The sequence below is a fragment of the Megascapheus bottae genome, chromosome 2 (assembly GCF_031878675.1).
Source record: "Megascapheus bottae isolate mThoBot1 chromosome 2, mThoBot2.hap1, whole genome shotgun sequence".
Classification (NCBI taxonomy): domain Eukaryota; kingdom Metazoa; phylum Chordata; class Mammalia; order Rodentia; family Geomyidae; genus Megascapheus; species Megascapheus bottae.
Genome location: NC_143510.1, coordinates 27408818 through 27546982, shown reverse-complemented (window position 1 = coordinate 27546982; position 138165 = coordinate 27408818). Strand labels below are relative to the sequence as shown.

The 138165-nt window shown below is 42.1% G+C and overlaps 5 protein-coding genes across 20 annotated transcripts in view; 1 reads left to right on the top strand and 4 right to left on the bottom strand.

Moving 5' to 3' along the window:
• Positions 1-19870: 19870 nt before the first annotated feature.
• Pdhb (pyruvate dehydrogenase E1 subunit beta) lies at positions 19871-25145 on the top strand. 2 transcript variants are annotated; one of them, XM_090323086.1, is made up of 12 exons: positions 19871-19961; positions 20038-20134; positions 20312-20378; positions 20459-20512; positions 21790-21897; positions 21989-22051; positions 22146-22181; positions 22281-22566; positions 23100-23210; positions 23527-23618; positions 24460-24601; positions 24882-25145. In XM_090323086.1, exons 3-12 carry the CDS (start codon positions 20337-20339, stop codon positions 25025-25027), a joined length of 1080 nt encoding a protein of 359 aa, XP_090179212.1. In that variant the 5' UTR covers positions 19871-19961; positions 20038-20134; positions 20312-20336; the 3' UTR covers positions 25028-25145. The 2 variants fall into 2 exon arrangements, with proteins under 2 accessions (XP_090179212.1, XP_090179213.1); XM_090323087.1 differs by lacking the exon at positions 19871-19961 and having other exon boundaries at positions 20022-20134.
• A 564-nt stretch (positions 25146-25709) lies between these two features.
• On the bottom strand, positions 25710-99243 carry Pxk (PX domain containing serine/threonine kinase like). 13 transcript variants are annotated; one of them, XM_090323017.1, is made up of 20 exons: positions 99029-99242; positions 74269-74319; positions 72013-72060; positions 63952-64138; positions 56456-56533; positions 55940-56013; positions 55342-55416; positions 53488-53592; positions 52862-52963; positions 50411-50572; positions 49908-50025; positions 48716-48794; positions 46058-46106; positions 41974-42051; positions 41632-41718; positions 41087-41156; positions 36786-36848; positions 31065-31097; positions 28677-28710; positions 27581-27615 (listed from the first exon to the last, which is right to left on the bottom strand). In XM_090323017.1, exons 1-18 carry the CDS (start codon positions 99128-99130, stop codon positions 31078-31080), a joined length of 1548 nt encoding a protein of 515 aa, XP_090179143.1. In that variant the 5' UTR covers positions 99131-99242; the 3' UTR covers positions 27581-27615; positions 28677-28710; positions 31065-31077. The 13 variants fall into 13 exon arrangements, with proteins under 13 accessions (XP_090179198.1, XP_090179206.1, XP_090179104.1 ...); XM_090323036.1 differs by having other exon boundaries at positions 31065-31094; XM_090323072.1 differs by lacking the exon at positions 31065-31097 and having other exon boundaries at positions 25710-27615; positions 99029-99243.
• Positions 99244-106025: 6782 nt separating this feature from the next.
• Positions 106026-107779, bottom strand: Htd2 (hydroxyacyl-thioester dehydratase type 2). Its single transcript, XM_090322954.1, has one exon. The coding sequence runs from the start codon at positions 107774-107776 to the stop codon at positions 107261-107263; it is 516 nt and encodes a 171-aa protein (XP_090179080.1). The 5' UTR covers positions 107777-107779; the 3' UTR covers positions 106026-107260.
• Positions 107780-107852: 73 nt separating this feature from the next.
• On the bottom strand, positions 107853-116489 carry Rpp14 (ribonuclease P/MRP subunit p14). Its single transcript, XM_090322966.1, has 6 exons — positions 116364-116489; positions 112509-112606; positions 112324-112411; positions 109959-110035; positions 108616-108694; positions 107853-107940 (listed from the first exon to the last, which is right to left on the bottom strand). Exons 2-6 carry the CDS (start codon positions 112583-112585, stop codon positions 107884-107886), a joined length of 378 nt encoding a protein of 125 aa, XP_090179092.1. The 5' UTR covers positions 112586-112606; positions 116364-116489; the 3' UTR covers positions 107853-107883.
• A 9863-nt stretch (positions 116490-126352) lies between these two features.
• Positions 126353-138165, bottom strand: part of Abhd6 (abhydrolase domain containing 6, acylglycerol lipase) — a 43464-nt gene continuing 31651 nt past the window's right edge. For all 3 annotated transcript variants that reach the window (XM_090322932.1, XM_090322922.1, XM_090322941.1), the window contains 7 exons: positions 137028-137184; positions 133907-134020; positions 132699-132831; positions 131035-131192; positions 130341-130395; positions 130044-130144; positions 126353-127174 (listed from right to left, as the gene is read on the bottom strand). In XM_090322932.1, coding sequence (XP_090179058.1) covers positions 126998-127174; positions 130044-130144; positions 130341-130395; positions 131035-131192; positions 132699-132831; positions 133907-134020; positions 137028-137184 — 895 coding nt within the window. In that variant the 3' untranslated portion in view covers positions 126353-126997. The remainder of the gene's footprint in view (positions 127175-130043; positions 130145-130340; positions 130396-131034; positions 131193-132698; positions 132832-133906; positions 134021-137027; positions 137185-138165) is intronic.

The window sequence follows — 138165 nt, the reverse complement described above, 5'->3', positions numbered from 1 at the left end:
AACAACCCTTTTCTCTCTAAATTGACTATCTCAGGTATGTATTATAGGGAGGTAAAGCTGACTGGCATAATACAGCTTGATTTTTCTTCTTCCTAAGTACACACCAGTGTTTACCATCCAGATTTAGAATTTTCCATCTTTCCACAAAGTTCCCTTGTTTAAAGTCATGCCTGATGAAGGTCAATCCTATTCCTAACTTCAGTCCTAAGCAACCACTGATTTTCTTTCTGTCTCTAGAGTTTTGCCTTTACTAATATTTTTATATCAGTGGAAGCATACAGTAGTAGGCACACGATAATTGTCTTTCATGTTATCACTGGCTTTTTTAATCACAAATATAGAGATATGAATATTAACAGATAAGAGTTTCCTAAGCCTAGAATATGAAATTACTTTCGAAGGTGTATCATCAGCTATGTGTTATCTTTGTTGTGTATTTTTAGTAAAGATAACAACTTACATGATATGAAATGAAACCAAAGGATATTGGCTTGGATTTTTAATAAGACACATGAAAATAACTAGAAAGATCAAGCCCATGATGTCCCAGACACATTGTTTAGATCTAGAATAGGCTTAGAAAATCAATGTAAAAAATATTAATAAATAACACAGACACTGCACAGACAACAAAAAGCTAAAGTTGTATGAAAATGATTAAAGCCTGTAAAATAGTAAGCTTAGATTTAAAAGAAAAGTTTCTGTGAGCTCTCAAATTCTCTATACATCAATACACAGCCTTAAAAATAATCAAAATTTTATGCCCATTGAGGTATTTCATTGACTATTTCAATACTTTTATTTACTGAATACTTTCTAGGTGCTGGAGGCTAGGTATTTACATTATAAATATTTTCCCCTTCTTAAAATTCTATATATGTATATATTTATGTCCACTTGACAAACAGAACCATAATTGCTACTGTATAAAAAAAAAAACAGGCCAAGTGAAGTGGCTCACGCCTATAATCCTAGCTACTCAGGAGGCTAAGATCTGAGGATCGAGGTTCAAAGCCAGCCCGGGCACTAATGTTTGTGAGACTCTTATCTCCAGCTAACCACTAGAAAACCGGAAGTGGTGCTGTGGCTCAAAGGGTAGGGTGATAGCCTTGAGCTGAAAAGTTCAGGCCCAGAATTCAAGCCACACAACTGACCCCCCCAAAAAAAAGTAAAAATCAGGGCTGGGAATGTGGCTTAGTGATAAAGTTCTTGCCTAGCATGCATGAAGCCCTGGGTTCATTTCCTCAATAACACATAAACAGAAAAAGCCAGATGTGTCACTGTGGCTTAAGTGGTAGAATGCTAGCCTTGAGCAAAAGAAGCTCAGGAACAGTGCCTGGGCCCTGAGCTCAAGTCCCAGGACTGGCAAAAAAAAAAAAAAGTAAAAATCATCATGAAAGTTAGTTTGTGTGTGTGTGTGTGTGTGTGTGTGTGTGTGCGCGCGCGCGCGTGCGCGTGCGTGCATGCACATGTCAATCTTGGCGCTCAAACAGAGGGCCTGGACATTTTCTCTAAGCTTTTCTGTTTATTACTAGCTCTCTGCCGCTTGAGTTACAGCTTCACTTCTAGCTTTTTTGATGCCTGATTGGAGATGAGAGTCACCTGGACTTCCCTGCCCAGGCTGGCTTCAAACTGTGATTATCAGAATTTAGCTTCCTGAATAGTTAGGAATAGGCATGAGCCACCAGAGCCCAGCTAATTGTACTTTTACATTAATATCTAACATACTAGAAATTAGATTCCAGTAACTTGGTTTAAAATGATCTACATAGCATCAATAATTCTCAAGGGACTCTGATATTAAAAATAAATGGGAAAGTATCAGCAGAACCTTAAAAGCGTCCATATAGTACTAAGCTGTCTTCCCCAATCCAGTTAAGGAAAGAAGTACAGGAGTATGCAGAACAGAACCCTGGCGCTCAGAGAGTTAATGATGAGCTTGGTGAAACAAAGACACAAACAGGAAGATCAGTAACAGTAAAGTTGGACTAACAGTCCCCAGAGGATGAGGTGACACCCTGTAAAGCAAGATTACACAACTGCAAAAAGCAGCTGCTACCAAGACTTTGAACTAACAAGAGTTCAGGAAGGTGAGAGAAAGTATGCTTGCATGATGTGGGATTTGACTCAAGGGAGGATAGACTTTAGACAGGGAGAGAAGAGAACGGTTCTAGCAAATCAAAAGCATAATTAGAAGAAGGCATATTCCAGGAGCAATGAATTGACCTCCTAACTAGTTGAAAGGGGTGAAGAATTGCAAACAGACACATAAGAATTGATTCCAGTGTTGAGCATCCACCAACAACTATGAACTGGATAGCATAAACATAAAGAGATATAATCAGAATATTAAGGTTGGCCCCAACCATTGTGAAAGATATAGAATATAGAGGTGTGGATGGAGAGATGATGGAAGGCAGGAAAAGAGGTTTTGTGCTATGTCCAACATCTGTCCCTAAAGTTCAATACTATGGCTGGTCAAATTGGAAAGTACTCGAATGCCTTCATCATTAGGACCTCTCTCCACTCTGATCACTTGGATAAAGTCCCTTGTCAGTCAACCCTCACTACCGGGAACAGGTAATCATTCCTTGCTCTGCTCCCTTTGGGACATGAAACCCACAGAGTCATTGCAAGAAGTCAATTACTTCCTTCTGCAGGAACTAATAATCACCTCACCCTCTTGTTACTGCTTGTTACTTCCACACATCCTAGTTGTTCACTCCAGTTTTTCATTACAACCATGTATCATGTGGTCCTTCTTTCAGTATATGTGGTTAATAAATACCTGTCAGTCCACCTGTCCAGTGTCAGGTGTTGTGTGCTTGGTCATTCCATAGCTTTAATAACAATCCTTCCCACACTAACAAGTGAAGTAATCAAATTTTCCTTTGCTAATGGAACCTGGATTTTATTCAACCATCCCATTGCAGGAATGGTCATCTCATCTTGGCTCAGAGATAAATCCTAATTGGCTTAATTCTATGTTATTGATTCCTTTAGACTCTAGTACATAACCTAGTCCTGCTCATTAACAAGTAAGGACAGGTCTGATGGAAGGTTTCTAGGGAAGATTTCATGGCTCTGAAAAAAAGAACACTGAAATTTAAAAAAATAAAACAAAAACCTTACTTTTCTATCTCTGTACAGTGCCTCCTTATGTGGTTTCACTTCCCACAGTTGTAATTTCCTATAGTCAACCCTGGATCAAAAATATTAAATTGAAAAATACCAGAAGTAAGCAATCCGTAAGTTTTAAGTTGTTGTCTTTCTGAAAGTCTGCTGTCATCCTACTCTAACTTTCCTGGGTCATGAATCATCCTGTTACCTAGTGTATATTTTACCCATTAGTCACTTAGTAGCTGTCTTGGTTATCAGATTGACTGCTGCTGTTTTTGCAGTGCTTGTGTTCAAGTAACCTTTATTTTACTTAACAAGGGCATGAAAGCACCCAGTGATGTTGGGATTGAGTTATGCCAAAGAGAATCTGTAAAGATCTTCCTTTAAACAAGATGAAAGTACTCAATTTAAGAAAAGAAAATCATGCTGTGGTTGCTTAGATCTACAGTTTAGTAAGACATTTTGGAAGTGAGAGCATATTCACATAATCTTCATGTTATAATTGTCCTATTTTGTTGTTGCTATTTTAATCTCTTTACCTAAAATACTTTTCCCAGATATGTATGTATTCTAAGGTTTCAGGCATCCACTGGGGATCATAAAATATATTCCCCACAAATAAGGGAGACAACAGTATATAGCTGTGTCTACTCATGATGCTTGTATTTAGTTCTTGGGATAACAGGAACCATGAGCAGATAGGAACTACTCTGGAGGAAGCTGAAAGAAAGATGGAAAAATCTGGATCTTTACTGGCCTCTAATGAATCAGAGATTCATAAATCACATCATAGGATAAGATGCTTTCTTACTGTTATGCCATTTGGGCTCACCATTCTCCCTTTCTTGAAACTAGACTTAAAAGTTTAAAATCCAGCTTAAAAGCTGGATCGGGGGCCAGGAGTTTGGCCTAGTGGTAGATTGCTTGCCTAGCATGCACAAAGACTGGTATTCGATTCCTCAGACCCACATATATAGAAAAGCCAGAACTGGTGCTGTGGCTCAAGTGGTAGAGTGTTAGCCTTGACGAAAGCTCAGGCCCTGAGTTCAAGCCCCAGGACTGGTTAAAAAAAAAAGCTTGATTGGTAAACTTGAGTCTTACTTCCATCCAAAGGAATGGCATCCTCTACTCAAAGAGTTTACATAAGGACTTTGAAGTTTAACTTATAGACACACTCTTTGATAAAATGAAATGTTTCCAGATTTGGAATAGGACATATAGTCAATTAAGTTTTTTTTTTTAAATCAGTTGTGTGACTTGAACTAGGGGCCTGGTTACTATCCCTGAGCCTTTTTGTGCTCAAGACTAATGCTCTACCACTTGAGCCACAGCACCAAGCCAAAACAGTTTTTGAATGGTTAGTTGGAGGTAAGAGTTTCATGGGAACTTTTCTGCTAGGGCTTGCTTTTAACCACAATTCTCAGATCTTAGCCTCCTGAGTAACTAGGATTACAGGCATGATCCACCTTTACCCTGCCAACTAAGACAGTGGTGTGATCACACATGGGGCAAGTATCAGAGCGAGCATTTAAAACCCAGATCTAAACTAGCCATTATGATTTATGCCTGTAATCCCAGTCATCATGAGGCTGAGTTATATAAGCAAGATCCTGTCTCAAGAACATACATACATACATACATACATACATACATACATACATATTCTTAACTGACTAACACAAAACCCTTGCCAAAGCCTCGCAGGACATTCACCTGAATGAATTAGCCTGGGAACTGTCTGGGAACTCAAAGGAAGAATTAAGGAGTTGGGCCTGGAGTTTGGCTTAGTGGTTAAAGTGCTTGCCTAGCATGCACAAAGACCCGGGTTCGATTCCATGGTACCACATACATAGAGTTCTAGCCTTGAGAGAGTCCAAGGACAGAGCTCAGGCCCTGAGCTCAAGCCCAGGACTGGCAAAAAAAAAAAAAAAAAGAATTAAGGAGTCCCAGAAACACCTAGAAGAATTTCCCTATGTTTTAGAGAAGATTATCAGCAATCTCTTACTTTTTCTGCCACCTTTGATGCACACACTCAAGTATTGAAAAATGTAAAAAATCACTTGAGATATGTCATCAATCAGCCCACAAGTATTTATTGAGCTTGTCCCACAGGCCTAGCAGCTGGGTAACTGTGGAGTAAATTTTATAGCATCAGTGGGAAAAGGACAGGACTATAGTACAGGACAGGATAGGTAAGACTATTAAAAACTATTTTTAAAATACTCTAATGACATTGGGGTGCCAGTGATTCATGCCTATGATTCTAGCTATTCAGAAGGCTGATATCTGAGGATTGCAATTTGAAGCCAGTCTAAGCAGAAAAGTCCCCATAAATGGAAATAGAGCTGAGACTCACAGTGGTAGAGCACTAGCCTTGAACTGACAGTGCCTAGGCCCTGAGTTCAAGCCTCAGAAAAACATAGAACAATAGAAAAAACAACCAACAGAAAAAGAAAGGAAAACCCTAGTAAGCTTACAGCTCTGGCACTTTTTAAATATCTAACATACTGAGCATTGCGTATAACTAAGGACTTGGAGTCTAGAGTAAGAAAGACTACAGTTCAAATCCATGATCTTTTTTTTTTCTGCCAGTCCTGGGCCTTGAACTCAGGACCTGAGCACTGTCCTTGGGCTTTCTCAAGGCTAGAGGTCTACCACTTGAGCCACAGCAACATTTCTGGCTTTTTCTATGTATATGTGGTACCGAGGAATCGAACACAGGTCTTCGTGCATGCTAGGCAAGCACTCTACCACTAGGCCAAACTCCGGGCTCCCAAATCCATGTTCTTGAATGAGTTTCTTATCTCACCAAGTTCCATTTTTCTGATCTATGGATTAGAACTAACACTTTATTTGAAAGGTGACTGTACCAGGTCCAGTTTATGACTAATGGACAATACGGAATGGTAGTTATTATCATTTGTTTTTAGCTAGGTATCAATAGCTCATGCTTATTTGTAATATTAGCTACTCAGAAGTCTAAGAGCTGGAGGAATATGGTTCAAAGCCAGCCTGGGCAGAATAGTCTTTGAGACTCTATCTCCAATGAACCAGTAAAATACTGTACTAGAGATGCAGCTCAAGTGGTAGAATGATGACTATAAGCAAGAAAGCTAGTTGATAGTGTGAGGCCCTGAGTTCAAACCCCAAGAAAGATACAAAAATAAATCCTTTTGAAAAAAAGGAACTGTTTGAAAAGAAATGTGTTTATTACCCAACCCATGTAACTGTAACCCCTCTACACATCACCTTTATACTAACAACATAGTAAATTAATTATTTTTTAAAAATGCTGCCAGAGGTCAGTGACTCATGCCTGTAATCCTAACTACCCAGGAGGCTGAGATCTGAGCTAGGCAGGAAGCACATGAGACTTTTATCTCCAATTAACCATCCGAAAACAGAAAGAGGCACTGTGGCCCAAATGGTAAAGCACAAAAGATCAGGGACTTGCATTTATGGCCTAACTTCAAGCCTCAGGACCAGTGTGTCCAGACACATACACACACACACACACACACACACACACACACACACACACTCACTCAAAGAGAGTAAAATGTCTACAATTCTCATCTAGAAAATGCTGGTATAAAAGCAAGAGCTGGCGTCTGGCCTGGATCTGATGGAAAGTGTTAATCCACACAGCTGGTTCTTCCTGTTTTCCTTTCTCCTTTCCTCCCAATCAAGAAAGGAGCCAACTCTAAGAATATTGTCCAAAATCTAGAAGCACGTGGAAGGTGGTGCAACCAGCCACCAAGACTACTTCATAAAAGAGCCCATGAGAGGGGGAGGGAAATGGGGACAAAAACATGAGAAGGGGTATCAATGTGTGAGGAGTAATGTACCCACTACCTGATGAATGTAACTGTAACCCCTTTATACATTACCCTGCCATTAAAAATAAGAGCCCAGGAGAACAAGAAAGTAGCTGTGAACCCTGGAGCTGGGGAGATCATGTGGGCCGAACCAACCTCGTAGGCCCCTACTTGGACTGAAGACTCAGGGGACTGCTTCTCGTCCCTTTACGTTGGCCTCTCCTCAGCTTCAGGATTGTGGGCAACTTGTTTTGTAGGTGTGTGTTGCTGGGAAGGAAAGCCTAGCACAGCAGAAGCCTGGGTTCAGAATTTAGTTCTAGAAACAAAAGTTTCATTTCTTGTCCACCTGAGTTGTGCTGAGTTTCAGACCAGTTCCAGCTGGTTACTTTACAAAGGCTCACACATCCAGCAAGGAGCAGCAAAGAAGATAAACACCAGTCCCAAGCCCAGAAGGCTTCCTGGGCAGCCTGGCCCAAGGAACTTCTGGTGTGGGCTTGGGCACAAGCAAGGAAGCAGGTAAAGAAGGAGCAAAAGAACAAATAAGCCCACCTGGCAGTCCATTCACCCACCAGCCATTCACACCCAGCTCTTATTAAATCCAGGGATTTGAATTTGGTTTACAGCTAGGTTTAGCAATTAAAACTGTTTAGCTGTGACACCTCTCCAGTTTAAAGCGAAGAAGACCTAAGGCCTGTGAAGTGGTGGCTTTGACACCACAGCCTTGGGAGTTGGCATCTGACTCAGTGTGCCCCTTGGGGTGGGGAAGATGCCAGCTCAAGTTTCACCATTAAGCTACAAACCCTCCTGTGATTGTGGGTTCTTTCCCAGAAACAAATGGAACAAAGCAAATTGCTGTGCTGACAGCTCAAACCCAGGGTTATGAGGGTTCAGGCCACAGAGGCTGCTCTGGTCTCCCAGGGTTCCCGAAGAAAGGTGAGCTGCTTCTCAAATGAACCAGAACCTAGATGTTCATGTTTTCAGCACCTTAACATTTACATTCTAAAAGCCTGGGGAAATGGATTTTTGCCAGGAGAGAACATTAACCTTTGGTAAGCAAAGTCTGTGATGTCTTCAAATGTCTAGCCAAAAAAGAAAAAAAAAAAACTCCGATTTTCAGTCTAGCCTTAAGTCTGTGGGAAAGCTCAAAAGAGACTGGGAGTGGGGCAATCTCAGTAGCTGCCATCTAAGTCATTATGATGGGAAGGTGATTATGTGCAGAGCAGGGCCACAACCTACACTATGCACATCAAAGAGACCCCAAATTCCCTCACACCTTCCAACTTCCTCTATGTACATAAAAGAGGTCCAGAATGCCTCTCTCTACACCTCCTGGAAACAGAGGTGTGAGCTACACTTAGCCAACAAGACACTTCCAACCAAGCTCTATATTCACAGAAACTAGTTTTCTGCCCACTTACTCCAGGAGTTTCACATGTCAGGTTTGCCCACTCAATCCTATATGCCAAATGCAGAGAGAATAATGGTAAAAGGGGAAAAATGGTGTGGGAAGTGGGGCAGGAAAAGGAGGTTTATTCCATGGCATATGCAAACCATAATACACATTTCAGCCCATCTTCAACCATTTTCTGGACACAAACGTGAGTTACAGGTTTGAATAGACAAAGAATTAAAAGTGGAGTGGGGAGGGTAAGCCATTAACGCCTGGCAGGTGGTCCACTTCTTCTGTGTTCCAGGATGGCTATAAAGTGACTACAGGCAAGAATGGATTGGGAGCCTGTCCATGTTAATACACTTATGTTTTTCCACTTTTAAGCAGCCTTTTGTTACAAAGAACTACTCCAACCAAGAATTTAGGAAGGCAAAAGAAAAATTATTTGGGGACCAGGAATGTTGCCTAGTGGTAGAGTGCTTGTCTAGCATGCACAAAGCCCTAGGTTTGATTCCTTGGTACCACATACCTAGAAAAAGCTGGAAGTGGTGCTGTGATTCAAGTGGTAGACTCAAGCGCTAGCCTTGAGCAAAATGAAGATCAAGGACAGTGCCCAGGCCCTGAGTTCAAGCCCCAGGACTGTAAAAAAAAAAAAAGTTATTTTACATCTCTTCTTGCCCAAGTATGTCCACGACCACTACACTGGTTATGCTCTAAGGACAGCTGATTCTGAACAGAACCATCTTCCTAAATGATTAGCTTGCATGATGACTCATTCCTAATGAACCAATTTACATCATAAACAGATTACTCCAAATTCAGACATTTGGTTTCAAACTCAAGTACAAAACCAAAAAATTTCAGGCTTTTCAGTGTTTTTACTTTCATTTTGGTTTTGTTATTGTTTGGCCACCTTTTTGGCACTTTTAAGGACTGAAAAGTTAATTTTCGCTGGGTGTGGTAGCTCATGCCTGTAATCCTAGTACTCAGGAGGCTGAGATCTGAGGATGGCAGTTCAAAGCCAGCCGGGGCACTAAAGGCCACGAGACTCAAATCTCCAATTAAACACCAGAAAACCAGAAGAGGTGCTGTGGCTCACGGGGTAGGGTGGTAGCCTTGAGCTGAAGAGCTCAGGGACAATGCCCAGGCCCCGGGGTAGGGCAGTAGCCTTGAACTGAAGAGTTCAGGGACAGTGCCCAGGCCTAGAGTCCAAACCCCACAAACAACAACAACAACAACTAATAATGATAAGCTAATTTTCTATAGAAGTTGTTTTCTTTGTTAAATTTTGTATTTCTGAGTAAGGGTTTTTTTATTAAGGTTTTATGAATTGTGTTGCGCTTTACAACGAACTAGATTGTTATTTATTTATTTATTTATTTTGCCAGTCCTGGGGCTTCAACTCAGGGCCTGGGCACTTTCCTTGGGTTTTCTCAAAGCTAGCGCTCTACCACTTGAGCCACAGCACCATTTCTGGCTTTTTCTGTATATGTGGTACCAAGGAATCAAACCCAGGTCTTTGTGCATACTAGGCAATCACTCTACCACTAGGCCAAACTCCTGGCCCCTGTTCTTTATTATTAGGGGAGTCTTATGATAATATATCAACCTTCAAACATTGTGAAGAATCTTTTAGTAAGTATATAAAATGACTCTTTCTTCAAAGCCTTATTTTTTTCTTACTCTATGCACTTTAAAAAAAAAGAATTTATTAACGTTGATTTTTACATCATATTTTAAATGACAAGTTTAACATACAAGTGTTCAAGGAGGGAATCTCTATTTACAATCACTGGGACTTAGTATTTCGAACTTAATCACAATTAGGCTAAGCGTTTGTATGTCATAGAAACATATTAATTTATGAAATAAAACATTATGTCTATAGAATCATAGGCTTTTATGTCTATATAGTTATGTTTATATTTCCATTACCATGTCCATAGCTTTGGGTATGCAGTTATTGAGTCCTCGCTCTTGTACTCTTTGGATTTAATAGCCACATACTAAGGATACCATGCGCCTTTTGATCCTTAGGTTTTGACTTGTCTCACTCAACATGATTCGCTCTAGATTCATCCACTTCCTTGCGAATGCCATTATTTTATCTTGTCTGTTGGCTATGTAGAATTCCATTGTGTATATATACCACATTTTCTGTATCCATTCATCTGCAGTAGGGCATCTGGATTGTTTCCATCGCCTGGCTATTGTGAATAGTGCAGAGATGAACATAGCTGAGCAGGTGTCCTTATCATACCTTGGGTTATGATGTTCAGGGTAGATGCCCAGAAGTGGTATGGCAGAATCGTAGGGAAGGTCTATTTTCAGTTCTTTAAGAAACCTCCACACTGCTTTCCAGAGTGGCTGAACTAGGTTTACATTCCCACCAGCAGTGTAGTAGGGTTCCTTTTTCTCCACAACCCCACCAGCAATTGTCATTGTCTGAGTTCAAAATCTTGGCCATTCTTGTTGGGGTAAGGTGGTATCTTAGAGTTGTTTTTATTTGCATTTCCTTTATGACCATAGATGATGAACATTTCCTCATATGCTTTTCTGCCATTTTACTCTCTTCTTCTGATAAGTCTCTCTTTAGTTCCCTTGCCCATTTAGTGAATGGTTTATATTGGGTTTTGGGGGGATTAGTTTCTTGAGTTCCCTGTAGATACTAGATAATAAGCATTTGTCAGATGTATTGTGGGTGAATATCTTTTCCCAGTTGGTTGGCTGTCTCTCTACTTTTGTGACTATGTTTTTATCTGTACAGAAACTTTTTATTTTTAGGTAGTCCCATTTATCGAGTCTCTCTCCAATCTGTTGTGACCCTGGTATTCTGTTCAGGAATCTTTTGCCTGTGCCTGTAAGTTCTAGTGTCTCTCCTACTTTATCATGCAGCAGTTTCACGGTTTCCGGTCTGACATTGAGGTCTTTGATCCACTTTGAGTTAATGCTTGTGCATGGCGAAAGGCTAGGGTCAATTTTTAGTTTTCTGCATGTGGCTGCCCAGTTTTGCCAGCACCAATAATTGAATAGACTGTGTTTGTTCCACTGTATATCTTTGGCTCCCTTGTCAAATACAAGTTGCCGATAGGTATGTGGTTCTATTTCTGGGTCTTCTATTCTGTTCCACTGATCTTCTGGTCTGTTTTTGTGCCAATACCAAGCAGGTTTTGTTATTATGCAAAGACTTATTTTTATAATAAGAGACCCTTCCAGAGTATGAGGCTTAAGATACAAAATTTAGGAATAAATCCTTCTGTTTTAAGAACAAAATGAGTACCCTTGGCAGGCAATTGATCTGACTTTAGTAATGAAATGAGACTAGGACATCTCTTAGCAATTGTTATTAGTATATCACTACTATGGATAAAAAATAATCTATACCAGCTAAGAGTCTATCAAACCAAAACAAACAGCAAAGGGACTGAGGGTATGGCTCCAATGGCAGAGTGAATGAAGTCCAGAACTCTGGAACTCAGGAGTTCCAAAACCATAGTACACCAAGGTTATGGTTGTAGCTCAGTAACTCAGTGCCTGCCTAGAGTACAAAAAGCCCTAGGTTCAGTTCCAAGAAGATGTGTATGTGTGTATATGTGTATGTAATTGAGATGTTTCTAAATGAGTAAGGTTCCTACATGACTTTAATATCAGGAATGTAAGGGCAAATCATTCCAGAATAAGCCAAAGCTTCACAGGGAATCTTAGGAAGGAGTTCAAGCCTGGGCCACAAGTCAGCGGTGCAATGTGTTGGTCATCCCAATTTCCCAACAACAAGTTAGCTTGATGAGAAGGGAAGAATGATTCCCATAAACCAAAATGCTAAACACAACAAGCTACACCTTGAAGGCCAACAGAGATTCAGCTTGACCTTTCTACTTTCTACCACATAATGTATATAAAATTTATTTTTCTCTAGAAAACATGTCTCAGATTTTCATGTTTCTTTGGCCTAGTGCCTCTACTAACAGTAGTCAATAACATTCTGTATAAAAAGAAAACTGTGGTTGGGAATGTAAAATGGCTGGAAAATAATCTGGCAGTTTCTCAAAAAGCTAAACATACACTTATCCTCCAACCTAGCCTAGCAAGTATACTCTTGGGCGTTTATCCCAGAGAAATGGAAACTTATGTTCACACAGAAACCTGTCCATGATTGTTCACAGCAGCTCTGTGTGTAATAACTCCAAACTGGAAACAACCCAAACCTTCTGCAACAGGTGGGCCCTTGAACACACTGTGGGATATTCATACCACAGAAACTGTACTATTCAACATGGAAAGGAACAAAATACCGGTATAAGTAAGAACTTACAGGGATTATCCAGGTCATTATGCTAAGTGAAGAAGCTAATCTCATTTTACATAATATTCGCAAAATGACAACATCAGAGCTGAGAACTAGTTAATGTTTGGCAGGCGAGAAAGAGCTGGTGCAACTATGCTTGGGCAGCACAAGTGTCAGTGCTGAAGGAATAGTTCTGCATCTCCACTGTGGGGGTGTTTAGCCAACTCTAGTTCTTCAGTATGTGATAAAATAGTAAAGAACCACATGCACACACACACACATTGTACCCATGTCAATTTCCTGGTTTTGTAGCTAGATGAGCTAGGGGAAACCAGGTCAAGGGTACTATTTCTGCTCTCTCCTGGGAGAATTATTTCAAAATGCAAAGATTTTCTTTAAAAACTAAAATTGTGATTGGAACTATTACTTGTTTTCTTTTATAACGATTCTGTAGATAACTTATGGAAAGACAGACACTGGGGCCAGGAGCATGGCCTAGTGGTAGAGTGCTTGTCTAGCATGCATGAAAACCTTGGTTTGATTCCTTGGTACCACATACATAGAAAAACTAGAAGTGGTGCTGTGGCTGAAGTGGTAAAGTGCTAGCCTTGAGAAAGCCCAAAGACAGTGCTCAGGCCCTGAGTTCAAGCCCCAGGACTGGCAAAAAACAAATAAATAAATATAAAAAGGACAGACATATCTCTCATGTCTGTCTTCTTTACATTTTTCTGATCCTCCATTTTGTTTTTTATATTTATCCTCTAGTTTATATTTTTATTCCAGATTATAGCCATGAATATTTAGGTTATGCTTTTGTGATATGTTATTAGAAATAGCCACCATGCCTGGGTGCCTGTGGCTCACACCTCTAATCCTACCTACTCAGGAGGCTAAGGTCTGAGGATCGCTGTTCAAAGCCAGCACAAGTAGGGAAGTCCAGGAGATTCTTTATCTTCAATTAGTCAGCAAAAAGCAGATGGAGAGCTGTGGATCAAGCAGTAGATAGAGTTCAGGTCAAGTCCCAGGACTGGAGTGAGAGTGCGTGCACACACATGCACACACACACACACACACACACACACACACACACACACACTAATACACACAGAGTCACCATGAATTAGCTTGCTCGTGCATAGATAATTTTGTTCTTTATTTTGGTGATTGTTTGCTATGCAAATTCCTGGAAGTGGCAAAACTGATGTGCATCCTCACCATCCGTACTATACTACAGATTGACTCTAGGGTGCTCTGCCTGCAAGGCAGGTTTGCCATCACACAAGCCACGCCTACAGCCCTTTTTGCTCTAGTTATTTTTTTATGTAGGGTTTCATGTTTTTGCCCAGAACTAGCGTTTAATCATGTGTCACTACACTCTATCTGTTGAGATGGGGTCTTACAAACTTGTTGCCTCTGCTGGCTCCAACTCTCTAGCCTCCTGATCTCTACCTCCCAAGTAGTTGGAATTACAACACTGAAAAGCCAATATGGAAAAACTTAAGTACGTCAACATTCTGAGAGGAGATATTTATATACATATTAAAAATGGCAAAACAGTTTTAGTCTACTTCAAGTTACTATCCATATTCAACATCGATTAAAAAAAGTCATTTCTATGATTAAACCAGTCATTTGTTAGTGATGATATAAATATGTTTAAAACAAATGTGGACATTTTAATATAGTTTATTTTTACACAAACTCAAAAATTATATGAAATCTTAGCTCCCTAAATATAACCACTACACAGAAGAAAGACTGTTGTTATTGTGAAATCAGAGGGAGATCTTCCAACCTCAGCAACATAAAGTCAATGATAATACAAATGGTTTTGCTTTAGTACATTAAAAAAAATCTAGATAACCAGCACCAAACTATCTGAGATACTAAATGTCTCCTTTGTGCCTCAATATGGGACATTTTCTCTGTCCTCTAAAGATTAGGGAGCCATGTGTGGGCTAAGCCTCCTGGACAACCTTTCCCTCCTTCAGCCTTTATTGCTGCAAAAAACAAAATGTGGGCTCTATGTTTGAGTTTTGCAGCCCACAAAAAATGTGGCTAAGGCCATAGAACAGAAGTGTTAATACTTTTAGAAGGCCACACATTTCACAAGTCACAAGGCATCAGTCCTAGCAGAGGTTTCTTCTGCTGCTGGGGCTGCAATCAAGCTAGGAGGGCACCCTCTATGGGTCAGTGTGGGCAATAAAAAAGAAGTTTAGCCTCTAATCTGAAAATCCCACATTTAAAATACTTCAAAATCCAAAACTTTTTGAGTGTTAACGTAAGGGCACAAGTGGAGACTTCTACACCTAACCTCATGTGACAAGATTCAGACAAAACAAAACAAACAAACAAAAAAACCCAATAAAATTACGTTTAGGCCAGGTGCCTGTGGCTCGTGTCTATAACCCTAGCTACTCAGAAGCCTGAAATCTGAGGATTGTCAATCAAAGCCAGCTTGGGCAGGAAATTCCATAAAACTATAATCTCCACTAAACTACAAAAAAAAAAAGCTGGAAGTGGAGCTCAAGTGGCTCAAGTGGTAGAGTGCCAGCCTTAAGCAAAAAAGCTCAGGGACACCAGCAGACCCTGAGTTCAAGGCCCAGGACTGGCACATGCACGGGGACACACACACACACACACACACACACACACACACACACACACACACAAATTATCTTCAGGCTTTGAATATAAGGTACATAGAAAAATAAGTGAATTCCAGGTTTAGATGTAGGTTCATCCTCAAAACATCTCATTATATGTATATAAACTGCCACAACTGGGGGCAGGGGGGAAATATCTAAAAATCTGAAAACTTCAGTCCCAAACTTTTCAGATAATGGATTCTAAACCTGTAGTCATCTTCATCTGAGAAAAACTATATGGGAATTTAATAGCTTGCCCTAAAAAGTTATGCTACTATAAGTTTTCCAAGAACAAATTTCTGTATTGAGCTATGTGCTATTTCAGGGACATCTTTAGGAGCCAACTCCATGACAGAAGACCTTATGCCAAAATCAAGAACTGCAACATTCAAGAATTAAACTAGTGTTGGAATCTGGGTTCCTCAGTGCAACAGAGTGGGGTAAGGCAGCCAGTACCACTAGAAGAATGCTCTGCAGAGCTTCTAGAGGGCAAAGGCACAGGGAAATGTACTGACACTGATACGCCAAGTACTCCAAGGCAGGTTTCTAATGAGAAACGAAGCACAGGGCAATATGTGCTCAGAAGCTAATATCCGAGCCACAGTCCAGGGTTCCGATTCCTGACAAGATAACCATGTTCCCCCTATCATCATATGAATGTGGTGATATGAATCACACTGCATTTGTTGCCAACTCAATATATGAAATGGAGAGGAGGCAAACCTGGCCCACATAGGCACTTTAGTTTCCCTGCCCTGGTGTGTGCACTTCCTACCACTGTGTCTGCATCTGAGACCAAAAGAGAGCAAAAGCAATGGGGTCTGGCAAAATAGGGCAGGCCTCCCATCTCAGCACTTGGAAGGCTGTGGTGGGAGGCTCCTGAGTTTGAAGATATCCTGGATTGTGAAACACTACCTCTTCACACCAGAATCGGAGCTAGAGGTGTGTGTGGGGCTCAGTGATAGGGTGCCTGCCTAGGTAAGCAGAAACTGAGTCCAAACTCCAGTACCACCCTCCCAAGATAGGTAGGTGGATAGACATCAGACAGAAAACCTTTTACAACCTTGGAATCATAGCTCCTGTACCCTTCCACAGTTTAATGTGAACTTATTTGCTGTTGCCACCTTTCCAGGGATGGCCTATGGCCAGGTCAGGAGAGAACAGGAAAAAGCAAATAGGATGCCCTTCTCTTATCACACCAACTCGTATAGATATTGCTCCTTCAGAAATGAGGGCTCTACTGACGCTCTGTCTGCACCTCATGGAAGCTTCTAATTGCCTTTGGCAATTAGGTGAAATAAATCAATTCCTTTAAAAAATACAAATGAAGTTGGGTGCTAGTGGCTCACATCCATAATTCTAGCTAGTAAGGAGACTGAAATCTGAGGATCATAGTTCAAAGCCAGCCCAAGCAGGAAAGTTCCTGAAACTTTTATCTCCAACTAATCACTAAAATCGCTGATAGTGGAGCCATGGCTCAAGTAGTATCACACTAGCCAGCTTTGAGCAAAGAAGCTTAACAACAACGTCCAGGCCCTGAGTTCAGGACCCAGGACTGGCTAAATAAATAAATACAAATGATACAATTTCCCTAAGAGCAAATAAATAAACCAAATACTCTTAGTTCAATACCTTGTTCAATACTGTAGTTAAAAGTCCCTCCAAAAGAAAGCCCTTTATAGCATAGGCTACACAATAAGCTGTGTAGCCTGATATAGAACAAGCCTTTGTGTCAAAATTAAACCAACAGTCAGACACCAGTGACTTACATCTATAATTCTAGCTACTTAGGAGTCTTATATCTGAGAATTACAGTTCAAAGCCAGACCAGGCAGGAAAGTCCCTGAGAATCTCCAACTAACTAACAGAAAGCTGCAAGTAGAGATTCAGTTCAAGTGGAAGAGTGCTAGCCTTGATCATAAAGAGTTCAGGAACAGTGCCTAGGCCCTACAAGCCCTCCCCCCCCAAAAAAAATAGGATTAATGAGGTGTGGTGGTGCAATCTATCACTCAAGAGCTAAGGCAGGAAGACCTTGAGTTTGAGGTCAGCCAAGGTTATGAAAGCCCAGTCTCAAAAAGGCCTGGCATAGATAGTTGGAAGAAAAGTAAAATGACATAGTCATTCTGGAAAGTTTGGCAGTTTCTGAAAGTTATGCACTTATTATACAATCATATTCCTGAGTATTTCCCAGGAGAATGAATAGCTACATTCACACAAAAACCTGTAAGCCGGTATTCTTAACAGCTTTATTGATAACAAAAAAAGTTAAATGCCACCCTAATATCCTTCCTTGAATGGATACACTGATTTGTTCATAAAACTACTCTGCAATAAAAGGGAAGGAAATGTGATACACAAATGATTTGAATGTTGACTGGATCTCAAGAGCCATCTTGAAGTTAGATACTGTATTGGTTCCCTTTCTATAACATGTGTGTGTGTGGTGCTATGGATCTATCAAAGCCAGAGCTTCCCATATGCTGAGAACATACTCTACCACTGAGTGCTCAGCCTATATAGCATTCTTGAAATAAAAAGCACAGTGGTTGAAAACCAATTAGTGGTTGCCAGGACTTGGGGAAGATGTGACTGTGTTGTAGCATAAGGAAGGTTCTTTATGGTGATGGAACAATTCTGTATTCCTCTTCTCTTTCCCACTCTTTGTGACTTGAACTCAGAGCCTCAGAATCTCTCTCAACTAGTGCCCTGGCACTGAGCCATACCTCCAGTTTGAACTTTTTTGCTCATTAACTGGAGACATTTGTCTGCCCAAGCTCATTGATTTCCAATCTCTATCTTCAGATCTCAGCTGCCGGATTAGCAGCTGATAGGTGTGAGCCAACAGCACTGGCCAATTCTATACTGTTTTGGAGGCTACATGAATCTATGAAATAAAACTGGTATTAGAATTTACACATACACACAGAGACTTAAAAATGCATACAAAAGCTGGTGATATCTGAATAATCTTTACCGTGGTATAGTTACCTAATGTCAGCTTCTAGATTTTGACAATATGTTATGGCTACAGAGAAGGATATTATCTTTAGGGTAAAAAACACACAGAAACTCTGTGATTCTGTGATATTTTTTGCAAGACTTTATAAGCTTTTACACATTTCAAACTTGTAAGAAGAGTGTATCTTACAACGTAGATTAATTTGGAAAACATTCTGCAAAGTTAAAGGAGCCAGACACAAAAGATCACTGTGTATTTTATTTCACGTTTGGCAACTAAACATGATGAAGATGAGGCCTGTAGTCACCCAGGGGATATTGTATAAGGAAGGACCAAGAGGAAGTGAGAAAGGAACTGTAAAGATTGGTGGAAATGTGCATTTCACCAGTTAAAAAAGGAGAGGGGAGAGAAATGAAAGGCTAATGTTTGCAATGCTAAAATCAAAACAACACAAAAACCCAAATTGGTAGGACAAGGGTGTGGTAGAATTGCAGGTCCTATGTTTGAGCCCCAACACCGGAAAAAAAATTGGTCCACATAGGACTTTCAGAAAAGGACAATAAAATCCACAGTAACATACAAACAAATATTCCCTGTAACTCTGCAAAGGTTCAATTCTGAGAAGTCTATTTGGCCAACTTACACTTCCCAACCCCTTCTGGGAAAATCTAAGGAGCCTATGTATAGAGACTCCTTTTTAAAAAATTATGGATCTAAAATTCAGTATTTCATCTTTTGTATCTTTTAAATAGAAAACTGTGATCAGCCTCCAAACTGGCCAGTCTAAAGGAAGTGAATGTACTGATTATTATATTTAATATTTCTGCAATGTTTATTGTAGAAGAAAATTCTGAGGCTGTGTGTCACATTATCTTCCTGATTGAACTGGTTGGACTAGCTGCACAGACTCTTGTTTCTGGCTTCTTTAGTTTTCAGGTGCATATTCCATACATTGTATTCCATATACTGTCTTTTATGCGAATTCCCCAACATCCTGACTCTGACTTCTCTTTGGTTCACTGCTCCTTCACCAGGAAAAGTCTCCTTTAAGGCTCTTTGGTTCCTGAAATCTTTCAGTGCTAAGTGATGAGGGAGAGAAAAACTGACTCACAGTATTATTCTAAGCAGGACCCAAGAGTCCGTTTTAGAGTGACATCTAAATAAAACTCAGGGGTTTCTCTGTTAAAAAGTGTTTGGCTTCCTCGAGCTTTCCTGGTTGGACCAAAGGGACGAGATCTAACTGGGATTTCGAGCAACTGAATGTCTCAAGTATCACTGGCGGTAGCTGAGGGGGTTTGGAAGACAGAAATGGGGAGTATAAAATGACCTCTAGGCCAGCCCCCCTCCACCCCCTTCCTGTGCCAGGCTTGGGGCTTGAACTCAGGGCCTGACCTCTGCCCCTCAGCTTATTTATTTTGCTCCACGCTCAGTGCTCCACTTGGGCTCCACTTGAGCTACAGTTCTACCCCTGGCTTTTGGGTGTGGAACTGCCCGGGCTGGATTCAAACCACCACGATGCCCAGGTGTCAGCTCCCAAAGCAGCTAGGATTCCAGGCGTGAGCCACCAAGCGGCCGGCTTCACAGTCGGTCCACGCATCCGCCCCTGGGGTCCTCAGAACCCGTCGCGTCACAGAGCAGCGTGACACACAATAGGCGCCTAGGGCGTCGGCTAACGTAGCGCACGCCCGGACCCAACCGACGGCGCGGTCGGGCGGCGGACACTCACTCCGGTCACCGCGCGGTGAGTCCCCGGCGCGGGGCGCTCGGAGGGTTCCAGTACCCGCAGCGGCGGCCTAACTCTCAAAAGTTCCTTCCAGCCTCGCGGCGCGATCATGCTCCACGCGTTCCCGATACCCGCAGTCGGAGGCGTGTGACCCGCGTGCGTCCCGCGTGCAAGCCCCTGCCCCGCAGGAGGTAAGTTGACTCGTGAGCGCCCCGGGCCCAGGCTCAAGGGCCGCCCTTCCCGCTTCCTCACAGCCGCGACCAGCCTTCGGCAGGTGGGCGGGGCACGCAGGCTTCGCGCCCTGCCATTGGCCGCGCCGGGGAGGAGGCGGAGCCTGATCTCCGGCGGCGCCGTTGTGTTGTCATTAGGAGGCGGCTAGAGGACACGGTCAAGATGGCGGCGGTATCTGGGCTGATGCGGAGACCCCTTCAGCAGGTAGACGAAGGCCCTCGCCATCCTGCACGACCCCTGCCCCGTTTGCATCCCCCCTGAGCGTCTTTCTCTCTGCTCGCTAGGTTTCGGGGCTGCTGAAGAGGCGCTTTCATAGAACCGCACCGGCGGCGCTGCAGGTAACCGGGGCGGCTGCTACCCGGGGCGGGGAGGGTCCGGGTCCCGGGCCGGAGTCGCTCCGGCCGGGGTGGCGCCTGCGCCGTGGCTGCCGGGCTCCGCGGGGAGAGGCGGCGGCTGCCGGGCTCGGGGTTCTGCAGACGCCTGCAGACTGCGTGGGTCTCTCCCCGCCCCTGCCGCCGCCTGGCGTCGACGGAGCCGGCCTGTCACCTCGGGAGGCGTATTGGAATCACAGGAGCACTGGGAGAAGATCCGGCCTTCTTCCCCTATCTCTTTCCCCTTTGAAGCGTGTAATTCGGTGACCTCAGGTGTAGCCAACTTATGCACTGTCATCACTAACCATTGCCAGAAGTTTTTTCATCATCCCAAACGGAATCTCTTATCCAATATTAATACTACATCCCTTGCCCCCCCCCCCCGCCTCCCCTCCCCCATAGTACTTTTCTGTCTCCTTGGCCTATTCTAGAACCTCACTAAGTTGAACCTTTGGCCCCGTTGTGTTTGGCTTAATTCATTTACCATAATGTCTTAAAGGCTTGTTTCCTTTGTAAGACTGAATAGTATATGTACATACTCATATGTGTACACACAACATACACACATATATGTGATTAATAGATATGTCTCTATTATGTATATCACTTATGTAAATATGAATGGCACTATTCAGCCTTACAAACACACACTTCTGTTCATCCAAGAATGGACATTTGGCTTGTTTCTACCCTTTGGGTTTGTAGATAATGCTGTGAACACTGGGGTGCGGATGTAAGGTTTGTGTTATCACTTCTAACTCTTTGGGCTATATTCCTAGAATTGGGGTCATAGGGTAACCTGCTTCCTTTCATTTCTTACTAGAGAAATCTACAATTTTATGTATTAAAATGAGTCCTCCAGTGTGGATATGAAGTGTTTGGCAGTGCTTGACACCTAGAGTGCACAGTTCTTAGCCTTACTCAGGCATCCTAAGTATAGTTCTGTGCCCGTTAGGTCTCTATGGTACTAAAATGTTTTCTACTTAGGAAATTCTGTGAACTAGTTCATCTAGCAAGCAGTTTTCTTGGGTGTCCTTCAAGGAAAATGCTGAGTAAGCCCATCAACATTCAAAGACTGTGACAAGAATGTTGGTTTTAGGATTCTTAGAACTTTAAAATTGAGATGTGTTTGTTTTAGTGTTAATGCTTTATTGTGTGGGCAGACTAGGTAAGTGTAAAAGAAGACAATCTCAATAGTGTCCTAAGTAACACTATAGCTTACTGTTTTCCCATACCTATGACAGCTGACAGTCCGTGAAGCTATTAATCAAGGTATGGATGAGGAGCTGGAAAGAGACGAGAAGGTATTTCTGCTTGGAGAAGAAGTTGCCCAGTATGATGGGGCCTACAAGGTAACCAAAATAGTAGAAAGGTACACAAAACCAAGATAACCGTTTTCCCTGACATACTCTTTAAAGTAATGGAGTCAATTCTTAATTGTAGGTTAGCCGAGGCCTGTGGAAAAAATATGGAGATAAAAGGATCATAGACACTCCCATATCTGAGGTGAGCCTTCCAGCAGGAAGGGCTTTGAGGGGCATGTATGTTGTATATATCTCCCTAATTCGTTTTGATTTTTCATTCACCTTTCACTTTATAGATGGGTTTTGCTGGAATTGCAGTTGGTGCAGCTATGGTATGTAATGAAATTTCTTTTCATGTGATCTTTTAAAAACCTTTGAATATCATAGAAATGTTTTTATGCTACTCTTTGTTGCTGTTTTTGATTTCACAGGCTGGATTGCGGCCCATTTGTGAATTTATGACCTTCAATTTCTCTATGCAAGCCATTGACCAGGTTATAAACTCAGCTGCCAAGACCTACTACATGTCTGCAGGCCTCCAGCCTGTGCCCATAGTATTCAGGGGGCCTAATGGGGCCTCAGCAGGCGTAGCTGCCCAACACTCACAGTGCTTTGCTGCGTGGTATGGACACTGCCCAGGCTTAAAGGTGGTCAGCCCCTGGAATTCAGAGGATGCAAAAGGACTTATTAAATCAGCCATTCGGGATAACAATCCAGGTCAGCAGTGTGAATCCTGGATCACTTGAGATGGGGGCTGGGAGTTTGGCCTAGTGGTAGAGTGCTTACCTAGCATGCACAAAGACCTGGGTTTGATTCCCCGGTACCACATACATAGAAAAAAAAAAGGCCAGAAGTGGTGCTGAGGCTCAAGGACAATGCTCAGCCTCTGAGCCCAAGCCCAGGACTGGCCAAAAAAACAAAACAAAACCAAAACTTGAGAATGGTATCTTTGCACAGAAGGAACTATTAAAGGTTTCTAAACCTATTTAGACATAGCTAAAATGCTGCTAATTTATAGGCATAGTAAAGAATGTAGACGTTCTTATTTCTGATGGTAAAGGGATGGAAGTAGGGTAAAGGAAACAGTGTTGACTTAACCTCAATAGTTCTATTGCCCCAATTGTAAGTACCTGAACCATCCGTAAGCTGTTGGACATGAAAGAAACAAGGCTTCCCAGGAGAATGATATTGTATGGTCCATTTCAGTCTTCCTGTATGTAGCTAATTAAATCTTTTATGGTGCTCTGTAGTGGTGATGCTAGAGAACGAATTAATGTATGGAGTTCCCTTTGAACTACCTGCAGAAGCTCAATCAAAAGATTTCCTGATTCCCATTGGAAAAGCCAAAATAGAAAGGCAAGGTAAGAGAACTTTCATATACATCTTATTATGCTTACTCTATTTCCTGTGTTATGTAGGTCAGTTTTAATCTAAAAGTTATTGCCACTTAAGACTAGAAAAGAATGAGGTTAAATTAGGAATGGGATGTCTGGATTTTTCAACTCAGACCAACAGATTGGTATTTTGTTTCTAAGAAGCCTGCCACATCTGTCAGCTTCCTAGAGTGTGTCTGAGTTGAAGATTTACCAATGATGCACCATGCTGACTGCAGAGTATGACTGACTGCCACTTTTAGTTTCAACCTGACCTTTCATCCTGTGATTATTCCTTTTTCAGGCACACATATAACTGTAGTTGCCCATTCAAGACCTGTGGGCCACTGCTTAGAAGCTGCAACTGTACTATCTAAAGAGGGAATTGAATGTGAGGTGAGTGGATGTTCCTTTAAAAATTAGAAAAGCCTCGGTAAATGGGGCTTGGCTCAAGGTGGTAGCCTTGAGCTGAAATGCTCAGGAACATTGCTCAGGCTGAGTTCAAGCCCCATGACCCATTAAAAAAAAAAATCAGAAAAGCCTCTTTTTCACTTTTGAAACCTGGACACTGGCAAAAGCCTATAATCCCAGCACTTGGAAAGCAAGGAGGATCATGAGTTTCAGGAATTCTATTACAGATTAACAATTAACATTCTGCTTTGTTACTCAGTTCTTTGTTACTCAGTTCTTTGTTACTTTGTTCTTTGCTTCCTGGGCCTTGAACTCAAGGCCTGGGCACTGTCCTAGGGCTTTCTCAAGGCTAGGGCTCTACCACTTGAGCCATAGCACCATTTCTGGCTTTTTTCTATTTGTGGTACCGAGGAATTGAACCCATGTCTTCATGGATGCTAGGCAAGCACTCTACTGCTAGGCTAAACTCCTACTTAAATGGAGAACTATCTTGCTTTCCCAACTGGTTTTAACCTTAACCACTTAGGATTCTGAATCCCCCCCCCCCCCCCCCAATTTTAGGTGATGGTACTGGAATATAAACTCAAGGCTTTACATCTTGCTATGCAGGTGTTCTACCACTTGGAACAATGCCTACAGCCCTCTTGAGTCAGGCTCCTACGTGTTAGGATTGCAAGCATGTACACCATACTTGGCTTTTCTTTTATATCTATAAATTCAAGTACATGTTGATAGACAGATTTAGGCTTCCTAGAAACAAAAGTATATTTGAGGATTAGCCATATTTGCAATGTAGTGGTTCTAAAAAGCTTCTTTATCTGCTTAGGTGATTAATATGCGTACCATCAGACCAATGGATATTGATGCCATAGAAGCCAGTGTCATGAAGACAAACCATCTCGTAACTGTGGAAGGAGGCTGGCCGCAGTTTGGAGTAGGAGCTGAAATTTGTGCCAGGATCATGGAAGGTATTTCAAAGAAACTGGTTCTAGAAAATATAACGAAGCTTTAAAAAACATCTTTTTCCTGAATATATACTAAACCAATCAAAAGCCTAAAGATGGCCAAATAACATGTTTTTTCACCTTGTCTATTTGGCACTTTGTCCTTTAGCTAAATATTTTAAGAAGCAAGTAGAAACCATTTCCTATAACCATGATTTCCTTACGCTTTTTCTTTCTGGCCAGGAGGAGATGTAGTGATCACCTAGCTTTTCTCGTCTCTCATATGAGCTTCTTTTTCTCGTAGGACCTGCGTTCAATTTCCTGGATGCTCCTGCTGTCCGCGTCACTGGTGCTGATGTCCCAATGCCTTATGCAAAGATTCTAGAAGACCACTCTGTACCTCAAGTCAAAGACATCATATTTGCTATAAAGAAAACACTGAATATCTAGCCTGGACTTGAATGATCAAGTCATTGGAATTTATTTAAAACACTTGGCTGGAACTTTATCTGGATTGTACTGTAAGACCTTACTATTCAGAAAGTAAAGTTATCATTAAAGCAAGAAACAGGTGTTTTTGTACTTGTAAATTTAAATGTCTCCCATCAAAGACTTCGTGTTTTCTGTTACAATTGTCCTGTCCTTTGAGTAAGATTAGTGTAAAATTTTACCCTTTCACTAGAAGGACAAGATAAGAATGCAGGGTACTGATGAAAGGTATATCCAAAAAACAGTAACTTATATGTATTAAAAAGAAAAGTGTATAATCTACATTGACCACAATTGTTTTGATAATAAAGGAATGTGTAAGTATGAGTAATTGTATTTTTTTATTCATAAAACAATGAGAGTAGAAATTAAATATTCTAAAATTAATACCAAATGGAAAATAAGCTGGTATGGTAATAAAACTATTGTCATATTTTGTTATTGTGGTGCTAGAGATCAAATATATGCTGAACTCTAGTGTTCTACCCACTGAGCTACCTACTAAGCCCTCCCCCCCACACACACTTTTTTTTTTTGCCAGACCTGGGCTTGAGCTCAGGGCCTGAGCACTATCCTTGGACTTTCTCAAGGCTAGAGCTCTACCACTTGAGCCTCAGCACCACTTCCAGCTTTTTTCTATGGTACCGAGGAATCGAACCTGGGTCTTAGTGCATGCTAGGCAAGCGTACTACCACTAGGCCAACTCCCGGCCCCCCACACACTTATTTTTATTCATTTTTCTGAGACTTTCCAAAATAGGTATTGGCACACCACAGCTTTCATCAGGAACTGATCACCTAGACCACATCACACGTGGAATGGGAGTTTGTTCACAGACTTTTATTTTGAAAGTAAAATTGGTAATGGGTGTTTTCCCATTGTCAAGAAACAGTCATTGTTGTGTACTGTACCTTTCAGATACTGAAATGCAAGATTTTAATAAATTCTAGAAGCACAGGTGGTATCTAGTAGACATCACCTTTTACTAAGGAAAATAGGACATTAAAAGAATGATGCAGATAGGGAGGAAAGCAAAAACACAATTAAAAAGTTGTCATCTGAGCTGAGAGCATGGCTTAGTGGTAGAGTGCTTGTCTAACATGCATGAAGCCATGGGTTCCATTCCTTGGTACCACATATACAGAAAAAGGTGGAAGTGGTGCTGTGTGGCTCAAGTGGTAGAGCGCTAGCCTTGAGAAAGCTCAAGGATAGTGCCCAGGCCCTGAGTTCAAGCCCAGGCCTGGGGGGGCGGGGGGAGGAGAGTTGTCATTGAACTATCTAGCCAAGCCCCAAACAACACATTTTCTTGACATGGTTTATTTTAATAAAAAATACAGCTGGACATTTATCACAGATTACATGAAACTATACACAATGACATTCTCTGCATAGTAACCAACACTGATGTGTGTACTTGAAGTTTAAAATGGATTATTTATAATCCTTTAAAGTGCAATTTAAAGATTTAAGTAAATCAGAATCAAAGATTTCTAATAAATGAGTATCATTAAAAGATATATCTGGATAAATTGAAAATCAGAATGATTATGAGTGCCAGAATTACTCATGTTGTAATGATTCCTGTCCTAGCCCCAAACTAGATTTAATTGATGAGGAAAAGATTAACTGGCAGAAGCTATTTCTGCAATTAACATCTTGTCTGTTTCAGTACATTCTAACTAAAAAGAAGTATGGGTCCCTAGTTGCTCTTATACCCCAAAGTTCTATAGGCACAGTGGGACTTTTCTTGAAACTACTGACCAAGGAAATTTCCTCCATGATATGTGAGGGAAAAATGAATTCAGTTGCTTCTCCAACTCAGCAACATGACTGCTTTGGACTATAGTATTAATTGCTGAAAGGAAATAATGGGAGCAGAAATGGGAATTACCTAAGAAGTAACCAGAAATGCTTCAGAGAAAATGAGCTATGAGACAAATATTTCTAATGGGGTAGAAAGGATTGCAACACAAAGGCCCTTCATTGCTGTGACAATATTCTCATTGCTGTGATTTTTCTGTCCATTTCCTCAGTTGGTGAAAATGCTTGTTCCAATATGCTGCCGCCCTAAAAAGATGTCCATTAGAGGATGACACAGCCTCCTTCATGGTGGTCATAAAGGAGCAAGTAATTTAAGGCAGCAATGTCAGCCAACTTGATTCTATTTGGAGGCTATTTTCCTGTTGAAAGCTTCTTAACCAAGTGCCTCTGCAGAATTTTATGGCTGTAGTGGCCCTGGAGGACTCATCCAGAAAGAGAGTACTTTAGCGTTAAAGGAGTAGGATGGATAAAGAACCTGTCTCTCCGGTGTAAACAGAAAGCCAGGAAGTGTCAGCCAATCTTAGGAGCGCTGTGATCACAGGTTTCGGCTTTTCTCAAAGTTCCCTTTTGGAAATTCTGTATGGAGCTGAGCAAGGCCCCTCTGCTCACACCATTCACAGCCTGGGGCAAGAGCTGGGCAGGTGCCTCTGTGCCCATAGGAGGCAAGGGAACTGCTGGTGGTGGAGGCGGAGGTGGAGGTGGAGGAGGTGGAGGTAATGCAGACAGCCCTGTGGAGGAAGGGATGAGAGACAATTAGTATCCACTTTAACACCCACCCTGTATACTGCAGCTACTCAGACCAGGGGGGAATGGACTTTGTGAAGACATCATAAATGCCCAGGAACTGTGATTTAGAAAACAAAAACAAGCTTAAAAAAAAAATCAAAGGTAGTCGGTTCCTTCAAGTAACAGTGAGGAGAGATGTGAAACAAGTGTCACAGATGAATGCAACCATACACAGTGGCATTCTCTGCTATAGGCCTTTCTGATCCCATTTCCTTGCCAGGTCCCACATATCTCTAGTGAGTGAGCAATTCCAGACAGACATCTATATGCACAGAAAGGATGAAGAGTCCTTTAGATGCTTTAACACACTATTTGAAGGATGTGATTTACTATAAAATGCCAAGCCACTAGAGCAAGGAATCAGTGGTGGATGAGTTATGCATTCCTCAGAATGCCTTGAATAAGCTTTTCCTAGTAGGTTGCACTGAACAATATAGAATGCCAGTGATTGGGAGCAGGGACTTGAGAGTGAGAGCTCTTCTCCTGGCAAGGGCATCTTCAGGGAGAATTGCAATACATAGGCATCTTTGTTGAAGCAACAGAAAGCCTGGAATGTTGAATTCTACCCTAACGAGCAAAGAGTGGGAAATGGGATAAGTATCCATAGTAATTCCCCTCAGATTTCAGGGATACCTGTAACTTCACTTTCACATTTTTGAGTCAATGGGTGAATTATTCTCCCCGAATAAAAGACTATGTACAGAAATATCCTTGCCTCACAGAACCTTGCCACACTGCAGTTACTATCCCATCTCCTGTGAACCTTATGGCTTTCTGAAACCCCACCTGTCTATTGCTGTTATTACTGTCCTCTCCTCCTCAGGCTATACCAGATGTTCCGCTGGGAGGCTCTCTTACTGCTGTAGGCTACAGTAATAACAGGTAAAAGACCTAACATCACAGCATATGGATAAATGGCACAGGTTCATCAATATAATAGTATGTTCTTTCCACCAAGAACGGAAACAGAGGCAAGTCTTACAATTTATAGAAAATCACTTACCTTCCTTTATAGCTTTTACCCCAACCTAAGGCAGCTGAAATTAAAGAATCACACAAATGCACACACTCATGGTAGGTAATCGTGTTAACCAATAACAATAATATAGCAATATAAATAGAGACTACATACAGACAAATGAACAAAATGTATGTTGCACCGGATCTACTCAGTAACTAAGTTTAATTGTGTTCTATGCTGGGATGAAATGTGGAAAGCTGTTTTGGCTTTATGTCACAAGGTTATACGGATTAAAAAGGCCTTTTAACCTGAAGTGACTTAAGGTGAGAAGGAAGATGTAATGGAAACAGTCCTAAGGGGTCTTTTGAAGTGACGACCTGTGAAATGCCAGGAGGAGGGAGCCCTCTGTTGGAGCTTTTGGAACTCAGACTCTTGATAACCACACTGGGTGGCTGACAGGAGGGACCTCTGCTCCCCTCCCCCAGGGAACAACCAATGTCCACTGGCCATGCACTCTCATCAGCATATGGATGCTGAGGACTGTATGGAAGGAGAGCTTCTTGTTCAAGAAGGGACCTGATAGGCCATTTGGCCTACTTTTTCTCGTTAGGTCTGAGAAAACTATGGTGGGTGTTGAAATGTACAATAGGGCTAGGGAGGCCTAGGAACCAGAAGGCCAAAACGGGATGAGATAGGAATACATGCTAAGGACTCAGTCCCTAAGTACAACCCTATCCCTTGTTTTCAGCCTTTGGGATTTTTTTTTTTTTTGCCAGTCCTGGGCTTGAGCTCAGGGCCTGAGCACTGCCCTTGGACTTTCTCAAGGCTAGAGCTCTACCACTTGAGCCTCAGCACCATTTCTGGCTTTTTTCTATATATGTGGTACCAAGGAATCAAACCTGGGTCTTCGTGCATGGTAGGCAAGCAAGCACTCTACCACTAGGCCAAACTCCCAGCCCAGGATTTTTTTTTTTAATATGGTCCAGAGTTTCCTTTAAAAATCCATTAGGGCTTAATAAGATAAGACATAATAAAAACAATGGCAAGGAGTAGGAGGAAGAGACTAGTTCTTTGGCCTGTGACAAACCTTGCAGTTATGTAGGACAAGCCCACATAACTAGATCCATAGGCATATGACATCACATACAGCCTGACATAAGATGTGAAAGCTCCTCCCACCAAAAGGTCTACCAAAACAGGTAAAAATGGACAGATTTATGTTAGTGATAGGATATGGGATATTCTAAAACAACTTAACTGCAATTATAACCAGGCCAGAGCTTATTAATCCTATCTCATGTTCTCCTGGACAAAAATACTAAAATCAACTAATCTACCCTCCCCAGAATCTCCTTCACAAAACCTAATGGAAACCTGACAATCAAGTAAAAGCCTTGAGAGAGAGCACAGATTGGGGCAGCAAAAAGGGAAGCTAGGTCGAGAGCGGCATGCCAGGCAGAATACATTCTCCTCTATGAGTTACCAGTTCTATTAAATATTTATCTATAGTACTGGGGTTTGAACTTGGGGCCTTGTAAATGTTAAAGAGGAGCCATATTCCTGATTTTTTTTTTTTTTTTGGCCTGGAGTTGGCTTCAGACCAAGATCCTCATACCTTTGGCCTGCCACATAACTAGGACTATAGGCACATAACACCATATCTGGCTAGTTGGTTGAGATGGGATCTTTGCTACCTACCCACCCTCATCTGACCTCCTATCCTACCCCTATTAACCTCAAATCTCCGTTCTTCTAATCTCTGCCTTCCAGGTGGCTGAGAATACAGGCATGAACCACCACACCTAGCTCTCAGGCCAATTTTAGCAGTGAGGAATCTACGAGTCTCTGGGTCAGGGTAGGAAGCCACTGATCAGAGCACACCTACCCATTCCTTGTAGGAGAATGAAGAGCAGTGATCCCCAAATATGGTATCCCTCAGCTCTTGGGAACCACCTTTTCTTTGGCTTGAGGCTATACTTATCAACTCCAGAATTATTAATGATGCCTTAAAAAAGAACTTTCTCTGTGTAATCAGTTATAAAAGCCAGTGGTGCAGCTCTTCTTGTAGTCAAGAACTCAACTACCTACATACCTTTGTCTCTTCATTAGGTTAACTATGAACAAACATTTTTGTAGCAACAGAACTTTGAGAGTCATGGTGTACAAAATCAAAATACACCAAAATACCATGCTCAAAACTAAAAACAATGAAAAATGAAAGTATTTGAAGGTCATGATAGAAATGAAATGAATGCAGATGAAGTCACTTGCTCTTTAAAGATGCTGTATTTCAGTTTAATGTTCCAATAAGAAAATAGTGTCAAATCTGCTTTCCCAAGCACATCACCTCTGACAGGTGCTTCAGGTCCTGTTTCACACAGAGAAACAGAGCATCTTTAAACCCAGAGAAATTAGCAAAGCTTACTTTACCGAAAATTCACGTTCAAAATGGCGCATGCTCTACTGAAAACAGCAAAGAGAAAAAGAGAAAGGGGACACAGTTGTTATTCAGATTCAAGTGGTATTTAATCACATAATAACACAGTAAAACATTAGTCTGAAGCACATGCTCATTATTCACACTACAAAACTAAAATATGCTTAACCATTAAATGGCCTGGTTTTTAAACACCTGTTTTTTAGGACATCACAAATGTACTAGTCACTTTCCTTCTTCATACTATTTCTTCGGGCAAGGAAGTGATATTTTTATTTATTATCACAACAGCGACTTCAAAAGAACCATGGAGGTGTTTTTTCCCTTGAAGAGCAGAACAGTACCAGGAGCATATTTCCTTCTATTGCAATCCCTTTCTCCCCCCGCACACAGCATCTTCTACTGCCCAAAACAGAAACTTATCTATTCAAACTTAGAAGAAGCAAAAGCATAAAAGGGTCTACTGAGGAGCTCCTCCAGGGCACGTAGCTACCAAGCAGGCCACCCTCCCCCAGGGCACAATGAAGTAAGACAGAATTTAAGGTCATTTACAAAGAAAAAAAGTAAGGAAAATTTTAAGTCTTCTTTCAAACGGAGAAGATTCCAAGTTGAAAGTGAAGGGTTTAGTAAGGACAGATAGCTGTGGTTTTTTGTTGGTTTGCTTGTTTTCAGATAGTTCTTAAGGAAAAACTGCCCCAAGGCCAAGAAGAAAGTTCCTTCCCCTGGGAAGGGGCCTGGAATTGAGGTAGGGCAGTTGGCTGGGCAGGCAGGCCACCAACAGGAAGCTCTAGAAGAGACAAAGGACTCTGGGACAGCCTTTCTCGCCTCTTGTGGCACCTTGTGTGTGGAGGTAGGGGATGCAGGAGGATCACATCACAGTGGGAGTGGTGGAGGACTTCCTGTCAGGCTCAGGAATGGAGGAGGAAGGTTAAGAGTAAGTGGGCTCAAGAGGTGGCTACTTCAGGCAAGCAGAGAGCAGAGCCAAAGCACTCCAATCAGCACATGGGATAGATGTAGCTTTTGAGAAAAACGACAAGCTTTAAGGGCTTTAGACATAACCACATACTAACAGAATCAATTTTGAGCCTGCAATGGGTTTCAGACTTTGGCCAGGCAAATTCTGCAAACTCCAACATTCCAAAGAAACATATCTGTTTTGATGCCTTCAGTATCATATGCCCCCCCCCGACCCCCAGTATTGACTTTTAACTTCGTAGTCTTAACCTCAATCAATCTCTCTGTCCTTGAGGTAGTGTTGTCTCTTCCAGCTATCCAGACTGAAAACTTCCCTTTCTCTCCACTCACTCTTACACAAGTGTTTTCTAGAACTGATCTCTCTCCTCAAATGACTGCTTAAAAAACTGTAAGTAGGAGCCATGCACGGGTGGCTCATGCCTGTAATCCTAGCTACTCAGGAGGCTGAAATCTGAGCATCGTGGTTCAAAGCCAGACCAGGCACAAAAGTCTGTGAGACTCTTATCTCCAATTAACCACCAGAAAACCAGAAGTGGCTTTTGTGGCTCAAGTGGTTGAGCGCTAGCGTTGAGCTGAAGAGTTCAAGGACAATGTCCAGGCCGAGTTCAAGCCCCACAACAGAAAAAAAAAAAAAAGAAAAGAAAAAAAAGCTACAATCACAATCAGGGCTACAATCCACTGGTGACTGGGTCTTCATAGCTTATACACAAATAGTATTCCACTGCTTGTGAAGCCCTACCATCAACACTATCCATCTAACAAAGAGCAAGGGCCTTTTCAAAGAACTCTTAAAGGATAACAATTGCTTGTCTAAGGTGACAGTGAGTATGTACTGCTAGGACACAGAGTAGGATTTCTAATTCTGTATTCAGGGTTCTTTTCACATGGACAGAGCTGGGTTTTACTGCTCAGGCCTTCAAGCCCAGCCTGATAAAAGCAGGCATTTCATGATGACTAAATGGACAATGACAGCACCAAGTTCATATCCAGGCTGTAGAAACTCCTCCTATTTGTGTGACCATGGTCAAATTCTCTTACACCTAAGAGGTCAACCTCTCTGAAGTTGTTTCTGCCTATGTAAAAGAAAGCTAAACTGGAATCTACTCTCAGTGGATAGGAAGGTACTCATGAGGATGAAATGAAATACTTACAACAGTACCTGGTATAAAAGGTGTTGGATGTAAATCATCTAGACAACAACAGTTTAGGGCCTCCTGCTTATTTACCTTCCAAAAAGCAATTCCTCTGAAAATCTGTTTTTAAAATCAAACTAGCAAGCAACAGGACTATATGCACTCAAAGTTGGGTAGGAGTGAATATTTGTATGTATACAAACTGGGACCTTTTAAACCACTCAGCTCTATGAAGGAGGAGTATAATAAACATTGCTTGGTGACATTTACTGGAAATAAGCCTGGATAAAGAACTTTAAAGTTCTTGAAAGAATGACCTTCCTGAGGCAGGAAATAACCTTTCATAGAAAAGAGTTAAGAATGTTCTCATTACAAATATACATACACATACACACACACACACACAAACCCACTAGGTTCTTAGAGCATTGAAGAATGTCAACCCTGACTTGGGGAAATCAAATTTGCAGCACCCTTGAATAAATGACATTACTCCCTCATTTGGTGAGAATCCCCAAAAGGCCCTAAGAGAGCTGTTGCAGAGAGACAAGACAAGATCCCTATTGCTGGAAAGGGCTCATAAAGATAAGCCCCTTCACTTAGGAACATCTACCACTTCTGCCTTATCCTAGAAGCAACAGTAAGACCACCATTACCCACCCCAAATTACTTCACACTGAAAGTACCGGGACATGGTTCTCACTATATGCTGCTCTTTTCCCTTTACAGAGGAGGTAACCCCATTCATTCTTCTGTGGGACCTGGCTTGTTCAAGGTCTGGAGAACTAATTGTGAACTATGGGGCTCACTGAGAAGACAAGCACTGTGATTATCCTCATTTACAAATGGCAAAGATGAAGCACAGAGAGCTTAGGTGCCCTGTCCAAGATCCCTAAACAGTGAGCAGTAATCCAAAACTTGGGTTTCCACATCCCTGGTGTACTTCTCCTGAGTTCCAAGTTGAATTGTGATTATGACATTTACGTCCCATGGGAATTCTTCTAATTTAATACATGAAAATATGAGCTTCATTTCTGCAAACTACTTTTTATCATACAACTGGAAGGCACCATACTTTATGCAAAACCATAAAGTGGGTCTACAAGTACATACATTTGAATAAATATGATTCTAGCCACAGGATGAATGGCATGCAGAAATGTAGGAAGAAAGACCTTCTGCCACAAGTAGGAGCCAGTCTAAACAGGGCTGACCAGCCAAAAGCTGCCACCACAGGCCTGTGTTTACTCAGAAGAGGCCTTGAAGGCAAAGCAAGCCTATGCAAATGCTCCAGTGAGGGTCTGTGGAGCATCTCCCATTGGTATAGTTACCCCATGACATTCCTACATTCATTCCGTTATCTCTGATGCTTCGCATAGAACAAAGCTCAAAATGTTGCTGATCAGATGGACTAGTTTTTCAAGTGCAGATCCTTTAACTCCACTGTAGAGAAAAAATGTTACTAGCATTTTTTCTACGAAGATAATATTTGCCTGAACTATGTCATTTTGGTGCTCTTTAGGTGCTGAAAAGGTAGGGCTCTGTCAGTCATCTCTGTAATCCCTGGCAAGCCACAGACTTCTAGTTAGTGTACCCTGAGAACATCATGTGTAAATAAACTCACTGCTTGCTTAGGGTGCTACATTAAAAAATGAGATAGATGTCTTATAAGAAATGGCCAGCAGAGGTCAGAACACAGTCTTTGGGAATGATTTTGTCAACATTAAAGAAAAGAAAGAACTATCTGCTAGGAATTTCTTATAAAACTGACAAAACTGTCCCCATGAATCAGGTAATACGCTGTGCAAAACCAGCCCTGACCCCAGAACATTCTGCAGTAAGCCACAAGTAACCACTCTTAGCCAGCTAGAAAGCCCCACTAGAAGAAGTGAGAAATTCACAGTAGTCCTCCTGTATTCATTTCTTGTTTTCTCAGGAGGGTCAACTAGAAGATTTGGAGAGTTAATAATCTTGGTGGAAGCCAGGCATCAGTGGCTCATACCTGTAAGGAACTCAGGAGACTGAGATCCAAGGATCACAGTTCAAAGCCAGACTGTCAGGAAAGTCTGTGAGACTCTTTATCTCCAATTAACCATCTAAAAACCAGAAGTGGATATTTGACTCCAAGTGAAAGAGCGCTAGCCTTGAGCAAAAAAGCTCAGGGACAGTGCCCAGGCCCCAAGTTCAAACCACATGACCAACAACAACAACAAAAAAAAAAAAAAAAAAAAAAAAAAAAAAGAAGAGGAGAGGGAGGGAGGGAGGGAGAGAGGAGGGAAGGAGGGAGAAAGAGAGAGAAGAAAGGAGAGAGGGAAGGAAGGGACGCAGGGAAGGAGAGAGGGGGGGGAGAGAGAGAGAGAGAGAGAGAGAGAGAGAGAGAGAGAGAGAGAGAGAATATTTTGGTGACTCCCAGACAACACCACAAACTTTAAAGATAAGGTATTGTCAATTCACATACTAATCTATCTAATTACTCTCCTTTCAAATTGTGGCAAGAACTCTTCCAAGAACAGCTGATAAATTATAAATTCTGAGTGGCAGGACTAGTTCTTCAGATAACTAGAACATGTGGTTCACAGAAGTAGTAAAGGGAGACATACTGCCCTGGAGTTTTTAAGAAATTTGCAAAATAAGCCAAGCATTGGTGGTTCACTTATAATCCTAGCTATTTAGGAGGCTAAGATCTGGGGATTAAAGGTTGAAGCCAGCTGGGGTAGGAAAGTCCATGAGACTTGTATCTCCAATTGACCACCAGAATACTGGAAGTAGAGCTATGGCTCAAAATGGTAGAGCACTAGCCTTGAATAAAAAAGCTCAGAGACAGTGTCTAGGCTCTGAGTTCAAGCCCAGTGGTAAATAGAAAAGAAAGAAAGGAAGAGAAAGAGTGGGGGGGAGGAAGGAAAGAAAGAAGCGAGAAAGAGGGGAGGCAGAAAGATGTAATGAAAAACACAAAGAATGGAAGAAAGAAATTCACAAAATGGGTAGGAGAGATATTAGTTCAAATAGAAAATAAGGAAGTAAAGACAGCATTATAAAAGTACAGTATTCTATAGAACTTGGAGATTATTTGTAAGCTCTCCCCATGACAATCCTTAAAAAATATTTGAAACAATACTCACAGTATTTCACTGATTCACAAAGGTGAAACAAAAGCTAATAGTAGAATATATTCCTATAATTAAATACATCCAGAGCAGAATAGAGAAGCTATTATAATGTAGCAGTGTTACACTCTGCTCTTAGGCATCTTGCAAGTTCTGCTCTTAGACAAAACCCACATTATGGGTGGAATCTCTAAGGAGAAAGTTCCCTGGTCCTGACCTAAGGAGTTCCTACATGAATGAAGTTTTTCAGCAAAAAGAGCAAGCTTGAGTCAGAGGATGGCTAAAGGCCCTGAAACGAGTCCATCCTCATGAACCCCAAGCCTGGAAATGCAGTCCCTCAACTCTCCTACATTACAGGTAAGGCGCACTTCTCATCGTCTACCAGAGTAGGCTGGTACTATCCAACCCTAGCAATGCTTGGACTAAAGCAGAAGAGGAAGAGCCGAGTTCTTTCTGTTGGTAGAGAGAGGAGGGTACAGTGACACCTTATCCCATTACTAACCTGCTGTAGAGGGTGGAGTCGGAGATGATGGGGATGTGAGAGGTGAACTGGCCCCAGATCCTGCTAAGATAAAACACACAGAAACACTCATGGAAATCAAAGACATGCATTTGAAAATTGGCATGAGCACACATCCAATTTTCCATTGGTCTAGAACGTGGGCCTATGTGGGACAACGTGACAAAGGATAGAAAATTCAGAGACTGTACTTGAGTCCTCAGACTTCTACAGGCTGACTGACCAATTTGTATAACTAGTGACTTAAGCAGGGGCTAAGGTAGCATCCCTTCCTAACTCAACCCCGTCCCTTCCAGGATAATGACAGATGTTAATGGTCATAGCAGTATAGGGGACAGCAAAATGCACAACATACTGTTGGGAAAGTAAGAGCTCTTGGCAGCATCCATCCATTCAAAATGCATGCATGCATGGTGTATGTTTATTTACTTATTTATTTAATGACTGACCTTGAACTCATGATCCTTCTGCTACAGCATCTCAAGTGAGGGGATTATCAGAAGGAATCATCACATTTGGCTTGTTAGGTATGTACTTATGGGCATATTGTATGTATGTTTGGAGACAAGGTCTCATTAAATAAATAATCCAAGATAACCTTAAACTCACTATGTAGACTCAAACTCTTGCTCTTCCTGCTTCAGCCTCCAGGTGCTGCATTGTACGTGTGCACCATGACACATGGCTTCACTTCCTATACAAGTTCCATCCCATCAGCAAGGCCCGGGTTTCCCGGGCCTTTTCTTACATCATATACACTTACTTAAAACAATGTAAAAATCCCATACAGTTTCTGCTGCTTACTGATCCTGGTAACCTCGTTATCTTTTAAATATTCCTCTAAGTTCTTAGCATCTCTCGATAGCTCAAAAATCACTAGAAAATATCCTCTAGCCTCACAAGCCAGTAGCCCAGACAAAGGATCCTACATAAACTTCTTCTATGGAGACAGAAGGCCCTTTGCATGTGTGGAGGTCCTTAGCCAGAGCTTTCTCATGCAGTGCTGCCTAGGCTGACAGGCATTCCTCTTCCCCACAAAGGGAAGACTGCTGTCGCCCACCACTGAGAAGCTACCAATAGCTATTCCAGTTAGGCCTAAAGCTATCACTCTACTCACAACCCAGAGGACATCCAGTGCCTTATGGACACCAGGCACATTGGAAAATGTCCTAATTAAACTACACCACCAACAATCACCACCACCACTACCCCCAACTTACTACCTTTTTGTTGTTATTGTTGTTGGTTGTGGGGCTTGAACCCTGGATTGGCTTTGAACCACAATCCTCAGTTCTCAGTCTCCTGAGTAGCTATGATTACATGCACAAGACACCAGCACCTGGCTCTTGCTATCTTTACGTGTGTGTACACTGGCCCTAGGGCTTATGGGGCCTAAGCACTACCCCTGAGCTTTTCTGTCCAAGGCTAGTGTTCTATCATTTGGGCTACAGTTCCCTCTGAATTACCAGAATTTTTGTAATTAATTGGAAATAATCTCACCGACTTTCTTGCTCAGGCTGGCTTTGAACCAAGATAATCAGATCTGAACCTCCTGAGTATCTAGGATTATAGGTGTGAGATAACCAGTGCCTGGCTTTGAGTTACTACCTTCCTATTCTAGTAATATTCCCTAATATCCCTCTAAAATATGTTTTACTGAAAAAATGAGGTAAAACTCAATGCTATCTTTATGCTTTGTACTACTAATAGATTTTAATGAGAAGACTGAGTGTGTGACTCCAGTAGGATTTTGTAAACAATCTGTACATCCCAACCACCACAACTAACACTATAAGTAGCTTTTCTAAACTAATCTAGGGCATGACGGTATTTGAATTTTCGGTGTCCCTTAGGGCTGCATGTGGCACAGAGCTCTATAGGATGGCAGGGCCTCTGGAAGGTGGAGAGCATAGGCCTAGGCCTTTTCTGCTTTATCAAGAACTGGACAGAATGACTGCCAGAGAGACATGACATGAATCTCAGCCTCCTGATGACAATGACTACACAATGACTAGATCACATCCATTCCATAAGCATGAATAAAATAGACTTCTAACTGATATTACCCGCCAGCCACAACAGCTTCCATCCCAGGGCCTGCCTTGGTCCCCATGGGACCGTCCTCCTTTCTTCACTCCATAGCTCTACCGCAGCCCATCTCCAGCCTGGACTCTGCAGTGGTACCAACATGAACCTTACCCTCTTCTGGAGTCTATAGGGGGTTTTTTGTTTTTTCCCCATTTCCAGCTCTACCCTACTACTTGCATTCTCTAGCTAGGGCTAATCCAGCCTGCAGGAATTTCTGAAGTGTTTCCTGCCACAAGCTAACTTTACTCAAGACAATGAGGCATGACCTGTCAACACTCGTAATTTTTTGCTACCACTATTTCATATCACTGTGCAGACTTTATTTATTATTTATTATTATTATTTTTTTTTTGCCAGTCCTGGGCTTGTGCTCAGGGTCTGAGCACTGTCCTTGGACTTTCTCAAGGCTAGCACTCTACCACTTGAGCCTCAGCACCACTTCCGGCTTTTTTCTATGTATGTGGTACCGAGGAATCGAACCCGGGTCTTTGTGCATACCAGGCAAGCACTCTACCACTAGGCCAAACTTCCAGCCCTGCGCAGACTTTTTATTTGCTCAGACCGTTCTCAAGTTCTGGGGGCCCAAGACATCTCATCTCAGTCCTGTAGAGTAGCTGAAACTACAGATCCATTACACTTGATCCTTCTACTTTTAACCCCCTCTGCCTTTTCACCTGCCCTTCCCAACTTCTTTCTCCAGAAAGCTTCCTCTACACTTGGCACTTTCAGTGGGGCTTTGCATGTAATATGTGTTTAAGTTGGTACTAAAGCTTGAAGTCAGAACCTTGTATTCTCCCTTGGGTTTTAAGCTCAAGATTGATGCTCTACCTCTTGAATCACACCTCTACTTCCAGCTTTTTGCTGGTTAATTGGACAAAAGACTCTGTTGGATTTGTCAAGCTAAGCTGGCTTTAAACTGCCATCCTCAGATCTCAGCCTCCTGAGTAGCTAGGATTACAGTTGTGAGCCACTGGCACTTGACAACAGTGGGGCTCTTAATGTTAATCCTTTGTATTTATCAATTTCTTCCTCTCTACAAGGTCCTCTCTCCTCAAAGTATAGTCAGCTAGCCCTCAGCACTCCTATTCTTCTGTTCCCATGGCCTCATGGCTTATTCTCCTGCCTGGATTAATTAAACCTTCCATTCTCTGTGTCTAATTTTACTTCATAGATTCATAAACTAAAAGAAAGAGAAGGTCCTCAGGGTCATCCAGTGTGGCCCAGATGTCAAAAGACGGATACATTTAAGACCCAACGCTGGCAGGGCCAAGGAAAGAGTCAGCTAGAAGTGGCAGTGAAGACTGACAACTCAGGAGAGGATTTTTTTTTTTGTCAGTCGTGAGACTTGAGCTCAGGGACAGTGCCCAAGGCCCAGAGCTCAAGTCTCAGCCTGGGTGCTGTCCCTGAGCATTTCAGCTCAAGGTTACCAACTTACCCCTTGAGCCACAGCACCACTTCCAGTTTTTTGGTAGTTAAATGGAGATGAGTCTCATGGACCTTAGTGCCCAGGCTGGCTTTGAACCGAGATCCTCAGATCTCAGCCTCCTGAGTAGCTAGGATTGCAGGCATAGGCTGTCACACTTGGCTAAAGCATTTTGTACTTAAAAAAAAATTAATAATTGTTTCAATTATTAGCTCTATAAAAAGGTTACAATTCCTTAAGTGAGGTTATGGGTATAATATATTTGATCAATGGCACCCCCTCTGTACCACTGTGACCTTTTGGAGTGCTGCTTTCTGCCATCTCCACACACCACTGAGCCCTTCATCCTCCCCCACCGTGTGAGTTCTATAACAGAAGGCAAGACTGGGAATCATTTCAATTTATCATACTCTCCTGGGGGGGGGGGGGAAGAAACCAAGAGGCCTTGTATTTTTCAATCAGGTGGCTTTTCTCCTGTGGTGGATGTCCCTGTGTCTTTGGTTGATTGACTCTACTCATCAGTGAGAAGGCAAAACTACCTAACAATCTCAAAAGTCAATCATGGGGGCTGAAAGAGTGGCTTCAACATTTGCATCCTGAACCTTTCACTGCTGTCATAATCCCTCACTAGGAACAGAGTTCTTTTGGTCTCTGCATTCATCATTACCCTGCCAAATCTCTTCCCACCAGAACCCAAAACCTGCAGACCAAGTACCAACTATTAACCCCAACCTCTGGATCTCGGGCCCCACTACCACATATAACTGGTTACCTGAATTATTGGAGTTGTTATACTTTGCTGAATGTTCTTCACTATTTTCAATAGCAGATCGTTTAGACTTCTTTAAAATTAAAGGGGGAGGGGAGAAGAAAAGAATAAGCACTCTGAAGCTGAGAATTAGAACAATTTTCCCCCCAGTTAAACTAGCTACAGACAACATCATATTTGGACCCTTAACATAATACAGTGAAGAAGCCACAAACCAAAACTAAAAAGGGAAATAAAACCAGGAATGCTGACTCGATATTCTCAGGCCAATCATTTTTTCCAATTATATTATACCATAATGATCCCAGAAAGCCAGAAAACTATATGGTCCATTGCTCTGCTGATACTGTGTGGCTTTTTAAAAAGTCACACTCCAGAAAAAAACACACTCCAAGCATCTGGAAATACTTTTAGCTTTCAAGAAGATATAGCACCAAATCTATAATTAAATGTGGAGCATTAGCTTATAACTGTTTCCACAGACAGTAAAGAAATTCATGGAGAGTTCATAAGAACCATCAGAGAGAAGTTAGGGACACTTGGCTTACCTTTCGAGCTAAAATCTTTCTCTTTTTTCTTTCTTCCTCAGACCCATGGTGTGATTGTGCTCTTGTCAGTCTTCGATGCTGATGAATCTTTAAGAGACCATAATTTCCCATAAATATAAGCAAATCTAACATAAAGTAACTTCCTAATGAAAATCTTCTCCAGTATTCAGCTCTACGTCATAGCATATAACCTAGAACCAAGTTGAGAGCATTTACTAAAAATGTATGGGGTGGGAAAAGTCAATCACAGGGGCTAGAGGTGTAGCCCAAATGATAAAGCATCTGCCTACCAAGCATCAGGCCCTGCGTTCAAAACTGAATACTGAACTATTATTGATTTACCTGTTTCTGTTCTTCAATTAGTCTCTTTTCTATACATTCTTTGGCAGTTCTCAATGCTTCTTTTAACTTTGTGGGAATCTGAAAGTAGAAAAGAATTTGGTCTACTCCAGGAAATAAATGGAAATTCTAAGTCCCGAAAACGTGGATGAGCAGCCAGATACAGGGGCAGATGTCCTCTGAAATCAAACCACTTAAATGTTCACTATGATCCTAACCCAGCTACACTTACTGTTCTAGCATTCTGAATAATGAACACAAAGGAAAACAGTGTTGCAGATCTTACATGTCTTGATTTCCTAATTTATTACACAGCTACGGTAGTTAAAACATGTGTTAGGGGCTGTGAGTGTGGCCTAGTGGTAAAGTGCTTGCCTAGTATTGCACAAAGCCCTGGGTTTCATTCCTTGGTATCACATATACAGAAAAAGCTGGAAGTGATACTATAGCTTGAGTGGTAGGGGCGCTAGCCTGGAGCAAAAGGACAGTACCCAGCTTGAGTTCAAGTGGCTGGATCAATAAAACAAACAAAAATTACAGTGTTATTGATACAATGAGAGATACCCAGACTAATGAAACAGAACACAGAGCCAAAAAATATATGGTCAAAAGATCTTTGACACAGGTGTAAAGAATCCACAATGCAAAAAAGCATAGTCTCTTCAATAAGTAATATTGGTAACATTGGATATTCACTTGCAAAGGAATATAAAATATGAATGAGAAATATGAATATAGTAACAAAATTGAATCCAAGCTTGGATACAGTTCAAGTGACAAGGTACTTGCGTAACAAGACAAACAAAGCCCTGAGTTGAAACCCCAGTATGGTTAAAAATTATAATATCAAAATGGGTTCAAGGGGTTGGGAGTTTGGCCTAGTGGTAGAGTGCTTGCCTAGCATGCACAAAGACCCAGGTTCGATTCCTCAGTACCACATACATAGAAAAAAGAATGGGTTCAAAAACTTAAGACCAAAAAAAAAACAGAAACAAAAAATAATAAAGACCAAAATGTAAGACCTAAAACTAAAATTCTTAGTATAACACAGGAGAAAGGCTTCATAATATCATATGTGTCAATATGTGTGTGTGTGTGTGTGTGTGTGTCAGTCCTGGGGCTTGAACTCAGGGCCTGGGTACTATCCATGAGCTTTTTTGCTCTATCACTTGAGCCACAGCTCTAGTTCTTTTTTCTGGTTAACTGGAGATGTTGTCTCCCAAACTTTTCTGCCTGGGTTAGTTTTGAACAATAATCTTCTATGTCTCAGCTTTCAAGCCATGAGGAGTCCAGATTTGGAAAACACACATCAGATCATGTTAAACTGCCTTAATTTTATTTATTTATTTATTTTTGTGTGCCAATTTTTGGGCTTGAACTTAGGGCCTGGATACTGTCGCTGAGGATTTGGGCTCAAAGTTTATACTCTACCATCGAAGCTCTGCTTCAGCTTGTTTGATAGTTAGCTGGAAATAAGAGTCCCACGGGCTTTCCTGCCCAGGCTGGCTTCAAACTGCAAGCCTCAGATCTCAGCCTCCTGAGTAGCTAGATTATAAGCATGAATCACAATATGCAGCTTGTCTTTATTATTCTTTTAAAAATTTAAATTAGTCTTGAATAGTTAACGTAGTTACTTAGCTCAAAACCCAAAATGTGCCAGATATGGTGGTTACCTGGAATTTGCAGGATTTATAGTTCAAGATCAACCATAGTCAAAAAGTTAATGTGATATCCTCCCTGATATCTCAACAGAAAAATGAGCTTGATCGTATGTGCCTGTGACCTCAGCCATGTGGGAAGGGTACACAAGAGTTTCCTGGTCCATGCCAGCCGGCGTGTAACCGAAGGCCCTGGCTTCAGGGAGAGTAAAGCAAGCAAGGCTTGAGGCATATTCAAGTGGTATAGTCTAGCAAGTGTGAGCCCCTGAATTCAACTCCCAGTACCACACAAAAGAAGTATAAAAAGAAAAACAAATACACACAAAGTCTCCTGACTCATTTCTCTTCATGGTGGTAACCAATACCACTAGTATCCTATGTATCTTTCCAGAGAGTCAGTGTGCATATAAGAAATTAAAGGGCTGGGAGCACAGCCTAGTGGGAGAGTGCTTGCCTAGCATGCACAAAGCCCTGGATTCAATTCCTTGGTACCACACACACAGAAAAAGGGAGATGTGGAGCTGTGGCTCAGCAGGTAGAGTGCTATCCTTGAGCAAAAAGTGCCCAGGCGCTGAGTTCAAGCCCCAGGACTGGCAAAAAATAAAGTAAAATAAAAAAATAAAATTCTACTGTTTTTGCTATAATAAAACCATATTGGCTTCCCCCTTTGGCTTAGGGGAAGAGCCAGGTCAAATAAATCCATGAATCCCCAGCACTGGAATGTCAAGTCTTGAAGGGCATATATTTATTGGCAAGCTAACTGAATACATTTCCTAAGAAATTTCAGTGAAGAAATAAATTTTTTAAGATTTCCTCTATCTCAGATCCAAAGCAGTTATTGCCAGAGTCTCTAAAACTGGTGAATTAGACAGATACATTCTCTCTCACTTGTATTCTTCTCAGCCCTCTCCACCTTTGTTTCTTCTTTAGTTTGTTGTTTCCTACCTTTTCAACATCTGAACTTCAAAATGGGAAGAGAATTATCTTTTACACGGCCAGCACTGACTTCACAATGGTTAGTAGCCCTGAGCCAGGAGCTGATGAAGACCATTTGATCAAACATCTGATCAATAACAACACACTGCGTGACTGGACACACAACTATTTTACATTTAGTTAAGTGGAGACTCAAAACAAAGTTCTAGCTCCAAGTGGCTCTCAACCTGCCCTGGAATGTACAGAGACATTTTTCCATGCCATAGTGAGGAAGGGTGAAGGGACTACAGGAGGTCAGGGCTGTTAAATCATACCCTGTAGTGCAGAAGCAAAATATTAGACGGCCCCAAAATGTCAAATGCCATAATTAACAAGCTCTGCTGCAGATAATGAAGAGCAAAGCAAGGCATCACTTTGGTTTTTCAGTAGCAAAGCACATGTTCTTCCCATGACATAATGCCATTGCTCCTCACAGGGCTTTTTTCCAGACTTTTCTTCTGACACAGACCTATGGCTAACATACTGTATTTGATATCCTATTTATTATTATTATTATTTTGTTGTTGTTGGTTGTGGGGCTTTCAACTCTGGGCCTGGGCACTGTCCCTGAGTGTTTCAAGGTACTGCCCTACCCATTGAGCCACAGCACCACTTCCAGTTTTCCAACAGTTAATTGGAATTAAGAGTCTCAAAGAAAAAAAAAAAAAAAAAGAGTCTCAAAGACTTTAGTGCCCAGGTTGGCTTTGAACTGCAATCCTCAGATCTCAGCCTCCTGAGTAGCTAGGATTATAGGTGTGAGCCATCATGCCCAGCTAATGATATCCTATTTTTTTAACCTTAGCTTAAATCATGGCAATTTTCCATTATAACCATGTCTTTATATATTTCATTTTTATTAGAAATAATTTTTTGCCAGTCCTGGGCCTTGAATTCAGGAACTGAATACTGTCCTTGGGCTTTCTCAAGGTTAGAACTCTACCACTTGAGCCACTTCCAGCTTTTCTATGTATGTGCTACCAAGGAATCAAACCCGAATCTTCATGCATATTAGGCAAGCACTCTACCAGTAGGCCAAACTTCCAGGCCCTAGAAATAATTTTTTAATTTTTAAATTTTGGTCCCTGATTGTAGAATATATTGTTTCTAGGTTTTCACTACTGTTTCACTAGTGTTTTATTCATTTAGTTATTTTTAACTAAAAAAAGTTAAGCAAACTTTAAATGTCACAAACAAAATGGCATTAGCCAGGCACTAGTGGCTCATACCTGTAATCCTAGCTACTCAGGAGGCTGAGATCTGATGATCATGGTTCAAAGCCAGCCCAGGCACAAAAGTCCATGAGGCTCTTATCTCCAATTAACCTCCAGAAAACTGGAAGTGGCCCTGTGGCTCAAGTAGTAAAGTACTAGCACTGAGCTGAAGAGCTCAGGGACAGCGCCCAGGCCCAGAGTTCAAGCCCTACAACCAACCAAAAAAAAAAGGTATTGCTTTACCTTAAACTGTGGCTTTTCTGAAGTCCTTAGTAAAACATCACTGAATAATCTGTAAAGAAAAGAAACAAAACACTTCCTTAAGTCAGCTGCACTGCCAGAATAGGTCAATATAGACTGAAAAACTACTAGCCACTGAGGCTTCCCTTTTTCCACCATATCTACCATTCTACGTCTGCCAACAAAGATCCCCACCTATGGTACACAGATGCTACCAAAGGCCTGGGCAAGCTCAGTGCTGGGGGTTATTTCCCCACCATGGGGGACTATAATACTTGAAAATACAAAGTATTCTTAAAATTTTTATTTTATTTTATTTTTGGCCAATCCTAAGGCTTGAACTCAGGGCCTGAGTACTGTCTTTGGGCTTTCTCAAGGCTAGAGCTCTACCACTTGAGACACAGCATCACTTCTGGCCTTTTCTATGTATGTGGTACTGAGGAATCAAACCCGGGTCTTCGTTCATGCTAGGCAAGCACTCTACCACTAGGCCATGCTCCCAGCCTGTACCAAGTGGGGTTTTTTTTTGCCAGTCTTGAGCTTGAGTTCAGGGCTTGAGCACTGTCCTTGGACTTTCTCAAGGCTAGAGCTCTATGACTTGAGCCTCAGCACCACTTCCGGCTTTTTGCTATGTATGTGGGGTACTGAAGAATCAAACATGGGTCTTCGTACATGCTAGGCAAGCACTCTACCACTAGGCCAAACTCCCGGCCCTGTACAAAGTATTTTTGAAATACCAATTTACAAAAAATATTATAGTATTTTTTTTTTTTTTGCCAGTCCTGGGCTTGAGCTCAGGGCCTGAGCACTGTCCTTGGACTTTCTCAAGGCTAGAGCTCTACAACTTGAGCCTCAGCACCACTTCTGGCTTTTTTCTATGTATGTGGTACCGAGGAATCGAACCCGGGTCTTCATGCATGCTAGGCAAGCACTTTAACCACTAGGCCAAACTCCCGGCCCATATTATAGTATTTTTAACCAAATAATTGTTTTCTCTAATTTTGGCCTTAAAAGATAACAAAATTTATTCTAGAACTCCAAAGGAAAATGTCCAAGTAATAAGTGGAATAAGTGGAAAATAAATGTCTTCATTAGAATATAAAAGAAAAATTAATTTCTTCCCAGGGCATATCATGTTTCATTTTCAAAAATAGCAGCTTCTAGAGTGTGTCAGTTCTTCAAAGGTATATCATTACAAACAGAAATATGACCAATCCCAAACTACTTTAGCAACAATGGTTGCATAAATAGTATACCAGTGGTTGTACACTGTTTTGTTTTGTTTTTGTCAGTTGTGGGGCTCTAATTCTACAGCTACAGCTCCTTTTCCCTATGCACTATTCTCTACTTTGATAAAGATTAAGAAATTCAGAAATGACAGACTCTCCTTTCGCCTAGAGTCCTGGCCACAGAGATATGAGATTTTAGTTGAGTATAGGTCACACCTCCCCCAGGGCTATTCATAAGGCTAAAAGCCCACAGAAAGAGTTAAAAAAAAGGACCTAAGAAAAACATATTTGAATTTACATTAGAACTGGAAGATGAGGAGAAAAATCAAAAAGCTTTGAAGAAGGGATTGCAAGTATAAACTCAACTAAACTACTCTGTACATAGATTGTACAAGTGCAATTTGTTTCGAAAGTCTGTGTAAGCATTCTTGTTTTCCAAACTGGATCCACCAATCCATAAGTCCATTGTTATTCATGGCTGTTGGCTTGGAGGCAGTGTTCTAGTGCCCATGGAATATTATTATGTCACATCTCCATCCATGGGGTGTGCGCTAGTAACTTCTGTTCATTAGTCTCCCTGGGGAATGGAGCAGCAAATGGCCTACAGCAGGCCCTCTCTAAACACTTGAGGCAAGAATGGACAAGGAACCTGGAGTTACCTATGTCCTGACTTCAAGCTGTTCTATGCCTTGTTTGCAGCTATTACTGTTTCCCGAGTGTATCTGTTACACAGCAAGCTGGGACGCACAAAGTGCCAAATCCTAGAAATTACTCCCAGAGGTTAGGAAATTTGCGCAAGGTCTCCCAGGCAATGGGGATGCTGGGATCCACTCACAGGTCTGTCTGACTCCTCAAGTTCTCAGTGCCTCTCCAGGAAAGAACAGAAAATGTACCTGAAGTAAGGCCCCCATACACCATAGAACCTATCTTAGTTGTTGAAAGAATTCCCTGACAGTACAAAACCACTAGCAAAGGGCCTGGTACATGCTAGAGGTTTATAAACATTATCCAGGGAGGAAATGAGCAAAGAAAGGAATAAGAACCCTGAAGCACACTGAGTCCTCTTCCTCAAGGGCAGAGCCACTAGAGCTCTGAGACCTGTGAATTATTCACAGCTAACAGCAGGCACCAGGAGGGCCCTCATTCCCTTCATGCTTCCTAAGGTGTGAGCTCCACATGTACACACATGCACACTCATACAAAGCTGACAACAGAGGAGAGACACACAGGAAAAAAGCACGGATGTTCAAGGAAAGGTATCAGACTAACACCAGAGGTCACATGGACAGGGTCATGGTATCGCACTGCAAGTGACCATTGGCAAACAGTTCACTTAAACATTGCATCTTCTCTCTGGCACAGGCCCTGGGGCATAGCCGTCCATGTTCAACACAGTTTTCAAGACTACGACCAAAGCAAATGATTGACTTACGGCATCTGTAAGAGCCGGGAGACGGTAGGCATGCCATTTTTACAGGCTTCACAAGACAGCGTAGACTCCAACACGGCCACTTGAAATGAACAGATACACATTTTAGTTCCACAGAACACATTGGCAGATTACTTGGTGATGAAAAGTTTGATACCACTTTGCAGCAACTGTCTGCAGGCTGAGCAGGACAGTGTCAAAACTCTTCACATACAGGCAGATGGCAGATGTGGGGGAAGGGAGAATGTTGGCACATTGGTGTTACCAGTGACTCAAAAGAAATGCCTCAAAAACCACATGGTGACAGAGAACTGAGTAATCTCAAAGGTAATTCGAGGAAAGATTTAAGACATCATTCACAAAATTGTTCTCTTAAACAAGAGAAGCTATCACTACAAAGGCAAAAATTCTGAACTTAAAAGACATTTTGTTGATTGCCTGATATCATCTAACACCTTAGGTAATTAAAAACAAGTGAGGGGGAGATGCTTTTACCCACATGTCAGTGTGGAATTTCGGCTCCTCAAACTCTGTATAAAGCTGAGTCTGGATCTCTTGAACTGCCTCCTTTGGCACAGTTAACACTTTGGTGGTGTGCTGACTTGAATATATTCCAAGTAAAGTGGTCATGGCTCACCCTATCCTCCTCCCTTGGTTCCAATGGTGAGACCTATGTGGCTGAGAAGATGGGGGCTCTGTGTAGTCTGTACTAATTCCTATGCCTCTCTGTTACTTCCCACTTGGTCTCTGGCTTTCCTCAGCATCACGAGACAAAGCTGGGGATCTCTGGATGTCACTTGAGAGTCTGCATACTGGCTGGGCCTGTTGGGTTCTTACCTACGAGACTTCTAGCTATGGCTCTTGTGTTCCTTTCAAGTCCCACTTCAACTTTGCTAAGACTCCTGACACCTGCCAGGTCTTTAACACTGGCTACAAACTGCCTGGACCTCCCTTCTGCTTCTAATTAAGGTTGATGTGGGCCACATTTCACTTTATAGCCTATTTCCAGAATTACAATACATTTTCCAAAAACTCCCCAGTTTCAGACAGTTCAACAATGGACAAGCCATCTGCACTTTCACTGAAGGGTATTTCTGGCTGTGAAGGATGGCAATTTCTTCTGGTTCTTTCTTTGGTCCTGGTCCCTCGACTCTGAAAGGAGGGCCCAGAACACCCTACTAAACCCATTACTGACCCACTGCCATGGATGGTGCAGGAGGAAAGGAATCCACAGGCACTGAGTCTGGTGGTCTCCCATATGTCATTTCATATAGTAAATGGCCAAAGCAATGAACATCCACACTTTCCAATGTCTGTAGAAAAAAAAAAAGAGAACCCTGCTATGTATTCTACGGTTTGTTTTTGTGATCCTCACTATTCCCACCCATGGCTTTCATTGATAAACAAGGTCTATGAGTAGCCCCACCCCCAATTCAACTCCAAAATTGTGAGCAGAAGTTCACAATGCTTGTGATTCTACCCCTGATGGTTTTCTACTCAGTGATTCTATTCTCTTTCTTATCCCACCCATTATTTCAACTTAGCCTCCTGAGGATTCAGCAAAGACCTATGGGAGAAATGCAATGAGTGTACCTTTCACTGCTTAGTGCACATGGGCCTAGGTAGACCATGGGTCTTGCCATGAGGATAATTTACATCTAAACACGAGTCTACTGCCACATTACTTGAACAGCTTACATTGATCTTCCTGAATTGTGTGAAGTAGGATCGGTAGTAAGAAGGAAGGCCCAATAAGGAATTCTCAAGGTCTAGCAGCCGGCAAGTGTCCCCATCGAGCATCACATTGGAAGCATGAAGATGTCCATAAGGGAATCCTTTGTCATGTAGAAACTTAAGGACCTATTTACAAATATACACAAGTTACACTTCCCCCATAACTCATTCAAATATAAGGTATGTTGAACTTGGTTATTTAAAAAAAATTTCAGCTAGGTATAAAGTCTGGTGGTGAACTGTGTGCTCATCATATAGGAGGTCTAATTCTAAGTCCTTTTCCTTTAAGTTAATGTATTTTAACACCAAATTAAGCTGATTACTAAGGAGACAGCTGATAAAAAAAATGTCACTCTGTCATTTCCTTTGGAAAAGGGAGTGATGTTAAATATTTCCTGACTGTGAAACTGTCAGATGTAATATCGTTTCCTTTTTTAAAAAAATAAAGAATAGAGAAGCAGCTATGAAAACAGCTTTGATACCTTCAATGTGATTCCTATACATCAGTTTTCTTGATTCTCTTACATTGACAAATAAAACTATCAGATCAATGCTTCTGCCAGTTACTCAGGTAAGGACACTGAGTAGAAAACATTCCTACCATAAAAGAAATGCAAATCAAAACATCCCTAAGATTCCATACCTCAATCCAGTTAGAATGGCCAGGATCAAGAAATCTAATAACAACAGATGCTGGAGGGGTTGTGGCCAAGAGGGATCACTACTACACTGTTGGTGGGAGTGCAAACTCATTCAGCCACTATGGAAAGCAGTATGGCAGATCCTCAAATGACTAAACATAGAGCTCCCCTATAACCTAGCAATTCCACTACTTGGCATTTACCCAATCGTCCAGAAACAAGGACATACTAAATCTACTAGCACAACAACATTCATTGCAGCACTATTTACCATAGCAAAGATATGGAACCAACCCAGATGCCTTTCAGTTGATGAGTGGATCAACAAGATGTGGTATTTATACACAATGGAATTACATGCTGCTGTCAGAAAGAACAATATTGCCCCATTTGTAAGGAAATGGAAAGACTTAGAAAAAATCCTATTAAGTAAGCCAGACTCAAAGGAACATAGGCTCAATGGTTTCCCTCATTTGTCATAATCAGTAGAAACCTTGGGCTCTCATAGCAGATTTACAATAGAGCAAAACCTAGATACATAAGGCCATATAGTATGATGCTAAATGAAAGGACCTCCAGGATATAGAAACAAAAGCCATATAATGAGTGATTGTTGTCCTTAATGTACTATGTTATCTCTCATCTCTTTTGCTGTCCCTTGGTTATCTCATATTGTTACAGTATCTCACTTTTGTTATCTGATATATTGTATATAAGCATATTTGATTACTTGAAATCAGATAGGGAAGTGAGGGAAACAAGATGAGGGGCAGGGGTGGGGGGAGGGAAATGGGGACCAAGACATGAGAAAGGGTATCAATGTATGTGAAGTAATGTACCTTCTATCTATAAAAAATATATTGAAAAAAAAGAAAACATCCCTAGCCTAATCTCTGTTCAGAACATATGCAGTTGTTTATTAATGGAAACATCTAACATGCTATCACAAAAAGAAGGAAATTTTTCAACTGTCATTTAAGTAAACAGTGGCTTACCCAGTAATAGAGATGCCTCAATAGAGCCTGCAAAGTCCTGTGTCAGAACTGTTACAGGCAAGATAACACAGAAGTTGGCATCCAAGTAGTAAAGTTTTTAAAAATTAGACATCTGGGGCTGGGAATGTGGCTTAGTGATAGAGTTCTTGCCTACCATGCAAGAAGCCCTGGGTTCGATTTCTCAGTACCACATAAACAGAAAAGGCCAGAAGTGGAAGAATGCTACCCTTGAACATAGGCTCCGGAATACAGCCCAGACCCTGAGTTCAAGCCCCACAACTGGCAACAAATAAGTTAATTAATTAATTAACTAATACATAAATAAATAAGCAAATATCAAATTCTAATAGGTAAAGCTTTTGGAATTTTAAAGATCTACACTACTGCCACCTTCATCTCTAACATTGGTTTGCTGGGACAAAATATAACAATACTATCAATTTACAAGTAATCAGATAATGTTAGTAATTTTGATGTCTTTACCCTAAGAAATATGTGGTTCTGGATGAAATTCTAGTGTAACTTAAAAATTACTTCTGCTGAGTGCGGTGGCTCATGCCTGTAATCCTAGCTACTCAGGAGGCTGAGATCTGAAGATCACAGTTCAAAGCCAGCCTGGACACTAAAGACCATGATACTCATCTCCAATTAACCACCAGAAAACCGGAAGTGGGGCTATGACTCAAGAGGGCAGTAGCCTTGAGCTGAAGAGCTCAGGGACAATGCCTAGGCCTAGAGTTCAATCTCACAACTGACAGATATAAAAAATTACTTCTTACTTCTAATATTTGTCGTCCATACGTTTTTATCTGCTGGAGTTCAAGTCCCTGAATCTTCTTAGGGTTGCAGTACTTCTTTAGGAATGGGTCCTTTGGTTTTGACTTTGGAAAGAAAGAAAACAACAACAAAGAATATATAAGAAAGCAGCAGGGAACTTAGATCTGCATCCAAACTTCCTGAAAAAGCAATGCTCCCCAGAAACAGAGATCACAATCTGAAGTTGACAGAAAGAAGCAGACTTAAATATATGAAAAAAGAAAGAAAGAAAGAAAGAAAGAAAGAAAGAAAGAAGCAGACTTGGGTTCCATCCCTTCTGAGATGATGATCCTGGTCTGACATTAGCAGTCCTCAAGTGTTAAAGACTGTTAGAATTCTTTAGGACTTTAAAATTCTAAGTTCAAAACAGAAACTTTATAGCTAACCCAAGAGATCAGCCTGTAATGTAATGGATATATTCATCTAATGTTCCCTGTTCTCTTGTGTTAAGAAAGGAATCATTTTTAACCAAACAGAAATGCTAACATAAAACCCACTGGGCCTAGTTTTATGGAACCTTAGGTATCACATGTCTATAAGTTCTAAAGGAATTTGAGAATTTCATGACCATAACTTGTACCGTAATTACCTTGTAGATTAGATCCTTCAAAGTTCCTTTCTCATTAAACATCCTAATTAGCAATGCTGAGGATTCATTAGCTGTGGCAAAAGTAACTCGATAGATGTAAGGGTGCTGTCAAAACAAGAGAGAAATTTGTATTAATTTGCATCAGCATCTAGATTGTTTTAGGTTCAGGATCTCAAAAGTCTAGTGACAGAAGGAAGTAGTTAAATGACAAGGTAAGTTCTACACCCAAAAGGATCTGCTTTGGTATGGCATTCTCAATATTCTGGCAAAACTGTAGTAAAAGAGAGCAAAAGACTGTTTTGGGAATAATGGTTTTAATCATCTGTCTCTGTGACCTGAAAAAGAATACAACCAGCTCCCAGAACAGTCAGGTGGAAGACCAGGATAAATGTGTCTTTGCCCACAGCTTTGACTGGTAGGCTATATGGATGTCTAGGTACCAATCTTGGGAGCACAACAGCTGGGAAACAAACAAGAATAGTATAATAGTTATCTTTTGGCATCTCAGCCCTTTTCCAGAGCAGCTATCACAAACCTCCTAATCCTTCTACAGAAGTCTGCAATACGACAAGTCCCAGTGTTCTCCACAGATGGGGACACTGATGTCAACCAAGGAGGACAGAGAAGGTAATTTACTGACAGAAAGGAAAGTTCTCATATATCTCAGAGGAATGGGGGGAAAAAGCTCTTAAAATGATAAATGTATATATTTTCAAAAGATTAACAAAATGCTTGGCACTGGTAGCTCATATCTATAATCCTAAGTACTCAGTAGGCTAAGATCTCAGGATCATAATTCAAATCCAGCCTGGGTAGTTTAAAAGTCCATAAGACTCCATCACTAATCAATCAGCAAAAAAAGGTGGACTGAAGACATGGCTCAAATGGTAATATGTTAGCTGTGAGCAAAAATACCGAGGAAAACGTAGAGCAAGAGAAAAGTACAAGCTCCAAGTTCAAGCCTTGTGTGTGTGTGGAGGGTGCACTCATAAAGTAACAACTGAAAAATTTGGTTCCTATTTCTAGGTAGTTAGGATTATAAGTGAGGGTTTTTTTTTAATCTGTATGTCCAGACTTTTCTACAATTAATATGTACTTATATTTGCTATCTTGTTTTTAAAAAGCACATTCACAAAAAGAAATTTACATGTGGGTCATGACAACATGTATCATTCAAACTCAAGGTGATAGTATTTTTCTTAAACATACATTCCTTGAAGACTTGTGTCTGCTATCTTGACAGGAGACTTTATCTTTAAACTTGAATTTACCAACCCACATCAGTGTAATGGTGCTCAGTCCATGAATAACTCATTCCAGAGTCCTACATCCTTGTACTCCATTTCCCAGACAAATTAGTCATTATCACTCTTTCCAGTTAAGGCTGTGGATTAGAACTGGGAGACTGGGAGTTAGCATAAATAATGCATGCTTTGCTACTTAGCCTGTGGAAGTAGTAATGCTGACAGTAAAATAGTTATTTTGGTTTTCTTCCACCTAAATTGACTAATAGTAGCTCTGTCTTTACAGGCTAGAAATAAATCTTTGAGTTCCACTGATAGAAGCATGCTCACCAAGAACAAGAGGCTCTGAAAAGGATCTGCCTTCCTATTCTGACATTTACTTAAATTACCACATTTCATTGGCTGAACAGATGCCATGACTGCCATTTTTAAATGGCTTTTGATCTATGGAGTAGCCATCCACAGTTTCAGTCTGGAATCCACTGAATCTCTCCATTCTCTTGTACCTACAGGATATAAATACAGCTCTTCTATCCATGTTGACCTTTAAGATAACACTGTGAGTCTGTCTGTGGTCAGTACTAGGAATAACAGAAGGATTTGTACTCACCAAACAAGAAGGGAGAAGTTTGATTAGACACTGAAAATCTCTATCTGACAAGTACTTGTCTGGACCAAGATCAGCCTGAAAACACAGAAGAAAAAATCAGAATACTGCCTTGGTTCAAAAGAAAAACTCCTCAGAAATTTTCCCTTTAATTTTGTTTGTTTGTATGACTGCAAAAAGATGTCAACCATACTAAACCAAGTCTTTCTGGAGAAGTAGTGTATAAAATATCTATTAGGACTGAACTGTGACCTCTTCTAATTCCATGGACCCAAATGTATGACTTCCCAAAGTAAAAGAAACAAAGCTCAACTATTTTCTCGAGAAAATAAAACTGACAGCCCTAAAGAGATGCCAGAGAACTCTTGTGGCTCCTATTTCTTCTCAAATGTTTACTAATTGACCAAGTATTATTACATCTACACAACCCAAATACATAGCAATATGAGTTAGAACGACTCTCCTTTGTGATGGACTTAGAAAGTCCTTACATCATCTTTTAATAGCACAATACAATCTTGTTATTCTCTTGTCAAATCCACTTTCATAAATTGATCTAAATTTCCTGAAATAAAACTGAAGCAAAAGAATCTGAGCTTACCCAGCTTAACACTAGCCGTTCCTTTGGCTGATTTTTAATCTTCATCAAGAAATATTTCTTCCTTATCCTCCAACCTACCGCAAATGCAGAAATATATTTATAGCTGCATATTTTTACAATTGAATAATTACCAAAATTAAGTTCAGTGATATTAGCTGCAGATATGTAGACTAGTAAAACCACTTGGTAATCTTCACATGAAAGGCTATTTTTAAAATAAATAAATAAATCACTTCATGAACATTAGGAAAACAGTACTTCAACTGAGATTTATTGAAAAAAAATAGAAGAATAAATGCTAGTTTGGAAAAATACCAACATCTTATTTTCTGATGAGCTGTTAACTAAAATTGATTAAGTAGTAAAAGCCAGGGATATTGTTCTCCAGTAGTAGGGAAGCAAAAAGAAACAAACTCAAAATTAAAGAGCTTTCTTGGGATTATGTATCAGCAGATGGGACTAAGAATCTAGTGCTGTGACTCATCTTTTAACAGGAAGAACATGCTAGTTTCTTACCTATGTCTTTCAATGGTTCTACCACCTCCCACTTTGGTTCTGACCGGAAAAACATGGAAACATGTTGTAAGGCAATCTCTGTAAAAGCAGTAAAGAAACTCATTAGTCAGACATACTGGGAAAGGATCATACGATCCAGGCATTATTCTTGCAAGTGAAATCCATGCACTCTATGACATGTGGGTACCTGGAGCTTGAACTCAGAGCCTAGGCACTGTGCTTGAGTTTTGTTGCTCAAAGTTAGTGTTCTATCACTTGAGCCAGAGCTCCATTCCAGCTTTTTTGGAGGTAAATATCTCACCTAGTCTGCCTTCAAACCAGAATTCTTATATCTCAGACTCCTAACTATCTAGAACTACAGGCACGAGCCACAGGCACCCAATTCCCACTTCAGGCCTTTTGATAGGTAACTGGAGTTTCATGGAGGGGCATGTAGTGTGCTCACCTAGCATGCACAAAGCCCTGGGTTAAATTCCCTGGAACTACATACACAGAAAAGGCCAGAAATGGAGCTGTGGCTTAAATAGCAGAGTGCTAGCCTTGAGCAAAAGAAGTGTCCAAGGATAGTACCTAGGCCCTTAGTTCAAACCCCAGGACTGGCAAAAAAAAAAAAAAAAGACAAGAAAAAATTACAGAAAAAAAAAGATAAATCTCTACAATCATTACAACTTTATGTAAAATTAAAATCATTCTAAAAATTAAAATACTGAAAAGTAAAAATAGTTATTAATGTGAAAAATGCCCTTTGATAAATCTAACATATATATATATATACATACATACACACACACACACACACACACACACACATATATATACACTAGCTAGCATAGTTTACCTATTTCTAAGCCAAGAATTCAATACACCAGACCAAACCCACACCCAGGACTCAAAATGCACTCTAAGGTCAGATTGGAATAGCATGCTTCAAGTGGTATTTATCCCATCTCCATTCCTCATGGGATTATAGCTTTCACCACAAACAAATGATTAGCCTTAAATATATGCTGGAAACAAAAGACAGTATTTTAGAAAAATATCTATGTTCAGCAACAACATGGTTCTATTGTGGGAAGCCAGAGTGCCTGCTTACGGGTGTTCATTTATCATAAGAACATTTCCTCCTTTTAAGAACACAATGAGAAGAGGAAGTTCTTTAAAGTCCACTGTACTCAGAAAGTATTAAAATAACTGTGCTTTTTACATTTCCTACAAAAACCAATATCTGTGAGCTGTCATTTCCTCTCAATATAGAGAATAAATGAAGACCCTCCAGATTCCTGAGAGCAAAGAGCAATCTTCCAAAGCATTATGGAACTTCACCGATGGCCAACAGTGTTTAAAGGACACCAGTGAAGCATGGGGAATTCAGCAGAAATTATCTCCATTATGTCAAAATGACCCCCTCAAATTACCAAATATTGCCAAGCAATATTACTTTGATTTACAGAACATTATGAGTGAAAAAAGTAGGGGAAAACAATTTACTAGCTATCTGTTTACTGACTCAAGATGCAAGGTGTCAGGAGAATATGTGTGATTACCAAATATAAAATTGGCTCCATTTATATTTGTTATAACTACCATTCAGAAGGACTGAGTATAGCGGAAGCACATACATTTTTATTAACACGGGGAACTCTGACCTCCTCTATAATGAATGATATGAAGTATTTCAGTATTTCCAAAACAATTTGAAAATAAAAACTCTAAAGAAAATTGCTTTAAGTAAAGATCATTCACACAGGTTTTGAGAAGGATGGCAAATAATAAGTTTCTACTGCTGTAGAATGTCATTTCAAGAGAATGAAAAGAATAGTTGTTCAAAAGTAATAGTGATTCATATTCATTCATGACTCCCTAAAATCATTCAACAACAGTGTTTTTCCTATGCTATATATCAGACTTTGTTTTAGGAATGGGCAAGGTGTAGTGAACACGGAAAACAGGAGAGATTTGTTACTGATAAACTGAAGACTGGAAAATAGATTTTGGAGAAAAGGTATTTTCTTTCACTGAATTATGATTTTAATGTCAAATAAATGCCACATCTACCCTGTGTTTCCTAAGGAACTTAGATGTACCAGGTGCCCCACTGTGTACAGCCTTTGAACTTCTATCTGCCAACTCCCTGGGTGAGCATGAGAACAAATACTGACTCCTCCTGCCCTGACGCTGGGGTACACATCTCCAGCCTACAGCAGCATCCTCATTTTTGTCCTGTGTTGCAGTTTTCAACCCCCTCCATGCCCTTCCCCCAAACACCGTGCTTTTGTTCTAACTACAATCACTGTAACCTCTCCCTTTTTTATCTTACTAGTTGAAGGATTCCAGGGGTTTTAGGATGAGAAAGGAACATCAATGATCACTGGTCCTTTCCTCTCCTTGTTTCATAGTTCAGGATCCCTAGGTCATCTAGAGGAGGTGCTGCTAAAGACAAACCTAGGACAACAATCCAGACTCCCTGCTTCCCAGTTCACATTACTATCATGTGATAGAAAAAAAAAAAAAACCGCTTACTCTGAGCAGATATGGAGATGTGGTTTGAGGTGAGAATAGAGCTACCTGCAGAGTGTCTTTTAAATAATAGAAGTAGGGGCCAGGAGTTTGGCCTAGTGGTAGAGTGCTTGCCTAGCATGCATGAAGACCCGGATTCGATTCCTCGGTACCACATACATAGCAAAAAGCCGGAAGTGGTGCTGAGGCTCAAGTGGTAGAGTGCTAGCCTTGAGAAAGTCCAAGGACAGTACTCAAGCCCTGAGCCCAAGCCCAGGACTGGCAAAAAAAAAAAAAAAAAAAAAAAAATAGAAGTAGTTTAATAAATAAAGGCTGGGTGCCAGGCCAGGTGCCAGTGGCTCACATTTGTAAACCTAGCTACTCAGAGGCTGAAATTGGAGGATTATGGTTCAAAACTAACCCACGTAGGGAAGTCTGTGGGACTCTTATCACCAATAAACTGAAGTAGAACTGTGGCTTAAGTGGTAGAGCACTAGACTTGAGCACAAAAGCTCAAGGACAGGGCCCAAGCCCCAAATTCAAGCCCTAGGAATAGCACGCGCACGAGAGCGCGCGCGCACACACACACACACACACACACACACACACACACACACACACACACACAAAATTCCTCCCAACTAGGAGATAACTGTTTTCCTTGTTCAATAGATGACCCTCAAGTAGAGTTTAATTAGGTGATCATCTGACAACTCCCTCCCAGAGGATAAAAGGTCTGATTTACCTTCTGGTCCCATTTACTTGTGGATATGATAATTTGGAGAAAAATCAGGAAAGAAAGGCAGGCCAGCAATTCCACAGTGTGGTCTCTAGAGGCTGATGCTGAAGGCCCGAGAGCTTCAATAACCCATCAACCAGCTTGGCACTAACCAGGCAATCTCCCCCACATCCCCCTAAAAAGTTTAATTTCAAACACCAAGTTCATCAAGCATAGTTCATTTAAATTTAGTCTGAGCACTGAAACAGTATTTTAACAAAAGAACTTTTCTGTAGAAGATCATAGGCAATGACTTACTTGTCTCATTCAGAACATTAAATTGATTTGAAATAAGAAAAGACATACTGTTAAAAGAATTGGACAAAATGGACAAAATGGATCTTATTCTAATGTTGTTAGGATTCTACCCATTGATGGCTGAATCTTTTCTATCACAGAAAAAAAAGTTTAAATGCCTAAGGCTATCCTCATAACTGTCATATACATAAGCCATCTCCTCTAAGAAGAACCTCAGCTGAAATGAGGTCAAACTGGGAGTCAGTGCACAACCTACCATACAGCTTTATAGCACAGAGACTGTTAAACCAGACGCAATCAGATGCATGGAAATTTTATCATCAAGCAATCTACTATAAACATGGCATATTATGTACTGGTTAAATTATCAGCATGAGTTTACTAGCTTGGATCCAATTTCAAGTGTTTCATTTCCCCCCATAATTTTAGGTTATCTCCGAGTTCACCATATAAAACCTGAATGAAAACACCTGACATGGGGAAGTCTTGCAACCACATACTGCACAAATGACACTCCAGTAACACATCTAAGTTCAATTTGCTTACAGATGCCTTCTACGTAGGCAGCTTTTTTTCTTTCCTTTTCTTTTTTTTTGGGGGGGGAAGTTAGGGGGAAGTGGGCCTTGAACTCAGAGCCTGGGATCTGTCCTTTAGCAGTTCTGCTGATTTTTGACCACCGCTTTAAACACAGAACTCAAATCCTGATGAAGCAAAGGTGGTGAGCACAGACCATTCTGAAACTAAAAAGAGGTAGAAACTATCCACACTTAAAAGGGAGAAGTAGCTCTGCTCTAAGAATCATAGTTGGGAAATAGGTGACACGCCTCTGGGAACCTTAGCCAAGCTATGCATTTCAGGAATGGTCCTGGGGAGCTGGCAGGAGGGGGCAGCCTGTGTTTCCTTTTCCTGACACTGTTGAGTCAGCCAGAGGCACGACAACTTTTAACATTTCATTCAAAGGGGAAAGTAAATCAGCACTTCTCATGTATTGTTTCAGGACTCTCCCCTCCAGAGTAGCTGGACTTGTGAGCATTTAAATAATACTGTAAAAGTAACCTTTTTATTCCCTTATCCACATCTGCTTTACCTAACCATCTAACAATCTCCTAACCATCCATTATGTTGTCAGGAAAGGAAAAGATAAAAAACAAATAGCAACAGATGAAGGAGGGAAAAACAAAACAAAACAAAAACCCAAAACAAAAAGATAACCTTCCAAGGGCAAACAGTATTTTAACTTGAGAAAAATTCAGGCCAGACTATAATCACACAAATGTACAATACTGGTTAGGGCACTCCCAACCTGAGGCCCTTAGTGGTTTCCTTATCTGAAAGAGGACAAGGTAAATTCTTAAGACAACAACTGCAAGATCCCTTCTACTATGGATTCATGCGAACCCATGTGCCTCTGCAATGAGCTCCCTGAGAACAAGCTCATCTGCTTTGTGCCTGTATCCCTATACTCAGCTTAGTGGCTGGCGCATGGTGTGTGTGTGCTGTGTGTTGTGTGCAGTGTGTGCGGGTGTGTGCTGCTGGTTGAGTGAACAGCATCAGTACGTGTGCACTACATCTGAATGCTTGTCTTCAGGTAAACAGCAGACACTCTCAGAAAATAAAATCAGCAAATATGAACAGGGCTGAGTTAGGCTGACTTGATAAGCCAATCTAGATGACTTGCTGACAGTGGTGAGAACAGTACCGGTGGAGCATGGAAAAAGCCAAAGAAGATGTTACTCTCTCAGAAGTGACGCTGTAATGAGGGTTCCAGTTCTGTCTGTGAGGTCTTGCCCAAACATCAAGCAAAATAAAAAGAAGGGGGAACATGGAATCATAACAACTCTATGCTTGATTTTATAACTTAGAGTAAAATGTAAGTTTGATATAAATTTTCCTTCTCTTTGCTATATTCTGAAAAGGCATTTTCCTTGGCCTGCATGGTACTTCCACAGCAAGCTGACTCCACAGCAAGGCCTCCCACACTTTAATGTATATGCAAGTCACCTGGGGACCTGCTCAAGTCAGATCCAGATTCAACAAGTCTGGGATTAAACCTGAATTCTGTACTTTCCACAAACTTCCCCTTCATGACCTTACCACTGGTCTGAAACACTGTAAGAAGCAAGCCTCAAAAGGAATACAATTTTGGCTGGAGTGTGGCCCAGGAGTAGAGTGATTCCTAGCATGCACAAAGACCCAGGTTTAATTCCTCAGAACTACATATATAGGAAAAGCTAAAGTGGTGCTATGACTCAAGTGGTAGAGTTCTAGCCTTGAGGAAAAAGCCCAAGGATAGTGCTCAGGCCCTGAGTTCAAGCCCAGAACTACCCCCCCACCCCCGCCACCAAGAGTGGAGGGGAATGTAATTTTTTCATTTAATTTTATTTGATGGGGTTATGTCCAGAGGGGTTACAATTACATTCATCAGGTAGTGGGTACATGACTTCTTGAACGTTGTTACCCTTTCCCACGTTTTTCTCCCATTTTCCCTCTCCCCACCCCCTACCACAGGAATGTAGTTTTGTAATGTGTCTGTGTAACAGAATCACTTGAGAATTTCACAAACTATAAACCTCACCTGCTGAGAATCTGATTAAAAGGGATGTAGGTAGTCTGGGCATCAGGATGTGATTTAAACTTAAGTCCTGTTAAGTGATTCTACTATGCAGAAAACTCTAGAATGGGGCCTTTAGTTCCTTTTCTCTGAAATGAGAAATGTCTCCCTCTACTTTAAAATATTTCAATAGAAGTATTGTTGTTGTTGTGCCAGTTGTGGGGCATAATCTCAGCCTGAGCACTATCCCTGAGTTTTGTGCTCAAGGTAGGTAGGCACTCTACCACTTTCAGCGGGTTTTCTTGTTGTTGTTTTGTTTTTGTGATTAATTGAAGATAAAGAGTCCAACAGAATTTCCTGCTTGGGCTGGCTCTGAAGCATGATCCCCAGATCTCAATCTCCTGAGTAGCTAGGATTACAGGCAGGAGCCACCAGTGCCCAGCAATAGCAGTGTTTTAAGGACACAATTATCTAACAATATCTATTTGTCTTATAAATAAAATTAACATATCCAGATTTCCATTTACAAATCCCCCAAGCATAGCTAAGTTCTAACCAACCAACTGTATTCTATTTATTGGTTCAATTCTATAGAATTTTCTATTGGTATCTTCAAGGCAGCAGTAGTTGATTATTTACTTCTTCCTTCTGCTAGTCCATCAAGCTGTTCTGCTTTGTGCCATCAAGCTATTCTGCTGACATTAGGTTACTGATGCTGTTCTTTCTGTGTAATTAGAGTGGGACAAAAGCCATTTCCATTTCAGATGCCTAGCAGCATGGTGATGGAAGAAGAGTAGAAGAGAACTGTCCTCCATGAATGTCCCAGGGAGAAAATAGGAAAACTCAGTAAAGACCCTTCTGAATCACTGTTAGGTTTAAAGTAAAGCTATGGGGCCAGGAGCATGGCCTAGTGGTAGAGTGCTTGCCTAGCATGCATGAAGCCCTAGGTTCAATTCCTCAGTACTACAAACACAGAAAAGGTCAGAAGTGGTTCTGTGGTTCAAGTGGTAGAGCCTTGAAAAAGCCCAATGATAGTGTCTAGGCCCTGAGTTCAGCCCCCGCACTGGCAAAACAACAACAACAACAACAGAAACCCAGGTAAATCTATGGAAAAATCAGATATCCTGCATCTTGTAAATATAAAAAAGCCAAACACAAATGAAACTGAGATTACTACATTACTGAGAATTCTGTTCTGACAGAAGGATAAAAGATGGTAAATATGTACTCTAAGTGATCACTTCGTTATCTGTGTAGACATTACAAACACTAAAAATAATTTATGTCCCTTATAAATCTCCAGCAAATTACAACCCGTAAATGTTTGTAAACACATCAGTTTTCGTCACATATTTATCTCCTGGTAAATCCCATGGCCCATAAAATCATAGCTCATAGATCCTTTATGCTTACCAGTGTAGTTTGCAGAATAGTTGTTTGGGTCTAAAAACTTCTTAACCAGCTCACAGTTAGACAAGATATGATTTGTGGTGATAACATTGAGATAATTCTGAAGACCTTTCTGCCTCTCAGCTATGAATTCACGATCCATGTTCCCAATCAATTTTTTGGGAGGAAGAGGTAGACTTAGTCCTGAAATCTTTAAAAAAAAATAAAAAGGTTATTATACTTATTTAATCCACAAATAAGATTTGATATCACAATCCTGAACTGTCATAGCTCAGAAAATTTACAATGACATAGATTTTAACATGTATTCTAATTTTGGTGGTAGATTAAAATGTGAAAAAACTGTACATTTTAGAATCGATCAAGTTCTATAAAAAGTGCATTAACTCTCAAACTTTTATTTTTACAAAAGTTATATATGAAAGACAGGTGCCAGTTGCTCACACCTGTTATACTAGCAACTCAGAGGCTGAGACTGAAAGACTAAGGTTCAAAGCCACTCTGGGCAGACAAACTGGAGAGATTCTTGTCTCCAATAAACCATTAAAAAAAAACTGGGGGGCCAGGATCATGGTCTAGTGGTAGAGTTCTTGCCTAACATGTACAAAGTCCTGGGTTCCACACACACAGAAAAGGCGTGAGGAGGTTGTGGCTAAACAGGTAGAGTACTAGCCTTGATAAAGCCCAAGAACAGTGTGCAGGCCCTGAGTTCAAGCCCCAGGACTAGCAAAAAAAAAAAAAAACAAAACTGGAAGTGAAAGTATGATTCCAGTGGTAGAAAAACAGCTTTAAGCAAAAACGCTATAGGAACTGTAATCCCCCTTACCTCACCTTTATAATAATATAATTTAAAAAATTATTACTGTCAGCACCATAACACTGTGCCCCTAGCAACTCCCACCTCTAGGCGACAAGGCATCATTTTCTACTTCCCAGTGACAGCCCCGTTTAATCCTTTCAACTCATCTTTTGGCCCTGGGGAACACTCACTTTGTTATTACTTGAGTTTTCACTTTCATGTAGTATCTGTAAATTTCCCACTATCTATGGAAGATGAGGATCAAGTTCTCTGTTATAATTCTGACTTTAACCTACACACAGTCTGTCTCCATCTTCTTGGTACTATTACGTAAGTTTAGTATATTCTAAGTATACATTAAGTAAATATTTGTAATATTTGTAACATTTATTGAATCTCTTGGTGGTCCTGTGATATCAACTGGGACTTTAATGAGATTATATACTACCCCTATTAGAATGCTGTTTTCCTCAATCTGCTCCCATTATGAGCTCTCATCAACTGGGTTTTCAGTTTAAAATATTTTATTATATTTTTTTCCTCTGTTATTTAGTCTGTCCTTGAAAGGGGGCAGGAAGGGACGAAGGGAGAGGGGAAGGGAGAGAGAGTGAGAGAGAAGAGAAAGAGAGAATGTATGTGTGTAAAGTCAATTTACTACTGTTTACCAGTGGTTTGCAAGGAGGAAAAGTAATTGCAGGTGCTCAATACACAACCACTTTCTAGACCACTGAAAGCTTTTAAGTGTATTTTTTTAAACTTCAAATACAATGCATCAGATTGGCACTTTATTTTTACAAGCAAAGTCACTTTCAAAGAGAAGTGTTATTTGACACTACTGCTTAGAGAGCAGTCCAAATGGCATGTGTATTGATCAGGGTAAGGTCTAAAGAAGGTTATCTTGAATTCAGAAAAGGAAGTAATCAAATCCACTCAAGTGGACAAACCTAAGTTAGACTATTCCACTGTGTCTTTTTCAAACAATGATGCACCCAGAGAAAGACCTTGAGGTTAACACTGGCCAAGACCACAAGGCTGGCTGATAATTCAAAACTGCCTGTTTCTCCAGCATGATTACAAAAATATGCCAGAGTACAAACAGTGTGAATTTTTAAAATCATAACATAATTTGATGCTAGATGAAACACTTAAATATCGAGTTGTTTTCCTCATTCATCCAATTAGTGTTTTACCTAGCTTCAGTTTCTGTATTAGCTAAATGTTTACCAATGAAGGACATAAAACGGTAGCTACCTGAGACAATCATTTTATTTTTGTTCAGGGACATTAAGGTATTATGGCAAGGGTAATATATAACCCAAATACACTAGAAAAACCATGCTTTTAAATTATTTTATAAAATAGTAGAATATAATCTAGTACAGGAACATATATTTATATTGGCCTAAAAAAATGTGTGAAAGGACGCACATCAACTGCTTAACAATAGCTACCTCTATAAATAGGTTAATTTTTATTCTCTACTATACAATGTTTGCAAAACTTTTTTGTTAGTCTTTTTTAATTAAAAAAGAAATTCTTATACAAAGATTCCCTTCCTGAATACTTGTTTGTTAAATATGTCATTTGAAATATGATGTAAAAATCAGGGACCGGGAGTTTGGCCTAGTGGTAAAGTGCTTGCCTAGCATGCATGAAGGCCTAGGTTCGGTTCCTTGGTACCACATACATAGAAAAAAGCTAAAAGTGGTGCTTGAGGCTCAAGTGGTAGAGCTCTAGCCATGAGAAAGTCCAAGGACAGTGCTCAGGCCCTGAGCTCAAGCCCAGGACTGGCAAAAAAAAAAAAAAAAAAAAAAAAGATGTAAAAATCAACGTTAATAAATTATTTAATAAAAAATTCTCTTTTGCCTATTAAACTGATTATGTAGCAAGGATTTTAAAAATTACCTGACCTATGTCAATGCTTTCCCTGCACAGTCCTCAAAAATGCTACCCGAATCCCACATTACCCCAAAACAGAGTCACATCTAACATCATTGGTTCAGAATCCAATATTGTGGCTATTTTTCTTTCAAGGTGAGGACGTGAGAATGGATTTAATAACTGTCTTTCACTGTGAGACTTCCAAAGCCTAAACCCATCTATTTTCTTTTTCTTTTTTGTTTTTGCCAGTCCTGGGCTTGAGCTCAGGGCCTGAGCACTGTCCTTTGACTTTCTCAAGGTTAGAGCTCTACCACTTGAGCCTCAGCACCATTTCCAGCTTTTTTCTATGTATATGTGGTACCAAGGAATCAAACCCAGGTCTTCGTGCACGCTAAGCTAGCACTCTACACTAGGCCAAACTCCTGGCCCAACCCATCTATTTTCTTAAGCTTCATTTCACTCTAGGAAAACATGCTTAAGATGTCCCACCAGGTCATGGGGTTTCTTTTTGTCAACAGCTACCATAAGTACCCCTGTCATGTCAGACAAGCTGCACAATTTACCTATCCTAAATGAAGATCTCACAGTATTTCTAAAAGTACTAAAATTGTTCAATGTCTATTAATTTTGAAATTCTGCCTCTTAAAGAGTATTAAAGACAAGCCAGGAGCGGTTGCTCATGCCAGTAATCCTAGCTACTCAGGATGCTGAGGTCTGAGGATCACAGTTCAAAGCCAGTCCAGGCACTAAAGACCATGAGACTCTTTTCTCCAACTAACCACTAGAAAACCGAAAGTGGCTCTGTGGCTCCAAGGGTAGGGTGGTAGCCTTGAGCTGAAGAGCTCAGGGACAATGCCCAGGCCCAGTTCAAGCCCCATGACTGACAAAAAAAAAAGTTCAAGGGCAGTGTCCAGGGCCTGAGTTCAAGCCCCTGGACTGGCATTAAAAAAAGGGAGAGAGAGAAAAGAAGAATGCTAGCACATAGAAAGTTCAGTCACTAAGCCACTGGTTTCCTAGAAACTTTCACATCAAGATGTCAAGACAAGACATCTCATTATCTCACTTTCCCTTTTAATACTTCTAGATGTCCCTTCTTGAGTTCCTTCTAGAAGAAATGAGAAAGCCAACAGAGAAGCCCTCTGAATTCCATTTACAACAACTACAGAGTGACATAGTAAAGGGGATAATCCCCAAAGTAGAGCCTGAAGCCCATAATCTAACTTACCCAGCCTGTAGAAACTTCTAAATTATATGACAAATGATCTTTTGACTCAAAACAGTAACAACAACTAGGTTTCTTTGTTGTTTCAGTCAGGGGGCTTGAACTCAGGGTTTCAGTACTGTCCCTGAGCTTGTTTTTGCTCAAACATAGTACTCTACCACTTCAAGCCATAGCTCTACTTCTGATTTTCCAATGATTAACTAGAGTTAAGAGTCTCACAGACATTCCTTCTCAAGCTGGCTTTGAACTATGATCCCCAGATCTCAACTTCCTGAGTAGCTAGGATTACAGGCGTGAGCTATCAGCACCCAGTGTAGAAAACTAGTTTTTGTCTGGAGGAAAACGTGAACTACTCATCTCTCTTTATTCCCTCCCATCATCAAATGTTAATGATCTGCAAATTATCTGTAATAATATTTCAGTCAGGAGTTTAGGGAATTCTAAGCTCTCAACATATCCTTTCTGTGTCCCATTTTCCCTCCCAACATTCAGAGTACAGCAAAGTCTTGCCAATGTCAAGAACAGCAATAAAATTTGAATCATATATCTGTGCTATAAGAATCCTCAAAAGTTACCTGACTCAACCCCTCCCCCTTCATTTCAGATAGGGAAAGTGAAGCCTACAAGAAAAAATTGACCTAAGATCTCAATACTAGCAAGAGAACCTAAGTTCTTTCCTTAATCTAAGGTGAAGGTCCAGGTTCTTTCCCTCTTTGCCCACCTTCATTTATTCGTTGTATACTGTTTCTCTGAGTGGTTAATTTGATGTTGCATTTATTTGAAATAAGGTAGTAATTTTTATTTTGTTGTTACAATGACATATTCTCACTTTACAGCTTCTATAAAACAAAACCGTTTTCTATTTTTGTATTCACACAGCTTATGTGAGCTTGTTTGAAAAGCATAGAACCACACATAGCCAAAATCCTGCCACCTAGAAACAACCAATGTTAATGTTTTGGCATATTTCCTTCCAATATTTTCCCCTAAACATTTCATGTAAATATATCACATGTAATTTTATATTCTGTTGTTACTATCACTGAGGTATATCCTACTAGACTCCATACATGGATATTTCTCTTCTTCATAAGAAACTCATTTATCTGTCAAGAGTAATTAAGACACTGAAAATCACAGTCAGTTTCATTCTGTGGTTTTTAAAGCCTTTTGTGTGTCTTATGGAAGCTGTCTTAAAATTCTTTTGTTGCCAAAGAGGCAGTAAGTACGCTTTCTGTTTATTCAGTTGGACCAAGAAAAACCTCCCACTGAAATGATGTCTGGCTGTATTATTTCCAACACAAGCCAACATCAAATCATGTGGCTATTTGCATTTAAAATAAGATGCACACTGCCAGGTGCCCATTTTAAAAAAGAGTATCACGCTGAAGCAAAAATTGTGTTCTACTATAGGCCATAATTGAATAGCCATGGAGATTCAACCTTCTCCCTCCAAAGTAAGAGTAAATAGGAAAAAGAACCCTTCCCCACCTCCTATTTTTAGAGGCTGGGTCTAGACCACATCAATTTCAGAAATATTTCTCCAGTATTCTTAAGTTGTGGCAAATAGGGATCACTTTCCTTTATTTAGTCCTGGGCAAAGGTCATTTGTGAATAAAGGTAGAAACATACAGTAAGTACAATGTTAACTCCCTAATGCTCCTACCCTTCAGGGAAATAGCCGCTACTGAAATAAATCTCTACAAAGTCATCACAGGCCGGGAGCATAGCCTAGTGGTAGAGTGAGCACCTAGAACACACAAAGCCCTGGGTTTGATTCCTCAGTGCCACATACACAGAAAAAGCCAGAAGTGGCCCAAGTGGCAGAGAGCTAGCCAGACACTACTGTTTGGCTCCTTCCTGTAATCCTAGCTACTCAGGAGATCTGATCACAGTTCAAAACCAAACCAGACAGGAAAGTCTGTGAGACTCTTTATTTGCAATAAACTACTCAGAAGAAGCCAGAAGTGATGCTGTGGCTCAAGTGGTAGAATGCTAGCCCCGAGTTCAAGCCCCAGAACTGGCACAATACACACACAATCCATAAATGAAACAAATCAAACATATCATTAAAGAGAATTCAATCTCTGCCAACAGTCTCTAAATATTCAATCTGAGCATACTAAAAATTTAAAAGATAAGAGAATCCATACTTAGCATAATAGAGAGAGAGGAATAAGGAAAAATAACATGTATCAAATGCATAACAGGACAATTACATAAAAAGCCACCGATTTTAGCAGAGTATCTGTGGCTCATGCCTATAATTCTAGCAACTTAGTTGGCTAAGATCTGAGGATTGTGGTTCAAAGTCAGCCCAGGCAGGAAATGGGGCTGTGGTGCAAAGTGATGGAGTCGTAGCCTTCAGCACAAAAGTTCAGGGACAAGCCAGACTCTGAGTTCAAGCCCCAGGACTGACATGAACACACATGTGCATGCATGCACAAATGCACAAACACACAAACACACACACACACACACACACACACACACACACACACTTCAGATTCTTGTGATAATTCTTTGAAAAGGAAATAAAGCTCTCATGCTTTCAGCGATGAGTTTTATAAAGTTGTGCTCTACCCAAAGCTATTTTCTGAGTCTGATCAATAAAGCAGCAGTTCTCCTGACCTCTGTAGACAGCAACGGTAGTCATTTAGAATCCATGCCAATGACTAGCGTATCTATCAAATGAAAGGAGCAATCCTTTACCTCCCAGCTGAACTGGTCATCAGCCAAGCACTTTGGCTCAGGTTGAAAGAGATTTCTGCTACCATTCAAGTCTGAGGTATGACACAGTCTTCAGTAATCCATGGTACATGAGGACCAGTTGGCCATGGGGAGACAGGGTTGGTATTGCCAGGGCTTTACATGGTGTCAAAGTCATTCTAGGACCCTAACCATTACCAGTTCTGGCTGTATTTCTAGGCAAAGCCTCTGTTAGCTCATCCTTCTTTCCATTATGGCCATTAGGTTAGAACATTTAAATCACACAGACTTAGAAACTGGTTAAACAGAAGAAGTCTAAGCCTCTATTGTATTGCTTAGTATTGAACATCAGCACTCACAACACAGCCAGTGCAGTGCAATCCAAGGTTACCCAGCTCCACCTTACGGATAGTTCTAACAACCCGTGATGTCAGTCCTAATGTGTGAAATGGAGATAACACATCAGCCCTAAGGACTGGCAAGGATATAGTCTGACACAGAAGCACTCAGTTCAAAGATGGCCATTAATTATAAATCATCTGTTTTGTTCCCAAAAGTGTATTTTTAGAGCCACACATCATCTGTTTAAAGTAGGAACTGAAGTCCTTTGCCAGGGAAATTGGTTAATTGATACTGCCATTTTTCTGTAGTTTGGACCCAAAGTCCCACTAAATGTTAAAAGGCTTGGTCCTCAGGTGACACTACCGGGAGGTGGTGGCTAGTCAGTACCTAGTTCAAGGTATTTAGGTCATTGAGGGTGTGCCCTTGAAGAAGATTGTACCTCTCTTTTCCCTTTTGCTTCTAAGCCCTGTGTAAATGGTTGTGTTCTAACACACACTCCTGTCATGAAGTAACTTTGCCATAGGCCAAATTCACAGTGTCAACTGAGCACGGACAGTCCAAAACTGTAGCTGGTGGCTCATGCCTGTAATCCTAGCTACTCAGGAGGCTGAGCTCTGAGGTTTGCAGCTTGAAGCCAGACCAGGCAGGAAAGTCTGTGAGATTCTTATCTCTGATTACCCACAAGAAACCAGAAGCTGAGCTGTGGCTAAAGTGCTAGGCTTGAGCACAAAAGCTCAGGGACAACACCAGTTCATGGTTCAAACCCCACAAGTGACCAAGAGAAAAAAAACTTTTTTTCTAAGCTGATTGTTTCAGTTATGTTCATTTGTTCCCTTCCTCCTCACGCCCACCCCCCCCCCCGCCCGCGCAGTCTACTATGAGTCGAGTATGCACTCAAGAGCCATTCCCAGACAAAAGAGGGTCTTTCTTAACACCTAGGCCAGCCTGGATATCAATCTTCTTCACCTCCCCAAAAGCTAGAATTACAAGATCAAATCATTGTGTCCAGCTATTTTCTTACTGTAAAAGAAACATGCTAACAAACGCTATTTCCAACCAATCACTCAGATTAAGCAACCACTGTGTGCCACTGGACTTCTAAAACACTTACCTGTAAATTGTTATTCAGTAAATCAAAGTCACTGTATCTTCTAACAATCTGTAAGAGATAAGACAATGTTGTCTGGATTTCAGTAAAGGCATCCTTTTCTACTTCTTTACTGGCTCTCTGGCATTGAGATATTTCTGTTAAGTAGACTTCCTTGTACTTGACTGATTAAGAAAACAGGCCTAGCGGTATCACAAAGGTTGACTGAGCATAGAAAACCTGTCATTATGGGAGTTTGGCCTAGTGGTAGAATGTCTACCTAGAAAACTTGGCACTGCCAGCCAAACTCACCAGATACCAAAAAGAGATTTCAACAGCAACAAAATTATTTTCAGGACAAATAGCCCTTTAAATATTTGTCTTATTACCTAGGTACCTGCAAAGATAAATTAGAATTTTTTTTTAAAAAAGTTTCACTGAGCTTGGAAACAAAATACAAGGAGACCATCTGAGGGTTATTTCATCCTTGCCCTGCATCAACCTTTCACTGGCTGAAATCCTACCTCCTTGGAGACTGGACAGCACCTGTAGGAAGGAATGCCACATTTTGCCCTGGTTCTCAGGCTTCCCTTCTTGGCAGACTGTCTACATTCTTTAGTTGTGTTGATGCCACTGGTCAGAACACAGGCTACTAGCTCTGGGAAAGGAGGTTATTTTGCTTTTGAATAGTTTGACTTCAGTCATTATTAGTAGTTCCTAAATGTCAGTGTGCAAAAGAAATAGCTGAAGACCACTAAGAAACCACCCACTGAACACCTCATTCAGATCTAAGGTTGGATTCAAAGATCCATTTTTGTGAAGAAGCCTTAGATTTCTAATGTTTGGAGGGTAGAATAGCAAATGCAATGATTGCTACCAAAGAAATAAGCTCTACAAAATTCAGCCAAGGATGCAAAAGGAATGGGAAGGATCTCTAGATCTGCCCAAGAAGTCTTCCCACCCTTTTCTCTCCCCCTCCCCATCTTCCCCAGGCCATCACTGAGGAAAGCAAAGCCTAGGATCTCAACATAATTCTCCCTTAGGGACAATGGAGGTGCTAATGTGATGAGGTATTCACAGGTGAACTTGGACAGTATTCACAACTGCTGTACAGCATCCAGGACATAGTCTCACCTTTTCACATGCTGGGCTAAACTCTGACCTCACTTAACTAAATCATGACTATGGGTCTCTTATTGTTTTATTTTATCTTATTTTTGTTATGTAGCACTGAGAAATTGAACCAGGGCCTCATGCATACTAGGTAAGCACTGCACCACTAAGCCACATTCCCAGCACCCCCTACTGTTTTAGACTGAGCTGAAAAACAAATTCCCACATGCTCTTCTTTCTTGTGTATGGTGTAACACAACACAAATGGGAACAGAAATAGCCCTTTATAATACTTGTCTTAAAGATAAAGGCTTTTAGCTAAGAAAATGTGATTTATATTCTATGAATTCTGATTTTTCTAGGTTTTCAGATATCCTAAAATCAAACTTTGTTTTTTGCTTGTTTGTTTTTTGTGCTGGTCCTGGGGCTTGAACTCAGGACCTTGGTATTCGCCCTGAGCTTTTTTTGCTTTACCACTAGAGTCACAGCTTTACTTCTGACTTTTCGGTGGTTAACTAGAGATAACAGCCTTATACATTTTCCTGCCCGGATTGGTTTTGAACCTTGACCCTCAGAACTCAACCTCTTGAATAGCTAGAATTGATAGGCATGACTCACTGTTGCTGGGTCTAAGTCAAGATGTTAGTCCCAAGTCCAAACACTTGTATTCTTAATAAATGCTTCCTCTTTGTCTCCCCCCACCTCATTTTTTTGGAGGGGAGATAAGATCTTATTCTATAACCCTAACCATCCTCCTTCCCCTTCCCTTTTATCCCCTGTCTCCTTCCCTACCTGCTTCTCTTTCTCTTTTCTTTTTCCTTCTTTCTTTTTTTTGGGGGGGGGGTGGGGGTCCATGACTAAAACTCAAATTTGACACGCGACACTTTCATTCACTGGCTATCAGCCTACCAACTAAGTCATGCCTCTGAGAATCCCTTTTCTGTTTTTTTTTTGCTGTTGTTGTTGTGTTGTGCTTTGTTTTGTTTTTTTTTTTCCAGGACAGGATCTCACTTTATAATCCAGATTGTACTGGAACTCAGTACAGAGCCCATACTGACCTTGAACTCATGTTTATCCTACCACAGTCACCCTAACACTGGCAGTACAAGCTTGCATAACCCCACCTGGAGCAAATACTTTTCCAATTGATTACAAAAAAGTGCTTACCTGCCAGCTGTTTTCTATAGAAATTCCTCTTTGTACCCGAATGATATATTCCTAAAAATGGAAAGGAAAGAAAATGCCCATTATAAAATCACAGACTGAAAATAAGCAGGCAGAAAATGTAGCTCAGTGGTTAATTTGCTTAGAATATACAGAGAGGCTCAGGGACAGAGCCTAGGCTCTGAGTTCAAACCCCAGGACAAGCAAAAAAAAAAAAAAGTTTCAGAGTTTTGGCTTGTCCAACATGTGCAAGACTTTAGGTCTGAACCTTAACGATGGGAAAGACAAAAATGTTGAGACTTTAGAATATTTCACATTTTCAGGTTAGAGGTACTCAATGGAAAAGTCTATACCAATATTCCATATGTGACTAATTCCATCTTCCAATACTAAGCACTTCTGACAAGGAACAGTCAACCTGTACCAGAGGCAAAGAGTGACTTATATAGAGACAGAAGCATAATCTACCCAGGAAGGTATACCAACCCTATATGTGTATGCACCACACAATATAAATGTGGGGGCTGGTAGAGTGCTTCTTTGGCAACCTCTAATCCCCAAACTGCAAACAAAAAACAAACAATACAACATGGGGGGGGGAGGGAAATGGGTACCAAGACATGTGAAAGGGTATCAATGTATGTGAATTAATGCACCTTCTATCTGGCAAATATCATGTAACCCTTTCACTAATTACAACAAAAAAAAATTTTAAAAAAACAACAAAAAAAACCCAATACAACATAACACACTCACATACCACCACCATCACAACAACAGAACTATAAAATACATGAAGCAAAAACAAGTAGAATTGAAAAGAAAAAGAAGAAAATTCACAATTATTCTTAATATTTTAATGTCCTTCACTCAGCAATTGACAGAGTAATTAAAAAAAATAGGTGAGGCAGGGAGTTTGGCCTAGTGGTAGAGTGTTTGCCTAGCATGCATGAAGACCCAGGTTCGATTCCTCAGTACCACATACATAGAAAAAAGCCAGAAGTGGTACTGAGGCTCAAGTGACAGAGCTCTAGCCTTTAGAAAGTCCAAGGACAGTGCCCAGGCCCTGAGCCCAAGCCCAGGACTGGCAAGAAAAAAAACAAAACAAAACACAAAAAACACATAGGTGATAGAAGGCTCAACAATACTACCCACCTAGCCAACAGAACTTAATTAGCACTTATAGAACACCTATTCAACAACAAAAGGATACACTGTGTACATGCACACGCACACACGCGCACAAGAGTATGCACGTGCCCCAGTCCTGGGGCTTGAATTGAGCATGCTAATGCCTCTATACCCAGTACTCAAGGAGACTGAGGCAGAATAATTGAGAGTTCCAGGTCAGTCTTGGCTCCATAGTGAGCTATAGACACACAAATACAGGTACACAGTTGTATACCTATATAGTACTAGAAAGGAACAATATACATTGAAATAAAAACACAATATCATATTATTACTCTGAAAAAATAGATGTTTAAGTCCTAAAAGTCTATGTTGAAGTATATGTTGAAACACTGATTAAAGAAACCCCAAGTGCTAAATTAGGATTAAAGTTAAATATCTTGTTCTGCCAGGTATGGCAAGTAGTCCTAGATGGTTACTTAGGAGGCTGTGATATGATTATTGTGGTTTGAAGCTAACCTGGACAGGAACATCCATGAAACTCTTATCTCCAGTTAACCACCAAAAATCCACACAAAGATGAGACATGCAACATCCTCTCAAAAGCCAGATGTGGTGATTCACAAATGTAGTCCTAGTAACTGAAAGGTTGAGGATGAAGGATTGCAAATTTGAGGCCAGCCAAGGCTACACAATGAGATCCTGCCTCCTAAAGCAGAAAAAACAAAACAAAACAAAACAAAAAAACAAAAAAACAACCCAACAACTTAAAAAAAAAATAGGGCTGGGCACAAGCAGAAAACTAAAAATTGACCCTACCCTTTCACCATGCACAAACATTAACTCAAAGTGGATCAAAGACCTCAATGTCACACTGGAAACCGTGAAACTGCTACATGATAGAGTAGAAGAGACACCAGAACTCATAGGCACAGGCAAAAGATTCCTGAACAGAATCCCAGGGTCACAACAGACTGGAGAGAGACTTGATAAATGGGAATACCTAAAAATAAAAAGTTTCTGCACAGATAAAAGCATAGGCACAAAAGTAGAGAGACGCCAACCAACTGGGAAAAGATATTTACCAATAATACATCTGACAAATGCTTAATATCCAGTATCTACAGGGAACTCAAGAAACTAATCCCCCCCAAACCCAACAAATCATTCACTAAATGGGCAAGGGAACTAAAAAGAGACTTATCAGAAGAAGAGAGTAAAATGGCAGAAAAGCAGATGAGAAAATGTTCATCACCCATGGTCATAAAAGAAATGCAAATAAAAACAACCCTAAGATACCACCTTACCCCACAAGAATGGCCAAGATTTTGAACTCAGACAATGACAGTTGCTGGTGGGGTTGTAGAGAAAAAGGAACCCTACTGCATTGCTGGTGGGATTGTAAACTAGTTCAGCCACTCTGGAAAGTAGTGTGGAGGTTTCTTCAAGAACTGAAAATTGACCTTCCCTACGATCCCGCCATACCACTTCTGGGCATCTACTCTGAACATCATAACCCAAGATATGATAAGGACACCTGCTCAGCTATGTTTATTTCTGCACTATTCACAATAGCCAGGCGATGGAAACAATCCAGATGCCCTACTGCAGATGAATGGATACAGAAAATGTGGTATATATACACAATAGAATTCTACATAGCCAACAGACAAGATAAAATAATGGCATTCGCAGGGAAGTGGATGAATCTAGGATGAATCATGTTGAGTGACAAGTCAAGACCAAAGGAACAAAAGGCACATGGTATCCTTAATATGTGGCTATTAGATCCAAACAGTACAAGAGAGAGGACTCAATATTTGCATACCCAATGCTATGGACATGGTATTGGAAATATAAACATAACTACATAGACATAAAAACTTATGACTCTATAGACATAATGTTTTATTTCATAAATTAATGTTTCTATGATATACAAACTCTTAGCCTAATTTTGATTATGCCAGTGATTGTATATACAGATTCCCTTCCTGAACACTTGTTTGTTAAACATGTCATTTGAAATATGATGTAAACATCAATGTTAATAAATTCTTTAATAAAAAAAAATAGGGCTGGAAATGTGGCTTAGTGGTAGAGTTCTTGCCTCGCATGTATGAAGCCATAGGTTCAATTCCTCAGTACAACATATACAGAAAAAGTCAGAAGTGGCACTGTGGCTCAAGTGGTAGACTATTAGCCTTAAACAAAAGCCCAGGGACACTGTGCAGACCCTGAGTTCAAGCCCCAGGACTGACAAGACATACTCCATTTTAGCCCTCAAATACATCTGCTCTGCAGTTACAGATGCAGAAAAAACAAGATTAGGTGATTTTGTCTAGAAATATTTTATTCTACTTTAAATAGGTAAGTTAGACCCTAAAGTATAAAAACATTTCTTTTTAGAATCTGTCTTCTTTTTATGTATTTTTTTCATGTGTATATCTTTGGGAGGGTGGGAGAACTCAAGGGGGAAAGGATGAAAAAGTGAAGCAGGGGAGCCCATTGGACACTGATGGAAGATAAAATTTGTGGGGAGAGCAGTGGAGGGACTGGGAGAGAATGAGGGAAGGGAAGACACTGTACGAAAGGAAATTACTCATTACCTGACTCATGTAATTGTAATCCCTCTGTACATCACCTTTATGATAAAGTAAATTTAATTTTTTTCATTTTAGATTGCTTAATATACTATCTAGGACATTGCAGTTTTTTATTTTAATTTTAGGCAAGCTTTGTGCTTGCTTAGACAGATGCTCTATACTTGAGCCATGACTGATGCTAACATCTCTAACAGCCAAAAGGAAAAACATTCACCTCCAATTTCCACTGCAGTAAACTAAAGAAAAGAACATGGCTATTTACCACTTGCAAGCAGTGAAGCTTCTATGAAACAGAGAAGAGGACCCTAGAAACTAGTAAAACCCAGCATTGGACTTAGGTCTCTGTCTCCAAACAGTCCACAGCCTAGAATCCTGCAGTGAATCGTGCCCATCTTTCCCACCCTCTTCGATGTGGACCAAAACCAACAATGCACATACAAGGGATGATAAGCCACGAAGGTATGAAAAGGGAAACTAAGGGATCTGCCTGGACAGCAGCAGTGAGTCAGAGGATCTGTGCCACTAGTAGTAGCCCCACCATCTGCTGCCACTTCCCCAAAGACTTCTCTTCCTCCTGCTCCTCCCAGTCCCACACTCTTTGTCTTGGCTTGTCAGGGTAGTCTGGGCATGGGGACATTTTGGCATGTCATTGTAGTCTGATGCTGTTTGTCAAACTGGACATGTACCAGGACCAGGTGATTTCTTTTTCTTTCTCTTTTTGCCAGTCCTGGGGCTTGAACTCAGGACTGGCACTGTCCTTGGACTTTCTTAAGAGTAGTGCTGTAGCACTTGGGCCACAGTACCACTTCCGGTTTCGTGTGTGTGTGTGTGTGTGTCTCCGTGTTGTGTACGCTACCAAGGAACTGAACCCAGGGCTTCATGCATGCTAAGCAAGCATTCTACCCCTAGGCCCCACTCCCAGCCCCAACTAGGTGATTTCTAATGTGAGAAGAGAAAATAATGACATGGATGCTAACCATGTGCTAGGACATTTACAAAGCCTCTAAGCTAAGCTTTCTCATTCAATCCTTCCAGGCAGCCACCCAAGGGGTGTACGTGGCACAGCTAGGAAGCAGCTGACTGGGAACTGGAGTCCAAGTTCTGCTGACTCCTAAATGCTCCAAGCTGCCGGACATGGCTGATGACCCCCTATGACCTAGGGAAACTCTGGGGCCAGGTTCTTTCTGCAGCTGAAAGATGGGGCCCACAGTAGTGCATACAATACTGCCAGAACACCCCTGAAGTTCAGCTCTGTCAACTCTGCACTGAGGGTACAAGGCTGTTATTTACGCAAATGTTGTCTAATGCTTCCAATACAACCCATTTTTCAGTAAGCATCCCCATGGGCATTTCATGCTTTCTGAGGTCTCAAAGAGTAGTTAGGATTTCACTGCACAGTGGCTGGGACTCAAAGGTACTTTAGTCTGAGAAAGTTTTAGGAAAGCTTTATTTTGAATGCGTCTGACCTCAAGTTACTTCAATAAGACTACAAAGGCCACTGAAAGAAAGGTGTTAAGGGAACTAAGCCAAGACTTGAAGCAAGCCTCAAGTCAGCATAATTCTTTTTCCTTTTGGCACATTTAGATTTTCTTTGAGACACAGAAAGTACAGAAAGTCAGGGGAAGGTGTTTCTACCAATACCACTAAAACAGACATCATAATTCCCTGAATGCTGCAATCACCAAGAGAACGTAAAAAACTTTTTGTTTGGTTAAGGATTCTGATTTAATTTCTCTGGGCTGGCACAAGCCTCAGTAGGTCTAAATAGTCTCCCCCAACCCAAGTAATTATAATATGCAGCAGGATGAGAAACACTTTCTGAAATCACCTAAAGAAACCGGATACAGCTCTACACCACAAAAATAAACATCCTTGCATGAAGGGGAAGGAAACAGGTGAACTGAACACCCTCTCGATTTGGACAGTTTCCTCTGCCCCTCACACTTTTTCTTCCCTGCCTCTTCCTTGGAGTTCAGCTTGTCTGTCTTGTTGGGTATACTGTGTACTTAAATGAAGTCTCAAAATTAGCTCACAGTGGCACTGTATCACCACTCACATCATCTTCCAACAATCTTTGAGGTGACCAGTGAAGAACCACTGACCTCATTTTACAGCCAAGAAAACTGAGTCTCTTAAGGCTACATGCCTATTTAAGATAGAAGGCAAGCTTGTTTGATTCCAGCCACACCCTGCTGGGTTCACTCCCCCAGACCTACCTACTTTCTTTTTTCTTTTTTTTTTTTGCCAGTCCTGGAGCTTGAACTCAGGGCTTGAGCACTGTCGTTGGTCTTTCTCAAGGCTAGAGCTCTATCACTTGAGCCACAGCACCATTTCTGGCTTTTTCTATGTATGTGGGACGAGGAATGGAACCTGGGTCTTCGTGCTTACTAAGCAAGCACTCTACCACTAGGCTAAATTCCTGGAGGCCCCCCAGACCTACTTTCAACCGGCACTTTCACTATAAGCAAGTGACTTTGCTAGGGATCTGCCTCCATGCTACCTCCTTGCTCTAGAACCTTCCACGGCTAATGGATAATTCCAAACTTCCCTAGCCTGGCTTCCACATTTTCCTACCTCCTAATTACTCTGACCTAATCTTTTTTTTTTTTAATTCAAGCCCTTGTCAGATTTTATTTATTTATTTATTTGGAGGGGGAAGTGCTTGCTATAAGTGGGGCTTGAATTCAGGAGACTCATGGACTTTTCTGCCACACTGGCTTCAAACTGCAATCCTTAGATTTCAGCCTCCTGAGTAGCTATGAAGCTATGATTACAAGTGTGAGCCTTGTCAAACTTTATCTTCTAATTATCTTCATCTTAACTGTACTCGCTTTTCTATTCTACTTATTCAAAACTTGAGAAGCTCAGCTTTTCAAATATGTTACTGGTATTTTTATACTATGTTTAGAAGAAATGGATCGCTCCAACTGGATTAAGTTCTACAAGGACTAAATCACATACTACATCATGTTCCAGATAATATCCATTACAATGTGAGGCCACAGAAGTACAGGAAATAACTGCTGACAGCTATTTTATGACTGAATACATGTACCCTGGGGAAGGAAGAAGCTTATGCACCTATAGCTAGATAAAGTCAAATAGTATTTTTTTCTATAAACAATTTTAATGGTCAGCAGTCGAGTACTGAAAGGTCTGAGAAGGAGGACTAACAAGATATTTGTTATCTGTAGAGAGAGACACATGTGTGGAGTAGAAATTCTGAGTGGCCAAAAGACCCTGCCACCCTGTCATACATATATTCACTGCCTTTCTTGCTAAGCCCTGGGAGGGCTTGATACTCCGTTTGCAGAGATATCATGAGCTCTCAGATGGCCTGTTCCACTTCTTTTCCAGTTCATAGTCTCCATATCCATCTTCTGATGCACTATGTGTGCATTCCTCTGGGTTCTTTCCTCAAGGCATGAGTAGTCATCAGCTCCAGCCTGTGAGAGGTAGTGGGAGGCCACAGGGGCCAAGTGATCATGAATTGAGCCTGACTCAAAATAAGTTTTTCCTGCTGTAAGTTCATTTTCTCTGGTATTTTGTTACAACAAAGGAAAACTCAGACTTAATTCTATAAGAATTCATGTTCAGCTGCCACGGGTGGCTCACACATGTAATCCTAGCTACTCAGGAGGCTGAGATCTGAGAATTGCCATTCAAAGCCAGCCTGGGCACTAAAGACCGAGAGACTCTTATCTCCAATTAACCACAAGAAAACCAGACGTGACGCCACCGTGGTGGCTCAAGGGGTAGGGCAGCAGCCTTGAGCTGAAGAGCTCAGGAACAATGCCCAGACCCAGAGCCCAAGCCCCACAATTGACAAAAAAGCAAAACAAACAAACAAACAAAAATCTGCAAGTAGTGCTGTGGCTCAAAGTGGTACAGCCCTAGCCTTGAGCAGAGGAACTCAGGGACAATGCTCAGGCCCTGAGTTCAAGCCCCACAGTCAACAACAACAGTAACGAAACAGAATTAATGTTCAAGCCGGGTGCCAATGGCTTACTTTTGTAATCTTTGCTACTTCGGAGGCTGAGATCTGAGGATTATGGTTAGAAACCAGCCCAGGTAGAAAAGTCTGTGAGACTCTTATCTCCAATTAAGCACCAAAAAGCCACAAGTGGAACTATGGCTCAAGTGGTAGAGCACAAGTTCTGAACTAAAAGTCAGGGATAGTACCCAGGCCCAAAGTATAAGCCCTGACTGAGACTGGCACCAAAAAAAAAAAAAAAAAAAAAAAAAAGATATAATCACAGTATCACACAGCACAACAGCTGTTCACAGGCAGGAGGCAGCTTTACTCCAGAACAGTAGGTTTCTGAGGAAATTCTCATTATAGAATCAGCTTTAAGACTTTTCTGCTCATCTTACTGGCCACCTGCCTAGTTGCTCACTTAGAATTAATGATTACTTCTTGCTCTGCAAAATATTCATTATTAATCACTGTTTCAACTGCAGATTTTTAACACTAGAACCTTTGTTCTCTCTCAATGCTATGCAGCTCAATAATATGCAAAAAAAAACCTGCTCACCAAACAAAACTTAAAGATTCAAAAAAGCACCTGAAGGATCATCAGTATCTTAAAAAAAAATTCTGGTGGGTGAGTGAAACCAAGTGCATCTCCTTCCACTCACCAAAAAATAATTTTCATTTTTAAACCGAACTGGTAAAAAGCAACTATACGCTTTATTTTATGCAAAGTAAAAGTTCCCATATGGCTTTTTTCTTTAAGTGACAGTACTGAGGCTTGAACTCAGAGCCTCATGTTCTCAGCTTTTTCCACTGTCTTGGTACTCTACCACTTGAGCTACACCTCTACTTCAGCTTTTTGCTGATTAAAGATAGATTCTCAATGACTTCTCTGCCTCAGGCTGCCTTTAATATGTGATCCTTAGATCTCAGTTTCTAGACATGAGCCACATGTGCCCAGTGCCAGCTTGTTTTTGCAACACAATTCCTTGCATTTTGCTCTGTTCACAAAATAGAAAAGAAACATATCACAGACACACTTTGAACCCTACAGTGAGACAAAAGTGCATGCTTTCTTCCTTTGAAGTCCACGTTCTTTTCTATGGGATTGCCTCCTAGCAGGACAGCTGATTTCACACAGACTACAAACACGAAAAAGAAGTACTCCAAACTCCTTTGACTTAGGCATGACTACAAAATACATATGACCTTTTAATTTTCCCCCAAGTGAGAGACTTGCTGGTGCCAACTGGCCTCAAAGTCATGATCCTCCTGCCTCTGGCCTCCCAAGCACTAGCACTATGGCATCACCTAGCCTTTAGATATGGCATTTAACCAGCCTTATGATAGTCTACAGTACAAAGACTCTTAAAGGATGTCAAAGAAAAGTTGACTAAAATGTGGCCCCATAAACTGTATTATACATCAAAACAGAAAGCAGAAAACAAAACCTCAAAAAGGCTTAAATGAAATATAACCTTCGCTTAATTGTTCACTGCCCTACAACTGTAAAAATGGATGCAATGTTTAAGATTAAGTACTACCTACCCCCTACTTAACTAGCTAGAAGAGACAATTAGAAACATTCAAACTGTGATCTGTTCACCATGATTTTTCTGTGGGCTTTGGTGTTTAAGGTGGCCGATCCCTCATACTCTTTGCTAGTACTGACCTGAATACCAGCTGAGGGGTGCAGTGTTCCCTGCTAGAGTCATCTTTTCTACAGACTCCTTTTGTCTGCCTCTAAGTCAGGCCACCTGAAGTCCTAGAGCTGAGGAGAAGCTGGTCACTGATGATTAGCTATAAGGTGCCAGCCCACCTTTATACCATAGCCACAAGGCCATAGGAAGGCTTTCCAATCCAAAGACACAAAAGCCAACAGCCTCTCACTAGTTTTCTAGCCTAACTTCTCTGCACTTCAGTTTTTATGCAAAAGGACACCTTTCCAGTAGTGAGGTTGTGAATATTAGATGAGATAGCATATTTAAGTACAGCCAGTCCAATGGCCAGCTTGGTTAGTTTTCTTTCCTGATAAGAAAATAACCAACATAAAGTGTCTGTGATTGATGTGGGGCATGGTGGCTCATGCCTGTAATCCTAGCTACTCAGGAGACAGAGATCTAAGGATCACAGTTCAAAGCCAGCAGGGGCATTAAAGGCTGTGGGACTCTTTTATCTCTAATTAACCACCAGAAAACCAGAAGTGGTGCTGTAGCTCCAGTGGTAGGGCAGTAGTCTTGAGCCGAAGAGCTAGGGACAGCACCCTGGCCCAGACTTCAAGTCTCACAACCAAAAATAAATAAATAAATAAAATGAATAAATGAAGTATCTATGGTTGAATATATCATAGCACATTGAATCAGCATGCACAGAAGCCAGTAGTAGCACCATTTAGGAGTACACGAGAAAAAAAGTCAAAAGCAGCCATCATTGAATAGAGGAAACCTCATTACCCTCTGAATCTAAATAAAGTACTCCAGCATTTGTTGTCACAAGTTTCTGCCGACTCTGGACACAGTATTTTTTAGGAAGTTAGCTGGTTTGCTAGCTAGAAGTATAATTCAGTGGATAGAGCACTTGCCTGGTATGTCCAAGGCCTGGGTTTCCATCCTGAGTGGCGAGTAGGGGCTAGTATACTACACACATCATTTAAAACATGCTACTTTAAGGAGTCTTCTGTGATAAGGATTGAGAATATCTGAGCTTATGGGGCTGGGAGTTGGGCCTAGTGGTAGAGTGTTTGCCTAGCAAGCACAAAGGCCCAAATTCGATTCCTCAGTAACATATACGTAGAAAAAAGCTGGAAGTGGTGCTGTGGCTCAAGTGGTAGAGCTCTAGCCTTGAGAAAGTCCAAAGCTAGTGCTCAGGCCCTGAGTTCAAGCCCCATAATCGGCAAAACAAAAACAAAAACAAAAAACCTGAGAATACCTGAGCTTGGATAGGACCCTGATGTTACCAGTGATAAGTGCAGTTGGTCCCTCTTTTACTTTAATGAGGTTATTTTGGTCATTTTAGTACCTATCAGCACTTTTACTGTTGGGAAGACTGGGAAAACAGAAAGATAAAAATAAAGTTAATTTTTCTTCTTGAATCAGGGCTGAAAAACAAGTTTTACATTATGGATGGAAGTGAAGCTAAAGGAGTCCCTACTGAGTAGTGTTTTGTTTTGTTTCCGGGGGGGGGGGGGGGTTGTCATAGAGTCTGAACTCTGGGCACTGTCCCTCAGCTCCTTTTGGTCAAGGCTACCACTTTGAGCCACAGTGCCACTTCCAGTTTTCTGGCTGTTAACTGGAGGTAAGAGCCTCGCAGTCTTACTAGCCCTAACTGGCTTTAAACTGCAATCCTTAGATCCAAGCCTCTTGGGTAGATAGGATTACAGGTGTGAGCCACCAGCAGCTGGCCCAGTCCCTACTGATTTTAATAATGGTCACCAACATGAAGGATGAGAGCTGACTACACCTCAGTCAATTCCACCTAGCCTGAACATTTCAGTTTCCTCCTGAGACACAAATTCCAATTTCATAAGCAAGCGTATACGTCAGTGCGCTGTTCACGCCAGCTGTCCAGCCACATTGCCATCTGCCTCCTCAAAAGCAGTAGCCAATGTGGCTCACTACCTCCTACCCTCAGTTCACCCCACCTCGCAACAAGCCCAAAGTTCAGTCATGGTAAATGCTTTAAACAGGCCACACAGCTAGTAAATGGGGAAAATGGATTGAGCCACAGACCAAGCCGGTTCTTTTATGCCTTTGTTCACATCATGTGAACAAAGGTCAGCAGGGCAGGCAGAATCAGACTATCAAGTCAGGAGAAACTGGGAGAGTGACAGACACAGTGAGGACCAGAAGCCAGCCCTGGGAATCAGAGTTGATGCAGGAATAGGACACCATCTCAGAATGCCACAATGTCCTATACGGCCACCTGAATGCCAGTTAATTTCAGCTATACAAACACAGAACAGGATCCTTACTGAGGTGCTTGGCTTTCCCGCTATATTCCCACTAAGTCACCATAGGCAACAACAGCTGCATCTCAAGGGACTTCCTGTACTTTGATGTTAGTCATGGAGATAGATGCTCAGAGTGTTTACAAAATCCTGAGTCATGGGGCTAGCTACCTTCTCTCTGGCTTTCTCAACCAGTTTGGTAGCTGTGGACAATTGTGATCTGATATCCAATATGGCAGCTATTGCGCACATAGAACTGAGTCGTTGAAATGGGGCTAGTGTAAAGGACTGATTTTTTATTTAATTTTATTAAATTAAAATATCTAAACCAAGCATAAGATCCAGCACTGGAGGTGATGGAGGCAGAACCCAGGAGAATTTCAAGTTCAAGTCCAGCCAGGGCCACATATTCAAACTAAAGAATTAGGCTGGGAATGTGGCTCAGTGATAGAGTGCCTGTCTAGCATGTATGAAGTCCTGGGTTCAATTTCTTAGTACCATATAAACAGAAAAAGCCAAAAGTAGCACTGTGGCTCAAGTGGTAGAGCACTAGCCTTGAGCAAAAGAAGCCCAGGGACAGTGCCTAGGCCCTGAATTCAAGCCCCAGGACTACCCCCCCCCCCAAAAAAGAAAACAAAACCTAAAGAATCTGGTGGCTGTAATACTGAGCAGTGTAATTATACATTATTTTCATGTATAGACATTTATGAAGATAAAAGTATACTACCACCCCTAGAAGGCTGAAGGAGGAATGCAAGTTTAGGCCAACCTGGGCCCTTATTTTTTTTTTTTTTTAATGAAAAAAGATCCTGCATCAGAAGCACATGTACAGCTCAACTGGAGGTATGGCTCAAGTGGTAGGATACAAATCATGAACAAAAAAGCTAAGCAAGAGGATAAGAGGACAAGAGGATAAGTTCAAGGTCTGGGACAAGCACAAAACAAATATACACACAGATGCACACACAACAAAAGGTGTACTAAACATAAGATGGTAAGACTTTTTCCCTATGTAATATAACATGGAACTCTTTGTATAACAATACATTGGAATATTATGTTTTGGCTTTTTTTGGCCAGTCCTGGGGCTTGAACTCAGGGCCTGAGCACTGTCCTTGGGCTTACTCGAGGATAGAGCTCTACTCCTTGAGCCATAGCATCACTCCCAACTTTTTCTATGTAGATGATACCCAGGAATCAAACACAAATCTTTATATATGCTAGGCAAGTACTCTACCACTAGGCTAAACTCCTAGCCAATGTTTTGTTTTGGGTTTTTTTGTCAGTTGCGGGACTTGAACTCTGGGCCTGGGCGCTGTCCCTGAGCTCTTCAGCTCAAGGCTACTGCCCTGCTCTTGGAGCCACAGAGAAACTTCCAGTTTTCTGGTGGTTAATTGGAGGAATCTCACAGACTTTAGTGCCTGGGCTGGCTTTGAACCATGATCCTCAGATCTGTCTCCTGAGTAGCTAGGATTACAGGTATGAGACACCACACCCAACCTCCATTATGGTTTTTATGTCTATATTTGATCATGTATATACTTGTGCTCTCCAGAATAGTAGTAACAAGCAAGATGTGTCTATTGTACCTACACCAAGACTCTTCTACAAGGTGTTGTAATTATAGATACACACCATACTTCAAAAAATGGCCACTCAAGTCATTGGTTCTGTGCTTCAAAGGAACACTTCCAACTTTTCTTCTAGGTATAGGCAAAGAAGAGCCATCAAACAGGCCTATTACTCTGCAGGCCTTGAGAAGTCATCTTGAAGATGGCTCTGCATCTCATTTGCTCCAACTGAAAAATGGGAATGATAACAAAATATAAATCAGCACCATGAAGATGACATGAAAATCTAAGAAAGTCTGATACATTTTTTAGAAAGCTGAACACAGACTCATAATTATTTACTCAGGAGAAATGAAAGTACATATCTCCACAAATAATTTACCCAAATATTCATGGAAACTCTTATCATAATAGCCTTAAACTTAAAACAACCCAAATTATCTACTTGGGGGGTTGAATGGATAATGAAGCATGGCACATCCATATAGTGGAATAAAAAGAAACAAAGACTGGATGCTATGGCACATGCCTATGGTCAATGGGACAGAAGGATTGCCTGAACCAAGGAGACTCCTGAAAGAGGCAGACAGATCTAAAATAGAACAAGTACAGTTAGCTAGGAGCTTATGGACAGGATGTGTCTTAGGTGGGACCAGGACAGTAAGATCACCAAATCTCAAGTTAAAAGGGAGAGATCAAAGTGGTTTGTGCCAATTGGAATGTTTCTGGGTTTTCTCTAAACCTATTAGTATGTCCAGAGCAGGCACCAGTGGCTCACACCTGTAATCCTAACTACTCAAGAGGCTGAGATCTAAGGATTCCTGGTTCAAAGCCAGCCCTGGAAGGAAAGTCAATGATACTCTTATCTCCAATTAACCACCAAACAGGTAGAGTGCTAGTCTGGAGCAAAAGAAGTCAGAAATAGGCCCCAAGAGCACCCTAAGTTCAAGTTCAGGACCAACACACATCTATGTACACACATACATACATATATACATATATATACACACACACAATCTATTAACATGTCCAGTATCAGTTAACAAACAATGTACAAGTAAATTAAACAAACAACGTGGCTGATATAATACACTCACAGACTATCCTTGCAACTCTGTCATATAGTCTGGGAAGTGTGTCAGGTGACGCTGGCAGGCAAAATGGTAGTTATAAGCAAGATAGTTGTAGTCATGTCAAACTGAATCCTACCTATTAGTATCTGCTCAATGAACTCATAAACTCCTAAAGCCTACAAATGCCACCTTTACCTCAAAGAACAGAAATAATTATTCTTCAGTTTTTCAGCTAAGATCATTATAGTAGGCCAGTAAAAATTTAGAACAAGATTGATTAGAGGCTCAGGACTGACACACTTTCTCTGAAATGCTAGATGCTTTGTTGGCCCCAGGAAGACTTGACCTCCCTCTCCCACACAGCTGACCACACTCACTATGGCACAGGATCCTTTAAACATCCTACTTCCTGCTACCTCCACCAGACACAAAATCTCTCTGCTTCATTTTTCTTTTATCTTAATATACAACGCAATGCCTGGTACCTAGAGGACTCTTTCTAAGTGTATGTGAATGCTCCAGAGATCCGATGTCTGTGCTCCAATGCTGAAACACTCCAGGCCTAACCACAAATTGGGAGGGAAGAGGTGAAGTGGTAATTGCTATATGCAGAAATGGCATGGCAAGGACCTTCTCTGCCATTCCCTTGCTTTAGTGCATCAGTGGGCAGTGTCTCCTGGCCAGACGCTCTGCCTGAGACTAGAGGTCCTTGTAAGCAGGCCTACTTCTGGCTTTATTTATTCCCTTCTGCTTCTGCATAGAGGAAAGTATGCTAGGCTAAAGTTCAGTGAGCCCCTAGGGAGAAGGGCAGGCTTCACAAGAAGGCCCAGCAGAACAGATTGTTTTCCCTTTTACCTCTGCAAGTAATTCTTAGACTTTAGATCTTGGATTCACACACAAACTCCATTCATTCTCCTCTCTATCCACCACCAGGAAAAAAAAAAAAAGCATGGACTAAATTAATGAGGAGAAATGGCCTGTTGCTTTGAACCATGTCAAAGTAATGTGGGCAGACTTGTTTAAATAGTCTAAACAGAGGTCAGAGGTGCTATGACAGCAGGCAGAATCATGGCTAGGACTCACACACCCTGCTTTTCAGCACAGAGCCCTTTGCCCTCTCTCAGCTACTCTTAGTAAGTCATCTGTGCACAGATATCACACAAGGTACAACCTAGAGCCAGTTGTTTGTTTGCTAAAAGGACACAATCTACCTATTGTTCCAAGCATACAGTCCTTAAAGAAGCATGTCTGTGGAAGTGAGTGCATTTTTTGATACCTACGTCTCACTAAAATAAGCTAATTCTCCAAGTTTACAATGATTCTTACTACAGCCTAAGGTCAGGAGGTTCTGAGAAGTTACAGGGACAGGCATTAGAGTCTTATGGGGAATGGCTGCCCCTTTGATGAGATCCTAAGAAGAGGTGAATCCCAAGAGCGGAAGAACTTACACTTATTATAGAGTGTAGCAATCTGCAGTGTTATAGAACTCTCCAGCATGGCAACTTGAAGGGGTCTGGGCTTCTTATGGGGATAAAGAAAATGCTCTAAATTGTAGATACAGATCTATAGCCCTGTGGATGGACTAAAAGCTATTAAACTGTACACATTCAAGAATTAATTATATAGCAGGTGATTTAGATAAAGCTATACTCAAAACAAAATAAACTTTCCAGGAAAACTGTTTCTTTGAAAAAGTATAAATAAATAGAACAGTGCCTCTTAGCCAACAAGAAATCACTACTCAATTGTTTGAGGACAAAAATGACAGTAAAATTCCCTTTTGCTTTCAACTGAGCTCCAATCCAGAGGAAACACTTAGTACCTTAATCTTTAGCCAGACTTCCCCCAAATCTGGTTGTCAGCAAGGTCAGTCAAAGTATCCACTAAAAGGTTCAAGCATTTACCCATGACAAGCACTTGTTCCCCAGTCCTGAGTCAAAGTCCCAGGATGCAAACAATGGGTCACACAGTCCTGAAATCACTCCTTAATCTCCCCACTATGTGTCTGGTGCTTGCAAAACAAGTCACTAACAATAATGAATTCCAGATCAAGGGAATAACTATGAGAAGTCTACCACTTTTTTATCCCAACCCAAAAACACATGAGTGCTGCAAACCAACATTTAGGTCTAGCACTCCTTTCCTAGGTCGCCAAATCCTGGAACATAGAGACTTATTGTACTATTATTATTATTATTATTATTATTATTATTATTACCAGTCCTGGGGCTTTAACTCAGGGCCTAGGCACTGTCCCTGAGCTTCTTTTGCTCAAAGCTAGCACTTTTCCACTTGAGCCACAGCACCACCTCCGACTTTTTCTGTTTATGTGATACTGAGAAATAGACCACAGGGCTTCATGTATGCTAGGCAAGTACTCTACCATAAGCCACATTCCCAGTCTGAAAGCTTCATTTCATACAAAGCTGTCCAAAATCTTCTTGCAGCCTGAAAAGCAACTATTTACTACCTGCTTTGTAGTGAAGGGCAAAGGTCTAATTTCACTTGCTTAGAAAGAATTTTGTTTAACCTTCAATGGGCCATTGAACAATTTTAAGATCTTAATCACTACAAAAGGTGTGGCTGTTTCCACAGTTTTGGAATCAGGGACATAACTATCTTTTCATATAAAATAAACTCTAGCCCCAGAATCCCATTTCCCTCTAGTAACTACAGCCAGGTAGTTACTTGTATTCCTCATACAAGAAATCTTTCTTATGGGATAATGTTCAAAAGTGAAGACATGAGAGGATTGACTCTCACCAGCCCTTAAATAATTAGGTGAAAAAAAAATTCTTCAAATGAAAAATACTTATAATTTTTAAATAAACTATAATCATCTCTAAAAATTCTCAACTTATGGCCTTCTGACTGCATTCATCATTTTCACAGTTGTAGAAAATAACTGATTAAATTTCCATAAAAGAATTACTATTTTGAAAGGGTATCAATGTATGTGAATTAATGCACCTTCTATCTGGCAAATATCATGTAATCCTTTTATTAATTACAATAAAAATATATTTAAAAAAATAAAAAAGAATTACTATTTTATAATAACTATTATTACCTTATTAAAATGTGTGGAGCTGGGCACCAGTGGCTCATGCTGTGATCCTAGCTACTTAGGAAACTAAGATGTTTTTCCTTTCTTCTCTTCTCTTTTGTCAGTTATAGGGCTTGAACTCAGGGACTGGGTGTTGTTACTGAGTTCTTCTTGCTCAAGGATAGCACTCTACTGCTTTGAGCCATAGTTTGACTTCCAATTTTCTGGTAGTTAATTGAAGATAATTCTGGTAGATAAGAGTTTCAAAGACTTTCCTGACAGGACTGGCTCTAAACCTGAATCTTCAGATCTAAGCCTCCCTGAGTAGCCTCACAGGTATGAGCCACCAGTGCCCAACTTGATCAACTCATCACCAATTAGCCACCAAAATGCTAGAGACATTAAGTCATGATTCAAATGGTAAAGTACCAGCCTTGAGGGAAAAAGCTAAGCAAGAACAAAAGGCTCTGAGTTCAAGTCTCAGTACAAACACAAGCATACATACAGACACACAAATTATAATAAAAACATGTAGACGTACTGCCAAGCTAATTACCATACAGTTAGGATTTGCCTACGCCAACAACATCAAAGAATTTTTTTGTCAGGCATGGGACTTGAAGTTTGGGCCTAGGCACCATTTCTGAACTTTTTCTGCTCAAGGCTAGTGCCCTACTTTGAGCCACACTGTCACTTCCAATTTTCTGGTGGTTATTTGGAGATTAGAGTGCTGTGGACTTTCCTGGCTGGGCCAGCTTTGAACCACAGTTCTCAGATCTAAGCTTCCTTGGCTACTAGGATTACAAACATAAGCCACTGGCACCTAGCTATAGAAATCAAAATTTAAAGGGGCTAGGAATGTGGCTTAGTGGTAGAGTGATTGCCTAGCATGTGTGAAGCTCTGGGTTCGATTCCTCAGTACCATATAAACAGAAAAGGCTGGAAGTGGCTCTGTGGCTCAAGTGGTAGAGTGCTAGCCATGTACAAACAAAGCTCAGGGACAGTGCCCAGGCCCTGAGTTCAAGCCTCAGGACTGGCAAAAAAAATTAGGAGGGGGGGGAGTTTGGCATAGTGGTAGAGTGCTTGCCTAGCATGCACAAAGACCCAGGTTCGATTCCTCAGTACCACAAACATAGAAAAAAGCCAGAAGTGGTGCTGAGGCTCAAGTGGTAGAGCTCTCACTTTGAGAAAGTCCAAGGACAGTGCTCATGCCCTGATCTCAAGCCCAGGACTGGCAATAATAATAATAATAATAATAATAATAATAATAATTTGACTATTCAATACAACTTGGAATTCTAAAAAAAAAAAGTGCAAATAGCATCTCAAAGAGAAACTCAGAGAGATTCTGATGTTGAGTACTGTATTACCTTAAAATTTTCAGGCTCTAATTGCAACACTTGTAATCTCATCACTCAGGAGGCTAAGGTAAAGGATCATGAGTTCAAGGCCAGCACTGAACTTCAAGACTCAGCAAGACCCTGACTCCAAATTAAATAAGGCTCTGAAGACAACGTCACCCTATTTGATATATGCTCAAATGGGCATTCTGGTGCTATATAAACAAGGTTTAAAAAATATTATGCAGGGACTGGAAGAGTAGCCTAGTGGTAGAATGCTTGCCTAGCATGCATGAAGACCTGGGTTCAAATCCTCAGTACTACATATATTAAAAAAAGAACTCTAGCTTTGAAAAAGCATATATATATCAAAGGAGGAGTCATTGGTTAAGAAGCTAAGTTCAATAGACCAAGCCATAAAAAGAACTGCGAAAATAGGAGCTGGTTAAATGAATGCTGTGAAATATAAACCATGCAGAAATACAGTTTCAAAAAAAAATCAAAACTTTCCAAAATTCAAAATCAAGAGATTCATTTTCAGTAAAGATTGACTATGTGATATTATCTTTTCCACAGATTAAAAAGATGTATGTAACTCAGATATCACTAATGCTTTCTCAAGAACAAAATGCACCAAATGCAGACTAAATGGCCCTTAACCTGATGCCCTGAACCAGATAAATCCCACAGAAGAAAACTGAGATGACAAGCTATTTACACTACAGCCAGCAAAAAAGTAGATCTGCACTTCCGATAACAGCCCTCCTTCAGAATTGTCCATGTCCTTTGGTTTATATTTCAGTGTGGTTAGCATCTTTTTAGTCTATTGACTAAGTTTTCTCTTTCTTGCAGCCATGAACTTGTATTTCCTTTGTCTTCTTTTATTTTTCCCCAACTTGCTCACAATTCACCCGAGTGGCTTTTTACCAGAATTCCTTATTTAGCAAACCTTCCCCCCATCCTCTGACTACAGGCTGAAAGCATCCTGTTACGATGGAAGCTTCCTTTCCTTGCAGTCCAGGCCTGGTCTATTTCTTAAACCTGAATTTGCTATACTCCTTTAAAACAGAAAATCATTCAAACCACCGCCAGGCACTGAACCACTGACTGTCATGCACCTGGTCAGTTACTCATCCGATGTGCCTTGTCAAGAGCTGGGTGACCTTTGTGGTCCTTTCATACTTTCGTCATCTATATATCCCCCACCCCTCAAAATTTTCCCTCTCAAATTCACAAAACCTAAATCAGATGTATCCTAAAGTTTTCATCTGTTAATTCTGTTTCTCAAGGCAAAACATCTTCAATAAAGAAAGGAACTACTGCCAGGCACCAGTAGCTCAGGCCTGTAATCCTAACTACTCAAGAGGTTGAGTTCTGAGGATGGCAGTTCAAAGCCAACCCAGGTACAAAAGTCTATGAGACTCTTATCTCCAAATAAACCACCAGAAAATCAGAAGTGGTGCTGTGGCTCAAGCAGTAGAACATTGCCAGGCCCTGTGTTCAAGTCCCACGACCAGCCAAAAAAATAAAAGACGTATGGGCAGAAATGAGCCTACTTTACGTGTAACCCTTTGCATATCTGTTGTCAGGGAATGAAGAGATGGAAGAAAGAAAGACTGCACATTACAAGTATTTCATGAACGTCATTTTATTTTATTTTCAGAACTGTCCTGGGAGGCAATCCTGGCAGGCACTTATTATATCCCATTTATGTATAACAAAACTAAACATCAAAAAGTTTTCAGTAGATGGATGCCTAGAATCCTAGCTGCTCAAGAGGCTGAGATCTAAGGATCATGGTTCAAAGCCAGTACAGACAGGAAAGTTTATGAGACTTTTATTACCAAGAACTGTCACAAAAGTCAGACATGAAGCTATGGCTCAAGTGGTAGAGTGTAGCCTTAAGTACAGATAGCTTACAGATGGCACCTTGACCCTGAATTCAAGCCCCAGGACACTCTCTCACACACACTCACACACACACAAAGTTTCAATGACTTGCTGAACCAATGTCACATGACTAACTCTGATTTATACAAAGGTCTTGGCTCCTCCAAACCAAAGAATGCATACTATTTTTAAACTAGCCAAGGAAAGTCAGGCACCAGTGGCTTACGCCTGTACACTAGCCTTGAGCTAGAGTTCAGAGACAGAATCCAGGCCCAGAGTTCAAGCCCTATGACCGCACCCCCCAAAAAAAACCCCAAAACCCTAGCCAAGGAGCAAGCTTCTAGAGATTCAGTATTTCAATGCAAAGGCACTATCTCCCTTTAACAAGCTTGAAGCCATCTTTCATCTTCCCAACAGAAAACAATTCCTTTCTCTTTTCTTCCTCATGTCACTTTTAATAACTACAACCTTCCAAAATAAGCTCCAATAGCTCTTTGTTTCTAAGATACTTACTCATAAGTCACTTATAATCCAAAAAGTTTGCATCAGCAGATGATTTTCTCAATAAAGTTCAGGGATGATGCAACATTTCTGTCTCAAACTTTACAGTAAAATGCCCGGAACACATAGCAGTCAAAAATTATGAAAGACAATGCCACAGTTTTTGGTTTGTTTTTTTTAACTCTGCCACATCTGTCTCTGTGGGTCTCTTGTGAGTCACTGTCTTTTGTGTTCAGTCATAATTATAAAAACTGCCATTTTCTACCCTAAAATTATGTTGTTTTTTTTTAAAGAAAAGCTCTAAATAAAAATGGTACCCTATTACATCCTTCATCACCTCCCCAAAGCACTGACCTCCATGTTAGCACTACAGATAACCTGTTCTGATTTTCACAATCATTGATTCACAAACAGAAAAAGATGCAGTCAAGAGTGGGAGGCAAGTTAAAATAAGGTGAAGAGGAAATTAGAAAACATTTTAAAACAATAATAAGTCCATCCCAGGAACTAAGGTGGAAAAAAATCACTAGAACCACAAGGAACTGAATCAACTGCTCAAGAAGAAACAGACCAACATTCTTACCATCTCTGTCCTTTCTCTCTTAAATTTAAATGAGATATATTGCTAGAGGAGAAATTTGAGTCAAGGAATAGAAACTGCCAGGTTTTGGTTAAGTCTGTAACCAGAAAGATCACCAAAAAAAAAAAGGACCATAAAAAACATATTCAGGTCCCAAGACCCAGTGTGTTCATGCTTGGATAATAGCACTCAAACAGGATAATTAGAAAGTTGCTAGGTGACCATACAATCAGGTGGTCAATTTTGCACTGGAAACCACCAGCCCAGTTAGGGAACATAAATACCCCCAGGATGAAAGGGCCCTTGGAACCTAAGCTCCCACATGATCGTCAGACTTGTCAGAAAGTGTAGCTCTGTTCTACCACCTTTGCTTTCATTGTCTGTGGAGGGCTCGGACTGTTGAAAGCATTTCATTCCCAATCAGAAAAAATAATCATCTTTTAAAAAGAACACTTTTTAAATTATGCACATCTGTTGTCCTATCCTGTAGATGCATGAAAAGGCACTATAAAGGGCTGTATTAGTTATAACTCATAACTTGTAAGGAAATAGAGTTGAAATTTAGGTTGGGGAGTCAAGAATTAGGTTCTCTGGCTTTTTCCCTATATTCATTTGGTCTTCCTCCACTAAAATCTATGCTGGGTGCTACCTCTGTGACCCCTTCAAAGATTCCTTCAAAAGGATTCCTTGCTTAGTTCAAGTTCCTGGATCTCAGCAGGTGATTGGAAAACTGTGGAGAGGAGAAAACTGAGCAGAGTTCCCCTCTCCTTTTGAAGACATTTTCTCTTTTCTGTATGACCTCCTTGTGACAGTTATAGTTCATTTATTTATTCACCCAAATAAACACATGAGATCTTATCAGATACCAGAGCAAGAGATCCACAGAACTGGCTTTCAACTCACAGCCAGGTAGACAGGGAAAATTAAAGAAGCCATCACAGAATCAACTGAAGGAGGTGAGTACATGCCTGGGGCAGGAGCTATCCCTGGTGGCTTCCTGAAAGAAGTAGCCTATGAACATTTATAATCATTTATATTTTTACTTTTAATATAAAACAGAACTAAAACATTCTATAACAGGTTATAAGATTTATTAGCCAATAGCCCAGTTAAAAATCTAACTTTAGGGCTGGGAGTTTGGCCTAGTGGTAGAGTGCTTGCCTCGCATGCATGAAGACCTGGGTTCAGTTCCTTGGTACCACATACATAGGAACAAAACAGAAGTGGTGCTGTGGCTCAAGTGGCAGAGCCCTAGCCTTGAGAAAGCCCAAGGGCAGTGCTCAGGCCGAGTACAAAAAAAAAAAAAAGAAAGAACGAAAAATCTAACTTTAGGGGCCAGGAGTTTGGCCTAGTGGTAGAATGCTTGCCTAGTATGCACAAAGACCAGGGTTTGATTCCTCCCTACCACATACATAGGAAAAAAAAAAAGCCAGAAGTGGTGCTGAGGCTCAAGTGGTAGAGTCTAGAGTCCCAGCCTTGACAAAGTCCAAGGACAGTGATCAGGCCCTGAGCTCAAGCCCAGGGCTGGCCAAAAAAAAAAATCTACCTTTAAAAGACAGACATGGCCCAGTGCAAGTGGCTCAGGTCTATAATCCTAGCTACTCAGGAGGCTGAGATCTGAGGATTGCAAGTAGAAGGTAGCCCTAACAGGAAAGTCCACGAGCCTCTTATCTCCAATTAACCATCAGAAAACCGGAAGTGATAGTGTTAGCCTTGAGCAAAACAGCTCAGTAACAGCACACAGCCCAAGTTTGGGCCCCAGGAACAGCCAAAAAAAAAAAAAAAAACACCTCTAACTTAAGAGCAAACTTGTTCTTGACACCTGGTTCTAAATTTCAGCCCCACGTTTAACCAATTCAAATCCTTTTCACACGTCTACTGAATAGGACTACAGATGTGCACAGTTAAATAAAATGCACTTTTTTTTTTTTTTTTTTTTTTGCCAGTCCTGGGCTTGAGCTCAGGGCCTGAGCACTGTCCTTGGACTTTCTCAAGGCTAGAGCTCTACCACTTGAGCCTCAGCACCACTTCTGGCTTTTTTCTATGCGTGTGGTAGACCACTAGGCCAAACTCCAGGCCCCAAAAAGCACTTTAAAAAAAAAAAAAGAAAGATTCATCATTTTTTCCTAACTGGAAATGAAATCCTTTCCAAGACCTACACAGCAAAGCTGTCGGAAGAGGAAACTGAGGTTCAAAAAAAAGCCCCACTTTAATACAACAGACTGAAAGATCTCTTTGACCATCACAAGAGCTTGAACAAAAAAGAGACACACAGAAGGCTTATTATGGGGCCTTCGCCTCCAGATAAGTCCCCAAACACGTCGCAATGGTAAACAAACCAGCCTTTGAGCTGGAAATCCGCTTCGGTGGCATGACAAAACATTACGATGTAAGGGCTCGCTCCCCCTCCATTCACTAGTTCCCTGGTAAAGTCCCCCCCGACCGGCAGCTCCAGTTTTTCCTGGTTTGCAAGGTTTATGGCTTGTAAATTATTATGCACTGCGTACCTTTCAAAAAAAAAAAAAAAAAACCAAGTAAATGAAAACTAGCATGGCTTTCAAACCTCCTAAAACGCCGCGCCGCGCCCGGCGAGGACCCTCGACTCCTGTCACCCCAGCGCACCCCGAACTCAGGCGCGGGCCCTGCCGCCCCGCGCGGAGCAGTTACCGTCCCCGCGCCGGGCAGGGCGGAGCAAGCTCGCCCCGAAGCGGGGTCCCCAACAAGTGGGCTCCCAAATCCGGAGGGCCCGGGCCCCGCACGCCGCCCCCACGCCCGCCCCACCTCACCTCGCCCCGCCCCGCCGCGGGGACCCGGAGCGACGGCCCGCGCGGTCCCCTCACGACTCCCGGGCGTCTCCCCACGGAGGTGCGGGGCTCCCCACCTCCGCGACCCCGCCGCGCCGGGATCCACCCCCCCCCACGCTGGCCCGGACGCCGCGGTCCCCGCGCTCGGCCCCTCCGGGCCTCGGCGCCTGCCCCGGATCTCGGGGCCGCGGCCCGCCGCCCCGCCGCCCGCCCCGCACGCGGCGACCTCCGGCCCGGCCCGGCCCGCTCCGCTCCCGCTCCGGTTCCCGCTGGGGCCCCCGCCCGCCCGGCCGGCCGCGCACCGTGTGGGACTGCAGACTCTGGCTGGCCTCGATGGCGGCGGTCAGCGGCACCGTGTCGTCTAGCAGCACCTTGCCGGCCGGCGGCTTCTCCATGAAGGCCATCCCGGGCCGCCGGGCCGCCGCCGCCGCCTCAGATCGCGCGGCAGGAACCGGAGGCGCCGAGTCCCGCCGCCCGCCGCGCTCCGCCGCCGGCCGCCGCCACCGCCGCGGCTGTCAACACGCGCCGCCCCGCGCCGCCGCCGCCGCCGCCCGCCGGGTCCTAACGCCGCCGCTGCCGCCGCGCCGGCCGCCCGCCGGGTCCTAGCGCCCGCGCCGACACGCTGCCTGGGGCTCAGACTCGGAACCAACTGTACCGTCTGAGGACTGTCACCCCGCGCGACTGACCCAGTACCCTTAGCCTCCCGCCCCGAGCCCGGGAACACAAACCCCCGACCCCAGGTGTGAACAGAGAAAATACTATTAGAAACCCTATCAAGAGTTATTAAACAGGGAAGTCACCATTATGTTGCAGGAACTTAATAAAAATCCGATTTAAAAAAAAAAAATTGGGCCTAGTGGCTAATGCCTGTAATCCTAGCTACCTAAGAAGCTGAGGATCCGAGGATCCCAGTTCCGATCCAGCCCAAGAAGGAAAGTGCATGAGACTATCCTCAATGAACCAGCAAAAAACCGGAAATGGAGCTGTACCCCGTGTGCTCTCCTTGAGCAAAAAAAAGCCAAGGGACAGGACCCAGGCCTGGGTAGAAGCCCTAGGATGGGCGTGCATGTACACATACAAGCTCACACACCCTTAAGCCAAAACTATCTGGGAATCTCAAGATTCCAAGGCTATACTTGATTTCATTTATTTAAGGTAAACGGATTATTATATTGCCAGTATTATGAAATCCAAATTCTGCTTTAATCATTACTCCTGTCCTGATGGAGACTGACCAGGACAAGGCTCTGCTCATGCATTGCTGGTAAGGAAATAAATTGGCCCAATATTTTTGGAAAGCGTTAATTTAGCCAACGATTATTTACTTATTACCTGTCACATAATGAGCCCAGCGGTAGGAGGGGTAATTTAATAATACATATCAAGGGTTTTGAAAATGCTCTCATCTTATGACTCAGCAGAAGCCTTTGGAATGGTTATACCTTTGATCAGAGATTTATATGCAGATGTAGCATGCAAGGACAAGTGTCTGATTCCCAATATAAGATTAAAAAGATCAGGGGCCGGGAGTTTGGCCTAGTGGTTAAAGTGCTTGCCTAGCATGCACGAAGACCCGGGTTCGATTCCTCGGTACCACATACATAGAAAAAAGCCAGAAGTGGTGCTGAGGCTCAAGTGGTAGAGCTCTAGCCTTGAGAAAGTCCAAGGACAGTGCTCAGGCCCTGAGCTCCAGCCCAGGACTGGCAAAAAAAAAAAAAAAAAAAAAAAAAAAAGATTAAAAAGATCATGTGGCATAATTAACATTTCATGTTGGCTAAGAGTTGTAGCTCAGTGATCGGACACATCAGGTGTTCAGCAAGTGCAAGGTTCTGGTGATGTGCAGTCCCCACCAGTACAATAAGCATAAATTAAATGGGCCAGGCACCAGTGGCTTATACCAGTAATCCTAGCTACTCAGAAGGCTGAGATCTGAGGACTGCAATTCGAAGCCAGCCTGGGCAGGAAAGTCCATGAGACTCTTATCTCCAATTAACTACCAGAAAACCAGAAGTGCTGTGGCTCAAGTGGTAGAGTGCTAGCTTTGAGCTGAAGAGCTCAGGGACAGTGCCTAGGCCAAGAGTTCAAGCCCCATGACTGACAAAAAAAAAAAAAAAAACTGAAGTGAAGAGAGCTGAGGGTTATGGCTCAAGTAGTGGAGATAGCTAGATAAGCACAAGTCTATGAGTTCAAACACCATCATCACCCCTTCACAAGGACTGCACTTGGCTCCAACTGCCTATGGATAGAATGGAGGGCAGGGCAGCCTCAGCAGAAAGGGTTACTGAGAAGTCTGAAGGCATTAGCTTAAATTAGAAAGGGAAGTCAGGGGAACCTTCCAGAGAGAAGCACTGGAATTGAAAGGCACTCAGAAGATTTTTCTCTCTAGGAAGCAATGGACTAAGAAGGAATTAGAATTGAAATCAGAATGGCAAAGGTCATAAGATAACCACTTTATCTAGTCTTTACTGGGGAGAGAAACTGAGAAATCAGGTATCTGATGGAAGAGATGGAGGGATAAGCTCCCTTTTCCCTTCCTCTGGGGACTTTTCACAGAACAAAGAATAAATACTCCTTAGAATAAATACTGTGCTAGACTTCCTTTTCTTCTTAAGTACAACACCCTGGGGATGTTGGATGTAACTGCATCCCAAAGATCCAGAGACCAGGCCATAAATCCCAAAACAACCTTAACATCCGTTTGGCTTCAGCCACAAATCAGTGGCTTATGCCTTTAATCCTAGCTGCTCAGAAGACTGATCTGAGAATTGTGGTTCAAAGCCAGCTCAGGCAGACAAATCTGTAAAACTTCCAGACTCAAATGCAACTACTAAACTCAAAAGATCCTTCATCCCCAGCCTCTCAAGTGGCTAGGATTATAGACTTCTCACTGTCCCTGACTCCATTTAACTTTTGAAGTGGGTCAGGCTGAATGTGAGCAAACCAGAACCAACCTAAAAATCAAAACCACACTGCTTCCAGGCCCAGGCTGGATAAAACTAAGAACATGAAAATCTCAGGTCTTACTACATACAAACTATGGGGGAGGAAGCCCTTCCTGGTGTAAGAACAGTAGGAAAAGAAGAAAAAAAAAAGAATTTATATTCTCCTAGGCTGCTTAATGTTTGCTCACAATTTATCCAATAACCTGAGATTGGTCCAGGCTGATTGAACATTTTTAGTTTTAGTTACATGTCTAGGCCCAAAACCTGCTCTACGAAATATCATAGAAGAGGCCTGAAGTTTTGCTTGGTGGTAGAGTGCTCGCATAGCCTGCATGAAGACCTAGGTTCAATTCCTGGGTACCACATACACAAAAAAAGCTGGAAGTGGTGCTGTGGCTCAAGTGGTAGAGCTCTAGCCTCGAGAAAGCCCAAGGACAGTGCTCAGGCCCTAAGCTCAAGCCCAGGACTGGAAAAAAAAAATCATAGAAGCTTGTAGAAAGTCATTACTTTCTAAGCAGAATACCTCTGCCCTGCCCGACAACTTTACTTCTTTAGCTATTATTCATGATCTGGATGTTAAACAACAAAATTCCAAGTCTCAGCTGATCACTTCCTTATATCCTATCATAAGGAAATTCTGTCCCCAACGATAAGCTCAAAATGCTTTTCAGGCAAGAACCATTTTAGGAACAAACAGTTTGTAGAGCTACTTAATCTTTATGCACATTAATTTGGGGTTATTTTTAGCCTCAATGGCTTATACTAGCTGATGATTTGCTCCAAATTTTTCTGAAAGTTTAGAGATTTCCTGTGTCTGCTGTTTGCAAGCCAAATGCAAGCAAAGACAAAAACAAAGGTAGTGAAGCATTCCAGGGTGGATGTATTCCTATGCTGCTGGCGTAGAGACAGTCACTGCTGCAATCACTCAGAGTGACAGTCAACCCTTGGTAGACTGTTTCAACATAAAAACTTAATAGGGGTAATTTAGTACCAATTTTCTTGGGGAGTAAATTGGTCTCTGAATCATATTCCAAAGAACATAAGACAAAAATGGTTAATAGTTTAGTGCAAGATGCGAACCTGTGGTTACCTCAGAGGCACCGGTGTACATTCAGTAATTTCTTTTTCTAGATGAACATACAAGTCACATCCACACGATAAAATGGTAGCCATGAGATTCTTTCCCTGTTCATCCAAGATTTGCTGCTGAAAAAAAGAAATGAGTGGCATTTCACTAGTACAGAAATGTTTCTAATAGAATATAAAAATGTGTTAAGCAATTTTCCAGTACATTAGGCTGAAAATGCTTAAGATGGACATTTTTTCTGTGGCAATCAAGTACCACCCAAGTTGTAGTCTTGTATTGCCTCTGTGTGGAAAGTGCTGGTACAATTTGGCCTATTTTTTTCCCTACTGTGGTACTCACTTCCACATGTGGTACTTAAGGGCACCTCTCAATTATCTGGAAGGAAGGTTTCCTAATTTGGGAGTCACCCTACCTCTTATTGTAAGATAGGTATTCTTTTCAGGACTTTAAATGAGAATTCAACCAGCCAGTTTTCTTTATAGCTGGCTTTAACCAAGCATGAGTGACTGGAGAATTCTGGCTCTGGGTGCAAATGACAAGTCATCATTTACAGAGACTATCAATACTCTCTTGCCTACTACTTCTTGGTTCCAATTTTTATTGGTTCATAGAGATCAAAGACCATGAGCACCTAGGGAGCACTAAAAAAAATACGGGGTGTTCATGTTAAGGTTCTTTGGAAGTTCTAGTACAAACTGGCTAGCAGTCAGATATAGCAGGAGCCCTCACACCAATACTAAGCATGCCCGTACCGTTTCATGCTTAGGCTAATCCTTGAAGCCATTCTGTTCTGAACATAAATAATTTCTGAGTGTCAATTTAGAAAAAGATAGGTGCCTGGGCATGGTGCTATATGCCTAACACAACACTGAGAAAGCTGAGGCAGGATTCAAATTTGACTTAAAGTTTAAAAAGGGGATGGGGGGTAGATTGGTGGCTCATACCTAATTCCAGTTCATTCAGGGGCAGACAATGAGAACATTGCCATTTGAGCCTAGCCTCAGCAAAAAGTTAGATGCCACATCTGAAAACAAGTCAGGCATGATGGTATGTCCCTGCAATGCCAGCCACACAGTAGGCATTGGTAAATGGATGACTATGTCAGGCCAGCCCTGGGCAAAAACAAAATATGGAAGAAAACAAGGGCAAGGAGCATGAGTCATATGGAGAAACATCTGCCCAGCAAGTTCAAGGTCCTACAGTTCAAACCTCAGGGTTGGGGGAAGGAGGAGAAGCAGTTGAGATAGTGGCTCACACCTATAATCCTACTCAGGAGGGTGAGATGTGGAAAGCCAAGATTTGAAACCTGCCCCCAAACAGAGGAGGCCAGGCGACTCCATCACCACAGTAACCAGCAAAAAGAAAGGATAGAGCTGTGGATCAAATGGTGAAATGACAGCCAAGCAAGCCAAAACAATTTGGAGCCCTGAGTTCAAACACCATGTACCAAGAAAAAATAAATGCTACTATTACAACTGAATGCTGCAGAAATTAGAACACTATAAAAAAAAAAACCCACTGTGTTGAAAAAAATGAAGAGTTCTGGGGCTAGGCAGGCTCAAGTTCAAATCCCAATTCGGCCATATAACCTCGAACAAGTCACATGGTATTAGTCTACTCCCATGCCTACCTAACTTTGGGAAATTGTTTCAAGGACTAAACACAGAAAATGAGCTTATCAGGTGGTAGTGGTAATGATCACATCACACTCCACTTATGAGAACACCCTTAACACTGCTGCTGAGCCCTGCTGATGATAAATCAAACACTGACAGCCTCAAATTGCCTATTGTTATGTTAATATTCAGCACATCCCCTGGTTCACCTGAAGGTGAGTCTTTAGATGGATCTCAGCCTGCAAAATTGCCTACCTGAGACACAGCACCCTTGCTCCTTAGGTATTCCCCTCCTACCTTCAGACTAGATGTAATAAACAGGTTCAGGGCAGGAGTTTGGCCTAGTGGTACAGTGCTTGCCTAGCTTGCACAAAGACCAGGGTTCGATTCCTCAATACCACATACACAGAAAACACTGGAAGTGGGGCCGGGAGTTTGGCCTAGTGGTAGAGTGCTTGCCTAGCATGCACGAAGACCTGGGTTCAATTCTTCAATACCACATACATAGAAAAAAAGCCGGAAGTGGTGCTGAAGCTCAAGTGGTAGAGCTCTATCCTTGAGAAAGTCCAAGGACAGTGCTCAGGTCCTGAGCTCAAGCCAGGACTGGACCAAAAAAAAAAAAATGCTGGAAGTGGAATTGTGGCTCAAGTGACAGAGGTCTAGCCTTGAGAAAGCTCAAGAACAGCACTCAGGCCCTGAGTTCAAGCCCTGGGACTGGCCAAAAAAAGAAAACAAACAAACAAAAAACAACAGGCTTGGGGGCCGGGAGTTTGGCCTAGTGGTTAAAGTGCTTGCCTAGCATGGACGAAGACCCGGGTTCGATTCCTCGGTACCACATGTATAGAAAAAAGCCAGAAGGGGTGCTGAGGCTCAAGTGGTAGAGCTCTAGCCTTGAGAAAGTCCAAGGACGGGGCTCAGGCCCTGAGCCCAAGCCCAGGACTGGCAAAAGAAAAAAAAAACAAAAAAAAAAACCAGGCTTATAACCTCACTGTATATACATCACTGCCCTCTAGTGACTGGAATAATTCTTCTTAGTAATCCAATCAACTGCTCCTCTTCTTGCAAAAAAAAAAAAAAATTACTTATCCCTCTGCAGAAATAAACCTTTTACTATACAACATAGCATAGCCAGCTGGTAACAACTTTATGTGTCATTTTGAGACAGTGCTGCTACGTAGCCCAGGCTGACCTCAGATTCTTGATTCCCCCGTCTCAACCTCCTGATGCTGAGGTTACAGCTGTGTACCAACATAACTTGGGTGATCTTGACTTAACTGATTCACCAGCTGTGGTCAGTCACCATTTAAAGTTACACAGTACACATGGACCACCTGTATGTTACAGATAATTATCTTACAAGTGTGGCTTATGTTGGGGATGATCAGTACATTTAACATGTTAGGCACATTTCCCTGCCAATACCTCCAGACCTTAAGAACTTTGTGGGCTGGGAGTTTGGCCTAGTGGTAGAGTGTTTGCCTAGCATGCATGAATACCCGGGTTCGATTCCTCGGTACCACATACATAGAAAAAAAGCCAGAAATGGTGCTGAGGCTTAAGTGGTAGAGCTCTAACCTTGAGAAAGTCCAAGGACAGTGCTCAGGCCCTGAGCTCAAGCCCTGGACTGGCAAAAAAAAAAAAAAAAAAAAAAAAGTGCACAGTCTTCACATACTTTATTCCTTGCAATCTTTTTACAATGAGCATGTTTATGCATTTACATTATGTGAGGTATACCCACATTTTCAAAGGAGGGAGAAAACAATCTGGATCCTTGCAATAAAAACCTTTTCTAGAAGATTCAACTTCAAGTTTAAAAGACTGGAAAGAATTGGTCTGATAGGGGCCGGGAGTTTGGCCTAGTGGTTAAAGTGCTTACCTAGCGTGCATGAAGACCCGGGTTCGATTCCTTGGTACCACATACATAGAAAAAAGCTGGAAGTGGTGCTGAGGCTCAAGTGGTAGAGCTCTAGCCTTGAGAAAAGTCCAAGGACAGTGCTCAGGCCCTGAGCTCAAGCCCAGGACTGGCAAAAAAAAAAAAAAAAAAAAAAAAAAAATTGGTCTGATAATTTGCTATCATCATCTATAGATGAGACATTTTACACAGCTGAGTTCAAGTGGGCACACAGCTTTTCTCCAGAAACAGAAAAAACAGTTGAAACGCAAGTCCCATAAAATGTTGAACAATACACTATAGTTGTGCAACAGGAAAAAAAAAATTCTGACCTAGAAATGGCTGAGAAAAGGGTCTAAGAATACTAAGAGGTATAGGGTTAAGCACTCAAAGATTGTCCAGCTTCTGTTATTATTTCAGGTCCTGAGGCTTGATCTCAGGGACTGGGTATTCTCTTTCACCTTCTTTTGCTCATGTCTAGCGCTCTACCATCTGAACCACAGCTCCACTTCCAGCTTTATTTTGTGGCAGTATATATGAGAAAAAAGTCTCAGACTTCCCCGCCTAGGCTGGCTTCAAACAGGGATCCTCAGATCTCAGGTTACTGAGTAGCAAACATGAGCCACCAGCCTCCGGCTCCAGTTCTTAGATGTTTGAAAGAAATTCTGAGAAAGTTATTCTACACAGATGTGGATAGCATTCTCTAATGCAAATCTATGTTTGAAGTTCTAAAAGTAGAACTTTTAGATAAATTCAGATAAATAACCTCATTATTTTTTCTTCTTCAACAACCTAGACAGATGCTAAAACCCTGCACACAATCAAGTGGATGAAGTGTAAGGTCAAACTGGAAAGTGGGACATCCCTGGGCTACTCCTCTTCCCCAACAGGGCTTGGGAGTCCGTCAGCCACTCCTGGAGGGGGAGTAGCCCATTTCCTCAGCAGCTCTTTCATAACAAGAACACCAGCATTTGAACTTGCAGCTCTAAACACACACTTCAGGATCTGGGAACTTCTGGGACCATAACTTTAACCCAGCCTTCCATAACAGTTTTTTTGCTTTCTATTACAGAACAATTCACTGCAATAACAGCAAGAAACCGCTTCAGCTTTTTCACTTCTGCAGAAGCTAAAACAACTTCTCCAATATATAACGGGGCTGGAAAGTTAATTTCCTGAGAAAGGAATACACAGCCTGGCCCTGGCATTTTAGTACCCAGAAGAGCTGAGATAAGTCCGTTGATCAGAACACCATGTACAATTGGCTTTCCAAACTTGGTGTGTTTTGCAAAATCTTCATTTAAATGCAAAGGATTGACATCCCCGGTTAACTGTGAGAAGGCAGCCACATCCCTGTGTGTGAAGGCCCTGCTGAGCTCAGCTCGGTCTCCAACTTGCAGGTGCACATGCTGAAAGAGCCGTGGGGTCAGCGCTGGTAGACTGGGGCAAAGTCTCCGCCCAGGCCTACACCACCACAGGTGCTGGTTGGAAATTGTCCGGAGCATCTTCAGCATCCTCAAATTCCACCAGCAGGAGTTTTTAGCCTGCTTCTGTGTTCAAATTATGCAAGGATCAAAAACACTTTTGAGAATGGAGAAAGCTTTCAGAAACTGAAGACTATTCAATCCAATAGTAGTTCCCTGCTATTACCCGATAAGGCAAGGAGAAATGGAGAAACCTACAAGAGGAAAAAAAAAGGTTAATGCTGATAAAAGGGTAGATATATACATATATTTTTAAATTTTATCTTTTGTTATACAAATTCAGTCCATCAGTTTATACACATAAAGCATCTTGAAAGGGGTTGTGATTGGATATGTTGTACACATGTGTGAAATGTCACAAGGAAAGAAGGGAGAATGGAGAAGAGATAGAGGAAGAGAGAAAGGGAGAAAGAGAGGGAGGGAAGGAGAGAGGAAAGGAGGGAGGTAAAGCAATACCAGCATATCACAGCAGTGAAACAAGGGGAAATGTAAAAACAAGCCTAGGCCTGGCTTTATAAGACAAAGTAAGCAGGTGCAGTAGCATTTTAAAGAGCATGCTGGGATGTAACCTTGGATAAACAATTATCATAATTTAAGAAAAAGCATACTAAAGCATTTATCATGTGAATCCCAAGAGAACTCTGTATATGGGAGATTCCCAAACATCACCTATGCAATCTGCAGTGCTTTGTCTCACATTTTCAGAAGTAATGAAGCTCTGGGTTTGAAGAGTTCTTTTCCTCCTCTGTTAGATGACTTAACTATACTACACTATAGCTTTTTTTTAAACACAGGATTGAGGCACATACACTAAAAAGTAGTTGTTCTACTATTTAGTTTCATTTGAAAAATAAAAGAGTCCCCCTTACCTGAATCACTCTAAGAGCACATTTCTTGCCTTTATAGGATCCTAACAGGGTCAGAGAGCTCCACAATTTGGCCAGACCACTGCAAAAAGATCAAGGGAACGTTAGTAAACAAGCACTTGTCCCTGAAACATTTCCCTAGTAATTTTGTTTGTGATAGTGCAGAAAGAGGTTGGTCTTTATCAGAAAATTAAACAACAACAACAAAAAAACAGTGCAGTGTCGGGGTCTTTCATCCCGTCCCTCTCGATCAGCAGGAGGGATAGGGAGAACAAACCCCAACTAGAACGAGCAGAGGAAGGAGAGGGCCCACTGACCACCAGCACTCAGCCCTCCTTCCCTGGAGGACCAACAGAGGCGTCAGGCTGCTTCATCAAGGCAGGAATCTCTAACCCCCACCCCTCTTGAGGAAGTTCCTCCAGCTAATATAGCACAAAGGTGGGCAGGACAGGGAGGTCCACATGTTTCTTTTGCCTCGCCTCACCTCAAGCGCCTTGCCTCTTGCACCTTGCCTTATTGCCCCTTGCCTCAAAGCAATAACATTTGCATATTGCATTGCCATTCAGCAGAAAGTAATTACCGATGATATAGCTCAAAGTTAAGACATGGCATTACTAGGCCCATAGCAGTGCAGTGGCCCACTTAGGAGGTGGAGACCCTCATCTCAGTAAGTTGGGCACAGTGGTATGGTATGCACCTGTCACCCCACCTATCCAGGAAAGCATAGGTAGGAGGATCAGTCTGAGGTGGGCCCTGAGCAAAAAATGTAAAACTATAACTGAAAAATAACCAAAGCAAAAAAGGGTTAGGGGCATAGCTCAAGTGGTAAGAGCAAGAGTGAGATCCCAAGTTCAAACTGTAGCACTGCTACCGTTTATACCATTTCTGCTACGGTTAAGAATGTTTGGGCCGTGAGTTTGGCCTAGTGGTAGAGTGCTTGCCTACATGCATGAAGACCTGGGTTCCATTCCTTGGTACCACATACATAGAAAAAAGCTAAAAGTGGTGCTAATGTTCAAGTGGTAGAGGTCTAGCCTTGAGAAAGCCCAAGGACAGTGCTCAGACCCTGAGCTCAAGCCCAGGACTGGCAAAAAAAAACAAAAAACAAAAAGAATGTTTGTAAACATATTCTGACTCTGCAACCACTCCTATCAGTTGGAAAGTAGTTGTAACAGAATCACAAGGTTTACTCTCTATAGAGTATTAGCCCCCAGTGGATAAATGTTCATATGCTCCCCAGTTTAAACTCCCCTAAGTTGCTCAGATTTCACGATCAGACAATACTCATTTGGAATTGCTGTTTGTTCACTGGCTATTAAACAGAAATGTTGTACTGTGTGTCATACCTGCTAGGTACTCTCAAGATGGCTGACAAGGTCTTCTCTTCAAAGGTTAGGACATCCACAGGTAACGCAGCCCCTACCTAGGTACAGAGTAATGCTGTGAGCAGACTACCACCAAAAACCCCTGTCGACTCTGAGGGGCTTCTCCTCCGTGAAAAATAGCATTTCATTCACTAGTCTTACTTATAGCTCCCTCTGCCTAGAAGCTTCCTCTATATAGCAGATACCTTCTCACCCTGAAATCTTTGAATTGTTCCTGCTCTAAGTAAAACAGGCTCTGAGGATGGGAATGTGGCTTAGTGGTAGAGTGCTTGCCTAGCATGCATGAAGCCCTAGGTTCAATTCCTCAGTACCACATACTCAGAAAAAGCTGGAAATGGCACTGTAGCCTAAGTGGTAGAGAGCTAGCCTTGAGCACATAGAAGCTCAGAGACAAAGCCCAGGCCTTGAGTTCAAGCCTCAGGATGCAGGGGATGTTGGAAACAGGCTCTGTATGTGGTGTATGAACAGTAACGGGAAAGGCTAATGGAGGGAGAATGGGGATCAATACAGTTGAAGAAGTGCATATATGAAAACAGGACAATGAAAGCTGCTGAAACTGTTTCACCAGGGAGAATGAGGATTGGGGTGAAGTTCACTGGGACACATTGTATACATATATGGAAATGTCACAATGAAAACCCCTGTACAACTAATGCACACTAATAAAGAATTGATAAATATAAAAAACTGACAAGGCTAGGAGTCTGGCCTAGTGGTAAGAGTGCTTGCCTAGCATTCACGAAGATTCAAATTTGATTCCTTGGTACCACATACGTAGAAAAAGATGAAAAATGGTGCTTTGGCTCAAGTGGTAGAGCTCTAGCCTTGAGAAATCCCAAGACAGTGCTCAGGCCCTGAGTTCAAGCCCCCGGAACTGGCAAAAAAAAAAAAAAAAAAAAAAGATAGGTATGGGTAGAATGAAGAGTTCCCTTCCTGATCCTCATGATTAGTTTCGATCTGTTTGTTATGCTTATATAGTGGATGCTATACTCCCTCTCTCACAATTCTCTTCTTCTCAGTGATTATTTAACATTTTTTCCTTTGGCCTGAATAAAGAATGTTAGGCTATTAGGTAGATTTCATGTCTTTTCTTTTCAGCTATATCTCCTGAAGCCAAATCTGATCTTTGACAAATACAAAGTTCACTGATCTATTTAATAACACTGGTATTTCACACCTGTAATCCTAACTATTCAGGAGGCTAAGGTCTGTGAATCCTGGTTCAAAGCTAGACTGAGCAGGAATGTCTGTGTGAGACTTCAATTTATCACAGAAAAAGCCAGAAGTGGTACTGTAGCTCAAGTGGTAGAGCACTAGCCTTGAGCAAAAAGAGCCCAGGGATAGCAACTAGACCCAGAGTTCAAGTCCGAGGGATGTGGGGAAAAAAAAAAACAAAAAAACTTGCAAAGTGGCAAGATAAAGAACTTAAAGTGGTAGAACGCCACTATCCAGTCTTCCTCACATTGTCCTTTCAACAAGCACACCTTCTCTTCCCCATCTCCAGCTTCGGGCAACCACTAAGTTTTCTCCAGCTTATATAATTTTTTATATCAAGAGCATTTTATATGCATAAAATCATCAAGGAGATAATCTTTTGGGAGAAGTTTTTTTTTTTTTCTCAGTGTTTAAGTGTCTGGATTCGTGGAGCCACTGTCTTGTTAACTAAGGAATGAATTCCATGGTATAAATACACTATTATTTTAACAGTTCACTCACTGAAGGCCAACTAGGATGTTTCCAGTTTGGGGTTATTAAAATGAAAACACAGGGTTAGAGGCATGACTCTGGTGGGAGAGTGCCAACCAATGAGCAAAAGCATCAGAGACAGAGTTCAAGTACCAGTTGCAGACAAACAACAAACAAACAAAAACACAATGATGTTTGTGAGCAGACCGTTTTTCTCTTCTCTGGGATAATGCCCAGGAGGGTTACTGCTATGTTGTATGACAGGTACATTCTAGTTTATGTAGCAGCTGGCCTTGTTATTTCACATTCTCACCAACAATGTAGAAGTGACTCAATTTTTCCACATCCCTGCCAGCATTTAATGTTATCATTTTTTAAATTCGTCATCTGCAAAGCCAAATTTCATTGTATTGTTAATGTACATTTTCTTAATAGTTAATATTGTCAACATCTTCTCATGTGCTTCTTTGATAAATATACATCTTCTTCAGATATTGCTCATTTTCTAGCTGCTCAGGCTGACTTCCAACCACAATCCTCATGTCTCCTTCAGAGTAGCTAAGCTTACAGGCATGAGCCAAGCAGCTTCTCTGTATTTCTTACAATTATCATGGCAATATTAACCTAAATGATTCTATACCTCCCCAAACAGATCCTTCAGGGAAGACACAAGCAGCTGTTTGAACTGGGCAACATTCACTTCAATACCACCACGATCTTGAAAGTCTCTGTAAAAAAAACATTAAAAAAAAGCATCATACTACAGTTCATGCTTTTCAGATTTATATAAATAATGTCAAACAGAATTTAGGAAACTGAACTTACAGGCAGACTTTCATGTAGTGGTGCTCAGAGGGGTTTTTATAAACTATTCTTTCATACGTGGTAGCTGGTGCTGGCATCTTTTCCAACGCTGATCACACCTGCAACAAAAGGACTAATAATTACCACTACAAGCTATCTTCCACATTTGTAATAACAACTTGATCTATTTGATTTGGGGGTTGTTGTTGCCAGTAGCAGGGTCTTGAACTCAGAGCCTTACAACTGCTCAGCTTGCTTGCTCAGCTGGGGTTTTATTATTTGAGCCATACCTCTAGTACTTCCAGTCTGGCTTTTGGGATGAAGTCTCTCCTCTTCTGCCCAGACAGGCTTTAAACTTCAATCCCCTGAATCTCACTCAACCCCCTGAGTAGCTGTGATTACACACATAGCCACTGGCACCTAGGCAGCCTACCTGACTTTTAAAAGATCGCCTATAAAGGGGCTGGGAGTTTGGCCTAGTGGTAGAGTGCTTGCCTACATGCACGAAGACCCAGGTTTGATTACTCAGTACCACACACATAGAAAAAAGCTGGAAGTGGAGGCTCAAGCGGTAGAGCTCTAGCCTTGAGAAAGTCCAAGGATAGTGCTCAGGCCCTGAGCTCAAGCCCAGGACTAGCAAAAAAAAAAAAGACCACCTATAGGTTAACATCTAATTCTGGTCAGACTAAGATTACTCATACATAAGGAAGTTTCTACATTTTTAACATCCTAGATCAGTGAATAATATTATCTTACTTATATCTTAGTAATGAAACTCTTGCTAACATTTTTCTTTACTGAGCATCTAGCTCTGTATTAAGTGCTTCACATGTATTAGTATCTATTTCTTCAATGTGATTCTTTTTTTTTGCAGTCGTCAGGACTGAACTCAAGGTGTTCTATGTATTAGGAAGCCACTATATCCAATGTTTCCATCCCCTATCTTTGTTTTATTTGTTGGTTATGGGGCTTGAACTTGGGGCTGGAGCTGTCTGTGAGCCAATTTGTGCTCAAGCTCTACCGTTTGAGCTATAGCACTACTTCCGGTTAATTGGAGGTAAGAGTCTCATGGAGACTTCTCTGCCCAGGAGGCTTTGAACCATGATCCTCAGATCTCAGCCTCCCGAGTACTTAGGATTAGGTGGCATCAGCCACCCGTACCTGGCTGCAGACCCTATTTGTGTTAGTAGTCTCACTTTGTGTTCAGGCCAGGTTTAGCTCCTCCTACTAGTACTTCCCCACACACCACCATGTCCAGCCACTCACTGAGATGAACACTTACAAACTTTGTGATGCCCTGGCTGGCCCTGAACTGCAATCCCCCATCTCTGTCTCCATGTAGCTAGGATCACAGGCTTGAGCTTTGAGAAGACACTGAGACTCAATAAAGATGGGTAACACCAGCCTAAGACACCCAGAGAGCCCAAGCACCCTGCTTCCTCAAGACCACTCTACCACAGAACTGATAGAATCCAATCATTTTTAAAACATGACCACTCTGAGGGTAGGGAATATAGCTTAGCCAGCAGTGACATTGTGACTTTTTTTTTTTTTTTTTGCGCCAGTCTTTGGCTACTTTTTGCTCAAGGCTAGCACTCTTGCCACTTGAACCACAGCACCACTTCAGCTTTTTCTGTATATGTGATACCGAGGAACCGAACCCAGGGCTTCATGTATGCTAGACAAGCACTCCACTACTAGGCTATGCTCCTGGCCCCCCTTTGTGGCTTAAGTGGTAGAGTGTTAGCCTTGACCAAAAGAAGTTCAGGGGCAGTGCCCAGGCTCCAAGTTCAAGTCCCAGTACTGAGGGGGGGGAGGCCATTTTGCCCCTCTTCTTGTTTACTCAGTCAATTTAAAACATAACAGGGCAAGTCGGGCACCAGAAGCTCATGTCTGTAATCCTAGCTACTCAGGAGGCTGAGATCTGAGGATCACGGTTCAGAACCAGCCCAGGCATGAAAGTCCCTGAGACTCTTATCTCCAAATAACCATCAGAAAACCAGAAGTGGTGCTGTGGCTCAAGTGGTAGAGCCTTGGGCTGAAGAGCTCAAGAGACAGTGCCCAAGCGCAGAGTTCAAGCCCCATGACAAAAAAAAATAAATAAGTAAGTACAACAGGATAATGAGGAGTGGTAATTCTGCTGCCCTTCCACCTAGGTCTGTGGCTCTGGGCCAGATATCAGTCAGCCTGGGAAAATCTGACCTTAGAAGAGCAAAGGAATCCTTGGAACTAGAAACTGTGATCACTGGAATAGTCATGTCCCCTCTGAAACTCATGCTGGAATCTAATGCCCAAGTGAGGTATTGGGGTACAAACCACTCGTTCAGAGGTGGGGCTTTTGGAAGATGGGTAGAATAAGGTAATGGGGAAAGGGCTCCCAAAATTAAAACTTTGTGGCATGAAAGAGGGGGAGAGCATAGGGGCACCCACATGCTTCCTCTCCCTTGCCTGGTGATGTCCTTGTGCCTCCTTGGAACCCTACCACATCTAAGGATGATGGGTTTAATCCCTCCAAGGGAAAATGAGGCAGGATAAATTAGGGAAAATGAGGCCTGGTGAAGGCATGTCAGAAACTAGGTAGTTAAAAACTGGAGCACTGTATGTGCCCCCAAGAAAAGCAACAGGCCCCAGTCCTTCCTTAGAGATGTTCTTCTCATCCCAAGAGTTGATATTTGTTTGGCAGGATGTATCACTCCCTGAGAGAAATGCTCCCCCAAAACAACCAGAATGGTAAACAAGAGCCAGAAAATTAGTATGCCTCCAGTTTTGTCTGATGCCTACTTATTCAATAAAGCTACATCCAGTTTTGTTTTTGACCATTATGACTTGTTCAAAAATTCTTACTCTGCCAATGAAGTCAAGGACCTTAAGTGAAAGCGTCCCTACTTTTAAAGGGAAACTTCACAAACCGTCACTTGTATCCAGTGACCCTATCTACCACTGAACCATACTGTCCCTGTCCCTCATACCATCATCAGCCACCTCCCGACGTAATTATACAATTTTTTTTTAATCTTTACATATCTGTGGTGTTGAGGCTTGAACACAGGGCGTGGGCCCTGTCCCTGTGTCTCTTTGTGGCTCAAAGCTAGTGTTCTACCACTTGAGCCAGCTCTTTCTGAGTAGTTTACTGAAGCCAAGCCTCCCACGGCCTTTCCTGCCCAGGCTGGCTTCCGACCGTGATCCTCAGACCTCTGCCTCCTGAGTAGCTAGGACTCACAGGCGTGAGCCACTGGCGCCTGGCTTCCTTTTGCTTTGTCCCTGAAGGTTAACTCTCTACCACCGGAGCCACGGCTCCACCTCTTGACTTTTTAGTGGTTAACTGAAGAGTCTGATGGACTGTCCTGCCCGGGCTGGCTTTGAACCGTGAACCCCAGGTCTCAGCCTCGCGGTCTAGCCAGGACTGCAGGGCGTGAGCTGCGCAGGCCCGGAGAGGCCGGGGTCGGCCGAGCTCACGGTGGTTCGGCGCTGCACCGCGGGAAGTGCTCTTCACTTCTGGACTGAACCAATTGCATTTTTCTTCCTTTTTTATTTTTTAAGCTCGGTATCCACCGTCGAGCACTTGAGGCCGTGTGTGCAATTTAAACTCGATTAACACCCGCGGTGGATTCGGCGCCCACCTGGTGCAGGCGTGCGCCCGGCCCTGCACCGGGCTGCTCGGAACCTCGTGGCCGCCGCGTCGAGGAGTCCCGAGGGGGAGTCCGGGCGCCCCCCGCGGCCCCTGCCCGCGGCCCCTGCCCCCGACCCCCGGCCCTCCGGCCCCCAGCGCCTCAGGGCGCCCTCCACGGCGCATGTGCGAAGGTGGCGCGCACGCGCGGGCGTCTCAGCCCGCCGCTCTTCTCCGGCCCACCGTGACTCCGCTCTCGGTCCACTCACCTGTCGCCTGCTTGGACTTGTGTCCTCAGTTGAAATTCCCCCAACGTCTGACGCCACCGAGCAGCCACCAGAGGGCCCCGGCGTGTTTACCTTTGGTTACGTCTAGATACCCCCGCCCCCCACCGACTCCGCACGGCAGGCAGGCGGATATGACGTCAACACGCAGCTTCTCCCGCCTCCTCTCCCCTCCCCTCCCGGACCTCGGCGTCGTGACGCCTGAGCTGGTCGGGAAGTCAGCCGTGCGCTGCGCCCTCTAGTGCCCACTCTGGAGATTGCGTGAATTATCAACATAGGATGTGGGATCTTGGCCCTGGGAGATGGGCCTTTCATAGTCATTTATTTTCTTACGTATTCATTCTTCATCAGATTCACATCTAGCATCTTCTCTTCCATTTGGGGATCTTTTTTTCCTCCCTCCATGGGTAAGCATGTTCCCAGGTTTGGTACATGGCAGGCAAGCATTGTGCCATCAAGATATATGCCCAGCCCTACCATCTGCTATTGAAAACTTCTCCTTGTGTTAAGCACTCCCGAAGGACAGGACCCATTCTGTGTCCCTTATGGCTCCTTGTGTTTTATCCTAGTTGACACAGGAACAACCAATTGGTTGTATTTCCAAATGCAAACCTAGTTCACCTATTCATTGTTTCACCAAGAACTTCTTAAGTACTATTCTAGGTTCTGGAAACTTCAGGGAAATAAAAATAACAGCACCTGTACTCCTGGAACATGTCCTGTATATCATCATCGTCTTCGTCTTCATCATTACTTTGTGCCTCTAGTCTTTGAATCCAAAGCTCATGATATCACAAAAAATAATTTTAAGGCTAGGCTTGGTGGCGATGCCTATAATCCCAGTTTCTCAGGAGGTAAAGATCAAGAGAATCTCTGTTTTGCCAGTCTGGTCAAGAAAGATAACAAGACTCCATTGTAACCCATAAGCTGGGCAAGCTAGTAATAGGATGACTGTGCTCTAGACAAGTTGGAGCAAAAAGACAGGATTCCACTCAAAATATAACCAAAGTGGAAAGGGATGAAGGTATGTCTTAAGCACCTACCTAGCAAGCACAAGACCTTGAGTTCAAACCCCAGTTCTGAAAACAACAGAGAATAATTTTTAGTAGAAAAACAAAAAACAAAAACAAAAAAAACATGAAGTAGATACCAAGAAAGCTTATTAGGAAAGTAAACGAAAGTACACATCCAGATATGGGAATAGGTATATCTAATAACAGGTGCCAGGTATAGTTCCGGTGGAAAGAAACATCTTTGGGGGATTTGGCTTGAATATATCTTGAGCATTCCCCTTGGTTCTGGACACCTACAAGCAGTCATTCTTGGTGTTACACTGTTCTGACATTATTTTGGCCAGCTTACCAAATTGAGGTCACTGTGACATAGATGTTTTCCTTGAGTTCCCTTTTAAATAAAGGTCAGATTTCATTAGATGCTGCTTATAAGCCAGAGAGCTTTAATAACTTTTCCCTCCTTGCAAACAGTTATGTGATCAACAGACTCATTTAACCACGGATAAGTGTCTTTAAAATATTCTTGCTCAGTTCCCAGAGTGTAGTAATCATTTGAGCAAGTACACGAGGTCAAAGGATGAGAACTGAGATATATTTTTAAGTATATTTTGCAGTTTAATGAGGCAGTGCCTTGTAATCAAGCCACTCATTAATACAATGTTTACCCCTGCATTCTTACTCTGGTTTCCCCTGCCTCGCTATCCGTACCTATCACATATGCTACCTTGTGGAATCCTGAGTCCTGAGGTAGCAATTATCATAACCATCCCCATTTTACAGATGTGGAACTGAATATGGAAACTGACTAAGTTGTTTACCCAAAGTCACACGTTTATAAGTGGGGAGACAAACTGATTTATCCAGTTTCACACTGCAACATTTTACACCAATTGAGGGGCTTGAGAAAGACTTTGAGCATAGCTGCATGAGGGTGAGACCTTGCCTGTGGTGTCTCCTCACTACATTCCAGGCCCTGGTACCCAGGGGACACTCCACATATGTTTACTGAATTGTTCATTCATAAATTCAGCCTTGGCTGGGAATAAACTATGCCTTGCACAGCCAGGCCTGTACCTGAGTCAAAGGGGTCAGTTCCCTTAAATTTTCTAAAAAGAAAAAAAAAAAAACACCATAGCTGGGCACCAGTAGCTCACATCTATAATCCTAGCTACTCAGGATTAAGGTTTGGGCAACAAAGTCCTTGAAATACTTATCTCCAGTTAACCAGCAAATGCCAGCAGAGGAGATGTGACTTGAGCGGTACAGTACCAGCCTTATGTAAGAAAGCTCAGGCATAGTGCCCAGGCCCTGAGTTTAACCCCCAGCACTATCGTGGGCACATGCACATGCTCCCTGCTCCCTCAAATCTGTGGAAGCTTCATAGTCCTTCCTTGGCCACACTCTTTGGTCCTGTGACTTCTGCTTCCCTTTTTTTCCCTGTCAAAGACAGAACTGGTTGTAGATGGGGAATGGGTGGAAGAGAAATCAACACTAACACCAGACAGTGGCATTTTATTTCTCAAAAAAAAAAAAAAAGGAAGGAAAGAAGGGAGGGAGGAAAAAATATTTAAAAAATGGATTGGGGGGCCGGGAGTTTGGCCTAGTGGTGGAGTGCTTTCCTAGCATGCACAAAGGCCAGGGTTCAATTCCTTGGTACCACATACATACAAAAAAGCCAGAAGTAGTGCTGAGGCTCAAGTAGTAGAGCTCTAGCCTTGAGAAAGTCCAAGGACAGTGCTCAGGCCCTGAGCTCAAGCGCAGGACTAGCAAAAAAAAAAAAAAAAAAAAGAAAAAAGAAAAAAGATTGGCTGTGTGCCAGTGGCTCATACTTGTAGTGCTAGATACTCAGGAGGAGACAGATCTAAGCATCCAATTCAAAGCTATTTGAGGCAGATAAGTCCACAAGGCTCTTATCACCAATTAACCATTCAAAAGCTGGAAGTGCCGTTGTGGCTCTTGTGTTACAGTGCTAGCCTTGAGCACAAAAACTCAGGATCAGGGTTCAAGCTCTGAGTTCAAGGTCCAGGACTGGAAAAATTAAATGGATGGATGGATGGATGGATGGATAGATAGATAGACAGATAGATAAATGGATTTCAGAAGTTTCCAGAACTCATTTTGAATCTGGATTTGTGGAGGGGGGGCACTTATCCAGCTTCTTCATTTCTTACATGGAGGAATAATTAACATTTTCCTCACAGAGCTGTGAAAAAAAAATAGTTGATAGTATAGTGTCTGGCACCCAAGAAACACTAATGGCCAAGACTATCCCAAAGCCAGCCACCTGGCAAACTTATCCTGCCAGGCTGCCACTCAGAAAGTCAGAGAGCAGCTGCTACATTTGGGGCTTCAAAGAACCTTGATGAATTTTCACTCCTTGGGGCTTGAACTCTGCCTGGGCTGTCCTTGAGCTCTTCAGCTCAAGGCTACCACCCTACCCTTGAGCCAAGCCCTACTTCCTGTTTTTCTAGAGATTAATTGGAGATAAGAATCTCAGGTCCTTTTGTGTCTGGGCTGGCTTTGAACTTCTATCCTCATATCTCAACCTCCTTAGTAGTTAGGATTACAGGCGTGAGCCACCATGTCTGACTAATTTTCACTGCTTCTGTACTCAAATTCCAAGAATGAAGTGCCTTTCCTGATGTCCCATCTCTGTCTTCTTTGGGCAAAGTTGAGAATAAAGGAATGATAAAAAAAAAAGCAAATAAAATTGGCCTTCAGATTTTGTTTTTCAACTAAATTCTGTTATCTTAATGGGCACTGCAAATCTATGGTTTATTATTTTTTCCATATATTTTTATTGTAATTAATAGAAGGGTTACATTATATTCACCAGATAGAAGGTGCATTACTTCATAAACATTGATACCCTTTCTCATGTCATGGTCCCCATTTCCCTCCCTCTCTCTCCCCCCCATCTTGATTTCCCCCCTTCCCTATCCAATTTCAAATAACCAATTAAGCATATATAAAATATATCAGATAACAAGGTGAAATACTGTAACAATATGGTTTATTATTTCAACTGATATTGAAGGATAAACAACATAAAGCTTTCCTCTTACCCTTCTCCAGAAGTAACCATTGTCTTCCTTCCTTCCTCCCCCTTCACCCCTCCCTCTCTCCCTCTCTCCCTTTCTTCCTTCCCTCCATCCTTCCTATTTTGCTTATTTGAAGACAGGGTATCAGCTCTCCTGGCCTTAAATTGCATTGGGTGGAGTCAGTTGCCTGGGGGCTGGGAGTGCCTCCCCTCCTGCTACAGTACCAAAGGATTTCATAAAGTGAGGTGCTTTCTTAACTTGGGAAAGAAAATGCATGAGAAGGATCTAAGAATTCTAGTCCCACAATCATCCATTCCCCCAGTGGGATTCGTGTCAATGTCAGCAGATTCTGTAAAGAGAAGATAATGAAAATAAGCATAAGCTAAAAGCTACACAAGTGCAGCCATGGTTTCCATTAGGAAGCCCGCCAGATGCCAGATAGCTTGAGCATGTGACCCTGTCCACGCACTGTGCAATGTTATTAACACCTTGCACAGATGGAGAAAATGAAGCGTAAGGCGCAAAGTCATTTGTTGAACATGGTAAGAGGTCCTGCTGCCTTAGCAGCTGTACCCTATCCCTCCCTTGTGGGCAATTAAGGCTGTGATCTGCTCCTCCAAGGCTGCTTTTTGTTTGGAGCATCCACTCCAAACAAGAATCACTGGAAAGTGCTCAACTGTGATTTAGGGAAACAACACAGACTGGGCAGATGAGGAAGCTAAACCACAAGGCTCTTATCTCTAACTAGCAAAATGCCGGAAGTGGAGCTGCTGTGGCTCAAGTGGTAGAGTGGTGGCTTTAAGCAACAAAAGCTCAGAGCACGATCCTGAGTTCAAACCCCAGAACTGGCTAAATAAATAAAATACATAATAAAAATAAAAAAGTTAAAAAAAAAAGAAACAGTAGGACATGCTTGTACTAAATTGTCTCATTGTTCATCAGCAATAAAAGTTTTATGGGGTGTCCTATTTTTTCATATATTTTTATTGTAATTAATAGGAGGGTTACATTATATTCGCCAGATAGACGGTGCATTACTTCACAAACATTGATACCCTTTCTCATGTCTTGGTCCTCATTTCCCTCCCCCAACCCCAGCCCCTCATCTTGTTTTCCTCCCTTCCCTATCTGACCTCAAATATAGAATGAAGCTAAATGAAAGGACCTCCAGGATATAGAAACAAAAGCCATATAATGAGTGATTGTTGTTCTTAATGTACTATGTTATCTCTCATCTCTTTTGCTGTTATCTCATATTGTTACAGTATTTCATCTGGTTATCTGATATATTGTTTATATCCTATTTTTTTATCTGGCACCCTCAGGAGGTGAGAAGGGCAGTCTCTCTAGTCCAGTTAATTGAGAACGGTCCAGCCAACACACAGCAGTAAAGAGGAGCGAGAAAGACTTGAGCAGTACCCCCTGCAGGCCAGGCTGTGGGGTGGCCCACCAGACAATAGAAAAACAGACCTGGATTGTCAGGCCCAAACCATCCCCATCGCCTGGCAATGGGGGCAGCAGCAAGACAGCTTGGCCATTGCCCCAGTGCGTTCCACTTGGGTCCCTGCCATCTGATAATGTCCTTGCAGTCTTCTCTTCCTTAAAGCCACAAGTCCCCTTCTGTGTGTGGACAGACTGGCACTGGAATCAGCCACTGTAACTGTGTATCATCCAGAAAATCTGAAATTCATTTCAATAATGTAGGACACTTTCTTTAGAAGCAGCTTAGAAAAACTAAAAGAAAAACTCCAGGACCCCAAAGACTGGGGAGTTGGGGGGAGATAACTAGCTTGCAACCAAGATGATTTCAGGAGAGGCCTAAGATCCGTTCTTAAAATTCAGGGACTCAGAGGGGTTCCTACACTTTATCTGGAAGACTCTCATGTCCGTTACAAGGAACCTTGAGATGTATGGGTTGAATCTAGAAGGTGAGGGTGGGGGCTGGGCAAAGTGATGTAAAGCACACAAGCACCTGCAATGATCTGCTTACACGTCTGTATATGTAAGTACATGTGTAACACATAGTTATAAACGACTTTTCCTGGAAAGTCATGGGCTCCTTATGTGGCTATGTGAACTCATTAAAAACAGGGGAACAACTTGAGCTCTCCGCTTCCATTTTGAATCCGCCTCTTCTCGGAGCCATTCTCCCTGCGGTCACCTTGCTGTCACCTTGGAATCCAGGAAGCAGAGGACTGATGGATACCACCTTTAAGACAAGGAAATAAATGACCCTCAAGGAAAGGCTCAGCAGAGTCTTTGCACCACCACCAAGTGAGGACTGTTAGGCACCGTAATGAAGCTGCATCCTGGAGCAGCAGGAATCATCTCACGGGAACCAGATTTCTCTCCTCCAGTCATGACAGTGGTAACAGTTTCTCCAGAATCCCCTGCACAACCAGAACTAAATTGCTGACCAAATGGCACACATTTGGCTGGGGATTGCTTACTTATGAATCACCTTTCTCCTCCAGGCACAATTCTTCTATTTAAGCCTAAACTTCAGCTAATCTGAGAACCGGGGTGCAAAGCCAGCCAGGACAACAATGTTCCTGAGACTCTTATCAATTAACCAACAAAATGGCTAGAAGTGAAGCAACACACCAGCACTGAGTGAAAAAGCTAAGGGATAGTGCCCAGGTCCTGTGTTCAAGCCCCAGTATTGGTGTGAGTGCATGCATGCACATGCACACGTCCACACACCACCCCAGAGATGGGTTGAAATGCTTTTTACCACTTCCCATAGTATGCCTGTCCCACGTACTAAATCTGACCAGACCTGGTACTTGTAATCCCTGGAGCTGGGCCTATGGCCCAGAGCTCCAGTGTCACACAGGCATCCCAGTAGGCCAGTGCAGGAAGGGTGGGATATCCAGAGGATGTAGGAGACTTCCTTCTTTTAGCATCTGTTTCTATTTAAAGTGCAAAGCATCACTTTTGTAACACTCATGGTTACAAAGTAGACTATCTGCCTGCTGATAGTCAGATGCAAGAGGGAAGGGTGGAGTGTACCCTCTGCAGCCTAGGGACAGGTTCAGGGTGCCTTTCTGCCCTGTGGAGGAAGGTCAAGACTGGAATGCAGGCTCTTGATCATTATCTGAAACCTGGAAAAAAATTTGGAAACTATAGCTTATAATCAACACGATCTTAACTCAGGAGAAGCTTGCTAGGGCTCTTGTCCCATTTTCTGTGGCTATGTATATATTGTAGAGAAGATAATCAAATGCACTTAATTATTCATACATCTAGGGGAGTTACATGATATATGGGGTGCATAGCACAATGTCCTTACGATAGGAATATTTCCGAATTCAAACCACACCTCGCTCTGAGAGCTCTGATTGTGGACATAGGCTCCTTTCCCAGCAGTCCTCTGCCTCCCTGCCAGCTTTGACCTTGGGTCACTGACATTATCAGAATCTGTTAGAATCCTTTCTCCTATCCCTTGCTGGATCTCTCTCTCTCTCTCTCTCTCTCTCTCTCTCTCTTAAACATGGCCTAAGGTTGTGTACATTGCCTTGAGGGTTTAGAGACCAAAAATTCAGACACCCAGGATGGGAAGGTGCCTCCAGAAGCCAAAGGCAAGACACTGCCATTGTGAAATAACAGCCAAGCCACAGATGGCATTAATCACTTAGCAAGGCACTGGTGGACTATGCCTGTAATGCTATCTGCTTAGAGGCTGAGATTGGGAAAACTAGGTTTAAGACCATCCTGGGCAATAAATAAATAAATAAATAAATAAACAAACAAACACTTTTTTGGCCAAAGCTGGATATAGTGGCACATCTCTGTTATCCTATCTTTGTCAGAATTATAAATTGAAAGATTGTAGTCCAAGCATGCACTGAAGCAGGAAAGGGTAACATTGTCCAAAAAGACATGTACTCATTATCTAACTTATGTAACTATAATGTCTCTGTACATTACCTTTATAATGACAATAAAAAAAATAAAGATAGGGGCTGGGAGTTTGGCCTAGTGGAAGAGTGCTTGCCTAGATCACACAGAGACTGGGGTTTGATTCTTTGGTATCACATACATAGGGGAAAAAAGCAAGAAGTGGTGCTGTGGCTTAAGTGGTAGAGCTCCAGCCTTGAGAAAGTCCAAGGACAGTACTCAGACTCTGAGTTCAAGCTCCAGGACTAGCAAAAAATAAGTAAAGATAATTTAAAAATTAAAAAAAAACAATAATCAGTGCTAATACCTGCAATCCTAGCTACTCATTATTCTGAGATCTGAGGATTGTAGTTTAAAGTTAGCATGAGCAAGAAAATTTGTGAGACTCTTACCCCCAATTCATCAGCATAAAGCTGGAAGTAGAGCTGTGGTTCAAATGGTAGAGCAGTTGACTGAAAAAGCTAATGAACAATGTTTAGGTTCTGAGTTCAAGTTCTAGACAAGCACGTACACACAGACAAAAATGACCAGTGCTGAAACAAGACTCAACAATGGAGCATGTGTCTAGCAAGTGCAAGACCCTCAGTTCAAACCCCAGTAACTAGTGAAACAATAGAGAGAGAAAACAATAGAGAGAGAAAACAGAGAAATAGTGAAAACAATAGAGAGAAAAAGAGAGGGGGGGAACCCCAATGTATTGAGTTCCCATTGAAGCCACAAGGCTCTTCTTACCTTATTTCCATAGCTACTTAGCTGCGGGATTCTATATCAAGATTTGAAAAAATAAAGCTCTTAGGTTGTTTAGGGGACAACCAAATGCAATAGAAGACAGTCAAAAGGACAGATGGTTTCTGCTTTGGATATATAATTTCAGTTGGCTAAATACTGCAGGTTCATGAAATGAAACTAATCAAACATCCAAAGACTTTCCAAGTCTACTTAATTAAACACCACACATACCCTTTAGTCAGACCAAGTGGTACATATCTCTTACCCCAGCACTCAGAGTCAGAGGCAGGAAGATCAAGAGTTGGAGGCCACTCTTGCCTACTTAGAGAATGAGGCTACCTTGAGCTACATAACGAGACCCTGACTCAAGACAATCAAGAGCTGGGGACATAGCTCAGTTGTAGAACACCCACCTGGCATTTGCACTAGTCTAGGTTTAATCCCTAGCATAGAAACAAACAAACAAACAAGCAAGCAAATAAGTGCAAGTGCTTCAAAGTTACCAGCCTTGCACTTAGGAGCTCAGAAGGAGAAACCACCTGCATGTTGCATGTACAGACTTATTCAATTTATTTCACATCGTTTTCAGCTGTTTGGACTTATTTTCAATCACACTACTGTTCACAGAATTCACAGAATTCATTAACAAATTAGTATTTTACATCCAAGAGTTTTCGAGGAGCACAGCAAAATAGAAAAGAGGCCCCATGAGTTGCTTGTGTGTAGATTTTGAGTCTGATTACTTAGATAGGTGTCTAGAACATTATTGCTTTATTAGTCCTCTTTTTAAAAATAGGAACCATTCTTGGAAAAACCCATCTTGCCAGGTATTTTTTTTTTTTTTTTTGCCAGTCCGGGGCTTGGGCTCAAGGCCTGAGCACTGTCCTTGGGTTTTCTCAAGGCTAGAACTCTACCACTTGAGCCTTGGCACTACTTCTGGCTTTTTTCTATTTATGTGATACCGAGAAATTGAACCTGGGCTCATGCTAGGCAAGCACTCTACCACTAGGCCAAACTCCCGGCCACATCTGGTATTCTAATTATACAAATGTTCTGGGGTCTTTTACAATCTACCTGGCTCACAGGTACCAAATAAACACCATGCATCTGTGTTTTCTGCTGCTTGGGGCTATCTGTAGGCTGGCCATGGCAGGACAAAGCCTCTTCCTACTACACATGTTTCCACATGTGAAAAATGTAGGAACAATTTCTACTTTTTTTTTTGGTCCAAAACTGGAACTCAAACTTGGAATCTGCCACATTCACTCATTGGCTGGCTCTCTACCACCTGACCATGCCTGCAACCCTGAGAGTCCTTCCTTCCTTCCTTCCTTCCTTCCTTCCTTCCTTCCTTCCTTCCTTTGAGGTGGGGGCAATTTCTACTTCCTTCCTCATCTTGCAGCTCATTGCTGCATTCACCTCTATGCAAGTCTCTATGCAAAATTTGAATTTGATCTAAACAAGAAGGTTCAGAGAATGAGGACTAAAGCTCCTGTAAAAACCACTGACCATGCAGGGGATATATCTGAAGCCACAAAAACAAACAAAAACCAACGACCTTGAGTTTCAGTGTATGAAACAATGTCTTAAAGAAAATGTTCTTGATGATGAAGGGTCAAGGTGGCCTTTAAACACAAGCTTGTCAGTGACAGAAACTGAAGACTTATCAGTAGGTTTCATGGCTGGGTTTTCTTATTTTTGTCCCATTTGGGTTTCTAGTTTGTGTGAAAAAAAATCTTGGAGATTTCCGGTGGCTCTTGAAGCTCTATGGAACTAAGGATCCAGGAAACAGGGACCTGGCTGCCTCAGGGACGCTGGCACTGGCGCTCCAACTGCATTTGGGGCAGGATTCCTGAGAGTGGTGGCCGAGTCAGGGTTTGGGGGTTGGGGGCAGGTGCTGTGTGCAGAATGCAGGCGGCAGGCTGCAGGAGGGGTCTCAGTCCAGCTTCTTGTTGTTGTCTGTGTTGTGGAGAGAAGCTAAAAAGTCAACGATGAGCTTGGCTGTCTTCCGAGGTCTCTCCATCACCACGGAGTGCCCACAGTTTTCCAGAAGCTCCACCTGGCAATCAGCAATTGACTTGGCCAGCATATCTGCTCCAGACACATCAAGCACCTGCCAGGAGGGAGAGGAAATATGATGGTGCATAAAGGTTTGGACGCCCAGGTGCACTCTGTGGACAGAGTTTCCACTGGGGTTTGGCAGGGGTCGGGGAGGATTTGAAGACCAAGTTGATTTGGCCTTGGGGTTAGTAGCTCTTTGATGGGAGTGACCAGCTTGCCTCCTGTTTGATTCTGCAAATCAGTTACCAGGAAATGTCTTGCTGCTAGGAATGAGGTGAAAAAGACATAGTCTTTGACTGATTGGAGGTTATGGTCTGTTGGGAATCCAAGTTCAAGAGAGAAATACAGTGTAGTGTAACAGGGGCCCTATTGGAAAAGGATGCTGGGAGCTGAGAGTTCAAGAAAAACAGGAAGACAGAGATATCTTTGTGAGTACGGGAGTCCCCATGAAATGGGGAGGAGCACAAGGGTGGGAGGTCATGGAAAGGGGAGGGGTCCACAGAGAGCTGGAGGCTGAGCTAGCAAGCAGACAGAAGGGAGGAACATGGTGGTAAGGAGGCAGAACACATCAGGGAAAATGAGGCATGAGAAACAGCATGCCAAGAATCCAGAGACACACACTGTACTTGTGAGTAGTTCTACTCCAAATACAGATGCAAGCTGGGTGCTGGTGACTCACACCTGTAATCCTAGCTACTGAGGAGGCTGAGACCTGAGGATCATGGTTCCAAGCCAGCCCAAGCAGGAAAGTCTATGAGACTCTTATCTCCAAGTGGAGCTGTGTCTCAAGTGGTAGAACACTGGCTTTGAACAAAAGAAGCTCAGGGACAGTGCCCAGGCCCTGAGTTCAAGCTCTAGGACTGGCACAAAACAAAACAAAACGAAGTGGCATTACAAAATAAATATGAATGTAATAAAGAAATGCAAGATCTTGTTTGTGAGGTACTGTGCTAGCAGGGAGAAGGGACATGAGAGGTATTTAATTGATGTGTACCAGTACCATCAGGAAGAGTTGTCAGGTTTCTCTGTGTAGGTTGCACATTGCTCAAATCCAGGAGTCATTATTCACACAGATGACAGTCCACTGTATACTAGGGCATTTGAGCCTCACAAGTACCACGGGAGTAGAAGACATACTCTATTTGGAGTGGCTGAGCGACTGCTTACAGGCACAGGCTAAGAAGGATTGAGAAGGCAGAAGGGGGGGCTGGGATGCAGACTTTCTGACTTAGAGAACATCAGGAGAACAGGGCTTGGCCCCCTCAGTCTCCACAAAACAATGGGCTACAGCCTTTCCCTGCTAGTCCCTGGACGCTCTAATCACCTGGGGTTTTTACAATAAAGACTTCTGTTGTTCTGATCTGATTCCTGATCAAGTGACTGCCTGACCCAGCCTGGAAGCTGCCTTTAGGGCTCAGGCACATAAAGCTGCTTTCAGTCCCTGCAGAAGGGAACACAGAAACCTTCCTCCTCTCCTCCTCCTGTGCTGTGCTCCCTCTGCCAAACTGGCTGGAGTCACCACTGTCCTCCATTCCCATGGTGGCCTTCATCTTAAGGTCTGCTGAGGATTCAGTGTGTCCCCTAAAGCTTATAGGAACTTTATTCCTCTCATCAAGGGATGAACAGACTAAAGAGAGTTCTACCTGGATGGATGGATGGATGGATGGATGGATTTCACTGTGTGGGAGGAGCTTTGTAATTGTGGGATTGGCTTTCTCACCACTGTGTATGCACTCTGCCTAGATCCTCATCTCTCTCATCACATGAAACCCTCCCCCATATTATAATCCAGCAGAAAGCATCTCACCAGATGCTGGTGGGTTCCCTATGACATGCCAACCTCCAAAACGCCATACCTGATAAACTTCCAATCCTTATAAATGACCCAGTCTCAGGCATTTTGTTATAGCATCAGAAAATTGGTTAAGATAGTAAATTAAAAAATATATAATGGATTACAATAATACCCTTTATTCAATATTTCCTAGTATAAGCCTCTTGCCTACCCATTAGCAGACATTTATTCTGCATGTGTTGTAGGTCTTATACAGGCTCTGTTTTTCAATGCTTCTTCTTGCTTTGAGTTGTATGAAGGAGGTGATCTCTGAAGCAGTTTTAAGTTAGGTGATGGTAGCTTATGTCTGTAATCCTAGCTATTCAGGAGGCTGCAATCTGAGGATTGTGATTCAAAGCTAGCCTAAGCAAGGAAGACCATGAAACTATCATCTCTAACGACCAAGAAGCCAGAAGTGGAGCTGTGGCTCAAATGGTAGATCACTAGTCTTGAGTGAAAAAGCTAAGGGACAGAAGTTAAGCTCTGAGGTACAAACCTTAGTATTGGCATATGCATGAGCACAAGCGCGAACATGTGCACACACACTTAACCCCCCCCCCAATATACACTCCACGTACACAAAGTGAAAGAAGAGGCCAGGCATAGTGTGGCTCATAGAAACCAGGAGAAACTTTATCTAAAGCCAATCTAGACCTTCCTCTAGGTCAATAAACTGGGCATGGTGGCATGTACCGGTCATCTGAGCTATGCAGGAGGTGACAGGTAAGATCTGAGCCATCTCCAGGCAAAAGTGAGACCCCATGAGAAAAATAGTAACTAAAGCAAAAAACAGAAGGAAAAGATTGTTTGGGGCAAGACTCATCATGGATGGTAAATCGAGAAGGGGATATTGGAGAAGGAACTGGACGATTGATGGTCTGAAAGTGAATGCTTATAGCTTGCTTCTCAGAAACTCCACAAGAAGAAAAAGACAACTCAGGTGTCAATCCAGGACTGTGTGCCTAGGTGCTTGGCACAGGTAGATGCCACCCCTTTCTTGATAAGAGGAATGGATCAAAGAGGCTCACTTTATAAACTGCCACACGCTTTTCCTCAAGGCCATTTGTCTGAGGGCTCTGGGACATACCTGGTCTTGTTTTCCCCAGATGACCAGTGTTGGAACCTTGATCTTCTCCATGTTCTGATGCAGAGTGTATCTGGACTTTTCACTCACAATTTCCAAAAACACTGTCCGAAAACCAAAGTATGTTGTTGCATCTAGGAGTATCACAATGGAGTCAAGGGGTAGGGAACCCCAGGCCACCCCTTCCCCACCTCAGGGGCCCAGCAACAATTCAGAGTCACAGAGCCTTAAGAAATAGAAGACCACCCGCCATAAGCTTCACTTGTAACCATCTCCTGGCTACACAAAGGAGCTACTCACACTTCCGGTAGAAGTTGTTATGGGGGATTCGGACATCCACAAGGCCTTGCAGGATCTGAAAACAGAAAACCCAAAGTCAGAGAGCAAGGGAAAATTCCTCAGGCCTCTCACGGTTCTAAAATAATGGAGGGAAAGGAAGGCCAGCAATTTTCTGAATTATCAAGGGCCACTCCTGTAAATCCTCATAGCTGTGGTATGCGCCATTACAGGGATGTAAGTTCCTGAAAGGCACATATATGGTGTGTGTGTGTGTGCATGCGCACATGTGTGTGCACATATGTGCATGTGTGTGCTGGTGCCCTAGGGCTTGAACTCAGGGCCTCAGTGCTGTTTCATAGCTCTATTTTCAGCTTTTTAGGGTTAATTGGAGATGAGTCTCACAGATTTTCCTGCCTATGCTGGCTTCAAACTGTGATTCTCAGATTTCAGTCTCCTGAGTGGCTGGGATTATAAGAATGGGCCACTAGACAATTTGTCTATCCCCTGTATTGGCGTACACTTGCTCAGGCACCTTCTTTGTCTTATTCATCACTGTGCCTGACATGTCACCGGTACCAAGTAGCCACTATTAACTGAACAAATAGGCAAGAACAAAAAGTTATCAGGAACCGGAGAGAATCCAAGAGGGGAGCTGGTGTGCCCACTGGAGCCCCCGAGAGAGTGCAATTATATGGATGGCTATGAGCCACTGTACCTGCTGAGGCACCTTGAAGCGGACATAGGAGCAGAGCTGGAGCATTTCACTCATCTCTTCCGGGGTGGACGGGACCAAGGGAATCTTGTGTGTGGTGGGTGCATCTTCCAGAGATTTGATCCGTTGTACAAACTCATTATCAGCTGAATACTGCAAGCCTATACCATTCAAACCAAAGAGCTTGACAATACATCTTCCTTTGTACTAACCCTCATTTTAAACAGGGGATTTCCAATTGCCACTCAAATCTAATATGTCAGGTTTCTTTTATCAAAAGAATACATTCTTTTCCTTTTGGGGTGTGTGTGTGTGTGTGTGTGTGTGTACTGGGGCTTGAATTCAGGGCCTCATACTTTTTTTTTTTGCCAGTCTTGGGGCTTGAACTTAGGGCCTGAGCACTGTCCTTGGGCTTTCCTCAAGGCTAGAGCTCTACCACTTGAGCCACAGCACTACTTTTCTATGTATGTGGTACCAAGGAATTGAACCCAGGTTTTTGTGCATGCTAGGCAAGCACTCTACCACTAGGCCAAAGTCTGGGCCTGTCACACTTTTGCTTTGACTTCTTTATTCATCACTAATGCTCTATCACTTGACCCACACCTCCACAACCAGCTTTTTGATTGTTTACTGGAGATGAGAGTGTCATGGATTTGTCTATCTAGGGTGGATTTGAATTATGATCCTCAGGCTCCTAAGAGGCCAGGATTACAGGTCTGAGCCACCAGCACCCCGCTAATCTTGGTTTTGTTTGTCTGTTTGTTTATTTGCCAGTCCTCAGGGCCTGGCAGTGTCCTTGGGCTTTCTCAAGGCTAGGGCTCGACCTCTTGAGCAACAGCACACTTCTGGCTTTTTTTCTATGTATATGGTACCGAGGATTCAAACCCAGGTCTTGTGCATGCTAGGCAAGCACTCTACCACTAGGCCAAACTTCTGGCCCCTAATCTTGGTTTCTTAATGGTAACAAATTAATTGTGGTGAGGTGAGCTTGTTAATAATGGAGGGAATTGGAGAAAGGGAGTTAAGGGACTTCATTTCTGAAAATTTTCTCTAAGTTTAAAATTATTTCAAAATTCAAGAGCAGTTTAATAATAAAAACTTAGGTAGGGCATTGCACTAATTCTTAAAATTTTTTTCACATATAAGCAATTTAACATTTTATGTTGAAACTCTAGTACAAAGTTCTCTGAGTAACTGACCATACACTTGGAAATGCCAGTTAGATATGACTTCCAGAAATGGGCTCCTATTTAATAGCCATCTACTATGGCTGTTCTTCAGTTCTCAAACTTTGCTATTAAAAGATCAAATAATTTCAGACACAGTGCTTGGGAAGTAGGGGTCAGGGGAGGGTATGGGGAAGAGAGAACTCTTTGGGAGCTTGTCTCTAATTTCAATATCCTTAACAGGCTTGAAAACTATTACCTTTCATGATGGCAGCAATATTTTTAAGGCCAATTTGTTAAACAAGAGATGTGAATGTTCAGTTCCATATTGGGTCTTAGCTGTATCATATAAATGAGAAAGGAAGTATCTAAATTTCCATACCAGAAAGGTAATTTACAAAAATCAGTCATAGCAAACACTGTACGCTTGTTTCTTCAAAGAGTCACACTCTACGCACAAGCACAAGTCACACAGGCCGATGTTCCAGCCATGTAACTCACCAGCAGGACACACGAGGCACAGGCTAGAAATATCCGATGGGTAATAGGCAGCATACACCCCAGCTACGTGGCCACCCATGGATGTACCGATCAGGTGGAAGGGTTTCTTATTCAGCTTGAGGCATTCTACAAACTGGGGGCGAGGGGACGTGGGGTAGAAAGAGGAGGCTGGTTATACATCAGAAGTAGTCATTACAGAGGAGAGCCCAATGTGGAGAGCCTGAATGTGGCTATGGTCCATGAAGAAGCATACTGATCCAAGAGGCTCTGACACGATGTGATCTGCTAGCCAGACAATTATCCATCCCTGTGGTGGCCTATTCCTTGGGCTTCTCTTTACTTGACACAGGTCATGCATGGTCTTGTTTTGCAACCATTCAGCTCTGCTATTGTCTCACCAAAGCAGCCAAAGACAATATCTAAGTGACCAGGTATGGCTCTCTGTTCCATTAAAACTCAATTTACCCAAACAGGTGGCAGGCCAATTGTATTCTGCAGGCCATAGCCTGATAACTTCTGCTTTATTTTAAAGGCTTTACCACCCATCCCTTATCTACCCATTTATCCGATCAACCTTCTATCCATCTATCCATTACAGAAAAGAAGATGAATGAGGAGGGAATATTTATTATATTCAAGGAATTAAGGTTAGCTGCTGAGGTATCAAAAGGGTAAGTTCCTGATCTTATTAAACTATTCCACAGCAGAGGCAGACTTTAAATAAACATTCTGGAGAAAATATCTAATATTCATTGGAAACAATATGGGCTAATCAATTTGTGAAATGGCTCTCAAACTTCCATGGCCTTAAAAGCTGCGTTAGGGAAAGGAAGAGATACATGTTAAAATACAATGACAGGCAAAGCTTCTTCTCCCTAACGAGGCAGAGGGGGCTATTTCTGTTATCACATAGTTGGTAAACACACAAACAAAAACCTCAAGAGGGGGAAATAATCTTGAAGAATTCAAAGGGCTGGGAAACTGCTCAGTTTGTATTTCCTCATGAGCAAGAGCCATCCACTTAGAGCAGAACAGTTTGTGCTCTCACTGTGGATAATACCAAGTTGACATTAGTTGAAGATCACGTGCAGACGGCCTGCACTGGCAGCTGCTCTTGCGTCAGCATGGAACTCTCTTGCCTGCTCTCTCATTCAGGCAAGCAGTAATGGGCAGTTTTGTGGGTAGTTCTGATGGCGCCTTCTGCCTACCTGATGGATTCTTTTGACTTGCCCATCTATGGACAGGTCATCCAGGGAGGAGCGAGTGGTGCCCTCGTGTCCTGGCATGTCCACGCAGATCAAATGCAGATTCTTTGGAAGAAACTGAAAACGTATAGACCCAGAAACTCAGAATACAGCGTGACAACCATATCTATTCACTCTTCTGAAGAGGTGTTCCCACTTACCACATCACCTCGCTAGACAGGCCTGCCTGGGAAGGCGCATCTTGGCATCTCCTGGTTTTAATTTTTTTTTTGGTTAGGGAACTGGAACTTAGGGCCTGGGTGCTATCACTGAGCTTTTTTCACTTTGAGCCACAGCTCCACTTCTGGTTTTTTTTTTTGGAGAAAAGCCTTATGGCCTTTCCTATCTGGGCTGGCTTCAAACCATGATCCTCAGATCTCAGCCTCCTGAATAGCCAGGATTATAGGCATAAGCCATCAGTGCCCAGCTTTTTTAATAGTGTGGCGGGGGGAAAGAGCTTTAGGGCTTAAACTCAGGGCTTGGGCATTGGGCATTGTTCTGAGCTTTTTTGCTCAAGACCAGCACTCTACCATTTTGAGCCACAGCTCCATATCATTTCTAGAAACTTTAGTTATAAACACTATTCAGTCACATAGATGATGTTAATCTGAGATGGGGACAGAAGCGAGGGACTTTCATGAACACGTGAGGATGACTATCTTTGTAGTTTGGCCTAGTGGTAGAGTGCTTGCCTAGCATGCACGAAGACCTGGGTTCGATTCCTCAGTACCACATACATAGAAAAAAAGCCAGAAGTGGTGCTGAGGCTCAAGTGACAGAGTTCTAGTCTTGAGAAAAACCAAGGACAGTGCTCAGGCCCTGAGCTCAAGCCCAGGACTGGCAAAAATAAAGAAAAGAAAAGAACACAAGTAGCCATGGGAGGAAGGAGGCTCATCCTCCTGTGGAGGTAGGAGTTGGGATCACTCGGGTAGGGTCGGACCTGAGGAGGAGCATGGGATCTGCCTTCCTCCTAAGACTCTGCCAGCCCCAGCCTTACTAGTTGGTTACTTTTACCAAGTATAGCAAATGAGCCAGGGCAGAAATTGATTTGGAAAAGTATTCTAGAAAGCTACCAGATCAAGATTATTTCTCTAAGTGGCTAAGGAGAACAGGGGTGAAAGTGGAGGAAATAAAAGAAAAGGGGAAGCGAGAGAGGGAGCAAAAGGAGGAAGAAGAAAGAGGAAACCTGTTATATAAAAACAAATGCATCTTTTTTTTTTTTTTTTTTTTTTTTTGCCAGTCCTGGGCTTGAGCTCAGGGCCTGAGCACTGTCCTTGGACTTTCTCAAGGCTAGAGCTCTACCACTTGAGCCTCAGCACCACTTCTGGCTTTTTTTTCCCCCTATATATGTGGTACCAGGGAATTGAACCCGGGTCTTCATGCATGGTAGGCAAGCACTCTACCACTAGGCCAAACTCCTGGCCAAAAACAAATGCATCTTAAAAAAAAAAAATAGACAGTGGTGGGCCAGGCACCAGTGGCTCACACCTATAATCCTTGCTACTAGGGAGGCTGAGATCTGATGATCAAGGTTCAAAGCCAGCCTGGGCATGAAAGTCAATGAGACTTTTTTTTTTTAAACCTTTATCTGAAAAGTTAAGAAGCCTCAGTTGCCTTTTGCTGAATAGCCAATTTTTTCTCTTTTTTTTATATATATATTTTTTATTGTAATTAATAAAAGGGTTACATGATATTTGCCAGATAGAAGGTGCATTAATTCACATACATTGATAACCTTTCACATGTCTTGGTACCCATTACCCTCCCCCCACCCACCACCCACTCCCCGTATTGGTTTCCCCCCTTCCCTATCAAGTTTCAGATAACCAAATACAAATAAATTCAATATATCAGATAACAAAGTGAGATCTCCAATTAACCACTAGAAAACCAGAAGTGGCCCTGTGGCTCAACTAATAGAGCACTAGCCTTGAGCTAAAGCACTCAGGAATAGTGTCCAGGCCCAGAGTTCAAGCCCCATAATCAACCACAACAACAACAGCAACAACAAAACAATGGTGGTAGGAGGCAGGCCCCTGGGCTTATGCCTGTAATCCTAGCTACTCGGGAGGCTGAGTTCTAAGGATCACAGTTCTAAACTAGCCTGGCCAAGAAAGTCCTTGAGACTCTTTATTGTCAATTAACTACCAAAAAAGCCAGAAGAAAAGCTGTGACTCAAGCGGTAGAACATCAGACTTGAGCCAAAGAAGCTTGGGGATAGTGCTTAAGCCCTGAGGTTCAAGTCCCGCAAAAGAGGCACACATACAAAGAAAATGGTGAGGGCTAAACTCAGAGTCCTGGACTTGTGAGGCAAGCCACTTTACCACTGATTTATATCATCAGTATGACAAATGCCTCTATAAAATCCCAGCCTTAATCAGGTGTGCAGGTGTGGTGGTCCATGCCTGTAATCTCAGAATTTGGGAGGCCAAGTGGGGAGGATCACACATTTGAGGCAAGTCTGAGCTACACAGCAAGTCCTTGTCTCACAAAAAGAAAAGTCTAGCCTGGGCCGGGAGTTTGGCCTAGTGGTTAAAGTGCTTGCCTAGAATGCATGAAGACCCGGGTTCGATTCCTTGGTACCACATACATAGAAAAAAGCTGGAAGTGGTGCTGAGGCTCAAGTGGTAGAGCTCTAGCCTTGAGAAAGTCCAAGGACAGTGCTCAGGCCCTGAGCTCAAGCCCAGGACTGGCAAAAAAAAAAAAAAGTCTAGCTTTGATTATCATGGATGTTCTGAACTGGCACTTGTAAGGGAAGAAGACTTCCAAGACAGGCGCCAGAGGCTCACACCTGCAATCCTAGCAACTCAGGAGCTGAGAGCTGAGGATTATGGCTCAGCACAGAGAAGAAAATACTTCAGAGGCAAGTGGCAGAGCACCTATCTTGAGCAGAAAAGTTCAAGGACAATGCCTAGGTCCTAAATCCAGTACCAGCACAAAGAAAAGACTTCTGAGGTTCCTGATAAAAGCATCTGTATAACGTAACTGTTAATTTCCAAATTAAATGAGAAATGTAATTCGGGGCTCCCTTTGCCTCCCTCCATTGCTCCTTTTCTTCTAAGAGAGGAGTCACTTGAACCTGTACCTTAACGACACTGAGCCACATGTCCTTATGGGCAGAGAAGCCGTGGAGCATGAGAATGGATGGCCTGTGCCCGGGCCGGCCCCGGAAGGAATAACAGAACTGGTAATCTCCATGTTGCACATAGCGGACCTGCATGCCCAACGTCCTCCGCCAGTACCTAGGGGAGACAGAGGCAAAATGAAGCAGCATGCATGGTCGCTCAAGTTCCCCCCAGCTCTTTCCTAACACCTGGGAATCCCTCAGGACTTGATCCTAAAAAGCATGAAGGGAAAAAATATTTCCGTAAGCCCTATGTCACAGAGTGATCTTGAGTAGCACATCTGGGGACTCAGTTCTCCTGCTGGAGAACATGTGCTTTCATTTCTCTGGCTTTATTCCTTACAACATATGGTGGTTGGTGGAAGGCCCTGCTTCTGGTAGTTATGTAAGACTTGGCAACACCTGCCATTTGGCCTCATATCCACTGCAATATGAAATCACCATTGAAACAAATTGAACTTTCCACATGAGCAGTCTAAGATGAAAGGTAATTAATCCATTCAAGATGCACATTGAGATATACTTTACACCAAACAAGCCGCCAAGTCTTGCATCAGCAAATAATTTAAGTCTATTGATCTTAACTCTCTGAATGTATAAAAAGTCAAGGGAGGAACAGACATACACACATATAACTAATAACTACTGAGCTGAAAGTGGAAAATAAATTGAAAATAAGTAGAAGGTACAGAGGTTAGAGGGCCAATTAAAACTACATCCTTTTGATACATTTTCAGTAACTGCATTACCTATTCACAACACTGAAGATATAATAAGCCAGGCGACAATGGCTTACGCCTGTAATCCTAGCTACTCAGAAGGCTAAGAGCTGAGGGTTATAGTTCAAACCCAGCTCTGGCAGGTAAGTCCATGTGACTCTTTTTTTTTTTTTTTTGATATTTTTTTATTGTACCATGTGACTCTTATCTCCAAATTAAACACCAAAAAGCAGAAAGTAGAGTTGTGGCTCAAGTGGTACTACCCTTGAGCAAAAGAGTTGAGGGACAGTGCCCAAGCCTAGAGTTCAAGCCTCAGCACTAATACAAAAACAACAAAAATTACTTGAAATATTTTTGTCTCCCATCTGCTTGATCATAGT

Bases quoted from the DNA above. Each gene is read 5' to 3' on its own strand.
- Pdhb (XM_090323086.1), top strand. From the start codon at position 20,337: ATGGCGGCGGTATCTGGGCTGATGCGGAGACCCCTTCAGCAG. The intron at 21,898-21,988 runs GTAACCAAAATA...TCTTAATTGTAG, and splicing joins AGTATGATGGGGCCTACAAG to GTTAGCCGAGGCCTGTGGAA. The intron at 22,567-23,099 runs GTCAGCAGTGTG...GGTGCTCTGTAG, and splicing joins CATTCGGGATAACAATCCAG to TGGTGATGCTAGAGAACGAA.
- Pxk (XM_090323072.1), bottom strand. From the start codon at position 99,130: ATGGCCTTCATGGAGAAGCCGCCGGCCGGCAAGGTGCTGCTAGACGAC. The intron at 72,061-74,268 runs GTAAGCACTTTT...TATCTCTTACAG, and splicing joins CTATAGAAAACAGCTGGCAG to ATTGTTAGAAGATACAGTGA. The intron at 52,964-53,487 runs GTAATTACGGTA...TTCTTTCCAAAG, and splicing joins TGAAGGATCTAATCTACAAG to TCAAAACCAAAGGACCCATT.
- Htd2 (XM_090322954.1), bottom strand. From the start codon at position 107,776: ATGCTGAAGATGCTCCGGACAATTTCCAACCAGCACCTGTGGTGGTGT.
- Rpp14 (XM_090322966.1), bottom strand. From the start codon at position 112,585: ATGCCAGCACCAGCTACCACGTATGAAAGAATAGTTTATAAAAACCCC. The intron at 112,412-112,508 runs GTAAGTTCAGTT...TTTTTTTTACAG, and splicing joins CACTACATGAAAGTCTGCCT to AGACTTTCAAGATCGTGGTG. The intron at 108,695-109,958 runs GTATGACACACA...ATCTTTTTGCAG, and splicing joins ATCTTGAGAGTACCTAGCAG to TGGTCTGGCCAAATTGTGGA.